This window comes from Chrysoperla carnea, chromosome 1, assembly GCF_905475395.1.
Source record: "Chrysoperla carnea chromosome 1, inChrCarn1.1, whole genome shotgun sequence".
In the NCBI taxonomy this organism is placed as follows: domain Eukaryota; kingdom Metazoa; phylum Arthropoda; class Insecta; order Neuroptera; family Chrysopidae; genus Chrysoperla; species Chrysoperla carnea.
The window spans coordinates 108,453,738-108,597,916 of record NC_058337.1 but is presented as its reverse complement, the minus strand read 5'-3'; the positions used below and the strand labels follow the sequence as shown (position 1 = coordinate 108,597,916).

At 27.8% G+C, this 144,179-nt stretch overlaps 1 protein-coding gene across 3 annotated transcripts; it reads left to right on the top strand.

Annotated features, from left to right (window-relative positions):
- The first annotated feature begins 38,033 nt into the window (after positions 1-38,033).
- LOC123305116 (homeobox protein abdominal-A homolog) lies at positions 38,034-122,371 on the top strand. Of its 3 annotated transcripts, XM_044886737.1 has the most exons (4): positions 38,034-38,899; positions 41,871-41,915; positions 106,156-106,218; positions 121,965-122,371. In XM_044886737.1, exons 1-4 carry the CDS (start codon positions 38,140-38,142, stop codon positions 122,369-122,371), a joined length of 1,275 nt encoding a protein of 424 aa, XP_044742672.1. In that variant the 5' UTR covers positions 38,034-38,139. The 3 variants fall into 3 exon arrangements, with proteins under 3 accessions (XP_044742672.1, XP_044742674.1, XP_044742673.1); XM_044886739.1 differs by lacking the exon at positions 106,156-106,218 and having other exon boundaries at positions 41,871-41,903; XM_044886738.1 differs by lacking the exon at positions 106,156-106,218.
- The last annotated feature ends 21,808 nt before the right edge of the window (positions 122,372-144,179 follow it).

The window sequence follows — 144,179 nt, the reverse complement described above, 5'->3', positions numbered from 1 at the left end:
GAAGGGATGCAGTATACGTTTGACATTGAGACGGGTTGGTTTTACTAATGCAAATTTCAAAAGCAAAAAAGTCTGGGAAAATTACTGATTATAAAATAAATTTCTTTAAGGGCGTTTTTTTTATAAATTATAATTATCAGACAATTTTACCCTTATTATTTCTTTCAACAAGTGAAATTTACAAAATAAAAAAAAAAAAAAAACCGACAAAGTTGTCGGGTACGGAACCCTAAACTCGCACTTGAAACATAGCCAAGAACACTCCCCGTTAAATTACCTGTCAAACGATGCTATAGACAGACACAACGATGCCACAGACAGACAAACACACATACCTGTCAAACTTATAACACCCCTTTCTTTTAGTCTTTTAGTTCGGGGGTTAAAAAATATTAATGCAGGTGAAAATAATCATTCCAAGAAAGTGTCTCATTAAAGATAGATCCCCAATAGAAAATCTAATATGGGCGAGTTTTTCAAAGATATTAAACGAAAGCAGCCTTAAATTGTTATGCGAACGGATTCAAATTCATTGCTATACAAAACTGATCTAAAAACTATACATAGCATTTTTGTTGCGTCTAAAAATGGAGGATCAAGGCTGGGTTTTTATAGTTAGTTTCTAGAACCATCATCACCAAGTAATTACTCGGAAAAACGAGTTACTATTTTGGCTACTCATCATTTCAAAATCAACTGCCTGATGTATCAATTGGGAAAATGTTAGCCATATCGGATCGACCACTTAGTATTTTTTTAATTTTCTCTTCAGCATATACTCTCTATAAATTAATTCACTTCATTAGATTTTCCCTTATGTATGTCTAAGTCTTTACATAGTCCAATTATATTTTTTTAATAAGTGGATTCACTGACCGGAATCGAAAGCACCAGCTTTGAATTATTTCATGCTACATTGACACAACTATATTATTTAGAGTTAAAGCATTGACGACTACTGACATGTCGACTGACGACTGTACCTAGTTTAAATGATGTGTCAAAATGTACGTGTTGTTAATTTTAAATCTCGGTACTGTAATTACATTACATTGTTACATATTATATACTAAATACTATTATACTATTAACTTACAATGTAAAAAGATTAAAGGTATGTTCACACTGTGGTAGACTTTACGTGAAGTTAGCTTGTGCTGCCACTTTGAGTGAACTAAATTTGTTATTTCCTTTGCAGAATTTTTCATATAAACAAACATCGTACAAACCATATTTTACATTATGCAAACTTTATATGCATTTCATTTAAAGCTAGAATTATCATAAGTAGATTCTTCGTTAAAAGATTTTACCGGTATTCGCTTTTTTTTCAAGCTGCTTCCCTCTATGATATATTCAGAGCCCTGTCATAAAATCGTCAGATGCTCAACACTGTTTGATAATTTGTCAAAGCAAGGTCAAACACAAAAATGGACACATAACGCCAGGGGTGGACAATAGATAATTAAAGGACAATAAATAATATAAATAAGACTTATGAGAATTTAAGTCTAGAATTCTAGATTATCTCTTCTCCTTGCCATAAGTACGTGGTTGTAAATCTTTTGCCAACAATAGTGTTTGAAATATAGAGGTATGTCTATGGACGTAGAAAGATATAAATTTTCAGTTCAAGCATCAAATGAGATCGATTTCAAATTAATATTTCATATGAATTAAAAGCAAAATCACTAATGACTTCATGAAGGCAATATGACAGTTATGAGCTGGTTGAAGTTTTTAAAACAATAGCACTGAATAGGCTACACCATTAAAAAAGTCAGCTATTTTTATTAGACATATCGTTCATACATTTGAACAGTTGTTTTTAATATCTGAGTATTTATTCAAGATTCAACGCCTTCCGAAACGTAACTTGGATCTGTTATTGTAATTCTATTCCAGGCTACCGGTTATCGCATGACAAAATAATTTTGCCAATAGTGTGAACACTGCATTACACTAGACACTATAACTTTTCTTCGTTTATACCTTCAATAATTGTTATACCGAGTGGAAAATTAACACAAAAGATTATTCGACGATACTGAAATTATAGTGGAAATTATATATTTAGTAAATTATTACAATTACATGGCTATGTTTAAAATTCTTTGAATGTCAAATTTAGTTTTAACCATCAATTACTACGTAACATTAACCAGATAATGATTTATTTAGATAACAACTCTTTTTTACTCTTTGTTATAGTTCCGTAGTATTTCTTCTTAGAGGGAAAACTAATTGCCATGCTTCAATTCAGTTTCAGCAGGTGTTAAATAAATAGGTATATATTTAGATATCAAAGCAATTCACACCAAGGCAGTTAAAATATATTAAGAAATTTAGCTGTCATTCATAGCCGATCTTGTATTGGTCTAGTTATTCCAAAAACCAATGCTACTTTGTTCAAGATTTATATTGACTGCTTGACTTCATCAGTGATTTTCTCAATAAGTATTTGAGGCTTTATAAAACAGACTTTTCGGTTAAGTATTGATTTATGTAAGATACGGAATTCAATACATTTTTCTTCACGGTTCTTACAACACATAAGTAGGGAAAAATCCCAACTCACTTAGTTCTCCTTGTTCGTTACTAAATTGATGTTATCTTTTAAAAACTTTAAAAACAATCTGTATGATCAATTTAAGTAAAAGCTCTGTGAAAAAATACTAAAAAAAAAATAAAAAGTTTAACATAAAATTAAAAAATAAAAAGTCGACATCCATAAGAAGCTATAAATATAATATTTCAAAAATAATTATGGCTGATACTCAAGTGACTAATAATATTCGATATAATACATCCTATTAAAATAATGGATATTGCTGCTATTGCATGTCATATGACATTATTAAATGTACATTTGTTAAATAAAAAAGTGCATGCAATTAGTTTTTTTAAATCATTTCGAAGAACTTTAAACTTTTCTGTATGCTTGTATACCAATTTTATGAAAAGTGATAAAATAACACAGTTGACAGTTTTTGTGGCCTTAACATTTTAGGTGATGTAAAAAGGAATAAGTTCTAGCCAGGGAAGATACGGCGAAGCAAATATTTCACTACCAAATAGACAATAACATACTACAAGAACTATCATTTTTTAAATGTGTACAATTCATTTTAATTTTTTTATGCACGAAAATGTCACATTATCGTAAAAAATAACAACACAAAAGTCATTAAATCCATATTATTAATTCACTAACCTGTGCTACTCATGAACCTAATAATGGAAAACTGAAAAGAGAAAAAAGTCATTATACAAAAATAACATTCAAGAACCGCATAAAACCCTATTTTTAAACTCCGGCTACAAAAAGGGTTTTTAAACTTTAACGTGCGTCTATGCATCTCTATATATCTGTGTGTTTGTCGGTGGCATCGTAGCTCTTAAACGGATGAATCGATTTTTACTTATTTAAACGTAATTTGATCGAGAGTATTCTAAGCTATATTTCAAGTCCGAGCTTAGGATTCTATACCCAATAACAACCAGCTAAGAACACTGTCGATCAAGTTATCTTTCTAACAACAAAAAATATGAAAATCGGTTCATCTCAAGCAATGCGATCATACTTGATTTGGTGGCATCGTAGATCCTAAACAAATAAATCGATTTTGAATTGTTTGAAAGAAAATTGGATCGAAAGTGTCCTAGCTATGTTTGAAGTGCAAGTTTAGGGTTACGAAACAACCATATTTCTGTCTTATGGCATAAAGATATTTTAGAGGAGCACATTTCTACAATTTAGCCGTGCATATTAGATTTTCCTTGAAGTATACTTTTGAAGTAGAAAATCACTGAAGCAGAAAAGCTTTCAATGCCGGTTTGAAAACTTATACATATCATCGAAATTTTATTTCTTACAAGATTGCTCGTTTTATTTTCAGCGATGTTACTTAGCTTGAAAAAAACAATTGAAGACAAAACATTAAAAATAAAACAAGTGAAAACAAACAATTGACTGAGTTAATTGTTGAAATACCATGCATAGTCAGTGTTGATTTCTTTATCACATTACACATACAAACATGTGACACATACATAACTGATAATCAAGTATAGTACATATTATAAAATTTCTGCCTAATTGGCGTCCTCACGGGTAAACAGTGATGTATAACAAAAAATGTTTCAAACAAAAGTTGTTTAATTTTTGATAAGGAACATTTTTTACATTTGAACTTTTGTTCTATCTCTAACGGTTTACAAGAGGGGTCCTACGGACCCAAGACCCAATTGACCTATGATGCTCATTTACGAACTTGACCTCACTTTTTACGTCCTGAGTACGCTGTAAAAATTTCAGCTCGATATCTTTTTTCGTTTTTAAGTTATCGTGTCCACAGACGGACGGACAACCGGAAATGGACTAATTAGGTGATTTTATGAACACCTGTGACAAAATTTTTTTCCTAGCATCATTATTTTTAAGCGTTACAAACTTGGGACTAAACTTAATATACTATGTATATTTCATATATACATGGTATAATTAATTGACATCACAAAAATTTATAAGATATTTTTTATGTACCCAAATTTTTCTTTTAATTTATAACTTCCAAATTCTGAATAAAAAAGCTTTTATCTTCTTGAATTTTGAAATTTTTGAGGTTTTCAAGAAAATTTCACCATTTAGATTGTTTTAACTTTTAAAATTCTATCATATTTCGGTAGTAGAAAGCTTAGAATCTGTAAAGCTAAGGCACATGTACACGGTAGCTAGAGTTGTTTTAGCTAGATTCAAATTCCACGTTTATTCAGACATTACGTTTTTAATAAAAAGTAAAGTGGTCTTTAAAGCGTCTAAACCTGATAACAGCATGTCCAGTTGCAATTTGTAATGTGATACTAAGATATAGAGGTATCTAACGAGACATTTTTTTTTAAACAATTAGTATTCTTTAGTTTGTTTCTAATAATACTATATTTAGTTTTGAGCACTTGAATTTAGCTTTTTTCCTGTCGCTTTTTTGTGGGCTTAACCAAAAATGGAATATCAATCACCACCTTCTTGTCTTTGTCGATTACAAAAAACCACATGTTATATATTCTATATTCACTAATAAATTGTTTAGTTTATACATTATACAACTAATTTCTAGGGCGTTATATAACATAAAGAAGGTATTATATGTTATTGTTAGTTCATAAATACCTACAATGTAAGTAACTACACCTACACAATATAGAAATTAAACGTTTATAATATGTTAAATACTTAACATATATCTGGTACGACAATTCTTAATCGGAGAAAAATATGGATTTTTAAACAAAACATGGTCGTAATATTATGTTACAAATTGTCTTTGTATTTAAATGAGATTCCAAATTAATTGGACACTTTCATTGAATTATCGGACACTTGGTTTCTTGTTTCCAAAAATAATATTTTGTGTATGTTTTTATTTAAATTATTTCCAAAATCATTCAGACATTTCTATGAATTATTTGTCATTGATAGTCTCTGAGATTTCAACAAAAAGCAAGGTTATTCGTATTGTTAATCGGCATTTTAAGTAATGAATCGGTGAATCGATAATGAGTTGAAGTTTTGATGACTCTTTTAAGGATTGGCAAAAAACTAGTTTGGTAACAAAAGAACTGATATTTTGAAACGGCTGATCCTTTAAAAGAAAAACCATTTCATGCTACGAAGGTAAGGCCTATCCTCTGGCTAAAAATGAAATAATTAACTCAGTAATTTAACTAATGAATTACTTCCGATGCATGAGGTAAAACAATAAATTATATGTATTTAGTCAGTTAAATAAGGGCAATCATTTATTATTGACTGTAAATTCATGAAGGTCATATATAATTTTATTTTCATCTGCCTTGTTGATATTTTACAAATAATAAAGCTAATTGTATGAAAAAAATCTGATGCTAGATAATTTAAAATCGCTAAAATCAACATATGAATTTAATCTAAGAAACAATTCCACGCTCTCAAATTTTAAGGTAGGTACTTTACCCACGAAAATTATTTACTTTTTATCGATAGGTTAATTTACAAAAACGAGATACCTCCACAGACTTCAGAGAAACTGGAAATGGGATGTTAATTAATAAATTCTCGTTGTTCATGAATAAAACTGAAGTAGAACAGTTACTTGATGAAAAGAATGCAAGAGAACACAAGTTTAATTATTTTGAAAATAGCCCCCATTAGAAAAAAAACTTCAAAAAATAATTCAAACAAATTTAAATGTTAAAACTAGGAAATCCATTTTTATTGACTATAGAAACAAATCGTGCGTTTCAAAAAAAATGACAAACTTTTTTTCAAAAATTTTATCAATCTCGATCGTTAAACGTTTGAAAATTTACAAGTTAGGAATAATAGAATTGTCATTGCATACAATACAATAAATGAGATTTGGGTCTCTTACAACTTTAATATAAAATCAATAGACATGAATTCATACTCCTTGAAAAACTACTAGACTGTTTAAATAGACCTTTATATAATATAAAAAAAGGAATTGAAAAGAAAACTCAGTTGGTACTTATAAATTTAGAAACAAACAATAACCTTCATCGCATTTCATTGAGTATTAAATAAACTTGTAAGCTTTAAACCAAAAACGAAAGTAAAAACACAATAATAATTTCGACAGTATTACTCTAGATATAAAGCCTACGTACAATTATAAATTTGTTTAAAGGTAAAACAACTGTAAAAAATCGTTTTGTACGACATGTGACAAGCAATAGACTTTCCTTTTTGTGCTACTAAGTGGCAGGTAAAATAATCCTGAATAATTTTCGCAGGCTTTACACCTATTATTTTTAAATGGTTTAAAAAATTCCGACGGTATATATGCGAAGAATACATTAACTAACAACTTTTACTATATATTCAAAATTTTACCATTTGTGTGTGTGATTATCATTATTATTATTGGTAAATTAACATTTTTATAACTGGCGACTATATTTTAACGTTGGTAGACAGTTTTATTTCATTTACGTGAATAAATTTTATAAAAGGTAAAAATGTTATAAGATAAAAAAATAAAAATTTATTTTTAACAAAACTGTCAAATAGATGATTTAAAATTATATTATAATTTTAATAAGAGTGTATTGCGGTACGTATTTTTATGCATTGAACATACGCTTTGAAAAAGTATGATAATAATGATTGTCTATTATAGGAATAAATGAGGAAAATGGCAGGTAAATATATAAACACACGAATTCTAGCGGGTCACAAACAGTTAATCCGTTCATCTAAGCCTGCTCATTTGTCGAGAAAACTTATAACTAATAAAAAAAAATTTCACTTGCCAAACAAACAAGTAGACAGAAATATAAATGCAGTATGGGCGTCAGGCCCATACTGGTTGGCGATACCCACAATACTTCTGGTGGATAGCTCTATTCAATACTGTAATATTAGTTAGGGTAACAAAAATAATAAAAGTATCTGTGTTATGACAATATGTTGATTGGCTTTGCGGATTTTAAGCTTTCCTTAGAGTTCGTGATATTGAAGAACATTTGGGCAAACACAAGTTTTATCTAGAGTTTTGGACAAGTTAAATTTTTTTTAATCCAAGATTTTTATTCTCAATGAATGTATACTTAAAGATATTTACATAAAGTGTGAAAAAAACTGAATAAATTTAACATCTAATTTTATAAACAGTAATTTATCATTGTCTAATAGCTCTTGATAAGATAAATCTATAATTTATTAAAAACATTCTTGTTTTAAAAATTACACCATAAAATAAACACAATAAATAACCACATTTTAATGGCAATTCGACTTCTAAAGCAAATCTTTTGAAATATTAAAATGTTTATTTCATCATCTATCTCTTCAAGACAAAATTCGGTCTATTAAAATGTGTTTCTAAAATTATTGGATCACAAATATATGAATAAATTTTTTGATAATCTTTGCGACCAAAATGTCTACTTTCTCTTTAGTGAGGAAAATTTTTAAAACATATGGTATCTACTTAATACAAATCTGACCCTGAATGTTCTAAATAAAATGTAACAAATATTTATTTTTAAGGTACACTAATGAGTATAGAAATTGGGATCCATTACAAAAGAATTATAAAATAATTCTGTAAGTTGAGGACTTTTTTGAGGAAGAATTGTCAAATAAACATGGCTCGGTTCATTTCGAAAAGTGAAATGGTAAAATAATTTGGTTATTCAAAATAGTAATTCAAAAGAACAAACTCAACTCAAATATTTCAATTTCAATTAAAATATTTCCAAAAATTGGTCCCAAAAAATGATAGCTCTCTGAGTATCCTTTTCATCTCATCTGATGTCCTTGACCATCATTTTGATTTTGATTAAGCAAGGAGTTATAAGTTTAAAGTGTTTATCTGTGCGTTTGTGTGTTTCTCAGTGGCATCGTAGCCCCTAAACGGTCGAACCGACTTAATTGAGAACATTTTATAGCTAGATTTCCAAAAATTGGTTTAAAAGGAATAAATCGCATATGTCGGGGTTTTTTTTTTTAAATTTTGTAAATCACTTGTATTAGAAAGTTTTATTATTTAAGTTGCATTCTTATTTTTGAACGTGATCTAGTATGAAAACATTTAATAAAAATTACAGGAATCAAAAAGCTGTTGTTCTTCTTTTTCTTTGCCAATCAGTGTATTTGATAATTTTAATAAAACATGTTATTTAATAAATTAAATATGACCATATCATAAATAAAAGAAATGTGTAATTTTATTGTATTTATTATTAAAATAATCTGATATTAATGTTCACAAAAATCTTAATAAAGTATTTTAAATGTTTGTTATGTTGTTGTTTAATCATCTTCAAATAAAAAATATTATGTGATTGCTAAAAAATGATTTTATAAATAAATATTTTAATGAGCTAAAACTATAATAAGTAAATATGTAAATAAAAATATATATATGTGATTACCGTCTTAAATCACCTACTAATTTAATATTTAAATAAATATAAATAGAAGTTTATTCCAACAGGGATGATATATTTATAAATGTTTGGTGTGATGTAACTAAAAAATAAATAAGTAGATTGAATTCTTATAACAAACAAATGTTTTTTTAAATCAACAATATTAACATTTAATTCAAGAAAATATGTATTTGGCTATTTAACAATTTTCTTGAACAATGACAGTATTTTCTTGGTACCATATTAATATATTAGCTACTACTGTTTTTTACAGTGAAGGTCATTATAAAGCTGTTATAAAAACAATTAATGTAACCTTTTTTGTTTTTCTTAAGTAGTAATGCAATACAAAGGAATTTCATTTAAACAAAAGAATACTATCAACAAAATGGCGCCTAATAAAGAACTGATTTTAGCGAATTTCAATTTTATATTCTTAAAATTATTTGACCATTATTATTTTTTTTTTTTTTTTTAAATATTTATAATAATACTTGACAACGATAAATCATACAGATATGAAACTCACATCAAGTTGAACTTTTTTTATTTATAATAAAAGCGTTCTTAAAATAGGAAGGCTCTTTTTTAACACCAAACCAAAAAAAGGGGTGTTATATTGGAGAGTGTTCTTAGCTATGTTTCTAGTGAGAGTTTAGGGTTCAGTACCAGGAACAACTAAAAAATAGAAGATGATCTTCAAAGTCATTTTAGTTCGGGAAAGGCTCTAATGAAAGAGGTAATTTAATGAACAGTGTTCCAGGGTTTGTTTTAAGTACGAGTTTATGGTTCCAAACCCTATGAATATATCGAGGGTTTTTTAATTTTGTAAATTTCACTTGCAATCACGTGACAGGTGCGTTAGTCAGGACCAACATTGAACATTTATTAATTTTACAAATAGTATTAAATTTCCGATTGTCATGGCAATACTTCGAATTAAAATCAATAGAAAAAGCGCATCTTCAAGTATGCTTTTGTACCCTTAAAATGTACTATGGAAGATCCCGAAAAGATCAACAATAACAAAGTAATATGACTGGCAGTGTTTTTTAAAATATCAAAGATAATGAAATAACATTTCAAATTTTTTGAGATATATTAATCAATTTTGTGCTAATCGCAATTACTCTCATAAGAGATATATTACTCGACTCTTATCCATACGAATAATCAATACATTGAATGTGATCAAGATAGCACGGGTAAAAATTTGAAATTTTAATTCGGTGCACGTAAGCAGAACTACCCTTTTAAAGATCGGAATTTTTGTTAATTTTCTCAGCAAGATATGGGTAGAGGGAAAATGATTGCATCAATTTTTTTCAATCTGCAACCTCTTAGACTTTGATATTCGAATAAACCGCGCCAATTACAAATATGTTCTATTCAGTACAAAAAGATTTGCAAATATTATTCCATTTTATTCTTTTTCAAATATCCCGGCAATGCGAATCGTATTATTCAAGTCTATAATGATTATATAATAAATAAAATGAATTAAGTATCTCATAAGATGGTAAATGAAGATTTATAATTTCCTTATACTGCTAATAATTTTATATGATTTTTATTTGTATGATGGGATTTAATAACACATTTATTGTAATCGTAAATAAATAAATTATATATATTTAAACAAATTTTATAATAAATAAATAAGAATCGGATTACATTTGCAGCGAAATCCGTATACAACTAACTTCTTATTTTAAACAAAATATATAAAAACCTTATAAATCAGTCTTATTAAGAAATATAAAGTATAACAACCTACACTTTTCATATCAATATCGAGCATTGCAACTTTTTACCAAGCGTTAAGTCTGCTCAATTTGGTTTTTGCACTGGACATATGCTTACTCTATGTTTAATTACAAATGACAAGGTGTGGCTGTCCAGTCACAAATAAATTTTCAGTTTAAGATCATTGGTCATAACATTCTAAAAAGCATTGAAGGTAGCTAATTAGAGAGTTTTGCTAAGAAAATATCGAAATATTTGTTTCAATTCATTTTTATCGATTTTTGGTGAACCTTTTTTCATTCATGAAATCCTTGCTCACTTCTTGAAAGCTTCTTGGATATTATAATAGTAGATAGTAGTATAGATTCTACTTGAATCAATTTGACTGCTTAAATCGAAAAGTAGCCTCGTTCGTAAAACCACCCATTTGCAAATTTATTGGCTATTTTTATAAAAAAGGAAACAGAACTTGTTATTTTCCTAAATATTCATAAATTCATTTTATTTAAGTATAAACAAAATATGCACGAAAGTCATGAATATTAAAAGAAACAAAATTTGAGACAAGAATACAATTTCTTGCCCTTTCAAGTTAATTTTTTCTTCGCTCCAAGAATTTTGTTTTTTTTTTTGCCATTGAAATTCTTGATTCAACTTCTTCAGTCAATAATTTTTGTTTACTTGAAGTAAAAGTTCTGACCAGCCCTATCAATATAAAGTGTCTCTCATAAGTCCTTGCCTCAGCCAAAATGTTCAACAATGGATGGCGGGAAAACAAAAGAGTTTTGCCTGTGACATATTGAATACCTCTATGCATTATTAAAATCTCACAAGTCTCGTTTTTAGAGAATACAATTGGACGTAATTTAATAAGGTTTTGTCAAATTTTCTAATAGTACCAACGAAAAATGTATGATGTCTGTTGAAATATAAGATATGGAAATAATTCTTAAATAAATTTATAAACTATATCAAATCATATGCGTGACAATTTTCATTTTCCAATAAAATGCTTTTCTTTTGTTGAAAATAAAAATTTTTATTTTATTAGACAATAGATATTTTAGACAATAAGTATTTCAAATACGAGTCATATTTATTGGCACGATATATAACAAGTTTTTTGTAATAAATAAAAAAATTTTCTTCTGTTTATAAAAAAAAAATACTGGAAATACATTTCATTGGAATTTTTCTAAAGTGTTTATGTTATTTATCAAAGAAAAATATAAATCAGTCCTTATTATAATAAATAAAATTAATAGGTTATAAAAATATTTATGTTACAGTTATAAGTTGATCTCTAACAGAGCAAAATACACAGCTTGGACTAAAAAGAACATATACCTGATTCTAACTATAATTAGGTTTAATAATTAGGCAATATCATCAGTTAATCTCACATAACATTTAAAATTATTTTGTACTTTAAGGTTCGGTTGTTAATAATGTGTTTCTTGAATGATTCCTTCCAATTATAAATCCGTGTATAAGATTTAAGATCATTCGGACGTTCACAAGTGAATGAAAACTAAATAAAAACGTTAAGGCATAGCTGTACAAACATTTAGACTATGGAGTTACAATACCATACCATGTTAAAAGAAAAACCTTTACGAGACACTTAATTTAGATTTTATAGATTCATATCTATCTTAAGGATGGGCTAAATCGTTAAAAATGTTTTAACCCACTGAAAAATATTTGTAGATTCCGCTTATTAAGCAAGAACAAAGACTTTTAGCCTTAGACGTATTTTACAAATTTTATCAGACGAAAAAATGAGTTGTAAGTACCATATTGAAAAATTTGAAATGAAAATTATTTACCTCTAATATAAAATTCTCCTTCACAGTCACTACTAAGTAATATTTCACTCGAATATTTCTAAATTCACTGCATCTAAACTTAACGAAATCTTAAACCAAACTAAATAAAAAAATTAATTTTTTCCGTAAACCTATAAAAAAAAAAAAAAAAACATTTGCAACATTAAAAAATTTAATTACTTTACTGTCCTCTATTCCATAAACACCTTTATAGCTTTTCGTAGAGTTTAATAAATAACCCTTTCAAAAAAAAATCATTTATTTAGAGGTCAAATATATAATTATCAAAAATATACACATTTTTTACCCTTTACTTAAAAAAATAAATATTGCAAGGTAAAAAATAAATAGTCTTAAAAAAATCTGCAATCTTTTTTTTAACCCTTCTTCCATAAAATAATATCAATAAAATTTAAGGTCATCTTCTGTAATGGCTAATCCTTTAAAATCGTTGTCCTGAAGCTAAAAATACATCTATCGGGTTTTTTATATTTTAGGTTGGTTCAATAGAAATTATGTTCACTTACCAAAAAGCCAAACTAAAAAAAAAATTTTGAAAAAATTTTTATTTTTTGTTCGTTTATGTGAAATTATTTAAAATTAATAATTTATGTATCAACGAATTTACATTAAAAATATTTTTTATAGAATTTTTAATTTTTAAAAACAGTTAAAGAACTTAATTAGTATATTATGAAGAAAAGAAATAGTGCTAGTTTTGGACCACACTTATAGTGTTTACACAACATATTTTTGATTTTTGAATAAGGTAAGCGTTTTTTTTTTGGGCTGGATATAATAAGACAAAAAATTTTTTGAACAAATTAAAGGCTTCTGAATTTATTGGCTTTAAAAATTTTGACTCCAATAAAATCGGAATTATTTAAAGATTGCATCCATAGTTTCTTAGGTATCTCCAAAATTGGCAAGCAAAAACAATACCTGGGATAGAAAGTATTTGTCTAGTAAAGGAAATAGGCAATTTAATGGAGAATATTATTAGATTTGTTTCAAATGTGAGTTTATTCGGGTTTTTTTTTAATTTTGTAAATTTCACTTGTTTCAGTTTTCTTGATAATAATTGAAAAAATCGAAAAAATCATAAACATATTTTTGCACGCCACTGATTATTTAATAAAATAAAAAAGATAGCTTTTAGTGAAAGAAGTATTTGTTAAGAATCATGAAAATGGAATTTCCTATAATAAATAGATAATATTTAAACACTTAACACAAGCATTTACATAGCGTAAACACATTTTGAAGATACAATCATTACGTATCCGGGACACGAAATTATATACACTTTAATTACGAAAGTTAAAAGGGCTTCAGTCCTCATAAGTATAATCTCACATTTTAGTTTCTTTAGTCTTAAATGGTGTTAATCCTAAGAATTAAATACAGTTTCATAGTTGGGTCAAAAGATATCAGTTATTAGGTATATCTGAATGAAAAGAAAAACCCGTTAAAAAATCAAGAGATTTTGCTTAAGTAGAAATCCTTTTATAAAAAGATATATAAATGGCGATTGTCCTTGAGTTTTTTTAGATATATTTTCCCTGAGTAATTATAAAGAGTATTTAAATCTACTGGAATAAAATATCGTTTAAGAGTTAATTCATCGCGGCACTTGTAGGAAATATACACCACTAATCAAAATTATTACACTTTTTTCTGTAATGTTTTGACGTGTTTTTGGGTGATCATGACTGACAAAATCTTAAATAAGGATCATGATTTCACGATAATAAGATTCCTAATCAATTAATTGAACAAAACCAAATTGAACATACCTTCATTGAATTTGAGATTCTCGAAAAATTCAATATTTATTTTCTATTACAGGAAAATTAGTTTCTACTACTTGCCTATAATTAAGTTATTCTGAAGAAACCTTCAAATAATAAGACAATCAATCGAGTTTATAAGATCAAGAACTAAGACCTTTAATTACTTTGCAGTTTTTAAATCAAAGAAGGAATAGAATGACACGATTATCTATTTCACATAATTTCGGAACGAATGGCACAGTTTTACTGGGCTACTTCCTTTTTAAAAATAATTGACTTCATGGAGCCAGTACTTACGCAAATTTGAAATTGATGATCCCTTTAACAAAATTTGACTTTAATTACTTTAACTATACAAAAAAACAACAGATAAGTTTGAATCAACCAAATTTTTAAGATCAAAAATCTCAAGAATCTATATTTATTTCTAGAACTAGCTTCGAAACTAAAGCGGGAATTACTTGTCTTAGACCTTATAGCTTTTTGAAAGCTTGTTTAATTGTGATAGTTTTATAGTTTTTAAGCAGTTTAAAAGGAGTTCGGAATTTAAAGTGTTCAGATCAAAGAGAGATCAAATATATTTTTTCTAACAAAATTGAATCTATCTTGCAGTTCTTTCAGAATCATATAATTCAATTTTTTTGGAAAAATTCATTGAAAATAAATCTTATTTGTCGGAGCTGTGTAAAGTTTGACTGGAGTAAAATTTTTTTTTTTTTTCAATTGAAGACTTTTATGTCCTGGACTAAAATGTATAATAGAAATTTCACTATTCTGCAAGGCAGTTGGATTCAAATATACAATAAAACCAGGAATATATCATTAGGTCATTGCTTCTTGTATGAAAAATCATTAAAAAAATTCATTTAATGGGTGATAATGTGTAAATTGTCTCAATTTCTAAGGCTTATTTATGCCATAAAACTAATATCCCATAAATATCCGCCATAACTTATTTGAAAACAAATGATTTTACATTACAATTTCCTTGAAATATGTATTAAAACTATATATTACAAAGCAATTTAAAAACGCATAAAACATTGTAAACATTTTCACATTAAAATTATTTTGCAAAATATTAAAACTAAAAGAGCAAAATGTAGGATATTAAATCATAAACCGTTAAAAATTTTGTACAGTTAAACACACAAAACATCTGACAATAATTCCAAGTAATAATCGAAAAATTTTCGAAAATAATTTATATAAGAAATATATAATTTCAGTACAATGAACTTAAGAAACCAAGTTGTCCATTTTATCCCAATTAATGGTGCTACTATATCTTAATAAAATCATTAGCTGTGTTTATATATTAAAAAAAGATAACGACACTTACCTTTTTATGTAAGAAAGAAACAAAGAATCAATTCAACGCACACAAACACAATCTCACACTGACACACAAATTTTTAATTAAATATTCGTTTTGAAATCAATTGTCTTTTTTGTAAGGTTGAGCGTTAATTAATTTAGCTGACTGATATGATTTTTATGAAATTTTTGAGAGATTCTAATTTGGAAAATATAAGTTGTTTGTATCAACATACGGCCATATTAGATTTCTGTAGTATGTTGATTTGTCAGCCATATTGTATAAAGCTACTCCATATATCACATACAATGTGTATACAGTGTAAACCAGCTGCAACGGACTTTGTATTAATGTACGTGAATTTTCATGTGTGTGTGTGTGGTTCTTGTTTTTATTTTGTTTGAGCGGAAGACTACGCCCTACTTTTCAAGTTTTTTTTCTATGTAACGTATTTAAAAGACGGTGTCGTCTTCTGAATGGTATAATGCATTGAATATTTTTGATTTTTCGTTACATTTATTCTCTGTCTAGACATTAGGTTTTTATAAAAACTGTTGATCATTTTTGTGAAAGTTTTTGATTTCGCAATTTTTTTGAAATCCTTTTTAAATTTTGTATCTTTGATTACAATTTAATCGCTTAAGAAAAAGTAAAGGATGTTAAGTAATGTATCTTTAGTTAAACTCGTTTATAACGACATTGAGGGGACCAACTAATTTCGTTATAAGCGATTTGTACATTTATATTAAAACGAAAGTAGGTGTATATGTATGAGTTAATATGGCTCAAAAATAAGTTCATTTATAGTCGATATGTCGCTATAGTCGACATGTCGATATGTTGTTATAACCGCTGTTGCCAAGAATAGCCGATACATTAATGTACGTATTTATATAGGTACTCAGCCCAGACCGTTCATTTTCGTCATTATATCCGGTTCGTCGTTATAACGGATTTCGACGGATTGTTATATACGTATAGTTATTTACGTTTAAAACGGACGGGTAAGAAGCAAAATATGATAAGCTAAAATGAACATTAACAGTTTGATAATGCCAGTATTTTAGAGGTAGACTTCTGTCAAAGATGCATGTTTCAATAGTGCATATTTACCAAATGTAAAATATACCAACTTTGTAGTTCTAAAGCCACGTCTACGGATCACATAGCCTAAGGACATTGTAAAACTCATTAAGACTGTCCTTAAAGCTGCGTCCACAATCCTTACTTCTGAATTATTCATTAATGTTCAACTTAAATATTCATAGTCAAGAATTTAGATTTTTCACGTAATATGAAAGTAAACACACATAAAAAAATATCGGCTAAGTTTTAGATCTTATAACCGCCGTACGGTTAAATAAAAGTTTTTGTTGCAAATTTTTGTGTGTAAAAAACGTGCAATTTTCCAATCGATATTATGTATGTAACTTACTTAGAACCTCGACTGTTTGAAATGTTTATGTTTTGAGAAAATCTTAAAGAGTTGAATATCTATCCAAGCAAATAAGCAGGAGATAATGAATTTCAGTTCCCGAAATATAAATAAAACATTCTGTTACTGGTTCTTTACAACTTTGTATTTAGCTTTTAGGCGTTCCCACAATGCGGAATAAATGTTATATTAAGTAATTAAAAATATTTTTTTTGCGGTTTTGTAATTATGATAAAATTGACAATTTCATTAAATTGTTAATGCACAGCGGTATGCTGACATTTTACAAAAATTACTAATTAACAATATTATTTATTTCTGATTCTAAAATAACAATATATGGTATAAGTACTTTAGTTAATAAAAATATCCTTACAAATATTATTATTTAATCTTAAGAATTATGTGGCAAGACTCTCAAAAGTTCATATCCAAATTTACTAAATTTTTTAAACAATGAATATACAGCTCATATTGGCATAGGACATGTTTTATGAGTATATGAGACTTCACTTTCAAGAACTCAAAGTGTTTTCGATCAGACACACGAGAATGTATACTTTCCTATATTGGTCTCTTCGTTACGAGGAAAAAACTTATCTTATCTTCGGTTTATTCACAAATATCTTTTTGGTAAAAATTCCTAAGGTTTTATATAAAATTTCACATTTTCAATTTTTTTTTAAGTAGCATTTTCTAATAAAAACTTCTTCTCGTGAATTGATTTTACTCTTTACATTATTTACGACCATTTAAAACAGGAAATAATAAAAGAATAGAGTGGGATATGTATAAATATTTAATGAACGAAGAAAACTCACTCATATCTTAGAGCCGTTGTCATGTTTGTACACAAAATAAGAATACAAGTGTGATGAGGTAGACACACGGAAATGATTCCGTACTGTTAAAAATTTTGTTTACTTAAATAAAAAATTTTATTAACTAGGAATGAAGTTTTTAAATATAAGAGTAGGTAGTATTCTTCCATTTTAGATTTTTTTTTATTTAATGTCTGCCGTATTTGGCCTCAGTTTTATTTTTGTTGTTAAACCTTTATATGGGCTCATGAAATTTGAGAACAAAAATATTGGTAACTTGGTCAAGCACTTCGATATCATGACTGAGACAAACAGCCATGACATACTTAACAGATTTTTCTCATCATCAAAGTCAGGGCCGGATTTAAGGAAGCGAAATAGGTGGCTGAGCCGGATTTTAAAGGTGGAAACAGGGGCTGAAGCCCGAAGATCTCTACAAAAAAGGGGCCTCCAAAAGAGCTTGTCAATGATATTTCTACCCAGCATTGAAAGTAATTTACTTCGTGGGCTGGATTTTACCAAAATCATTAATGATTTTTCGACGAAAAAATCTTCTCGAAATTTCATTTGTCTTATAAATGAATTATGATATTCACAAATATTTTTTGAGAGGATTGTGTTTGTTTACAAGAAATAATTGAAAGACTCCAAAAATGAAAATTGTTTATCTTACTTGAAAAATACCCCTTATTATTTTTCCTCCTACTTCTTTGTCGCTCTAGGGCCTCCTCAAATTTAAATTCAGCCCTGATAAGAGTTACCACTTTTTGTAATCTTTGGTGCGGAATCTTAAACTGCACTAGTAGCCCTTTTTGTAGAGAATAATAACTTTTAACCCTTTTTTACAGTAAACTTTTGTGCTAAACTGTATTAACTTTATTTAAAATACAAATGACCTTAAAATGTTTAAGTGAACACTAATTATTTCTATAAAAAATGGATACCAAGGACATATTTTTTAAAAAATGCAAAAATATTCCCCAAAAAGCACTAGAACCTACTAATATATTGGGAAAAAAGTTATTTCGAAACAGGTAGATACTGTTACTATAACTGACAATTAATAAGAGACAATTTAATTTGATAGAAGTAAACGCTTTTAGTTAGCTGTTAATATTCTTATAACAAATAAATATTTATTAAGTCAATGTGTTAGTTTGATCATACCTACGTAAAAGAAAAGATTCATGCAGCTGTAGTTCGGTTCGTGCCATTTATTCTATGAGGTTGTGGATGCTGCAGTTATTTCAGAAATTTGTTAAAGTGGTATTTGCTAAAAAACTGTACATTTATACAAAAAAGTCCATAGTTTTAAAACAATTTTTAACCCTTTTTTCCTGTTCAATACAATTTGAATTGATATTTTAACTCTTTAACATTTACTTTATGATACAAATGACCTCAAATTTTTTAAGAAACATTATTTAATTTTTTTCAAAATAATTGTTATAAGGTATCTATTTGTGTTAATTAAATATGTTTTTCTAAATTATTTTATTACCCCTTTTTATTTAATGGTTTACAGCGTATTATAAAATGTGGCCAAAAAGGGTTGAAGGCCAATAACTATTCTTTTAAATTACTAACAATTTAGTTTGTATTATTTGTGTTTTGCAAGGCAGTATGTAAAGTTCGCACTCTAGGATAGTGTACAGTTTTGTTATACTTAGATACCTCATTACATAAGTGATAGTATACTTCTAAAGTGGAATGGTTGGGTAAATTTTTTAACCTGTTAGAGTGTTTGGGGTTAAATTTACTCAGTTTGATTGAAGAATTTTTTACTTCCAAGGTAAGGATCTCTTAAGATCTCTTACATAATTCATCACGTTATATAGTTGTTACTCTATTTTGAAAGCGAATAACTTATAAATACAATTTTGAAATTCTTAAAACTATTGAAACCGATCCAAGAGTGTGGATATGTCATACAATCCTTCTGAGATGGTTGAAATTATGTTACCATGTGTATATAATTAGTTAAAAAACCGTAAGAGCACACTTGTTCTGTTTGCTGGTCATTTTTACAATCAGTTTTTAACCCCCGAACTAAAAAAAAGTTTGACCGCTATTTGTGTGTGTGTTTGTCTGCCTGTGGCATCGTAGCGCCTGAACTGATGAGCCAATTTTGAGTTTTTTTGAAAGGTAATTTAATGGAGAGTGTTCTTAGCGATGTTTCAAGAACGAATTTAGGTTCCCGAAAAATTGAAAAATTGCGACGTACTTCCAAAACGGCTCAGTTTGGAAAAGGCTTTAAAGACAATGGCAATTTAATGGAGAGTGTTCTTAGATATGTTTCAAATGCGAGTTTAAATTTCCGTACCCGAAAAATTCAACGCGGGTTTTTTAAATTTTGTAAATTTCATTTGGGTAATTAGAAGTACATAATGTGCTATAGATCCTAATTTAAATATCTTAAAACAAAAATTTTGGTGATAACGATAAAACAATTAAAAAAATTAACCAATAAAGACATTGATGAGTAAGGTTAAACTACCTGTTTTAATAATTAAAGTTTCTCTTTACACTTCTAGCAAGGGACTACTTTCCACCATGTTAGTGTTGGAATGAGAAAATTATTTTGTACACATTCTATTAATAAAAATATGTGTTATTATTAAGTTGGCACTAGTGTAAAAAAACCGCCTTATATTTTTTAGTTGTCAATATACATAATGTAACAGAGTTGTACATTTTCAGTTTATTTTTACTTTAATTACAAATCATTAATTATTACTTGTGTTATTTCAATTATCCTGTGATCATCAAAACCGACATTCCAAGAGGTTATGGGCCTTTAAATTGGATATTTTTTGGTGACACTGAAAATTTAACCCCAAGTAGTGTATCCGTTAGCGAAGTAATTAGTGAAGTGTATCCGTTTTTATACACGTGAAAATGTCTGGAAACAACTTACCGGTTATTGAAAAACTTAAAGGTAGGGAAAATTATAACACGTGGCAATTTTCCATTCGAACTTTTTTGGAATTAGAAGATCTTTGGACATGTGTTCTCGGTACCGATTCTACCGCTGATGAAGAAAAAAAGATCAGGCGCGATGTTAAAGCCAAATCAAAAATTATTCTGTGTATTGATCCCATCAATTATGTGCACATTCAAAATGCAAATACTGCGAAAGCAGTTTGGGATAAACTTAAAATAACGTTTCATGATTCTGGACTTGCACGCAAAGTCAGTCTTATTCGAACTTTAATAACCACAAATCTTGAAAGTTGCGAATCCGTAGAAGACTATGTAGGAAAAATTATGTCAACCGCTCAAAAATTAAACGACATAAATTTTGAAATAACTGATGAATGGTTGGGAACATTTTTATTGGCTGGTTTACCGGATGAATATAAACCTATGATCATGGCCATTGAAAGTTCTGGAATCCCACTGACGGCTGATTCTGTTAAAACAAAGCTACTACAAGAAGTGAAAAACAATAAACCTACAAACTCCGTGGCATTATACAACAAACAGCAAAATTACAATAAGCATCAATATAGAAACACAAATCAGCAAACCAAGGGTCCGAGATGTTTTAATTGTAATGGATATGGGCATATTTCAAAACACTGTTCACGTAAGAAAGTAAACATTTCAAATTACGTAAAAAATAAGCAGACGACTTTATTATCATGTTTCAATACATCCAACTCAAAAAATAACAGCTGGTTCGTTGATTCCGGCGCTTCAGCTCACATGTCGCACACCAAAGTTCAAAATTTAAAATCTGCAAGTGTTGCTGACATTATGGTAGCAAATAGTCATCGAATTAATGTAAAAGGGATTGGAAGTACAGAAGTAAACTTAAATAATGTTTCCGTCAACATCAAGGATGTGCTTTATGTTCCGGATTTATCAGCTAATTTACTATCTGTCAGTCAAACTGTTAAACAAGGAAACACTGTGATTTTTGATAATAAAGGTTGTCGTATTCTTGACAGTGATGGTTTTCAAATAGCTAGTGCTAGTTTAATAGACAATATTTATAAACTTGATTGTGAACCTAGTATTAACCAATCGTTACTTACCAAGTCAAATATAATGGATTTATGGCACCGTCGACTAGGACATCTCAACTATGAATATATGAAAAAACTTAAATGTATTGAAAATGTTTCAAACGTAAATTCCTCCGAATATAATTGCGATAAGTGCGTAATATGTGTAAAAGGTAAACAAACACTGAAACCGTTCAAAAATGCAGGAACCCGTGCTAAAAATATTTTAGAGTTAGTGCATTCGGATTTGTGCGGTCCAATGGAGAGTGTTTCGTTAGGTGGTGCACGATATTTTTTAACATTCATTGATGATTTTACTCATAAAGTTTTTGTTTTCACTCTTAAAAATAAAAGTGAAGTATTTGAACATTTTAAAAATTTCAAAGCATTTGTTGAAAATCAATCCGGTTATAAAATTAAAATTTTGCGTACAGACAATGGGGGAGAATATTGCTCGAATGATTTTACTCGTTTCTTACAACAATCAGGAATACAGCACCAATTGTCTACACCGCATACTCCGCAGCAAAATGGGCTAGCTGAGCGTATGAATAGAACAATTGTAGAAAAGGTCCGGTGCATGTTATTAGATTCAGGTTTAGGGAAAGAATTTTGGGCAGAAGCGGTTTCCACAGCCGTTTATTTAATTAATAGGTCACCCACAAAATCTTTATCTAATGGCATCCCTGAGGAAGTTTGGTCAGGTACTAAAGTGAAACTAGATCACTTAAAAATTTTTGGTTGCAAGGCAATCATGCACATACCCAAACAAAACCGCAGGAAACTTGATCAAAAATCCAAAGAATGTGTTTTTGTAGGATACAGCTCAAACTGTAAAGGATATCGTTTATATGAACCCAAATCGAGACGTACCCACATCTCTCGAGATGTAGTTTTTTTGGAAAATGATAATATTTCTAAGAAAACCGATGTTGATACTGTAAATTTAGATTTAGTGGGAGGTAGTCCTCTGGACATAGACAATAATTTTAATGAAGATGTACTTGAAGTGGGAGAAAGTGACTTTGTTGCAGAAAGTGATGACTCAAGTACATATTTCTCTGAAAATTCTTTGGAAGACCCGACCTTCGAATTTCCACAGGAAGCAATACATTCCGCAGATAGCACTTCTACAGATCTACGCCGATCTGAGCGACCTAAAAAACCAAAAGTATTGGATGATTTTCTGTTATACATGACAAAATCAACTAACTTTGATCCAATATCCGTGGAAGAAGCTCTAACCAGGCCCGATGCAAATGAGTGGAAGTTAGCTATGAAAGACGAGTACGACTCGTTAATAGCAAACCACACTTGGGATTTGATTGACGTTCCGATTAATAAAAACGTCATTAAATCAAAGTGGGTTTTCAAAACTAAACGTTCAGGGACAGGGAAAGTTCAGTACAAAGCTAGACTGGTTGTGAAAGGTTGCGCCCAGAAACCAGGGATCGATTACGATGAAACTTACTCACCTGTAGTAAGATATAGCTCAATTCGATACCTTATGGCTCTGGCTGTGCGATATGACTTATGCATAGATCAGATGGATGCTGTCAGTGCCTTTTTGCAAGGCGATTTATCTGAAGAAATATATATGTCACAACCCGAAATGTTTGAAGTCAATGACAAAGCTTGCCGACTCCGAAAAACTATTTACGGTTTAAAACAATCTAGCAGGGAGTGGAACAATAAATTGAATGATTGTCTCCTTCAAGCGGGACTCACGAGGAGTAGGACCGATTCATGCGTATATTACAAAATCAAAGAAAAAAAACTGACATTTGTGGCCGTATATGTAGACGACTTACTGATTTTTTCTAATGATTCTACTTTCAAAAGTCATTTAAAACTCCAATTGAGCTCTAGATTTAAAATGAAAGATGTTGGTGAAGCGAAACATTGTCTAGGTTTCGAAATTTCTCGGGATCGTTCCAAAGGAAAACTATGGATTGGTCAGAAAAAATATATTGAAGACATTTTAAATAAATTCAATATGTCGGATTGCAATCCAATAAGTACGCCATTAGATACGAATCAAAAACTTTCCAAAAATATGTCTCCGAAAACGCCTGATGAAGCGAAAGAAATGTTGAACATTCCATATCAACAAGCTGTTGGAAGCCTCTTATATGCTGCACATGGCACTCGGCCAGATATTGCGTTCGCGGTTAGTGTAGTTTCGAGGTTCAATAATAACCCAGGAAAACCTCACTGGAATGCAGTGAAAAGAATTTTTAAATATTTGAAAGGGACTGCGAACTATAAATTAGAATTTTGTAAAGATGAAACTGACGATCTAGTTGGCTATTGCGATGCCGATTGGGCGAGTGATGTAGATGAAAGAAGGTCAGTTACGGGATACGTTTTTAAATTCCAAGGTGGTCCCATAACTTGGTCAACTAAAAAGCAAATCACTGTCGCTTTATCGACAGCCGAAGCTGAATACATGGCCTTAGCGGCAGCCACACAAGAAGCCATGTGGCTTAAAAATTTTAGCAAAGAGTTTAAGCTAGGTCCGTGCTCTCCGACGGTTATTTTCTGTGATAACCGAAGTGCAATTGATTTAGCGCATTCTAATGCTCATCATAGTCGAACCAAACATATTGATATTCGACATCATTTTATACGCGAAAGAATTATATCTGAGGATATAAAATTGGTGCCAACAGACACTAATAGTATGTTAGCGGACGTCTTAACGAAAGGGTTAGTTCAGACAAAACATGTCAAATGTGTTAGTGGCATGGGAGTAACGGGGTTTAAAGAAGAGCTAGAAAAATAATTTTCTAGTGGGAGTGTTGGAATGAGAAAATTATTTTGTACACATTCTATTAATAAAAATATGTGTTATTATTAAGTTGGCACTAGTGTAAAAAAACCGCCTTATATTTTTTAGTTGTCAATATACATAATGTAACAGAGTTGTACATTTTCAGTTTATTTTTACTTTAATTACAAATCATTAATTATTACTTGTGTTATTTCAATTATCCTGTGATCATCAAAACCGACATTCCAAGAGTTAGGCTATGCACATTTAAGAACATAAGTTTATTGGAACTTTTTGATCAAGAAAGCACCACTGATATTCCCGTACTGACACTTGTGCATTTAGCATTTTTTTTATTAAATTAATTTTAAAATTACAACTGAAAAAACAAAAAACACAAGTACAAACAATCACTTGGCCTACCAGATTAATTTACAATAGAGTTTTCTCCTCTGGACTATTATCTTTGGGGATATAATAGCACATATAACTGTTCAGTTATTGGATTTTGGACAAAAGTATATAAGGTACTTTCGACTTAAAATTATCCAAATACGTTCTTAAGCTATATCCATCAAGTTTTGAAATACTCTGTATATATTGTTTGGTACCAAATTATTTTGCCGACAGAAAGAATGACCGTATTGTATTTGTTTATTAAAATTTTACAACACGTATTTTAATATGATAATATCTATAATTGTACGAACTTATTGACAATAAAAAGTAAAGACTTCACTCAACAATTAAAGTCAATAAAAGAGTATAACAGTGCAGTACATTCTTAAAGTAAGTACATAATAATAAACGAATATGTAATTAAAAATAGTTAAAATTATTATAAGTGATGACCTGTTGAAAGTTTTATTAACACCGAACAATAAACTGTTACAAACTTACTACAATTATAATTATATCATGTCAATAAGGTATAAAAACAAGGTGCTTAAACGGTGCTCTCCTATTGAGCTACATAAAAATTTATTAGCCACGACTATACGATACCCAAGATATATTAAATAGTTCACATGAATTTATAACATTAAAAATCTGTGGTAGATATGACTTGGAGTGAACGAATAGCTTTCAAATAAAGAATTTGAAATCAAATTTATTTTCTATAAAACTTGGCTTATGGAACGAAAGCAGACAATGATTTCGAGGTTTCACTTTAAAAGGGCTGAATTTTAGGTATTTTCTGCTTATTGAGCCTATGTAGGGATGAAGAATTTCTAACATCTGAGAGTGGTTATTAAGACAATATGTGGCGCGGTGTTAGCTAAACGGTCTGGCGATTATAAATTGTATTGCTAAAAGATCATGAAAATATTTTTTTTTTAATTATCTTAAAACTTGCGATTCCCACTTGTATACTTTCTATTGGCAGAAGTCTTCCCTAGAAAATAAGATTCTTAATTTTTCAGAATTTTCCTTACTTAGATCCCCAATGCAAAAAATTGTTCAATGTTTATATTACAGCAATCGTCAGTAAACGTTGAGTAAGATATGCAAAACCGTGGCTGTTTCCATAACTATGGAATTAGGACAGCTAGTTAAGTGATGAATTTTAGTTCCCTGTAGATGAGAAAAATAAGACAGGAGCTTCTAAGCCTCACCTTTAACCAAAATATCAAAGCACCATATCTTCTGTCAGCTATTTCACCGCAAAAATTTGACCAGGGCCTTACCTACATAGGCATACCTAAACTTCCAAACATATGCACTTGAAAATCTAAACAATCCTTTACATTTCATAATAGCTTCTTCGATTTTCGGGATGAAAACTATTCTTCTTTATAACAAAATTGAAATACGAAAATTTACTATAATCATTTTCAACATGAAATTTTTATTTCAAACAAAATTTCTGCATTATCCTCATGCTAAACCACCTTCCCTCTAGGGTTACATCAACATCCATAGATGTCTCTAGTACAATTCAACCCTTATAGTTACAATGGACCAAGCAGTACAACTGTGAAAATGCACTACACAAGTGGCATATAGCTATAACCACCACCTCTTACCCCCAGTTATTGACCGTGTAAACGTGTTTATGTATGTAGTTCAGGATATTGCCGATAGAGTTTGGCGGGAACACTTACTTGTATGTCAAAAACGAAATATTTTATGAACTATAAAACTTATTTTATGACTTTTTGTGTATATGTATGTGTGTGTGTAATGTTTTTATTTTTTTCTCATTTTCTTTATGTTCCTTCATCATAAAATGACTTTGCTATGAGTTGCGTAAATTGATGTTGATTTGTTATTGAAAAATTGATAAACAATGAATTTTTAATTCTGGTGAAAAATCATAAAAAAATTATTTAAAAAAAATGTCATTTGAAAACTTGGCGACTTGTAAAATAGTTGGCCCCCTACAAATATTTGATTTAAAATATGTGAACTATTTTGCAACTATTATTTTGAAGGTCACTCATAGATATCTCTCTTTAACTAAAATTTTGAACTATATACATATTATAAATTTAACAACAGCTTTCTATCTTCGTCTGGTGCATATGATATTATATTATTTAATGCTTTTCTAATATTAAATATGTTACTATCAAAACTAAATTGCATATAAAGTATACAGATGTCACTACTAAAGCAAGTCTTACTCAGCATGTTACGGCAATTTATAATATGACATTTTCATTGATTAAATACAGATGATTATAATATGATTAAACAATTTTGAAGTCTTTTACACACTAAGAGCTGACTTAAAACCAACATAATATGCTCTGTTTGACTAAATTGATAGAACATACTTCACGAATTGAAAAATTGAACATTTTTCACACAATCCTCGAGCTTTTCGATCACAGCTATGGTCATTAAATTCGAAATTACTGTGTTAGTTTGCATTTATATTCTGATTGTAAACACATGATCAATTTCATATAATATATTCTTATTTTCTTAAATATCCTTTCTCGACGCTTCCACCATTTTTTTATCTTCAAAATTATTATTTTACAGATTGTCAAAGTTTCAATTAGTTTAAAAACATTTAATTTTAAAACAATTAAATTAATTATTTATGGAATTGTGTTCTCGTTAGAAATCACCTGAAAAAATCACCGGAAAAAAGGTCCGAATGAAGAATGGAAATATATTCAAGAGAAATATTTAATACAGCTCGAAATTACATAATTTTTGTACATCTTTTGATATTCTGTGTATATTTCGAAAATTCATTTCAGTTATGCATTTATCTACTGCACTCAATACATTTCACTTAATTTCACAGTTGATTTTCTCGATGCAAATGAACGAAGCAGAGAGTAGTAAATGTTTTCTACATTATCTCGTCTTATAATTTTTATTTATTTGCAAAAATAATTTATAAGATTGTCTTTAATTCTCAACAATTCGTGTTCTCCTAGAATATTTCAATTTAGATTATATAAATTAAACTATCCGTCATATTTCTCTAGGAATTCAAGCCACAGACTAAGAAGCATTATCATATTAAAATAATGGAGGTTTTATCTCATTTTTTTTATACATTCATTTTTAACGGAATTTAAATTAATATATTTTATCATCATTTTCATATTTTAATTTATCAAAACACTGCTCTATAAGCCAACTCATTTGGGTAAGGTACTACTACTTGGTTTGTAAATTTTCTACGGCTAAAGTATAATCAATTAAATAATTATAGTTGGTATACTGCGTTCGCTATGCTTCGAATAGGCAACTCTGTAAGTTACCATACGCTTAGATACACTGCGTTTGGAAACTATTTGCGGCTAAAGAAATAATATATTTAGAAGCTGTATTAAGTTTTACCCTAGAGTGTTGAGCAAAAAAGGTGAGTTCTAAATACTATCAGAAGTCAGGTTGGCATATATGATATTACGACCTGCATGTATTGATTGTATTGCGGTATTGCAGATAGTTCCAAAACTTTCTTTGGCTTAAGTCAAGACCACAATAAAAAAAACCTGTCATACGACTTTATAATCATTCGTAGTTATTAAAATATATAAAATGGTCCATTGTCATTGTCATAATACCCTATCTGCATTGTCAAACCAGTGCGGATTCCAGTATTGTGTGTCTATGTATTTTAAGTGGTATGACTGAGTGTATATGATCACGTATGTATGAAACTGTATCTTGTATCAGATTCAACACTAAAATATTTTACACTAAAGTTCAACTACTCGATTCAAGGTGTCAGTACTGGTTTAAAATTTATTCAAAAAATATTATAATTTTTTGTTTTAAATTTTATAGTTTGATTGTCATTGTAGATTTATTTTTTATTAGAAGGGTAGAGTGTAGTACCAAAGTTGGGAGAGAGTGTAGATCAAAATTTACATTCATTTTTCGTTTACATTTTTTTTTTAAATCACAAAATAAATTGAGTCCTTTTATAACACTATTATTCGCCTATATATCTACTTAAAACAACTGAATATCAAACAACTATGAATGAAAATGTATAATCTGCGGTACTATGATCTATTATTTATCTATACGATTGTATGGTACATGATCATAATTTACAATGGCTCATATTCAATAATATAGCTAGACCTCAACCCCACTGATTGTATATATAGCAGCAACATTCAATTTTTAAAGCTCGTTTTAGAAAACAACATCGTATAATGTATGTAGTTCAAACATTCACTCATATTAACAACTAAGATATGACAAAACAAGCCCAGCAATGAATATCGATTTAGGTAGAATGTGATTTAAGCCCCTAATCAAAATAGTCAACTTGTATATACAGTTGAGTCTCGATAATGCGAACACTCGTTAATGCGAAAAGTTCAGTAGTTCAATCACTGTTGGTCTGGCCTTTTTTTTCCGGTCCCTGCGCCTTTAGAGTACAATCACTTACAAATAATACATATAGACAAGACCGATAATCGAGACTCAAAGTAACTAAAGTTTGTCGTCATAAAGTTGCTATTTTATAGTTATTTGTTAGGAAACTAAAGAATGAATCACAGTATATTATACTCTTGGTACTACATGTTACCCAATTATACTGAATTCAAAAGCTTATTAATTATATGTGACTTATTTATTGATCATTTTTCTTTATAATTACGTTATTAAAGTGTAATAAAAATTGTTTAATACATTTTTTTATTTATAGATCGAATTACTAGACTATAAAAAAAATATATAAACAAAACAATTTTTTTAATACCAGAAATGTAATAAAAATTTAATAAAAAAAAATTGCATTCATAAATCATAAGAAAATATTTAAATTGACCTTGTAAGTTTGAGAATGTTGTCTGAGTCAATCATGACCTTGAAATATGAAATTGGCCATAGACAAAAATTGGAAATTTGAGGAATGTGTTGTACACTCGGAAAATTTTCAGTAGTAATAGTCTAAAACATTGTACTTTCGAAATAAAAAACCTCAATTGAAGCGTTATATATACATAAAACTAGCGACTCGGTCCGGCTTGCTACGTTAAAATATACCCTTATATTGATTACTATAAACATTCTCATAGTAAAAGGATGAAGATGGGTTAATATTCGGTTTGAAATTTTGAAATCAAAACCTTGGACCTAGCTTTGGTATCATTTAAAATATATGACATTATTTTTTATTCACCTTCAAACAAGGAAAACTTGTTTGAAACTATATCTGTAATTTTATTCTTTTATTAATTATTTGTTAATTTTTTTCAGGTTTGATAACTGGAAAATGTTTTCTTGCTATGCGGTAAGTTTTAATATTATAAAATTTCTTCCAATATGTTCCTTCAGCAGATGTATTTTTATTTGTTATCCGACAAAACTTTCTGTTTTACAGGTAAAAAATTAATGAAACCTTCATATAACTGGACTATCATCACTTATTAAAAAAAAATCCAGATCATTTTCCTTTTGGTATTCAAAGCGAAAAAAAAAACCCTGTTTATTGTAATCCTTTATTTTGCACAAAAAAAATTTTCTACATTTTATAATTCCTTTATGAAAGAGAAAAGAAGAACCTTTTTTGTAATTGTTAGCAGACCATGTTCCTCGAAATGGAACATGATCTGATGTTTTCGTTTTTCAGTTGTAATTAATGACACAGAAAGTCACTGCAATGACTACAACATAAGTTTAGTAAAATCAGTTTCCACAATGTTGGCGAATTTACATAACACTGAAAGATTATTAGACGATTTATTCCCGAGGTGACATCCGCAACCCTGACTGTATAAACAAATATATTGTTAAATTTTATTTCTTCTCGCCGAGTTATCTTCAATGAGTGACTATTTTCTGTAGTTTCATTTGCGCAACTTTTCGGTTTGAATTAACATTTAATGAAAAGGAAATGAAGCCATGAAGTGACCATGAAGAAATCACTTGGTAAACTATTAAAAATAGATCAAATTTTGCTAATAATATTGAGTCATGCAGGCGGAGTTGCGAATATTAGCTTTTTGTCATTACATAAATAAATTTATTTCAAGTCCAAAGAATCAATTATATACAAATTATTCATTATATAATTAAATTATTATTAATTGCAAATAAACATTTACAAAATAATAAATATTCACGAAGTGTGTATGTTAAATTTAAATTACTTATCAATGAATTTCATACATTATACACCTATTTAAATTATATGCATTTGAATTATAATTAATAATTTTGTTATTTGTTTAGATAATTAAATATTAAATAAATAAATAATTATTACAAAATATAATATATCAAGTTGTATTGAAGAAAGTCAACGAGTGTACAGACTGTTACAGTAAAACTGGCTGGAATGTAATTTCGAGATGTAAGTGAAAAATGAAGAGTAGACAAAGGTTGATCGGACGTTAAGGCTATGTAGAGATCTAACTGAATATTTTTTGGATGTTATAAATTCTAACCCATACGTTTAAAATTATTTTTTGAAATCAATGGTTAGATACAGAGTTTCTGAGATATCGCTATATTTGGATTGATTTTAGCCCGCATCTCAAAAACTATTCGACGAGTCATCAATTGCATCCGATTTTTGTACTTTTTGGGTTAAAATAACCTTATATACAGAGTTTATGGAAATTGGAAATAAAAATTTTTTTTTCGATTTTTTGCTATTTTTAAGGGGTACTCCTTTGAAAAAAACCGAGAAAAACGTAAAAAAATTTTTGTTTAGGAATTTTAATGAAACTCGGTGGATGGGGTAATTTTCATCCAAAAAGTATAAAAATCAGGTTAATTGAATGATTGGATGTAGAGTTTCTGAGATATCGAATAGTTGGATCGATTTTGGTCCGTATCTCAAAAACTATTCGTCCAGTTATCTAATAAAATTTATACAAACGTGAGTTAAAATTGTGTCGTATGTGTAATACATGTGATTTATACAAATGCTAAAGAAATGACAGTCAAAAGAAATGTTTCTAAAAGTTAGTACACAATCGAAAAAGATTCATTCTATTCCAGCTTTATTTTAAGTGGCAATTAAGTTTAGCGAAACTATTGAATAAAAACTAAAGAATCTCGAAATCTGATTCCTTAAATGATGTTTGGTAACATAATTTTGCCAAAAAATAGGATTCAGCTGTATGTTACCACATCACGAATTTGATGTGGTAACTCTGTCTTGCCTTAAATTCCATTTATTATTCTATATGAAAATAAATATTTTTAACATTTATGAGATAGGTTTCAGTTCAACCATAATTTTCGACTAAATGCAGTCGATTGATATTCTGCTGTACGCTATTATTCACAGAAACGCAGTCGAGTTTGCTAAACTGCACTCATTGTATTCAATTTTATTTTTTCGAATAAATTTCATTGCAAAAATGCAAATCGCCGTATAGCAGTCCAAAGAAGTCTAAGTGGTAGCACAAGAATAATATTTTGGTAGAGGCTTCCTTGCATTTGTTTTCTGAAAGTATTAGAAACATAACTTTTATGTTTGTATATAGCTAATTGGATTGGAGTGATATAGCAGGAATTCATTCTTCTGAAATTTAAAAACTTACTCCTTCAGATACATAAGTGCAATTTATTCTTCGTTAATATCACGAATGACTCAGTCGGTACCTTATTTATTAAAATTATCCGATAATTGTTATTCCAGTTCTAATCCAGTTGAAGTGCTATTTTACCTAGTTTATTTTACAAATATATATTTTAAAAATGAATTCCCGAATGTCAAAATAGAAGAACAAGCCAAAGTAATATTTAGATTCGGTGCTGACAAAAAATAATTGTTTTTAACAAGTGCTTTTATTTATTAATTATATAACAACTATTAAAATAAGTAAAATACCTCTGTGAACATCAAAAGAAGAAATGAACTTTTTTATGTAAAACACTTAAAATTAAGAACAATGTTCTCAACACAGATATGATAAAAGGTCAATTGACACATTTTTTTGACAGATAATATCAGAGATCGTATAAAGACAATATCAACAACAATACAAAAATATAATAATAATAAATGAGAGACTTCTTGTGTGTTTATTTTCTGGAAGTGTATTATAAACATAACCTCTATGACTATGTTATTATGTTGATGTTGATGTAGTTGTAAAATATAGTTGTAAAATGTAAAAATTTTTACATTTATTATTATTAGTGTCATCCTTGTCAATATTCCTAAGTATTAAATGTTGTTATAAAATGGAACGAAATAGGTGAATACATTGACATATAAACTAGAAAATTGCCTGTTTAGTTTTATAGCATGTGCTCTCCTCTCTGTACAACACACCCTGATATTTTATTTTCAACATCGATAAATGTAGATTTTATTTCATATGAGTTGGACATGTTTTATTGTCGTCTATGATCAACATTTTATTGGATGATCAAATTTAATTTCTTTTGTTTCTCGAGTTACATGCATTTTCAATCGTGATCAAAATTTTTTCTAAAAGTTGCAAGAGAAAGTCAAAGGACCCTACTCATTTTATGTTGCAAATGTCCCGCGACTTAATTCCAAAATTAGTTATCATTTCTATTATACCCTTATTCTATATACCCTTTTCAGATTCCAGCAGAAAAAGATTGGCGTAAAAGCTTCATTTAAACATCATTTTCATTCCGTATTTTTGCTGATAAAACATTCATGGAAGGACTTTCTAGGCTTTTTGGGTTAGGGAATTTGTTCAGCATATCGAAACGAACAACGAGGTTTAAAATGTACTAGGATCTTTGATGATAGATGTTTTCTTGAAAAGCCCATATTTCTCCTAACTGTGGATTCGCACCTAAGAATATATCCAGGATGCTTTCCTGAGTAAGGCCCATTGCTCTCTCAGCGACAGTTTAAGTAGAAAGGGAAGGAATTCTAGAGTATAGACTTATGAAATGTGGTGGTGAAACGAAGAATAGAAAATTAATATTTTAGTACGGTATAGTAAAAGGTACTTAGACATAAACACTTTCAAATTCTAGACCAATTTCATCTTTCTCGTTGGATACTGCCAAATTTTAGTCTATTGGCAGTAAATAACTAACTATTAAATATCTATCTATTGTAATTTATCGCCAATGGGGGCTCGCTAAGAAAACTCCATCGAAACTGATCTCCGAAGAAAAAACTTGGAAACATAATCGTATTTTGGCTGCCATAAACAATAATAAAGTGAATATAAATCATCAATGAACTAGAACAAATCTTATAATAATGATTTTTCAGCTTCAAATTTTAATGAGTTTAGCTTTTAAATATTCAGATTTACAAGTGAAAGCGTATAAAATAATTGTAATAGTTCAGTTTGGATCATTCCTGAAAAACCATATCTTAGTTTCTTAAGAAACATGTTTCCTTACTAGTCATAAAAATGACTGTTGATATTAAGATATTTCTATTTGCAACTAGGATGGAGACAGATGTTGTGAAAACAATTTTCTCATTCTTACACATCAATTTCTATTGATTGGATATAATCAGTTTCCATTAGTTACTCAGTACCCATAAATCTCACTTGTAAAGCCAAACAAATATTGTTAATTATACTAATGTTGTATAATTATAACAGATGTCTCTACTATTGATATTTTGTCAAGCTTATTGCCGATTGCACTGGTTGAGTATGTAGAGTATCTAACATTGAACTACAAATTTTACGTAATAAATATTCATTTTCGTTTTCCTACATGTGCTTATATATTGTAACCAAATAAAAAACTATTTATTACCTAGTTATAAAAAAATCATAACACCTTCATCACAGAACTAGGTATACTTAATGTAATGCATTACCAACTTACATGAAATAAACTTTTATTGTTTTTATAAAATATTAAAACAATATAATAAATGTTAGACTGTGTAAACAATATTATAGTTAATCTAATGATAAACAAAGATAGATAAAATGCAGTATTCATATAAAAAAAGAATAATAACATTATATACGAATATACCATATATTAGGTATGTTATTGTGCCTTGATTATTGAGAAAATCACTAATCCCGTAAAGTAGTCAATATGGCGGACAAAAGCATTCTCAAATATTAAAAAAACACCATCTAAACTGTAGGATATTTATCTTTGGCAGATTATTCATAAATTTGAACAGTATTGTTGTAAATTACGTTGATTTATTATTATATTAATACGAAACCCAATTCACTCTGACCCAGTAAAAAAAACCAGTATAAGATGTTATAAAATGTCTAAGAGAGTAAGATGAAGTTTTACAACATGACGCTGTTCTCAAGAGAGAATTCAAGAATTCTATAGATTATAATGAAGACAATGTCTTCAGGTATAGTCCTGGCTGATCCCAATTACACTAAGGTGATCCATGACAGACTCAATATATGTTTAGCAATATGATGCTTAATAGACATTAAACCCAAAGCCGTGCTTCAAGGTACGACACTCTCCCATATACACCATATATATTTATATTACAATGATCATGATATGGATGTTCTACGTTATCTCTTTTTTGTGTATACGTATGTATGTATGTATATGTGGAGTGTAAATAAGCACTTCACTTGTTTATACATAGATGGAGTTACTTGTATCTTATTTATAACTTGTATTTATATGGTTTTAAAACATGAATAAAAATTTTATACCATTTAGTAGTTTTTTCTTTTCGTTTATATTTTTTGAATACTTTCAATCGTTTGGTTTTACCCTCTATGTATAAGTTTTTCCTGTGTTTTCAGTCTTTAATTTTATGTTCTATAAAGATGAACATGAAAGGCTTACCTACGGAGTTTTTATGTTCTAACTACTAGGTCGACAATAAAAAACCAAGGTCTTGAGGAAATATTTAAAAAATATAAGTCTTTGGTTTCAAGTATGTAAAGCTGGTGTGATAAGAAGACGAAAACAATTGAGGTTTCATTCACTGTTCATTAAAATTCGATTTACCTTCCGTTTGTAAGACATATCAACAGAGACCTCTCTCATTACTATGTTTAAGGCACGTTGTGGAGATGGTAAAAAATATTCTTAAGAATAAATAATTTTGAGAAACTACTGGACACAAAAAAAGCCCCAACGGAATATACCTCCAAAATGAATTGAGCTCAAACTTCAACGAAGGCTTTCTAAGAAAAATCATTTTGAAAACTGATCAGATTGACTAAGAATTGTAAAGGAATTCTGAGGAATAATTCAACGAAGTTAAGCACAAAAGTAAGTTAGCAAAAATTTGATTGTGAAAATCGCAAAAATTATTATGTTAACCCTTCAGAAGAAGTTTTCTTAAGCATTTCATTAATTCAATTACGGTATTGATTTCAAATTCGATTTTTGAGAATATAAGCATCAGTGGATTTAAATTGGGAAATGATTGAACTAGGCCAAGAAATTCCTTTACATTTTCGAACAGAATTTTCCATTAAAAAGTCTTTTTCCATCTTTAAAAAAATATTTTTTTTCAAAGTATAAGAGGAAAACTCGGAAAATGTTTTCAAAGTTCCTACTAGAAATTTTAAAAACTTTGTTAAATTCTATGGTAGTAAACCGTAGGTTTTGATAACACCTGGTCATTTTCTTTTGTTTTCAATTATGTTGATATTGGAAATACTTTTAATGCAAATACCTATGTTCAAAATATGGCATTGTTTGGAAGTTCGGATGTTAATGGAACCGACGAAAATTTACTGTTAAATATCGCAATTTTCCAAAATTCGGATTTAAGTGAAAATTTGCTAATATGTTATTCAAAAACCACGTTGGAAAATCCATACAATAGAAAACAATGTAGACAAGTAGATTCCGTTTACGTAACGAAAAACACAAAGTTATGGTGTTTACAATTGAGTAAAATACTATACACACACGATAGAAAAGTCAGTGGCGGTTGTCAATGACAAGTAAAATAGTAAAGAAGACGATTGTTGTTATACACAGAGTCACAGCATGTATAATATTCTCTCAGTCAGTAGTGATCTAGGGGAAATAAGTCAACAACTGTATAGAGATTGGTTCATATTAACTGAAAATCATGTGCACGATTGGTGCACTAGAGTAAGTGGGGAGAACAGAAATGTTATATTCCACAAAGTAGCACGCATATACTAGACATATACACTAAAAACCAATATACACAATAATGGTGGTAGTATAAGCCATTTCACGGCGATCAACGTCGTGCATATTACAATATTTCTGTCTTCTGAAAAACTTTTCAAACACGAACCGGAGAGATCTATAATATTATATAGAAGGCACACACTATACGCGCGCACATGCGATCTCATAAAGGATCCTCTCAGTAAATCGAAGAGGGTTAAAACTACCTACTAGGTTCAGTTTTGTCTGCTCGATCTTAAGTAGGGGGCAAACACATAATAAAGAAAATAGTTTTGTACTCTAATATCGTTGTTCAAATTGTTCCGAAACTACTGTAAACTACTTTGTTCGGGGTTTTTTGTTCGCGCGCTCTATTTTATTATTGAACAATAATAATAATAATATAAATAAAAATAAAAAAAATTATTATAAATAAAAACAATAATAAAAAAAATTTAACTAATTAATTTAAAAGATAATTAATTTGATTGTTTTTATTTTAATTAATGGATTAAATACTAAAAAAAAATATTTAAAAAAAATTGAATGTCACAAGTCAACGACAACGTGTGAATTTTCTTTTCTTAGAAAAAACCATTTTTAACGGCGGGGATATTAAATATAAAACGATGCATTCTTACCACGTTACATGACCGTTTTGTCTCGGTTTATTATTATTATTATTATAGTTGAGAAGGTACTTAGTGGTTCAATTTAATGGTCAGTTTTTATTGTGTTTATTATCAACAGAACGTTCAACTATTTACAACTAACTTCACTTCATACAACAACAACAACTGCATCTGTTTTCGTCATCGTTTGTTTTGATAATAAAAAAAAGTGTTGTTTTTTTTTCGAGATATTTCGCGCGGTGTTTTTTTCTGAAAATAAGACATTTTAGAAATATGTTTGTCGATTGTCATCGAAAAATATACTCTGGTGGTAATTATATAAATTACTAATTACACATAGTGGTGAAATGAGTTCCAAATTTATTATTGATAGTATGCTTCCAAAGTATCATACAAATCATCAAACCACAGCTGCAAATCTTGGTGTTCATCCACAATTTCAAGGACATTTATTCCCAAATTCCCCAAGTTCAGGTTTATCTGGTGTATCTAGTGCGTTAGACAGTCTTACATCATCCGCTGCATCCGCTGTTAATTATAGTACAACCTCATCGCCAGCCGGTTCATCACCAAATAGTACATCATCATCGGCATCACCTGGAGCTACAATTGTTGCAAACAGAATGTATCCATACGTATCTGCTGCGACGGCAGCTGCCGCACACCACCACCATCAACAGCAACAAGCCGTAGCGGCTGCAGCTTTCGGTGCAGCGGCTGCATCTGGTTCAATGGTACCTGGTTTCTCATCTTCAGCGGCTGCCGCCTCATCAGCAGCATTAGCCGCTGCGGTAGATGCCGCGGCTGCAGATAAATCATGCCGGTATACAGCCGGTCTAACGGGTGCAACACCCACAGCCGACTCAATGGTCAATTATACACTTGGACATCATCACCAGAATGGGGCTGCAGCCGCCGCCGTATCAGCAGCAAATAGTGTAAGTGCAGCATCTGCATCAATGCAAGCCGTCGCTGCACAATTTTACCATCAGGCCGCGAGTGCTGTGGTCGATCCATTATCATCGGCATGTAACACACAACCAGGTGCCACACCGGGTGGACAGCCTATTCCAGACATTCCTAGATATCCATGGATGTCCATTACCGGTAAGTTGAATATTTTAAGTTATCACGGTTAAAGTAATCAAAATATTGTTTATTTTGACTACATTAAAATAATTTTTATTCAATTTTATATTAATCAATTAATTTATTAATTATGGGATAATAAATCAATTTTAATTACATTTATTGTAAACATAAAAATTTTTTGTTCAGAAATGAGGGTTCAAAGGTGAATAAATTGTAAATAACACTTTCTGTGAAGGTTCAATAATTTTTTAAATGCTAGGCTTAAAAACTTTAATTCATTGCTTTTAACAGACTATAAAAATACTAAATAGATTAGTTTTAAAAATAGTGACCTTTTTATAATTTATTATCCAAAACTTTTTCTAGTTTGTTAAAAGCTTATTTACGTAAGCTCTAATCTTCGAAATTCGATAAAAGTCTTTAAATGCGCAGAAAAGTTTCATAAAAGTGGAAATAATAATACTCATTAAATACGAATTAATGGGAATAATTTGTTCGAATATCTATTTATGGTGGAATTCGATTTTTATACCAACTAACTTCATATTTTGAGAAATGTAGGTTTTAAAAAGCTAAGAATATGCTTAATAGGATCTTATTAAAACTCCTATGCAACTAGAGAAACATTCACGCGAAAATAGTTTTTCCTTTTTAAATGTTGCATTTTAATAATTCTCTTAAAAATTGCATAATACCTCATTTAAGTCGGATTAAAAGTGCAGGAAACTTTGTGAGTAGGTATAAAATGACTGACGTAATAAAACTTAATTATATTCTTAAGTAGGGTAATAAAACATAATAATATGTAATAATAATATTTAAAATTACTTTTAAAATGCTGGTACCAACTCAATATTTAAACGCAATGTCGTATTTGAAAATAATATATTTAAAAAAAAAAAAAAAATAATACAATAAATACTTACTTAAGAATATGAAAACTAATTATCCGTCGGCCATTTTGTCTATATTGATTGCATAAGTTAATGGGATCTAATCTTTTTTGTTTGTTTCAAATATTACACAAATAGAGTTTTTATGAGCATTTTAAAACTACAAAATAGATAAAAGTTATTGAAATATAATAATTTTTTAATAGGTTTTATCATAAAAACATTAGTTTTTGTAAATTTATTGTATTTTATTTCGTATATACTGCGCATGTGTAAAGTATTATGTATTATGTGCAGTACTGATACATACAGATAATTATTATGCTTTGGTACGGAGTTAGAAATTTGTTTGGTAATTATAATATCGTAAAATTTTTTAAAGCGACCATTAATCAATTTTAGCTCCACTTAGTAAAAAATATTATGCCTCATGATAAATAAAAATTATGAGAGTAATTGTGGGAATATTATGGCCTATTTTTAAATGTCTAGACTCGTCATATTTATAATTCAGATTCTAACTCTAGAAATTAGTTATTATTTTTCATTGCTATATTTTTGATAGGGCTTAAATAAAGGTATTATTCGAAGAGTTTGTGAATCTTTATAAAACCACAAATAAAAAAAATTAAAACGAAAGGTTTAAGTCTTGTTCAAAGATCGGGGAAATGCGATTAATGGTCCCTCCATGAAGAAGATCGTCAGTACATTTGCAGGTCAAAACTTTGACTTCTACAATATTGTTTTATTTCCAATTAGTTATTCCAACAAATGGGACTTGGGGCTTGGTATTATCAAAGATTTTCCCACCTAAATATACTCGTGAATTCCATTTCGGATAATCTAAATACATCTAAACACAATATTTTACATAGTCAATTTAAATGAAATTTTCTTCTTTAGGGGAATAGCCCTGCATATTCCAGTAAAATAACATTAATAAGCATCACACATTGCATTAAGAAGTATCACCCAAAAATTGAATTAGTTTAAAAATAATATTTCGAAAATTGATGATAACTGTTGAAATTCTGTGATAAAATGATAAATTCAAAACAAAATTTGAATTAAATACCCATAATTAATATGTAGGTAGCAAAGGTAACCATTTACCCGCTAACAGTTAAATAGTTTCAAACAAACTAAGCTCCAAAAAATAAATAATAAACAGTGTCCCCAGGTTCACGTTTCGTATCTGACTTCTCAGATTCAATTTTGGAATTTAGGATCACAACTTAAAAAAAAAAAAAAAAAACCGTTGCCGACAGTTTAGCTTAGAAATTTTTGGATAACTTTAATTTAGTAAAAATTGAAAACGATATCATATTTAAATAGTCTATTTACATCACAACCCTGTGAAAATGGAATTTTTTAGTCTATGAACAGATCCTATAGCATGACTTGATTTAAGCAATAAATTTTATACTCAAAATTATATAATACACAACGCGCAGCGTTTCGTTGTTGTACGTCCGCCTTTTTTTTCGTAATTTTACAAAGTAGTCTGAAGTTGAAAGTGAATTTTCAATGGGAAAATTTTTATTTTACTGTTTCGCATGCTACAAGATGCTACAAGAATGTCGGGGTCCAGGAGTTCAAATGTATAGGTACCTACTTTAAAAACAAAAATTAAAATTATAAGAATAAAAATACCGACGGATGTCTAGATTATTTAAACTTTTTTTGTATATAATTTTTATGTAGAAAAACAAACGATAATTTCTTTAAATGAATATCTTCAATGTTCCCGCATAGGTTATAATTTTTATTGTGAATTTTTGTAAGCCAAAATATTTAAGCATTAAATTCAGTCAGATTTATGCCCTTTTATTAAGGCATCCTGTATAGCTATCACTGCGTTTCAAGTAGAAACAGTGTGACAAAATTTATAAATTTTTGGCGATCAGCTGCGGAGTCATAAACTTCAATGTATGTAAAACAAAAAAAATTCTGATTAAATTTCAAAAATATATATCATTATTTAAAAATTGATTTATTATAACATAAAATAAATTTGAAATAATTTTAAATTTAGCATAGAATAAATATGTACCTATATTAAGTCTGAAATTTAGATTTTTGTAATTTTTCAGACTGGATGAGCCCATTTGACCGTGTGGTGTGCGGTGAGTACAATGGTATTGACAAATTTTTTATTTTATTTTTTTTCTCTTACTAATATTATTTTATAAGTTCGTTGTTTTCTTTTAAATACTACTAACAACACTATTTAAGTTTTAAATAAAAATTGTACCATTCCCAAAAATTATTTGATAATTATTAATTATCGATATGCAATATGGAATTATAATAATAACCAGGTTCCGTCAATGTTATTTCTAAAAACTAAGACATAATCTAGATCTAGAAAGCTACCGCAGCGTCTGTTGTCACTTCGATGGCAGCCATTACTAAGTTATAATAGAGAGTGATATTGAGTGCTTTTCATTTCGGTTAACTTTAGCGAGTATACTCAGCGTGAGTTTCCATGATGAGTCATTAGATCTTAGATAAGCCTCTGCAAGTAAGTAAAAAGTAAAAATCTTAATTAGCAAGAAAAATATTCAGTTTTGTAAACTGTCGCTTAGCGCGGTTTAACTGCAACATCATTAGGAATTTAATTATGAAAATAACTGTACCATAGCTGCATAAATTTTGATTATCGATAAGCAACATAAAATTTCAAGAGTGATTTCTCCTTACTTACATTGTTCTTGCAAAAATTCTAGAACACCTTTTTTAGGTAAAATTCGTGAGTGTGTCTGAAACACATTTAAACAATAACCATATCTAATGATATTTTAATAATACCTATACTTTGTCTAAAACATATATTTTGAGCTGTGTATAATTTAAACTTTTGTTTTAAAGTATTTATGTATAACAGTTTTAATTGCCTAGTTTTTATTATTATTAATTTTGTTTTATTATTACAAAAGTTAAAAATTTTCAAAAAAAAACTGATTTTTAACTATATGTTTCTGTTTACACCAGAATTAGTGAAATTACTTTTATGTACAAATTTGATAATCATTCTTTTATTTATGGTAATAGCAAATCAAATTTGAAAAAAGTAATTTTCTTTAAACGGAATTTGGGCGTAAACTAAAACACCGTAAATAGTCTTCTGATTAAATTAAAATATTTCTAGAAATATGGTAAAAGGAAAATTTTTTCTACAAAAAAAAGGAACACCTCGTGATATTAAGGGAATTCGACCGTTAAAGTCAAGCCCATTAAAATATACTTTAATATCCGTAAACTATTTGCGAAAAACAGTGCACAATACTAAGAAATTGTATCTATAAATATATACAAATTAACACACTCAGCCGCATATTTATAAAGTGTTTTTTGTTTTTCTCTTTTTAACAAGAAATACAAAGACTCTTTCCTTGGTATCAAAAAATTTGTCATAAGTAAATGTTTCAGTACCTTGGTTATGAAACAAATGGCGAGAACTGTTTTCGAGATATATAAAAAAGTATCTATTTTTTTATATATCTTAAATGTATCACCCTCAGTTTGGAATTATGCTCACTTTGATTGTTAATATCTCATTCCACAAACAGTCGAAAATTTTGTTTTTATTAAATGCAGAATACCTTTGTTAATCTCATATTTCAACTTTTTTGAATTCCCAAGAAAAGCCATTTCACAATTGAACTAGCTTGAGTATGTTTAAGCTTTTTAAAGTTTAGGTTTTTAATTTATACCTATAACAAAATTGAATTGTTTTGAATAAATGTAAGTTTTTACGATTAGTTTTGAAAAATTGAACTATTTATCAGAGAACTACAACTCAAATGCTTACAAACATTCTTATCTTTGTGCTTACTGTGACTATTTTTAATCTAAATTATTAATAAAATCAAATATTTTACACATTTTTCCACTTTGACATAAGAGTATGATGATATTTTGAATGCCTTAAAAGTATTTGGTGCCATTTTCTACCATTTATTTCCATTTTCTACCATATAACTTCTAATATTTAGTTGCCTGTTTCCACTTTTGACCTGAAAGACTTTTTTAATATTAAAATCTCAAAAAAATGAACTACTATGTAATGTCTACTAGTTTTTATGGACTTTTTAATTTTATTCCAATTCAAGCATCTGTAGTTAAATCCGGTATACTTTCGCATTGTCTTACTTACATTAACCCAAGTAGTTTCCAAAAATAAATTCTGGGAGTAGTAACAGTAACGCTAAAATACATGGGAGTGCTAACGGTAGCTTACTATTCAACAAAAAAAGAGTTAGGGAAAAAGTTGAAATTGTGTTTATAATATTGCAAAAAATCAAATTATTTTGCAATAAAAATAATGATAAATGAAACATTTTTTAAAATATTTTCATGATATAATGCATTTTTTCCACTCCTACAATATAGTGCGGGCATTATAAATAATAAATAATTATTATAAAACAAAACCATTACAATTATTCTGATTAAAAAAACCAATTGATATCCTCAATTCTTTATAAATATCAATTAAAAATTATTTTATTCATTATTATTATTAAAAAAAAGTAGCATTTATTTAAATATATGAAAAATAAAAACAAAGTCGACCTTGATATATTAACCTCAATAAAAATATTATATGAAACAATCTTCTAAATTACACCCAATTTATTCACTTTAATAAAAACAAGAAAAAAAAATCTCTTTCAAGAGAGTTTGTTAACATCACTTCAAGTGAGCACCATATTTTTCTCTATAATGAACCATTGGCAATGTAATGTCATTAGATAGGATGTCATTACGAAATCCCTAGATTTAATTTTAATATACGCAGGACACCTAAAATCTGTCACATTGAAATAGGAGATGAAATACTGTCTAAGAACAATATCGTTTAGGATGATGACACTTGCTCGATTAATACTTATTAGTCAAATCAAATTTTCTAAAATACAAAAATTCAATAAAATATAATTTAATACAATTTGCTTTATACTTAATATTTTAAAATTAAATCTGCAAACATAAAGTAGGCAATGAACACTGTAAAAATAAAGCTTTATTTGTAAGAAAGTTCTTAAAATAATAAGTAAATATTTTTTTGAATCAAGAAAATTTTTGTGCAGTCAAATACCTAATAGTTTTCTTGAATTATAAGCACGAGTCCATGAAGTACTCAGAGCGTTGAATATTTAGGTATTTGTTATAAAAACATCAACAGCCAAGAAAACGCGTCCCTGGAGTTTTTTACTTCGTAAATAATAATTTTAGTCATAAGTGTAAAAATTCTAAGAGAATAAATTGTCATAAAATGTTATTTTTTTGATTTTGACTAATACTAATCAAATTCTAAAAACTAACAACGATGATTAACGAAACCCTATTTTTCTAGTGTTTTATTTTCTATACCACAGTGTTCTTATTAATTAACCAGGATTATTGATTTAAAACGAAGAAATGCTATCTGCCATTAAGCTCCCTTAAAAATGCTGCTACTAAGCTCTCTTAAGTTTGAAATAGTGACTATTATTTGCTAGTGAATAGTGTTTTACTTTTAAGTTTATTTCTTTTGCATTTCTGATCGAAGTATATGAAAATATCATCAAAGCGATGACAAAAAGTTAAATTAAAATTAAAATTGGCAAAAAAAATGTGCATGATATAAGTATTTTTAACTATTAATTAGAGAGATATTTGACCGAGAGATCGGGCACACCATTTTTCGTCATACACTATGTTTACCATAAGAACTCCAAGCAAAATTGTGTTTAGCTAGAATGAGATAAAAACAAATCTTCAATTATTTTTGTCCTGGGTGTGTTCTTCAAAAAATATTTTTTCTCTCCTATTTGTTACATGAATGTTTTTTATTGAAGCAAAAAAACAATCATCGATTTTCTGATAAATTATTGCTAACAAAATATAAAAAAATTTAAAAAATTAAGTCTAGTTGATAGGAGGACACCCTTTACTTCACATGTCACGTTTTCATAGAGAATATTCAAAATATTTTTTGAAGTTTTTTTTTTTTTTTTTTGTATCATGTATGAAGAACCATTAGGTGCTACAGTTAACGAGACCATAATACACATTATATTATTAGTATAGACAAAATAAATAAACAAAAAATGCAGCATTATGTTTATCATAAATAACTGAAAGTTATTTATAAAATATAAGTTACTTACTCTCTTGATAAAATAACATTCGATTAAGTGGTGAATAGAATCGTTTATTTTGGTTCGGTAATCGTTTTAATATGGTAATGTTTCATTAAAGCCAGTCTTTTCTGTCAATTTCGAAGAAAATGCACTGTTTCGATGAAAACTTTTGTTTGAATTACCAAGGTTATTAGTTATTCTTTTTTAAGTTCTTTGTTCAATCTGATCTCCTATGAATATTCAAAACGGAATAATAATAAGTTCTAAGCGGAGATAGAAATTAAAGCTCCGATATTATTTTAACTAGAATTTAGCTTGTTTTTTTTTTTTTGAACGAAGTAATACTTTTAAGGCAGTATTTAAGAATAGTGTGAAAATGTTTTTAAATGTAAAAAAAATACGATGGAATACTCAAAAAAATATTTGTCATGTGGTATTGGAAAAATCACTAATGACGGCAATTAGTCAATCTGGCAATCATATAAGCAAGCGTTAATCTTAAAGAAAAATATATAAAAAACATTGGTATACGGACTTTAAATCACTAGTGATTATTTAGTAGACATTTGAACAGTATTTTGCAAATGGATATGGTTTTTTTATATCCTTCTATAAATGCAACATATATATATATTCTAATTGAAGCCTGTTACGTATAGTTATATTTTAAGCTATCGGTTCTTGCATGGCATTGATTTTTCTTAGAGTTTCATGATTTTCAAGCTAAATGAAAAGTGTAATTCTCACTTTTCCAGGATTCAATCCAAATTATTTGCTGTATGTTGTACTAAAACTGATGCGACATGTACGTCAGATCTATCGTCTTTAATTTTGCAACAATGAATAAGTTTGAACATAGAATACCAAGAAAAATTTTGTTTAAAAATATAAATATTCTCATAAAATTCGTATGAGTCAAATCGAATGATAAATACCGCTAATGTCTTCTCTAATATACATATATTCAACGGTGTTTATATCTTTTAAAAATGGGGTCAAATTCTTGAACTTGTAGGTGGTTTAACGATTATAGCTATAATTTGTTAAACAAATTTAAAATAAATTTTGATACTTAGACGATTATTTTCGATAGATTAACTTTCCAATATTTTAAAAAACACCTCGTTAGTTTTTTAAAATTGAAAATATAATATTTAAATAAAATATTGTTATGAGTCACGAATATATTGTCGATACAATAATGAGTTCTTAACACGTGATAACTGAGAATTAGCACTGATCCAGTTCTAAATTATTATAATTTAATCAATCCGGAAATATGTAAGTAATTCTTTATTAATTTTAATCACTTTTGTTTGTAATTGAAAAAATTATTTACAAATAAACAAAAAAGTCTTAATAAATAAATAATAAATTGGTAAGTTTTTAAATTTAATAAAAATATATCTCTTATAATAATTTTAATAAAATTACATAAGTAAAAAACGTGTTTAAAATATATAAAACTTTTCTTTTTAACGCCTTTGCTTTTTGCAAACTAATGTGTAAATAATTTCAAAAAATGTAACCGGAAATAAGTTTTTGTGTTGTTTTGAATTTTGAATGATGTTTTTAACAAAATATAAAATGAATTGTTGTAGCTTCTTAATAAATTTGAAGGTACGGGCAGCAAAATTTTAAACCTTACTGGAATGAAGTAAATACGTTTACTCGGCTGTTGATGTTTTTATAACAAGTAAATATTTCTTTAGTCAACGTTCTCAATACTTAATTCATGAAAATAAATAGCAGACTTCTTAAAAGTTAAAGTAAGAGTATATTTTCTTGCTAATCAAAGGTACTCACTAATCACACTAATAAAAAAAAAAAAAAAAAAATACAAGAGAAACTCTTTTGTTGAAATTATTATTATTATTATTTTTTTTTTATGAAAATGATAAATTTATGATTTAATTATAAACAAAAATAATATTTACTAGCATAAAACTATTTTAGTTAATTATTTAATGACCAAATTTAACAAAAAAAAAAGGGACAATTTAAATCACTTGACAAAGCACTTGAAATATATTTTATTGTAGTAATAAATTTAACCAAGTGCCTATGCCTATATGTATATCGTTTTTTTTTCTTCTTAGCTGTTATCAATATTATCACAAACTAATTTTTTTAACAGTTTTGTTAATTAAGAAATTTTACGAAACTTATTTCACTAGTTTTTCTTGCTTGTAATGTTTCCATAAGAATTAAGTCGTAGCATCTTTTTGTGAAACTTCAAAACATTCCTAGAATCGTTACAATTGTATTTTCAAAACAAGTTTGGCATTTTTTGGTAGTACGTACGTAATATTAATGTCCGATGATAATATTTTTGATGCCTGGATTTGTACAGTTGGCACTAATGATAAAACCTCATTAACTGCGACTTCTTAGTGAAAGTGCCTTTCACCTTACTTCACTCATACTTTCGCAACTCTTCTGTAGCTTTCGTTAATAGAAATTCTCTTTGTTTTTCCAAAACTGGACGATTTTTCGGTCCATAGAACTCTTCCTAAGTTCGACATACGCACAATTCAGCACTGAATGAGTGTTAGTTATAAAAGCATATTTTTCTTAAGTCTAGAAAATATTGTGTGTCAGTCTTTTAATAATTTTTAAGTAATTTTTTCGATTATCCAAAACATTTTAAGACATAAAAATTAAATTTTATACTCGAGACTATAGAGTATTGTCTACCATAGTTATTAGATAATATATTTCCAATATTTTATATGAATATTTTCCAAAAATAAAAGTATTAAACTTTATACAAAATATACCACGAAACCAATTTTAGAAAAGTTCACATATATGTCGAACCAAAACGAAACCAAACACACATATCAGTAATCTCTGTGTACTATTTAACATTCTTTACACAGAATTATTACATAAATATTATTTTTGTATGCTTTGCGATAGAATCTGAACGTGTGTTGCACTCGCTATCGTATACATTCATATACAATTTATTTTGTAAATGCAAATCGGGAACGGTATAAAAAACGAGCACGCTACGCAAAGAGAGTTTGTAAAATATTAAGGGGGCCATGTACTAACAAAATTTCATGAGATAATACAAGTGCATATGATATACGAATACTCGAGCACAAAATCTTAACAATTCTTAAAATTCTCGAAAAAAAAAACTGCGAGTAATTTAAAAAACTATACAAGCTTTAGTTCATTAAGTTATATAGACTGAGCGTCAAACGATTTTAAGCGTGCCAACATCTGAGGTAATTGCTTGGATATAATCCGTCATGACGACGGTGTTGATATGTCAAAACAAAGTGTTGTTGTCAATGTATGTTTTTTTGAAAAATGTCCCTACATTCAATGTATATTTTTTTGATAAATGTCCCTATATTCTTTTGATAAATGTCTCTAGCTGACTCAAGCAATTACCTCAGATGTTGGCACACCTCTCCCTATACGGAAAGATAAGCGATGCTCAGTCTATGTACTTAATGGTCTGAGACAAAACTACAACAAACAATGCATAACTCAATTTGACTACTCTGTAACATTCAAAGACTGGAAATTGGTAGCAAAATTTCATTGACTGAGATTTTGTTAGGTTTTAGGAGGTCTACGAGCTCTTTTAAAACGGAGTATATTCACAATTTTCCACTAAACATTTGTTTTTATAATCAGTTGCTCTTAGGGCATTTGGATAATTCGATTTCTCTCTCATTATTTAGATCTAGCTTTGAAACGACTCAATCTTTTTTGTTATCCAAATTTTGACGATTACTTTTTTTTAAATCTATTAAAACAGTAATAGCTATTTGCTTCTTCTAGTTCTTCATGAATCTTCCTATTTTAAACCATGTTTACTTGGATCTGTCTCATTTTTACAAATCTTACGGCACTCAGACGCTTATCAAAAACGCAGGTTTTATAAAGTCCTATAATTGTATAAAGTAAATGATTATACAATTCTTCTTACATATAAGATATCTGATCAATAGAAAATTGGGAATGTTGGGAAGGGAAAGTACTTAAAAAACTTTTTTAATTTTTAATTTTGCTGATCGTAATTTTATAAGCTTCGAAATCCTTTATCTGAAAATTGAGTAAATTTTTAATTTGATCAATATTTCATTCGTAATCTGTTAAAACCCGCTCGCCTTTGTTCATCCTCGTTTCTTTTATAGTTTATTTTATAGTCTATTGTCAAACATTAACAAACTCCCTATATTTCCAGTCATCCATCCTCTTGTATATTTGTAGTGGTGTGGGCAAAAATACATTTATATTTATTTATTTCTACACAAAATGGGACACGTTTGTGAATGCAGCACAAACATTTAAGAAGTTGTGTGTAGATATATGCAATGCATCTATATATTCAGAAACGTAGCAAAAAAGAACTTCTTAAAATTTATATTCTTTAGATAAAACTTATAACAAAACAAAAATATCATGCATATACGAATTTTAAAATACACAGACAGAATGAATAAGATGACGATGAACGAACGAACGAGACTCTCACAGACTGTTCAGTGGGAGAGGGTTGTACCTTAGGTGATAATTTACATGTTTTTAAACATATCGCTATACGTTAATCCGAGTTTTTTTATTCGTTAAAAAATCATTTTTATGAAAACACTAGAGTGAAATGTCGATAAAGCTACGTTTATGCTTTAAAATTTTGTTATTCACTGTACAAGACCATAGTGTACCTTGAATTACATATTAATGTTCCTTTGATCATCCCTACCAACTATATCTGAAGAGCCTATGTTTAAAATGAAATCTGCATCGTAGAAGCTATGTGATTGAAACATTGGAAATTATAAAAGTATATTTTATGGTCATCCTCTTCTCCAAGCTTCAATTACAGCTTCAATTGCTCGTCCATGTGAATAAGACTTCTAATTTGACACTTTTATTTCGCTGTGGTAACCTGGACATGTTTATCTATAGCAATTACAAAATAAATATGTAATTTGGAGCCCACTTCGTTGATCCTGAGTATATGGCAGTCTTGTTGATCCAAAGTATATGCCTTCATGTAGGTATTTCCTGTGTTATAGTAATAGTAAGTTAAGTATATTTTATATCAAAGAAATTTAAGAGTTCTCTTAGGTATATTTCTGTGGTACAACACTTTGACGAAAGACATTTTTATTTAAAAAGAAGTAAAAAAAAAGTAAAAGAAATAAACGTATCCATTTTTATTTAAATTGAAGTGAAATCAAGTATATGAAAATATTTGTGTTAAAAGGAAATAAGTAGATTGTATCGTTTAAAAAATATTATTAAAGATGGGTGCCGCGCACACATTTATTAGAATTTCCATCGTATTTTGACTTTTTTTTCTGTATCTTTCTATTTTGCCGATATCTGTTTATTAACTGAGAATTGGTTTTAATTAACCATTCAAACAGAGTCTAAATCGATATAGGATTGTCTGATAGTTAGGATATATTCTGTCACGTTTGAGATTATAAAAAGAAAGATATAAGCCATTCTTTCATGGATATAACCATCTATGCATTCAAAATAGTCAATTGTTTGAAATCTTTATATTTTTTCTTTTGATAAACTGCACATGATGTCAACTAAATGAGAGTTAGATCTGTATCGTAGAATAAAGAAAATAGGGATATGTTCTTTTCGTACCCCAGTCTTTTTAAATTGCTTCTGTAAATGAGCCGTTTGCTTTTTCTACCAATTTAATTGAACGAGTTGCGAAAACTTAACGTTTCAAAAAAATTAAACTAGGATACATGGATACAGGGTTAAGAGATCAGTATGTTTAATCCGATAATATAATTAATGGTTAAATTAATTTTAATGCAATGCATGAATTAACCAAGTTCATTCTTGAATAACCTCTTGAAGATACACATGTGACTGACCTGTTAAAGGACCGGGTGTTCGCAACCCATCATTTCTTTTAAAATATGTTGCACAGCAAAATAATACAGTAGAATTTTCATTTTGGGTCAGTTTATTTATTGTATTGGCACCGATATATTATAAAATTGAATCTTTTTATGAGTCTTAAGTAAAGCAAAGCTACACGGTAAGCATTTTTTTGTAGATATCACTATGTCAGTATCAGTGTGAACGCCATAAAGATTTGACTATTGGGGGAATAGTAGCATTGAAATGAGTCAATGCGGTATAGACCTGAGTTTCATACTGGTTAGTGATACCCACAATATACACTTCTGGTGTATATTGTAATATCACTTAAATCACTTATATCATAGAAATTATAATATCTGTCTGTATACCATACCAGCATTGTAGAAAACGCCAATTATTTCTTACCGCGAAGGGATTGTAAACGCTCTAGTATGACAATCTTTTCAACAAGGTGTTTTTTTAGTGAACTAACAAAACTTTTAAACATCGAGAGCTTGATAAAAAATTAATAAAATGTCTCATTATTTCAACTCCACTTCTAACGATGTATACTACAATAGTTAACTAATTTTAGTCATTTTATGGACTTACCTATTTAATGTTTTAGTATACGAGGTTGTTCAATAAGATGTTACCACTTTAATAGCAGATATTTTGTCCAAATAGATATTACTGCTTAAATGGCTGGGACTTGTACATAATATAAGAGTGATATTTAGTTGTTAATAATTTTAAGTTAACGTCGATTCCATTAATTGGTAACATCCTTTGGAAAATGTGTTTCACTCATTTAGATCGTATCATATTTTTGAAATAAATATCATCCACTTAGGCGGTAACACGTTTTTGAACAACCCTGTAGTATTCCGCTTTTTAGTTTAAGTAACGTTATTATATAGGCGTGTTTCTTGAAAATTCAATATTTTAAAAACTCTCTACACTTTAAAATAACTTCGAATACGGATATATAAATCGTCCATATGACCTTACAACTAAATAAAATCTAATAAATTTATACGTGAAGAAAATAAAAATTTATGAATATTAAAAAAACAACGCAGAAAACGTTGGTTCAATCAATTTTATTAATTAAAATATCGTTGAACCATATAATATGTTATAATATAAAATTACCCAATTAAAGCATGAACATAGGCATTTTTTTTTTTTAAATTATACAATCAATAAGTATAAATATTAATATAATTGATTGATCGATCGATACATATAAATATAGAATTTAATATTTTCATACATGTTTCATTTTTATATAATATAAAATAAAATTCATCTCGCAGAAACTGCGTAAACTAAGCATATATCCACTTAAAAGTATTTTTAGTTTGTTCTTGTCTTAAGAGCAATTATAACAAAACTGATCTTCTAACCACTTGGCCACAGAACAAACAAATTTATGGGTTGGAGTAATCGCGTTAACTTAGCTGTATCTGTCCAAAAAGTAAATATTTCTTGAGTTAACGATCTCAATACGTAATTCAAGGAAATAAGTATGTGACAGCTTGAACCTAGAAAATATTTACTAGCTACTTTTTTTTACTCTTTTTTGCAACTATCTGGTATTTTTTTTAGTACAATATATTTCTCCAGTTAACGAAATTAACTCTTCTCTTTCTAAAGCAACTTACTCACATATCTCATTTAATTTTGATGGGCAAAAATATTTTGGCTGTAAATGCGGTATTTTTTCGAGTACAGATATCGTATAAGCTTCAAGTATACGTTCCTTACATTAAAAGTAGAAAAGTCGTTCATGTTAAGATATGTTCTAAGACTTTTCATTTTTAAAACTTTTTCATCGTATGACAATACGAGAAAGTTGCCTGAGTAATATTAATAAACATTTGAAAAAAAAATTTCCGAAGTTCTACCGACCATACAAAACCAATAGTTCCATTTCTTTAAAGTAGAAATTCGAAGTGTATTTGTGCCAGTCAAAACAATCCAAATGACAATTATATGGTTAGTTGTTTAATATTCTGTATACTATATGTTTAGTTTCATTTACAATCAGTAAAAATCTCGTGTTACATAGGAAAATAAAATTTTAGTTTTATTGGTTTTTAAACCTAATCGATTGATAAATTACTAATTTATTATCGCTTGTTTGTTTGGATTTTCAATTAGTTTCGATTATTTTGAAAAAGGGTTTTTTGATTTTGTATTAAATTATCTGTGCCTCGTGGCTAATTTTACACATTCCAATAAAATTGGAACGAACATTCAAAATTTTGATAATAGGTAATATTTATTGAAATTCAATTACGGTTGATTGGACAGTATATCTAGTGCAATTGAACAGTACTTACTGTCTAAATTTCTTTTCAACAGAAATTAAAAATTTTTATCTATAAATTAATTATTTAAATTTAGATAACATCTAACATCACTAAAAATGGATTTATATAATTATCTAATTACTAAAAATAATAAATAATCGTTATCTATAAAATCAAAAAATAATTAATAATAATTTTTTGACTCTTGACGGACATAAATTTTAGTCAATTTTTTATTTTATTCAAAGAATTATTTTAAGAGTATGACTTAAAATTATAAATTAAGCGGAAGTGCTGAGAAATTTGGGAATTATCTATCAGTTTTTTTTATTTAAGAGATCATTCGAAAAGGAAATAATTCAAGCTAACTTTCTTGCACGAATTGCGAAGACGTGGTCGTAAAATTATTTGAGCCTATTACCATGCTGACTCCGGAAGTCAATGTTTCGTAGGTTGCTTTGTTTTGTAGTCCAAGATGCCAATCGACTCGAATTTTAACCACCTGAACTGTATATGATCATTATAAATAATAATCTGGTATAACATAATGATCTCTTTTATCTTAGCCTACATTTTTTGTTTGCTAAATGAAGTGACAACACTGATATTTAAAATTTAATGGCGTCTATAAATTATAAACAAAATTATTTTATTTTATTCTTATGTTTATAACTGTTTTTTTTTCACCTCTATATGCAAACAACGGCGTGTTTAGTGTAGATAACTTGTGTTGAAATTTATCTTGCTTATTGCCAAGTAGTTTCACAAACGCTTTTCCTTTGTTATATCCAAACACATGATTTTAATTTTAAACACAAACGTTTCTAATTTTAATTGTGAATTAGTTTAGAATTTGTATCAATCGAATTTTATGCAACGTCAACGCCTATATCAGTATCGGTGTGAACGCCATACTGTGTACTATATTCAAGGAATATAGTAACATTAGCAATAGTTATGGCATACTAGTTAATGCAGTAATGGCCTCAGGTCCATACTGGTTGGCGATACCTACAATACTTTTGGTTGATAGCTCTATTTAATACTGTAATATTAATTATGCTCACATAGATGTTATAGTATTTTTTTCTATATCATACTAGCATTGTAGTAAACGCCATGCATTTCTTACCGTGTATTTGGTAATTTATATCGTATTTCGGGATCTGTGATATCATATTATTATATTTTCTTAAAAAAAGTATAATTTGGGTAAAAATCAAAAGCAGTATTTGCATACATTTGCAATACCAATTTAATCAAGCTATATTGAAAAATCTATGCAGTGTGAACTAACATTTGTAATTGTAGTTCAAAAACTTGTATATAGACGTCGTGTGGATTTAAAAAAAAATTGTTTATTACAGTTTACCTTTGTCAAGATTAATAAACATATAAAAAAACAAGTCAAGATTAAATTTTATAATTGGTATTTGTTAACTATTTTAAAATTTTGTTTCCATTTCACATATAAATATGTCAATATACGGTTAATTTTTTTTTTTAAATAAACAGGGAGAAATGCTCAAAATTTAGAAAATTTTATTTGAATTACAAGTTACTTCCACAATTTTTATAAACTTGTAATGTTTGTGTGTTTGTTCGGATCAAATCTTGCAATTGAATTTTAATCTGGTATGCTTACACAGTTGAACTGAAATTTTGGATACAGTTAAGTTGAAACTGCGTGGTAAGCTAAGTCTGGCACCTCACAAGTTGGCGTACTAATTATTTTTTATAAACTCATAGCATATTTAAACAGATTGACAATGCATTTTTATATATAACTTAATGGTAAGCATGCCCATTTTCCCATCACTCCCACCATATTGGATATACAAACGTTTTTTAATTTTAAATTAAAAACTTAAATAAAAAATCCTTTTTAAAGGATAATATTTCATTGTAAATAAAAGTAGAAAATAATTATTTCTAAAAGTCAATCATACATGACTATTTGAAAAATCATGAAATGTTACGAAAAATCTTTCATATTTTAAATTCAGTGCCTTCATCTTTTACAAAAATTCATGTTATATTTCCTTACACTCCAGCGTATCGTATAAAATTTAACTCAAAATTGTTTAATAAAAGATTACAAACTTACTCCGGCCATATTATTCGACTAAATTTTGTTATCACAGCGACAAGTATTTTTTTATTTGAAACAAAATTGATAAGTGATACATTCAATATTAAAATAATTCCAATATAAATTTTATTTCGATATTTAAAATTTACGAAAAAGTTATGCAAAATAATTTCTAGCACGTTCCAATTACCAATAAATTGTTTATAAAAACCAACAAAAAAAAATAGCAACTAGCGAATTATTCTATGAATAGATTAGAATATAAACGAAACACAAAATAAAAAGACTAAACATGTTTTTATAGAGTAAAGTAAAAAAATATTATTTTATTATAATTTTTGTTCTTTTTAGCTTGATGTACCATATTAAGTGTAAGTCGAAAAGATATTCTTATGCCATTGTAATATCTCTATCTGTTTTGTCCTACACGTAGTGTAATACACTGAAGTAAAAAAGAACAGATTTATACATAAGTTTTTTAGTAGTTATAATATTATTATACATATGTAAATATGTATGCAATAATAATAATAATAATATTATACATAATGTTTAATAAATATTCAGTTTATTATAACATTCATAAAGCACACTATGGTATCCGCAGCATGACGTTTAGTTATGTTTCTTGTATATTTTTATATATCATATTTATTTCTTTACATACTTACAACTGAATTTTATTCGTACCTATCTTTGGCATTTTATTTTCACATTTTTTTAGTTCTCTTGGTTAGATGCATTTTTTTTTCAGTAATGTTTATTAAAATGATTAGTGAAAAACTGTGGCAATTACTTCAAGCGCTTGATGCGGTGCTCCAAAGCTGTGTAAGAGCTAGGTTACGTAATTGATATGTAATAAAAGTGTAACAAGTGAAATTTTCAAAATTGAAAAATCTTTCGATAAATTTTACGAAATATAGTTCGAAATATAGCTAAGAACACTCTCCGTTAAATAACCTTTAAAACGATATCAAAAAAATAAAAAACGCTTTAACCGTTTAGGCTCTACAATGGCACAGACAGACAGGCAGACACACAGACACACAGACAGGCACACACACATAGCGGTCAAACTTATAACACCCCGTTTTTTAGTTCGGGGTTAAAAGACAGGTATAAAATTCCTGATTTGTTGATTGATTTTTGTTGGACCTTGTGCTATTTTTTCAATTTTTTGAAATAAAACTCGTTGATAATTTTTTTTTCTTTTTTTTTTTTGCTGATAATACAGTTTTTTAAATTTTGAAATTTGCACCAAAAAAGTTATACATTTATATTTTGCAGTTCACACAATTGCAATTCTTCTTTAATTTATTATCCTTTTAAATTCGTAGATTTTATGGTTTTTATGTTCGTCAAAGGATAAATAAATCACAGTTATAAATATCTTCTGCCAAAAATTACACACTTTTACTTAAAAAAAGTAAAATAAATAATTATTAGAAAGTTGTTTTAAAACGGCAAAATAACTCTTTTTCAACAATAAAAAACCCTTTTGATTTTTATGACTTTTTCTTCTGCAAGTGATTCGTTTTTAGAAAGTTTAAAAAAAAAGAAAAAAATGAGGATTGAAGTAAATAAAAATATTTTGTTGAATATAGTAACCTTTGTTATTGTTTGACTTAAAATATCGAATAATTACGCAAAATTTATTCAACACGAAATTTCAAAAAAAATAGAAATCTTGCTGCTAATACAGACGCCTACACTAAAAGTATGATTTCCACAAGTTGGCAAACAGTAATATTCAATGTTCAGAAAACATTTTCTGTGGTCGAAAAATTTTCCCTTCAAATAAATAAACTCTCTCTTCAAAAATATTTTTCTATTTCATTGAAAATACCAACAAAATCTTGATTCGATAAAATCCACAAAAACGGTTACTAGAAGGGCAGTTACTTTGGAACCTGGTTCTGGTAACAATTTTAGGGAATTAATGATGTTGGAAGTTTAAAAATTTCGTATCTGATATAAACTGCCCTTCCTTTTGTCTCTACTTTCTTTCTCTATTTTGAAAGTAACTTCATTTTAAAACTGTATCTTTTTTCTGATATTTTTTAACGGCATTTCACCGCGCTTCCACCAAAATAACCTTAAAGCAACATAATAATGAATTTATATGAAAAACTCCATATACGGTATAAAATTTTGATTACTCAACGCACTCATGTTGACATTATCTTAAGCCATTTATATAAAATAATACACAATAATTTTTATATTGCTCCACTCAATTACGCCATAGCTTATTAACAGCCGGGGCTCAGACAAACATAATTGCCAATGAACTAAATAATTACGGATCAATTAACAATACTCATAAATATAAAGTTACACAAAATGCAATTATTGTTACTGATTCATTTTAAGATAAATACATATAAATATTAGTCAAGGTACCGGTCTAGTATTTGACAGTCACTTCCATAAGGATGAAAATTTGATAGACTTTTGTTAAAATCGCGAATAAAAACTTTTTTCTCAGCGAAAATTCTAATGGTCTGAAACTCCTCTTTCACTGATTTTGAAAATTTGTTCCTAGACAAATATATCTTTCATTGGTGCTTTTAGCTTTCATCTGAGCATTTTCCATTGTTGTATCTTTAAACAACTTTAAAATTCTTCAATTTTAAGTGTATACATCAAACATAAATTTTCATAGAACAAATTATAGTGGAAGAATAAAACAATCGTGCAAACATAATGTTAGCAGAAATCACTCAAATAACTAACCATTTTGAAGTTGCTTTCAAATATTACGCCTGACCCTAGACCTATGATTCATTTTAAGATAAATACACATAAATATCATTTTATTTTAAATTAAAATAAATGATTTCAAAAAAATTATTTCACAATGTAAAGGCGTGGCCAATGACCTAAACATTACACACTGAGTCCAAAAGGTTTTAAAATATAAATTATCAAACACATATATAAATTAAAACAGACTAAAAAAGCCACGGACGACAACTAAAAAATATCGTGGAACATTCAACAAACAGGCTAAGAAAGAATGGAGAAAAAAAAAACCAGTTATAATATTGGGTAGATTGTGGCTTGTATGGCTTGGCTGTTGTGTATGTTCGTTCGTTACAGAATGGCAGAACAATAAATAAAAATTGTAAAATACATATATTATTCAATATAATACACACATATATTTTTTTAAATTGTGATCAAGTATAACACCACATTAGGTATATCTGTATAGTGCAAGACATAAATAACGTCTAACATTACATATCTCTTCATTTATTATTTAGTGTTTTTGTTATAAACAGTGTGTCTCAAAAATGATAAGCCACATAATGTGTACTGCCAGTACCAGTTGAAAAAATATGCTTTAGCAAGCTAGAAAATAAAAAATATTTGTAGTTTAAGCATAAAATATTTATAATTTAGAATCAGATAATTTATTGATTCCGAGTCGAACCCATGATATTTTTCACCAGATATGGAATTTTAAGAAATTTTAGCAAACCAAATCTTAATGAAAATTACTACCAACGTCATTAAATTTTAAAAGAAAACACATATAAAAAGAAATATTTTTGTGAAAAGACAAAAATTCTCAACCCATGAAATTATTTTTTGAATTAGTAATATTTTTGAGCTTGATAGGGCTAAGAGAAACTTCGTAGGCTTCCGTAGATCAACCTCTATTTTAAGTAATCTCAAAACGTGGCTCACTCTTTTTATGTCACTTGGTTATTAAAATATTGTTATACAGCCAACTCTATCAAATACACATATATTCACGTAAGCGATTTTCTTTTAACAAACGTGTGGTAAAGAAATAATTTCTTGGAATATACAAAAAAAAAAAAAAGAATTAAATACATAAATTTATGTTAATCATTGAACAGACAATAATAGCTCTCTATATGAGACCGCGATTATTTGTAACCCATACCCCTGGTAAAATGCCCTGACTAACGCTGACAGTATTTCTGTATATCTATTTTATTACTTTTGATATTAATTTATGATCAAAGTTGTAAATTGAAATTTTGAATAAATTTTAAATCAGAAAAAAATACTCACATTTTTAAAATTTTATTCACTCTCGGTTTTTTAAATATTATTTCTGATTAACTATAATTAGAAGAAAAACAAAATGATTTAACAACTAGCCGTAACATTCTATCTTCTGATTCATTTATTGCTCATTTTGAATAGGCACACAATTCAGCCAATAGGACCCACAGTATGGAAATCAACTCAGCCATTGATTACTGTTGATACTTTTCTGAAAAAAAATTTAACATATTTCTCATTTTGCCAACTATTGATTCTTGCTTTCCAAATACAGACTATTTTACAGCACCTAGAAAATTCTTTTTGTACCTAGAAAATTAAGATCACATAATTTCGTACAAAAGTACTTTACTCACAAAATCGGCGTGAATATTCATAGAAAATTGTTGCTGTTAATTCAATAAAAATAATTTATTCAAATGAAAGAATAACATTATCTCTTTGTCACTTGTGTATTAAATCGGCGTGTGAGTGACTAAAAACCGGAAGTCTTGCTGAGAATAGCACACGTGCCATAGAAGTGTGCTAAAAACTTAAAACGCCAATCCACAATCCATTGTCTCATACTATTTATTTTTAATAAGTATACTGATATATCTTGTAACACAAAAATTTATTGTATGGTTAGAAACATAGAAATTTTCAAAGTCTGCTTCTTTAAATATCTTCACACTATGTACAAATATTCAATAATAATCAATATAAAGTTTCCGGGCACCCTCGTCAACGTAAACTTTGAAAATAGTTCTAAAAGCGTAAATCTTTTGCAATTGTGTCAGGAGCTATATTTCTGGATAACTTTAAGCACATATAAAGAATAAATTAAAAAATTTCCAAAAATATCTTATTTAAATATAATGTATAAAAATAGATACACTTTATTTTTAAAGAAAATTCTTGGAAAATTCGGAAATAACGTGGATATGAATTATTTAAACATTATGATTGGATTATGGCCAAAGAAATATTTTATTTGATTAATTAATTCATTTATAAATCATTTTACATTGTATATGACTTTTCGTCAGGATAAATTTAGATATTAACATTTAAAAAATTATATTTAAATTATTTGACATTTTGTAAAATTCTCTAACAGTTAGTGTTTTCGGGAAATCTATTTGACATTTATTTTGACAAATATTTGTAGTTCTTTATATGAAAATTACGTATATTTTATTTTTTTAATGATAATTATGCCGTGAAAAAATTTAATTATATAGCCAACTTAAATACTGAATGGATAACATCAAATTAAATCATATTGAAATAGATTAATTTTGGATTCCTTTTTGGTTCTTGTAACTTGATAAATAATACTTCAAATGATTCTATGTTCCTGGTTCTAATCTTCTTGCTTCGTCTATTACATGACTTTAGCCTATTACAAGAACCTAAACATTATCCAAGAATTTATACATGGTGAGGAACTTAGACAAAACATACAGAACTTTTTAATCTATCCTGATAAGGCATATCAAAAACATTTCCAAATGTTGAACAGTTATCGAAACATTAATCGCAGAACAAAAGGACCTACATCAAATTCTAAGTTAATCAAATTCAAGATAAATATATATTTAAAAACAATAATCTTATTAAATGATAATTATAATAATAATAAAAGTTTTTACAATTAATAAATATAAAGTTTAGTCTGTATTTGTTAGCCAAGAGCCAGACTTGCCAAATTTAGACCTTGCAGAAACACGCATAAGATACATTTATACAAATTTGGAAGTTCTAACGCGTTTTTAGTAAGCCGTTATGCATTGGTATGTATAGTAACAAAAGTACAGCCTTAATTTATGAAATAAGGTACCAATATTTTTATGAAATAAATTGTTATTTCACAATAAGTGTGGTATTTTTTCATTTTCCTATATACAGTAAAATTAAAAAACATTGAAGAATTTTGGAATGCTAAAATATTTACCTTTGGATTCTGAAAATATTTCAAATTGGTACACTTGTTATGTTGAATAATAATATTATGATTACTTACTTTTATATTTCAATTAGTTTTTGTAAATCTATCAATTTTCTCGTCGAGATAATAATAATAATGGGGGTTGAACCTCCGTTTTTGCGACGCATTTCTAATCACAGAGGCCACCCACATCATTATTTGTTAATCTTTATTTATTAAATTACAAACATATTTACAATTACATTTTTGATGTGGGTGGAGTCGGTTACTTCGTTCTTATGCAAGCGATGACAATGTGATCAATTCTGCACTCCCATTAATTATAAATTGTTCACACTGCCGCTGCCTGGATTCGAACCCGCAACCTAAGTCTAAATAATCAAACGTTCTAAAACTAGCGCCTTAGACCGCGCGGCCATTTAGACCATTCGCCGAGATACTTTTGTTCAAAAAAGTTTTTTAGAACTATGATCCTTATCGCGTAATCAGCCGATGAGGACTAGAAAAAAAAAACACGAGTCCGAAACCGACTGATCGACCCTTTTTTTTATAGATTATTATCTTTAATATTCAATGAGGAAGGTCTTCGTGTGGAAGGTCTTCATCACTCATCCACGTCAATAGACTTTTTTTTTAAATTTTATAGTTATTGATGAAGATATGTAGTTCTTGATTAATTGGAATTTCGTAAAAAAAGATAGTGTAATTCGAAAACATTCCTTTCCTTTAAGCTATGTTAAGAAGAATAGCATATCACAATGAAAATTTGACAATTATGGCTCTTGGTGTATTATAAATCTTAGTTTTAAATATTTTATTACTCTTGTTAATTTCCAAACAGCAGCTACTGTTAATATATAATTTAAATTAAAACAGATAAAGTTTTAATAAATAACATTTTAATGTGTTATTGTTTTGAAATTATAAATTTATAAACATGAGATTAAGACATAACGAATTGATTTTTTATTTTAAACTGTTCAATTATTTGTTTACAAATAACATATTAATAATATTTAGAGTTCTTATTAATCAATTTAAATTATTTGATATTAAAAAAAAAATCAATTTTATAGGAATTTAAACTGTTATCTGCCATTCTTGTGGACATTCTTTGATAAAAATTGACCAGCCATTTTTTTTCTTAAAGTTAATTTCATTGATAATTATTACTTTTTTTTGTCAGTTATGACTTATGAAAATTTTTGTTGTTGTAAACTTAATGGCGTCTATTGAGAAAATACCATGCGACAACAAGCAGTCAATGTATCACTCCCATGTAGGCATAAATCTTAAAGAAAAAGAAAATTGTTTTGAAGAATGACTAAACCATTAAAAAAGTGACCTAATTTTTAATATATAGTTCATGTATACGTTTGAAAAATTTTGCTGTTAATTTCTTTATTTTCTTGATATCAATATATTTATTCAACGCCTGCTGAAACCCAAAGAAGGCTTTTTATTTTAGGGCTAAAAATTAACGACTTAACTTGTATGTAAATTCAAAAACGAAGCTAAAATTTCAATGTTTGAGACGATTAGTAAATCTTAATTCGAAAGTGGCTAAAAATTATTTTGCGCATGATTCCCTATCTTAAGCAGACATTGTTTGACCTTCATAGAGACAATAATATCAAACAAGACCTTTTTGGGTTACAATGAAAATATGTTTTAATAAATCAATTTTTCTTTAAATGTCGATACAAAATTTATCGATATCATTCAAGAAACAAACCTAAATGATTTATTTATAGATATAATAACAATAATTGAATTATATTCATGCCATGCACTATAAAATATACCACTTTATCGACTGATATGAGTAATTCATCAAGAATTTTCTTTGAATAAATCAAAATGTCAGTTGTTTTTTAAGTAAAATAATACATGGAAAGATTTTTATTGTAACAAATGAAATCAATAAGGAAAATAACTGAAAGAATATTAACTAATCATAAAGATTAAAGTGAAATAAAATTTACTTGATCCTATTTAAAGTCCAGACAACCGTCCCTACATCCGTAAAACAGTAAACTTTCCTTTTCAACTAGTTTCTTGTACTATTTTGATAGAAATAAAAATTTATCAATGATTAGAAATATTCTAAACATTGATATTCAGCTTGGATACTATTCGTAGACTATTTTTATAAAACAATTTCACGAATCAATGTACTCGTTCTTGTATATAGTTACTATAGTCACATACATACAAGATACGAGTCTTTGACCAGAGTAAAAGACCATGAGCCCATAATACAGCGAAATTTCCTTGATTCCCTATATATGCTTTTTGAAGGGTGGATATAGAAGGTACGTTTGGTTACGAACTAAATTGAGATTTTAATATTGTTCTGGATTGTCGAATTTATCCATGTTCAGGTTTTCTGTTATCATGTTTTCAAAAGAAAATTATTGATGTTCTATGATGTTAATGGTTTTCTTTAAATTTATTTGGTTGGCATAAATTATCCAAAACACGAAAATTGAAGAGATCTATTTCCACACATTTATCACTCAAGCCATTAAGATATAAAGCTTCCATACATTTTTTGGGACTTAATTGAAGCAAGTCAAAAATTTGTTTGTGTGTAGCCCTTTGGTTGTCAAGGTAACAACACTGGAAAAGGGTGATGTTGAAAAGGTGATTTTTTTAAATCGTGAGACTGGATGTTTCTTTATTATCTTGTAACTAAAGATAATAAACTCTTTCGAATTGGCATACAGTTGAGTGACGACATTTTGAAACTTTCAGACTTCAATCTGTCGGACGACGCACACTCCGATTTTTTGAGTTTCCGGTCAAAGTCTGCAATCAAAAGATTGATTATCTTCTTTGTTAACCCCCAACTAAAACAAAGTGTTTTAAGTTTGACCGCTATGTGTTTGTGTCTGTCTGTACGTCTGTGGCATTGATTTGGTTTTGTTTGAAACGTAATTTAACGAAGAGTTTTTTAAGCAATGTTTCGAGTGCGAATTTAGGTTCCATACTCGAAAAACTAAAAATTCCAAATCGGCTCAGCTTGGAACGCCTAAACTGATGAACCGATTTTGATTATTTTGGTTTTGTTCGAAATGTAATTTAGTGGAGAGTGTTCTTAGCTTTGTTTCAAGTGCGAATTTAGGGTTCCTTACCCGAAAAAACTAAAAGTTCCAAATCGAATCAGTTTGGAAAAGGCTTTAAGAAAAGGCAATTTAATGGAAAGTGTTCTTAGATATGTTTCAAATGCTAGATTAGGGTTGCGTAGCCAAAAATCTTGTCGGAGCTTTTTTAAATTTTGTAAATTTCACTTGTAAACTAAAAGAACAGCAAGTGTATACCAATTTTAACAGGACAATATAAAATATATTAAGAACCGCTCAAATTTTTGACTTATTGCAAATAAGTCCGAAAAATCTAATCAGACGAAAAGAATTATAATCACAGATATGAGCTTACGGTCTCCATGAATACTAAATAACAATACATGTATAATAAAATATTATTTACAAATACTAAACAAACGAAACTATGATTCTACACCAGTTGTAGCATAGTAAAAATATTAATAATAAAATAATATTACTTAAAATGTTTTTAATATTAATAATATCAACAAAATAATACATACACATAATAAAAATATGTGTGTTAAAAAGAGATGTAATCATTTTATTAATTCTGTTATCATTTTTGTCAGGAAATGACGTCATTTTATGAGATCAAGGCCGATCATTTTATATGTATTATTATTATTAGCATATTATTATTATTATTATATTATTACATGTTATACCAAATGTAAGTTACTATTCTGTTTCTATTCTCATATATGAAACTATAAAGACTATATTCAGATAATATCGATCGAATGTTGGTAGTTTTTGTACATTTACTAGAAAAATTCTTTATTTTTGGGGCAAAGATAAGATATTCGTTTGGTTAAAAAATTTAAAATTTTTAAATAAAAATTTCAATAAAAAGTACTTTTTAAGGGACAAACTTTTAGAGTACTAAAAAGGAGAAAATAATTTTATCTATGATCCTCATCTACTCCACATGACTAATTATTTTTCGATTCATTCCTGATATTAAGCGTGACTCACAGATAAAAATTATTTTCTACTTTTTAATACAATAAAAGCTTGTCCCTTAAAAAGTATTTTTTATTAAAATTTTTAATTTAAGACTAAAAAAATGTGTACATATCAAATATGGTGGAAGCGGTGGCAAATCAGGACGCCACAACTTTACCGTGCATTGCCAATCAAACTAAATGTGAATGCAACATTTCAGCTCAATCGGAAACAGGGAAGTGGAGAGGCTGCGTTAACTTAGCGAATTCCCTCAGAGATTGAAAAAAGAACACATTTTTCTAATAATCGAATATTTTTTATTCCAAAAACTAAGAGCTTAGAGAAAAAATCATATGAGTACTTTTTTGCTTAAAACTGAGCTTTGCTTTCTGACTTTAAGGATCGTCATTTTTGACATCTATTAGGTAGGATCGAAGGACATTTGAAGAAATTTTTCCAAAATTTCACTGTCAGTACAAAAGCAATAACCATTTCCTCCGGCAATTCGTTAATAATACCTTTGTGTATTAAGCGAAGTTACAAATTTGTTGAATTTTTTTAAAAATTAGAATTGATGTATAGGTAATCGAAACTGACTAGGGTAATCGGAAAATTTAATTATACGGTTGCGCGTTCCTAAAATACTATCTATGTATAAATCGATCAATAAAATGAATGTGAAGGGATCTATTTATACCGAAATTTATTCATTAACTCTTTTGATTGAAATGAAAACACTTGCTACTAAACTTTAGCTAAAGTATGTCAATGACAACAAATTAATTAACACATCTATACATTCATATAAATCAAATTGAATTGTTTATATATTTTATTTACTTGATTTCAAAATAGATATTTCTATTTTAACATATGATAATAATTTATATAAGTTTGATAAAAAATCCATTAAGGTAGTTTGCTCACCCAAACAAAATCAATCTTCAAAATTATCATTATAAGTAAATAAAAGCCTAATGCACATGCTGTAAAAATTTAAAGACAATTTGCCATGCTAAATAAGAAGTAAGTGCATTTAAAATTGTAATTTTTATAACATGTATCATGGAAGAAGCGTGGGAACATGGCAATAATTTTTTTGTAGTGGAGTATTGATTTATGGTTTTGACCAATTCACAACCATTTGGAAGAATATTAGTCTTTGGTTTATAACGTATTCGCTCCGTGCATCAGTTTTATTGGAGGCGTTTCCATGGTAACGATATACTACTTTAATTATAGAGTTGTATGGATGCATATATAATTGTATGGATTGCATTTATGACTTACATTGAAATTTAATTTGACATTTCTATAACATTCACATGTAAAGAATTGAAAATTAGTCATAACAGGCTACTTTATCGCCAAAATTTTTCACTGGAAGCGCTGGCATCGTAGCTAGCATATGCAGTATAGAACTACTTTTATCTGTTGGGATAGAACTTCTTTAAAGACTATAATTCGAAATTGAATAAGATATCTAATAGGAGTATAAGATGGTTTCAACAGGTTTTTTTGTGAAGGTACATAATTAAATTTACTTTACTAAATGCATCGGAATCAGTAAACAATTATTAATTATTATTTAAAAATAATTATCATTACAAGTATTTACTATATTTTGAATAAAATATTGATAAATCTGATTAATATTAAATGACATTAATTAATATAATGATTTACATCTACTTTTATATTTATTTTTAATGAGCGTTTTTATATAATAATATTGTTGTGTTATTTTTATTAATTAATTAATTTTTTTTTTATAATAGTTTGCATGTAATAGTTGTAGTACTTAATTTTATTTTTATGAGTTAATATGTAATTTAAACTTTAATAAAATTAATATTTAATATATTTATAATCATAAAATATTATAAAAAAAAACAAAGCAAACTATTTTGTTTTGTTTGTTAAGTATTATGTTCATAAAACTTGTAACAAAAACATGCAGTTATATTTGTGCACTATTTGTGACAAGTGTATACAATACTAGGACATTGTATCAATGCATGTGCTCAATATACGCATATCACTGGAAAGCTTCTTTTTTTTTTTGCTTATATTTTTGACAACCTCGGGAAAACAACGTTTTCATCATGCCAAAAACATTAGACATATATAGAAAAGTTCCTTACATTTTGATTGTTAATATTTCGATAGAAAGGCGGTGAAAAAAAATTTTTTATTCTTTTGACTAAACTATGTTCCTAATTGCAGAATATCGTTGAGTCTAGAAAATTATTTATTATATTTAGTTAATGAATAATTACATCAATTCGATTACTAGTAATGTCAGAAAATTTTAACAATTTGATTACAGATTATAATTATTCACTTATGTTAAAAAAATTAAGAGGAGACTGTAAAATTGCAGTGTAGTACTGTCCTATCAACCTTATGATGACGCTATAAGACAGATCGTAGAGAGTCTCATGTGAAGCCCGGTGCTGGAAAAATTAAAAATATATATACATTGATTGTTCTAGTATAGACTCCACAATTTATAACATCAAATATATTTTTCATTTATAAAATCGACTCTCCTCGAAACATCGAAATTAACTAAATACAGTAAAACAGAAAAAAAATAATTCTCTCTACCGAGTTATAAAAAATTTTTTTTTTGTACTGTTGTATATTGTAAGAGAAAGATAGTTGAATATCAATTATACAATTCTCCCATATATTCATCTCATTCTACGACCTATTGTTATAAATAGTGTTAGTTTCGTATATTATACGTATATACTCGGGGGTAGGTAGTGTTCGGTGTTATTAGAGGGTAGATTTGTTGGATCAATACCAAAACACACAGCGTACAAAACATATATACAAGCATGTTCCTGATGTGTACCACAACACATCTTGCCCCGCCTAAATATTCGAATCATGCAATTTAAAACTCACCCCTTGTACTAGAGAGCAATTGTTCTACGTTCGCTTGTGTGTGGATATTGAACGAACTATTGTAAACCCCCAGCTAAACCTTGTACCAGCAAACACTGTGGTGGTTACAATACGAGAGCTACCGTGTATGTGTGTAAACTTTCGGTCGATGGTAGTATTCGTGAGCTTTGTTCAAATATCCGTATAAACTAAAAGCAAATAAAGTGAGCTTAAACCGCAGTTGCAATCATTATATCTACACCATTCTCGGTTGTTAGCTAGACAATATTCATAGAGAACTTAAAACTATACGACTACACAGCCATTCTCTATGGTGGTGTGTGGTTTTTTTTTGTTGCAAACTATAAACAAAGATAGTTTAATATGGATTTAAATATTTCACAGTTTATTTTATCTTTTTTTATTGTTTTGATATTCGTTTTTTGTTCGTTACATTTTTGTGTTATTTTACGAAATATTGTATTTATGACAATAAAAAAACCATACAATTTTTTTACGTTTTTCGAATATGAAAAAGGATTTAAAAATACAACAATAAAGAAGGTCTTTCACAATTGGGCTTTAACTAGAAATTACAATTAATTTTCATTTAAAATTTCCCTCTTCCTTGGCTGATCAAAAACAAAAGAGCAATTATTGAATTATTTATAAAGTTGTTCCAAAAATGAACGGTTGCATTTTTTTCCTTTAAAAAATCAAAATACCATAAATTCGACATTTTTAGTTGCATTTCCACTGGAGTTTCTAGACCAATTTTTCTTAGTATTCTAGACCAATTTTATGATTTTCCTCTATATAGTTCTTCTTCAATATACTAAAAATAATTTTTTTTTACATTTAATTTATGCAGCACCGATTTGATTGTCAAAACTTATTGCGAACAACAAATGTTGGCTTTTTATTAGATGTTAAGAGAGCTTCGAAAGAAAATTCAAGCTCTATTTGGTGTCTAACTTCTAATCAAACAATGTTTGTTCGAAATATTCATGTGTCTATCTGGCTTTCCATGCAGGGTACGGTAAGATTTGGTTGTCATATTGTGCAAAGTATTAAAGTACTTTAATGGGGGTTGAAGAGGGCATAAACATCTATCTCCATGGTATAAATAAACAAAAAGCCATAGCCAATATAATAAATTTGATATCATTCACAACTGTAGTTCAAAATCAATTGTTATTAGAAAATCAACAGCAAGTGAACGCCTTTTAAATAATCCAGTAATTTTTTGCCTATTTTAGGCAAAGCTCATATTTTATATTTATCTCACTCGTAAAATTAGAGTTATCCGTATATTTTCTGATGAGAAAAATTTGACCACATTAATTTAAAAGGATCTTTAAAAGTAATCGCGCGTTCGTGTACCTACTTGCAATCGAGTACCTACAGCGATATTTTACTTCAATTAAGATAAATCCGGATATATTTATGTATGTGTGTATGATCTTACTAGTTACATAATTTTACCACCAGAGGAATATGTATGGATTTATTTTGCTTATATGTATGTATATTGATAGAGCTAATAAAAAGGGCTGTTAAAGTTTGTGGGTCTGCCTGTGGCATTGTAGCGCCTTAAGCGTTGAACCGATTTTAATTTATTTGATTTCGTATGAAAGGTAATTTAACGGGAGGTATTCTTAGCTATGTTTGAAGTGCAAATTAAGGGCTCCGTACCCGAAAAAAAATTTTGCGACGATCTTCAAAATGCTTTAGGGAACAGCGTAATTTAATGGAAAGAGTGTTCTTATATATGTTTCAAGTGCGAGTTTAGAGTTCCATGCTCGAAAAATTTGTCGGGCGTTTTCATATTTTGTAAATTTCACTTGTAAACCTGTAAACAATGCCTGTTTTAATAATATGATTTAGATTTACCACAAAGACCATGTGTGTGATAAATAAATGAATGAAAATCATATATGTATAATAATATCACTTATGTACAACTTATGTGTTCATAAAGCATATGATACATAAACATAACATTATACATAATATAACAACATAAATATAATGTAATGCCTATAATATTTCATGACATAATTTAAGTGTAAATTGTGTAGGTACCACATAAAACACATGTAAACTTTACTATAAAATTAGACTGATTACTTTTAATAGTTATACATCATATATTATCATACATAGATGGATGGATGGATGGATAATATTCAGTCTAGAGCCAGGTGTGTTCACGGGCAGTAATATTAGAAAGGATGAATTGAGTGACTGCGATCGAGATTTGAGTGAAAATTTCAGTTCTAATAGTGTGAGAGCTGGCAATGTCTTCGATAGTTAATTTTAATAAGACTGAATTTTGCGTATTTATTTTCTTACTGAAATCAAGTCTTGTACCTGAGAGCGATTCCGTTAACAAACACCGAAGAGAGTTAGTAAATTAGTAAAACAGCCGAATTTCAGTATGGAAAATTGAAATAACGTTCTTTGATTATAGAAGGTAATCAATCATATTAAAATTGCAGCATTAATTTGACATTTTTATATTCATCTCGCGCGATATTAACTGTTTGGAAATTATAAATTTATATCGCCGAAAATACACGATAAATTATTTAAAAATGATTTTAAATCAGAAATTTTCATCTGTGGATTTTGGATGTGCAATAGTCAAAGCATAAAACACAACTGCTCTCATATGTTAGGCGTAACTATTTCAGGACTACTATTAACGAAAACTTCCTTTGTCAGCGGTAAAGCTAAAGTTGATAAAAGTGCAAATATTATTTCGTCTTACACTCTAAATACCGACATATTCATCAATTTTGACCTTGCCGAGGAGATAAAAATTTAAAACAACTTTTCTTTTATGAACAATGTCTTCGTCTATGAACACTTTTATAGAAAAAAAGTTGTTTGGCACAACTTTGATACAAGCCTTTCAAATTTCCACTGTTTTTATAATAACTATCAAATAACACATCTGACTCTAGAAGTATTATTATGATATAAAGTACCTACTACTGGCTTGTTTCTATTTAGTATTATAATTTATTGTTACTGTACTTTGTGTGTACACTGTTCATACAACTTTTTCAGTTGTTACACCCCTGTAAAATAAATAACAAACCCTGCTTGTCTACTAACATGCCATTAAAATATAACTTTATGATACGTTTGGATATGTTTACCTTAGTTTTGTGTCATTAAACTATGTTTAACATGCACTTGTTTTGTTTGTTGATTTTCATCAGCGATTGAAAATCAATGTCGAGAGGACCTTAAATTTGAAGATTTCACAAAATTTGTGGTGGTTTTGGAAATAGACCTGCGTGATAACTTTTTTAAACCCCTAACCGTCCATTTAGAGCAGATATATGCTTGAAACTGACTTAGCAATATCAGAAATTCGGCTTTGATTTAGAAAATTGAAAAAAATTATTGAATTGACTGTTAAAGAGCATCGTAAAATCATGAGCTACCTTCCAATCATAAAAGTACAAACAAATTTGCTTCTACCGGGATAACTGTAAGCCATAATTAAAGACTTTGAAAACGGTTTTCATATATTCCCAAAACGTATTTACCCTACTTTGAATTATATATTCATAGAAAATTTTTAATGAATTTAATATTTAAAAATTTAATGAATTCATTATGTTTTTTATCTTTGTAGATGAGCCAACATGGATGTATATTTTAAAATATATTACCAATATATTGAATTTGATCGTGGGAGTAAAATTATATGCATACATTGTTGTACAATCTGATATGACCTCCCAAGCTGACTGCAATTTATTTGGAATTGAATAATATCTATTATTATTGGTAAATTTTAGTTTATTTAATGTTTGAAATGTTGACTTTTTGATTGAGAAGGTGTATATTAAAGTGATTCAATAATTCAAAAACCTACTTATTTTTTAGGATTTTTTCTTCAAATCCATATTATTACATTAAATTTATCAAATTACAATAAATTTATCAGTAGTTTATGTAAATAAATTCAAATAAACTTTACATTCTCTATTCTACATATATAATAAAAAATTTCTTTTGTCTGAGGTCAATTTTAGATTCAATTATTGGTCTTTCAAAACATTCTGGAAAAACGAAAAAACCAATTTTACAAATTGAAATATTCGCAAATTGGAAATTTAAATGTCAGTATGAAACGAAAGATTTTTGCCAAAGTAAACATCTGTATAATCGATGATATTTAATAAAAAATGAGATGATTGGTATATCTAACGTTGGAATTATAAATTTAGGCAATTTTTACTTCCAAACGCAGTTTTGTAGAAATTTTAATGTAATACTGAGATTTAACACTATATGTAAGCTCAATATTGTATTTCATCAAATATTTTCATTTATACTCAAAAAATATTTGAATTTCTTCAAAAACAAGTTCAGTAATTGATATTGAAAAAATTCAATAGCATCTATTAATCACTATCTTAGTAATAATTGTCCGATCTTAATTTTTCGTATTTATTTGTTATACAAGATATAAAATATAGGTACTGAAATCTCATACCTTAAATTGTAGATAGAGGTCTTAAGGAGATGATACAGCCAAATGTTCTTTAATTCTATATCTTGAGAAAAAAAGAACGGTTATTTAAAATAATTTTTACATTTCTCAGTAATTTAATTAATGTTGATGACTACAAAAGATAAGATATACAATTTATGAAATGATATATGAATTAACTTGAATAAATTTTTGTTTTTTTTATTTTAATTAATAATTTTACAATAATGAAAAACTTATCATACTAATATCAATGCAGATCTCAATAAAATCTTCGATCTCCTTAATCTGTATTTAACTGTGTCTCGAATTGTAAGGCTTGATCGAAATTCTGTATTTCTTCTTACAATTACATCCACTTACAATAAACAATAGGTACACATTAATTTGTACTCTAAATGCGAATAAAATCAACCAAAAAAACAAATTCTAATTTTTATTATAAAATGGTCATGTAAAGTTAAAATTTGATTTTTTTGTGTATAAAAATAAATTGTTTATAATAAATCACTATTTAAATTCAATATTAGCACCTAACTAGAAATAAAAAACAATAAACAGATTAAATAAATGTTTAATAATTTTATTTTATTAAGTCTAAATATCAAAAATGCGTGTTTAAGGTAAACAAAACATAATAACCATATACATTATTGTAAGTTATTCGTCAGATCTATTCAAACGCTAGCATAGAAATGGTCCTGTAACGTGAATCACGTGCCATTTATATAGAATAATTATAGCACGTATGTGTCTCCTCTACCTATATCATGAAGTCGAATATCTTGTGTTTACGGTTTCAAAAAGTAATTTTATAATGTCGAAGGGTGCCCAAACATCACATAATTAAAATTTCATTTATCTCTCTGTCAAAAAAATGTACTTTTAATCATGATAGTTAAAGCTTCAAATTTTTTTTACGCTTAACCTACAATAAATACGAAAAATTGATTTTAAAAGTATTGTCTTAAAAAGATTTTTAACTCCAATCAATTTCTTCGACTTTTTTGCCATGGTGCACTAGTAAACGTAGTTAATGTATAATTCTTACCAGTAAAACTCTTAACTGGTGGAAGCGCATGGAAGTTCTTTAAACATATGTTATTCATATACAAAACGGAATATATTCAGCGTTCTCATCAGGATAAGAAAAATTTGAAATGCGCTTAGTCCCTTTTCTAGTTGCTTTATATCTCCTTTAAATAGTTTCTACACAGTATGGATTCCAGGTAGGTATATAATTCAAGCTTTTGTCTATCTTGCAGGGTCTGTATGTGTGCATTATTGGTTAAATCTGATTACTGAATTTTAAAGCAATTGTCTTCAACCAGCTAAGCTGAAATTTCCATTCATATTTCGTTTTTGCACGTTTTGCATTCATATTTTTATGCAGCCCCATGATTTGGGTATCAAATAAAAGGAAGAGGAATATGTATAACATATATAAATCGCATGAAAATACATTGCTATGATAAGCATGAGCTGATTTTCACTTCGCTTCCACCATATTTGATATATTATTTTTTTGTTTTAAATAAAAAACAAGCTTTATTGTACTAAAAAGTAGAAAATTATGACTATTTTCAAAAGCTTCAGGTGGTCTGGGTTATATGTATGAGTGACCCATAGAAAAAATTATTTTCTACTTGTCAGTAGAATAAAAGCTTGTCTCTTAAAAAGTAGTTTTTAGTTAAACTTTTATTAGTAAACATCATTGGTATTTTATTAAATTTGAGACCTATACCATGGTACCCTTATTTTCTGTATTTAGTGAATTCGTTTTAACTAACTTCATGTGAGAAAAACTTGAAAAGCTATCGTTTGACTTGACACAATGTAATCATACAGTATTATTATAAGTTAAAATTCATGTTGAGGTGCACTAAGGAAAAGATTATTACTGCCCTATCGTGCACTATTAACATATAAGTATTTACCACATGTACAGTAAATACATACTCATATATCTTGTATTGTATACCTACATGTACACACTAAAAACATTTTATTGTGTAACTTGACGTGACAGTCACACAACAAAATGGCGATAAAGTAACATTGAAATAGCTCCTTTAACGATGTTAATTCTATGTTTATTATATGACATGTTTAACATTACTTATAATAATATTTTAACACATTTTAGTTAAAATAAAGTACTTTTGGTCTGGTATAGTAGTGGTATTACCTTATATTATGTAATGATGGTTATAAAGGTAATATATTAATTTGTGTGTAAGGGCAATGTTTCACAAATAGACAGGCTATCAAAACTAGACAAGACCCTTATGAGTGATGAACAACATTATATTTGTCGAATATTTATTTTAATTTGTTTTTTAATGGATATGTAGATTATATCATATTATCGCAATCTTAATTACCTTTTTTAAATAATTTTTATGTTTAAAATTAATTATATTTACAAATGAGATTAAATTTATTCTTAACTTAGCAACATTGATATAATGTGGGTAATGATTGATGACAATTCATGGGAAAGTCACCAATTACATCATTTTTATTGTCAAAATTATCGTTACTCTGCCTAACGATAGAAAAAAGAACTATAGTTTGCAACGCCCATAGATGCATAATATTGTAAAGCATTCGTGCATACCATTCATATATAAAAGAGAACAACAAATTAAAATTTATGATAAAATAGGTGAAACTCTTTTGCCTTTTCATTCAATGAAAAAGTCAGCTTACTTGTTTAAGTATGGTTTACATTTTAAGTGATGGCGCTGACATTTAAGCGTTCAAATCGAATAGAACTGAGAGAAATTGGGTTAACTGCGTTCACTCATGCCAAATAAAAAGCAAAAATTGTTGATTTAAAAATCATTTTTATAAATATCATTCTTCATACCCTTTTAGCCATAAATATTTTAATTGTCGAATAGTTTTGTCATTACTAATACCACTCCAGATTATATTCTAAAAGTTACAAAAAGTGATTTGAAATCATATTAGTATGATTGTAATATAAATGTGAGTTAGTTTTAAAACTAAGGAATGTAATTTTAATTTGCTAACCAAAAAATATTTTGCTTTACTAGCGTGCATCTTGCGTTAATTAACGAAGATTAAAGACGTACTTCATTCCTCCTAAGTTCGACAAGTAACGAAATAGGCGCAATTCGGCTGCAATTCAATCAATATTCTCTGCAATTGTTAAATTTAATTTTTCTTAAATTCATTCTTCCGTACCACAAAATATTCGATGAATTGATATCTATTACGATTGTGATCAAACAAAATTTATCTACGAATTCATTGAAATCAATCTGATAAAAGCGTATTCACAAACATCCAAACAAAATTATTAAAGTTCATAGAAATATTTATCTAAATGATTTTATACACGTATTATTGAAAGTATTCATCATTTATTTTTTTGAATAAACTTTAAGCAACTTAAACTCTTTTTATGAAGTGTCAATTGTTATAAAATGAATCTAACATCTGGTAGCACTTTTGCCTTTACTGAATACTGTTATATAACAAATATAATGCAGTAAAGTCATTCATTAAAATTTTTTTCCTTATTTTATTATAAATATAATTTATTAAACGTGTTTTTATTTTTTTTTTATAGATGTAAAATATTTAATTTAATGATTATTATATGAATGTAACCTAAACAATTTATTGAAGGCAAACAAAAGCACAATTAATTGCTAATTTTCACGAGACATACCAGACTAGGCATGTAATTATTTAAAATACTGTAATAATGATATAATCAGTTATATGATATAATAGATATAGTGAGATTATCTTGGTTTGTAAATTTAATTAAGGTCAAATTAATTTAAGGTTGCCACCTGAAAGTTTTGGGAAGTTTGAAGATAAAACTGAAAGAGGATGATCCGTCAATGTGTAAGAGCGATAACTCAAAAACGAAAAGAGGTATCAAACAGAAATTCTTATAGCGTGCTTGGGACGTAAAATGTTAGGTGGAGTTTGTAAATCAACAACATAGGTCAATTGGGTTTTGGTACCGTAGGACCCATCTTGTAAACCGTTAGAGATAGAATAAAAGTTTAAGTATAACAAATGTTTCTTATAACAAAAGAAACAACTTTTGTTTGAAACATTTTTTTGTAAACGTCACTGTTTACCCACGAGGGCGCTAATTAGGTGAAAATTTCATAGTATTTATTAATGCGGGAATATCAGTTATGTGTGTGTGGCTATTTAAGAGAGGATATCTTTCTTTATTTACGTGACGTCAAAAAACATTCGATTGCTTCATCACTGTCTATTCATGGTATTTCAACAATCAACTCAGTCAATTGTTTGTTTTCATTTGTTTTTTTTTTTTTTTTTATATTGGTGACTTGAATAACAAATGATGAAAAATTACGAAAATTATCTGAAATTTAATTATTTTTAATATAAAAAAAAAAAAAACAAGCCATACCTATTATAAGATAATAATAGAAATATTTTTCATTTTAGTTATAGCAATAACGCACATACCGTCATAATATAACAATAACAAAAAATTAAAAGGAGCAATATTATGACCAAAGTAATCATCAATGTAGGAAAATTATAATATAAAATTAAAACAGGCCGCATCCATAATATAATAATAATAATCGCCATCAATGTTTTTTGGGGTATCATTCCATCCAATTTATTTGGATAATTACGGAAGAGAAAATTTAGGACTGTACTCTGTATACACAAACTATTTGATATTACTAATATGAGAGAAAAACGAATTAAACAAATGACAATAATATAATAATTGTGAGACATCTTTAGTCAACAAAACAGTATTACAAATGCGTCAAGTATAATTTCTAATTCACACCACGAACACTGTTCATTGAATCGACCACGAGAATGTTTTGTATAGGACCTTAATTAGAGTTAGTTGAATGTACGTAGTACCATCATCAATACTTCTCTCATATCCCTCGAAAATTCTAATGTCATCACAACAAAAGTTTATGTACCGGATGTAACAAAAACCACTAAAATGTAAAAATATATTTAGTTCGATGGATGAAATATTTTGGTCATTTTGAATTTGACGAGAAAATCGTACATGTTGTAGCAATATGTGCGATTATTCGATATTTTGATATGTATGTTAAACAAGTTGTTTCTATACAATACAGATTGTTTTTAACACCCGAATCAAAAAAAGGGTCTATACATGGTATTTCGACAATTAACTCAGGCAATTGTTTTATATATATTTAGACAAAACACTTCAAAAAGTTGATGTTGTTTAAAATGCATTTTGAAAACTGAAGCAAAATTTGAATACCAAAATTATATAAAGACACGTTTTTTATACCAATGTGAAGACTTTAAGGCTTCTAATTAAACAAGTTGGTCTTTACTGAAATATATTTTATTTACGCAAAAGCTTCGATTCAAGGGCGAATGTATTTAAATTTTGAAAAACGTTTTTATCAAGAACAACTTACCAAATGTCTTCCCATTGCTTATTAATTATTGTGAACTACAGGCGAATTTTTATTGATATTAAAAGTTAAAGTCAATTGGTTTTATCTGAAATTTTTTCGATTAAATTCCAACATGTTTTATTTGTGTCTCGATCTTTTTGTTACACTCGGTATGCATCCTTATCACCCACCCATATTTACGGTAACCTTAGTTTCTCATTCACAATACAAAGAACTTAATAACTAGGGCGTGTTACATCATTCTGAAAATGCCAACAGTAGGAAACCCTTCCTTATACACCACACATATATAGCAACCCTTGGGTCTGTGTCGACAACATGTAGGGTGATGTTGTAATTAATAAAGAATTCTGTGGCTATATTCGAGTATATATATATGTATATATTTATTGTATACATGGCGCATTATTTCACTGTCGAATAATTCTCTTAAGCACAAACTACGTTAAATTAGAAATTTATAAAATGACGCAGATGTTAAATTGGTTATAATATATTAATTTTATAATTCCATAAATAATTGTGTATTAGACAATTTAATATTTAATATTGTTTTAATTAAAAATTTTTGAATTTATATCTATTGTGCTGTTGGATGAAACTTTTTGAATTTATTGTAGTGTTTTTTGTTGTTTATTAAACCGCATTAAACATACGATGCTCCCATAAATCTGTTGTAATCGTAGTTATTTTATTTTATTTTATTTTTTGGTATGCGTGTCATGTTTCTATTCGCTTCTAGGTTTGTTTTCAATTGTTAATTTAGCAAACTTTTTTTTTCATGTATAAATCAATACAATTTTATTTCCTCCGTATACACCTCATCTACAAATATTTGATCTTCATCTTCGTTGGAATATTTATCTGATTACCTATTCAATAATTGTTTTACGATAGTAATTATTGAATAATTATAGCAGTACCTTCAAAGCACGGATACAATTGGGGGGCGGGGGGTTTTACTTGAACTCTTCGTAGCATTTATTATATTCTTACTTTTAAGTTCTGTTTTGTTTCCTATCTGTACTTTTTTGGTAAAAAAAAAAAACACCAAATTTTGGTTCATTTCCCGATGAAAAATATACAATTTTAGAGTAAATCTCAATTTCTAACGTTCAGTTGTCAAACGGATGCAATTTTTTGATTCCCTTAGTCAATATAACTCTAAAATATGATATATATTCCAATTGAACACAAAACTATTGTTCGACTTTTTAAAATTTTATTCTTCTAAAAAACCCAGAAAAAATTTTGTTTGTAAATTTGAAAACTGCATTTATTTACACCATTGGGTTAGTATGTTATCCGAAATGACGTTAAATCTACGAAAATTATTATTTTGGAGAGATACCGATGATATTTCCAAAAATACTCATCCAGGGGCTGAGTATGAACAGTCGCCAATTATTTGAGAATGCATTTTCACTTTATTTCTAATAGCGTCAGCAAAATGTAAAGAAATTTCAAAGGTATGGAAATATATTGAATTTCCTGGTAATTCCGGAATTTTTTATATGTCCGATTTCTTATAATCTGTACATATAGACGTCGTATGAGTGTTTCAAAATACATTTAAAATAAATTAAATTAATTATTTATTAATATTGTTGTTGGTTTTAGATCAATTACTTTACAAAATACTAGAAACATGTTCATTTTATGATAATGTTGAAAAATACAATTTTTATCTTTAAAAAATAATTCACTTTCACAACAAAATTTCTTTATTCATGTGTTAATGATAGCCTAAAGCAGTTAAGCCATTATCGCAAAATTTCAGAAACTCATAATTAAGCGTCTGCTCCTTTTAACTGAATACTTTGTAAACTATAAACTATCATATTCTTGGAACTGATATTTGTTTGAAAAAAGTTTTAAAAATTGGAACTGAACATTTTGTATGTAAACCGGAAACGTTCTCCTATTTTATATGAAAATCACACTAAAATCACGGCATTATTTAAAAGCTTCTTTAATAAATTCAAAGAAGATTATAATTTTAAAATAACAATAGGTTTATAAATAATACTTTAATGTAAATAAATGATTAAAATATTAAACAAAATTTAAATAAATGGCGGTGAATAAAAATATATAATATTTAAAAAGAAAAAAAACTAAGTAAACTGATAATCTATTGACTATAAACAATAAATAGAAACACATTCAACGAATATAAATGTTCATATTAATACCAATAAACACTTAGTTAAATATTATTTAAATAATATTATAAATTAAGATTAATAAATTTTTTTTTCTTTCCCAAAAAAAAGGAATATTTTAATTGAGTGTGAAATGTGTGTTAACAAATTTTAATTTTGGCATCGGTTTTTTTTAGTGAAACATACAAAATGTTTACGATACCAGATCTATACAGATCCTTAATTATCCAACTAATTACCAATGTAAAACACTGTATATCATTATATTCTTCAGGTGTTAATCTGGGAACTTAACAGCTGCTCCTTTTTATTTAGATTATGAATTTCAACGAATTTTAAAGTGAATTTTTACCGAAATGTATTTCTAAAATACCTCCGTGTATTTCCCAATTAACAGAAGTTTTCTTTTACACGTCACGATTTCAAAGATTTCAAGCTTTTCTGATTTAAAAGTTCTCATTGCGAAAAATCGGTTCATTATCTGTGTTAGTTGACAAATGATTTTGGCTTTCCTACGTATAAAAATGTTATGTATACAAATAATGGAATTTCGAAAACATTTCTTCAAATGTTCATCGATCCTACCTAGTAGATGTCAAATGTGACCATCGTTAAAATTTATATGTATGTATGTATATGTATCTTTGTTATGTGTTTACGTGTCTGTAAACCCTCTAGCGGTCGCAATTCAGGTCCGATATGAATAAACTTTGGTATCAAGAAAAGTTTTAGTATTTGAAAGGTAAAATTCGTTAACGAGAAAAATTGACAAGTAAACAAAGGGTTGGGTAAATCGACAGGTAAACAAAGGTGGTTTTGAGATTTCTCATTTGAGATTTTTGAAAATGGGTGCTTCTAGTTTTAAGAGCAGTTTAATATTTATAAAATATGAATTGAATTAGACCTTTACGTATTACGAAGTTACTTTTTTTTTTAAATAAAAACCTTTATTATCTATTGTTTCATATTATAATTAATCATTTAATGGTGTTATATAAGTAATTAAATTTATGTACGTAATTTAATATTTAAATTACAGATAATAATTATTATTATTAATTATCTAATGCATATTAAAAATATTATATTTCAATAAAAAAATATTTTTATATAAATTCCACAGTGTTTATCATTGAAACGCGTAAAATATATTATTTTTCATGTACCTTTGTATTCCCCCACTTAACTTAATATTCTATTTTGTCTTTACATTTCTACCGGACGTACCAGGTGTTCCAATAGTCTAACTTTAACTTAAACGATAAGTAATATAGCAAATTTTAATGTTATAAATGATTATCAAAGAACTTCAGAGTATTAATGTAGTTACTTTCTAAATGTTTTAAATGCTTTATTAAAATCATCTTTAAAACGTTTGGAAATAATATTTTTGTTTTTTTAACACACATTTAAAAATTTTAAAAAGTGAACACAAAATATAAACACTTCAATACTCTGACTCAAATCTATCAGCTAACCATTTACCTTTGAATCAAATTTATAACATTATTGGAATTAGCGGTGAGTACGGGCATTAGAGTAAAATTTGTAATCTTATATCGAGCTGTCAATAAAACCAGTAAAACGAACACGATCCTGTTTTCCTTAGTGCCCATTATTTTATGTTTAAAGGTTTAGGCAAAGATTAAACACATGGAAAAAGAGTTGAACTCGTTTAGGAAACATAACAATAAAGTTAATGTACTTTACTACCTGATCCCGTGAACTTCGTTTCACCTACAATGACTTTATTTTATAAATAACTTATGATCAGCGATAAATAATTCTAAATTAATACCTGCCGCTCTAATTATTCGTGAATTGCTAACCCATCCGCTAGCTATCCCTCCGCTTAGGCTGCTCATTTCCTCGTTTCCTTGCTTTAGGAGTTAAATTGCAAAATATCCTTTCTTGCTAATACAGTGTATGTAACTATACTATACTATGATATTTTACAATTTCCGATTGTGTGTAGTGTCTCCGATTTTCAATTTAGAGAGAACCCTGTGAGAAGAATAACAAGTATTTTTTTTGTAAATATTGTAAACTAAATGAAATTATTACATGAAAAATTGATTTTTTTTTGACATAGATCCATATTTGTCAATAAAATTATCTGCATGCTGCTAATTTATACAAACTATCTTTCTCACCACCTTATAGCGAAGGTAGAAGGGGGAATAAAATCGGTCAATCCGTTTCGGAGGAGTTTTATACACAAACATTGTGACACGAGAATTTTATATGTTAGATTAAGAGACGTATTACTAGTTTAACTAACTCAAATCTACTCTGAGCTTGGAAATGTTTTTTAATATTTCTTTTGACTAGATTTTTTTAATCTTTTTTATTTCAAATTCTGCTCTGAAAATTGAAATTTTAAAACTGTTTTTTCTATAGTGATGTCATCCCAAAGCATTAATCTCACTCTTTTATGTTTTAAAGAGAGCTCAACAAAAATTAAAATCCACTCGCTATATTTAAATCATTTTGTAGCCAAATAATTCGTATATATAAATTCAAATTATATTTCTGTGGGGAATAATATACACATATACTATTTATTATATTTGTTGTTTATCCAATTGGGAATAACTGGACATTCATTTTCATCATTGGTTGCAATAACTTCACAAAATAATATTATTATTATGCAAATTGACGAACATTACATGTGGATAGTAGTGAATATGGATAAATGTTTGTGGATTTTCTCATAACATACAAGGGACGATATAAACATAGGTTAAAGTTTTGTGCCTCGATAGCTCATTTTCATTTAGGAGTTTCAAAAGTAATTTTTACAAAAATAACGTATGCCGTAGTCTTTCTTTTGGCACTATAATTCCTAATCATTATGTATCTATTGAAAAATTTAAATGTTAAACAGCTATTCTTTTCAGCATGTAAACTTCATTTAAAAAACAGTATCATAAGAGGCATCTTTTTCTCTATCCTATAGGTTACTGTTTCCTTGAGCATTCAGTTAAAGGTAAATTTATTATTTCTTTGACTGAACTTGTGGTATGTTGACCGATAACAAAGAACAAACTCACCGTCTTATTTCCATTGATCATTGATATCTTAGTTCATTGGTTATGGCTACAGGACGCTATTTGCATCATTTTAATCTTTACATTCTCATTTTAGCAATTACATTTACCACCGATCAGCAGTGAATTAGACAGATAGCAATATATCTTATGAAATTGAACGCTGGTTCAAGATACATTGCCACCAAGATACAACAACTTACCCTTCCTATGTATAATTCCTCTGCCTATAAATACCCAAATACCCTTTATTATATGAATACCCTTCCTTTGAATCCAGTAATATTTCTATATACATATTTCACTGTCATGTAGGTACATAGATATCGTAAGCATTTATAAAAGATACCTAAAAACTACCATCCATTATTATAGATATCTTTTGCATATAACCGATGAAATAAAATGTTAATAGTTTAATTTATCTTTACTGATGTAATGCCCAAGAAGACTATGAGAACTATCTTTTATATAATTTATTGCTTTATTATTTCTCAAATTTTAATTTATGTGAAGCTAGTAGGGTGACCAAATCTTAGTGGAAGAACGGGTAATGGCTATTTTAAATTCTAGATACCACAATAGATAAACTAGAATTCTTAACAAATCTTTTGAAACGTAAGCATAAGTTTCTTGAAAAACACAAATAATGTACCATGTCTTCATAAAGTAGAATTATGTCACTTGATTTTTTATTATTAAATGCAATGATTATTTCTTTTCGACCATAAACTATTTTGAAAATATTTTTAAAGTCACATTTACAAAATCAATTTTGTTAAACGTAGTAAAACCATTTAACAAAAGTTTGTTGTATCATTTTCCTAGTTCTTATTCGTAGATATAAAAAGCTCAGTACCAATTTAAACCGTTTTATTTATCATACAACGATGTAACATAACAGTAAAGAATTTTTTTACTATAATAAAAGACCCCATTTCTAATAATACCACCTAGAAAATATCTCCTACAACAAAATGATATTCTCTGCTTAAATTTCTATGTATATACACTATATTTCTGTATATATATATACCTTCCTTATCCCCTAAAATATCATCATAATTCGAATGATACCCCAAGTACCAATTCAGTGTTAACTGTCGATTGTCCATCGCCATCGGTGTTTTTGCAAATGGTCAATCGAGACACATTTAACACCCCACCACCCTTCTTGCCTGCCTTATGTGTGTATAGTCATTTTATCTCTCAACCCTTTTTACCATATCCCAAATTTAAACAAGGAGAAAAGCATATTTAATATAAACGGTATAGTATAGCTAACTCTTTTTATGACTATATTTAAACTTTTTTTTCGATGGTCCCAACCCTTTCTGTAAGGGTTGCAATAGTACCGTCCCTTGGTTATTAATAATTTAACTTGTATGGTAAAAATAGCAATTGTTTGTATATCATGTTTGTAATTTATATAAAAATTATCCCCCAGTTGTTTGTAATTTTAAATTGGACAATCCATTGTAGTAGCTTTTTTTTTGTTGGATTTATAGAAAAATTTATTAGAGGATTATAATTTTTTTTGTGAATAATTTAAGGGATATTTAATATAATTTATTTGAATGAAGTTTTTATCGTTTGTATACTTTTTTTTGTTTTGTTAATGCATTTGAGAGATAAATTTTGTGTGTGTTGCAAGGTCAATGTCTCATTCTAAAAATAATTCTACTCACGAATATTTTATTTTTAATTTCATGTCAATTGTTACTCACATAAATATCACCAAAAGACTTTTTTATATAAAATATTAACTTTTATTAAAACAATTTTTACCAAGCACAAATAAAAACACCTTCCGGCGTTCGTTGACTTGTTATAACTTAACTTTACGTGAGTGGCCATGGATAATACATGTCACTTAAAAATAAGGACGTTGAGTCGGTTTTCACTTAATACACTTATAAACATCCGAAGCCTTTTAGTTATAGCAGAATCACTTTGTTAATCGATTTTGAATCAAATATTTCGTATAAAATTGTTAATCAATGTTCTTTGTAACACTCTTGTTATATTCCTAGAATCGAGTTAGTCTAAATAAGAATTTGTTAGATAATGACAAGCAAAACAACACTATTTGCTCAAATATCAAATATTGAGGATACTGGATGTTTGTTGTAACATGAATATTTTACTGTTATACCTACTAAAGAAAGGTCCCTGGAAATTGAAGCTATGCACGGTCATTTTCTATAATATATACGTAAAACGAGATCAAGAAGGGTTCTTTTTCAAATTTGTAGTTTTTGAAATAATATAGGTTGATTATGAACTGATTTCAGGTAAAAAATGAGTCACTTTTCCTATCTAAGTCAACAATCGTATCTTTATTTTTTGATAGGCTTGAAGAAATTTCAATTTTTCAAGGTACCTTATTGAACAAATATTTGAAATGAACTTATTACCCTCTTACCTATCTTAAGAAAGGCCAAATTTAAATGGAGGGAGGAACGTACTTGTGGAACTATAAGACAGATATGGTCTGAATACAATCGTATGCGTTCCAAAGATCTTATATCACTTCCAAGGGCCTCTATTAGCAAAATTGACACTGGCTAGGTGAACATCTGAGCCTGACAGTGTATCATGATTATTGCAGGAGCTATCACAGTGAGCAGGGGGAAGAAACGATGTCTTATCTCTTCTGTCACTGCCCAGCTCTTGCCACGAGGAGGTGGACTCGCCAGCTTTACTTTGACGATATCTCCAACCTGAAGTTCGTTGATGACAAAGCACTCCTGCTGTTCTTGATCAGCTCAAAGTGGTTCCTGGAGAAGTGGCTGGAGATGTGCCAAATCCTTTTAGGTATCATTACAGACCCTATGGTCTAAGTGTGTCCCACCAGAAAGGTAGCCACTCTAACCTAACCTATTACCTTCTGCATACGCTTATATAATGTAAATTTAATAAGCCGGAGGTTTTTTATTGACTACTTACAGTTCAAATCAATATTGACTGCATTACTTATTATCACTCATAGTCTCGTATTCGTCATATTAGCACAATATAATAAGCTATTAAACTGGATCATTGAAGCGTTGCATCAGACAGACATCATTGTATTCCTTTTACATTACAACTTTTATTTGATTTTTTTTTTTTATCATTTATTATTAATCATATCAATAGGAATATGTTTGTAGTTAACATACTGTTAAATTAATCGTAAAATCACTGACAAACAAATTCTTTTGCGAAATAATTTAAAATTTTTGCTTCTGTATTGCTCGTTTATATATTTTAAAACGTATTTTTGAATGATAAAATTTATATTCAATATGAAAAAATATTTCTAATAATTTTTAATGAACAGTACCTTTTGAAAATGGCAAAGATTTTATTACTCAAGCAAATTTATGACTCGATTTCAGCTTCTAACTGAATTAATAAAGAAGCTATTTATATAAGTATATAAGAATTGACGCACATATGTTTAAAAAAATTGGCTTTTTAAGTTTTACCGCTATGTGTGTATGATTGTCTGTGTGTCTGTCTGTCTGTGGCATCGTCGCGCCTAAACGCATGAACAGATTTTAATTTTTTTGGTTTTGTTTGAAAACTAATTTAATGGAGAGTATTGTTAGCTATTCCAGTTTGAATTTAGGGTTTCTTATCCGAAAAAACTAAAAATTGGCGATGATCTTCTAAATCGTCTCAGGTTGGAAGAGGCAATTTAATGGAGAGTGTTCATAGATATTTTTCAAATGCGAGTTAAGAGTTCCGTACCCGAAAAATTTGTAGGACGTTTTTTAAATTTTGTAAATTTCACTTGTTATTTCTGGAGTCGCTTGAGCGAGTTACAGCTGTTTTAAAATCGTAACACTATTCAATACTTGACTCGTAGTTAAATGAAGATTTTGATTTCTCTTGTAAGTTCTTTTTTTGACATAAGCTTTTTTTAAATATGTAGTGAAACTTATCGAGTTCGTGGGGAACTTAATGCCATTTTTTCCAATGGAAGCTCAAATCAAAATTCATCAAACAAAATTAAGCAAAGAGTTAATTTTTCGACTCAATTATAAATCGTTTTAGATTATTTACAGCCACGTGTATAAGCTACTTTAAACAAATTTATTTTCTTAATTAAATTGCAAATAATAAAATATAGCACGATCCGTGGAATTGATATTTTATAAGCTAACAATTCTCAGCTAGCAAACAAAAAAGGCTAAGAAATGATTTCTTTATATACAATTCTTGAAAATATATTTTATTCAGAGAAAAAAGAAATAATATCAGATCTAGTAATAATATTCAAAGTAATTATTAAAAAATTCTATAAATTTAAATAACACATTTATTCAACCTATTTTATTCACACAAAAAGACTACTGTTTTTTTTTTTCATAAACAGCTTGTGTTAGCGAAGCGAACGAGCAGAAGCTTTCTGCAGTATTGTATATAAGTGGAATAATCCTATTAATATATTATATTTGTATGAATACCAAAACAGGTCAGATTACATTGCAAACAAACATGGCGAGTTAATAAAATGAAAAATAAAGAGATATGATATTAAATTTATGTAGATAAAACAAAGATAAAGACATATCACAATAGACACAAAAGGAAATGGTTATATTAAAGGCTTTTCTTCAAACAGTAGTTTCTATGGAATAATGGAAGTCGAATAGTATGTTTTTTTGGTACCTAGATGAATTTTTTATAAAAGTAATTTATAAAATGACACAAAAATTTACTTCTATTTTTAATCTAGTTAAAAATTCTTTAATTTACATTTTTAAATAATATCTACCTTGAAATATTATCTGAATATATGAAGTTTGAGGGCTACAAGAGCTTATTGCTCAGCTATAGTTAAACTATGATTAAAAGCACAAAAAACTTTTGATTTATACAATGTGTTGCATTTAAGATAAAGATATCGTCCTATCATCGTTGTTTACATGCATTCCGATTTGAAACTTCGCATAGGCATAAAAGTTTTCTGTTTAATTTAATAACTAGTGTGACATGGAATGTGAAAACTGGATAAATTGATAATTTAATAATGTTATGTATTCAAATATTTCAATAAACTTATAATTATGAGTGTGAACCAAAGTAATGAAAAAATTGCAAATTTTGTCATGAAAATCGAAAAATATTTTGAGCAACTTTTTCTAATATTCTTCTTCGATACCTCTAACGAACTCTGACTCAAAAATATTAAAAATCGACCCTATTTGTCAATTTGTAGTAAGCTGAGTTTAAAATTCTGATATTTCTATAAATAACGAAAAAATGAGAGTGCCATCCTCTTAATTGTGACACACTGTGTATAGTTATTTGAACATCATCGAATATTAACTATTTTTTTTTTAAACAATATCAATTTTTTTTTTGTTGGAGGTAACAAATCTGGTTTAGAAAGGCTTGGGCAAAAGAAGGTATAAATATTAAAAATTTAATTTTTAATTTTGAACCATCTCTAAATCTATTTTGATTAAACCTGGCTGTGTACTTAAGATGAACATCAATGAAATGGCAAAAGTATGGTAGTTTTACAAAATTTCCGCAACATTCTTTGTCAAACCAACATTTCTCTGGGATAATATAAAAAAAAACTAAATTCTACTCAAGCAAACATTTTCGCTAAGGCTATGGTGAATAAAGTATGTAGAGTAATTAATAAATTTTAAAAACGTTTTCAATGCATTTTATGTGAATTCTACATTCCATAAATGAATTTAAATTCCTGAGTAAGTAGGTATTCTAAAATTAAATAATCATCTAATATCCTTTAAATAATGTCTACTAATTTGCATATCGTGATTAAGTTTATTAAAACATATAGCTAAAGATATAAATATCGGCTTTAATTTCAATTTTTATCTAGATTGTTCGCAAATTGCACGATACATCCACTTTCGAAAATAACTGACTATTAAGATACTATAAAACTAATAATTTATATAAATTGTTTAACGTTAGTTTCTAAGTGAAATGATTTCTTAATTAAATTGAAATATTGGATATAAAATATAAAGAAGCGTTTTGCTTTGATATTAATTTCGCGCCAATAAGGTTTTTTCGAAATTTTTAACTTTTGTGAGTATTTTCTTGAGATTTCTTAATGAGTTCGAGTAATTAAAAATACGAAGAAAAAAAATAAAAATGAAGAATAATATAAAATTTTTATAAATGTGCATGGCTGATGAAACGAACTTTTCTAGTTCTTATCCACTAAACGTCAAAAATCTTGCTTTTGACGAAATGAACTTAAATTATACCCATCTTTCTTTCGATTCAGCGTAACAGACTATTACTTTTGAGGAGAAATACTTCCGAATAAATGAATGGTTAGACAGTGAAAACATAATCAAATCTAGGCAAAAACTGAAAGGTATAACTACTATGATTCAATAAAATCATAAATATAAAAGAAAAATAAATTATATAGTTCATAAACCATGTTTAAATGACCAGTGAACAATTCTCACATCTTTTAAAAAAATTGTTTCTATAATGTGGGTTTTATTTTCCTTTCTAAATATCATATTATCGATTTTTATTGTAATTATTTTAACAACTTTGTATACTCTACAAAAGGCTATGTTTTATTCGAATAAATGTACAGAGTCTGCCATGAAAAATAATACACACAGCAAATCCAAATTAAAGTCGTTTCATTAATAGTAAGTTTTGAAACGTATTCGCCCTCATCTGCTCGGTAATCAGATTAACTGTGTTGTTAACATATTTATTTTCAATGTGATATTTCACTCAGAAAGAAAGTATATCTCATCTCTTGATTCACTCTGTATAAACCGGTTACGTCATAAAAATTAACATTTCATACAATATAAATATGTAATATTATTAGGTATTATTGTTCAACTGGTTTTACAACAAATTATGTTCTAGTTTAAGGGCTTTCAAGTATTAATAATAACTGATAATTTCTTTAGAAAATTATTTAATTCAATCATCAATTTTTTTATGACTTTATTTAATACAAAAATTTTACGACTTTTTTTTTTGGTCAAGCAAATTTTATGACTTTTGTTTTGTTTTGCACAATATACAATCTGTGTTGATGAGTTTTGGGCATGATTTTATGAAGACATCTGTCTCTTTTATGTATGCAGAAAATGATGGGGGCTTGATAATTTTGGTACCCCTATCTAGTATTAAAAAGTTCCCTGGAATTACTTTATTTGATGGAATCTAGTTAGTAATGGTTGAATAGTTCAATTTTATGTTAGTATTTTTATGTTAATTTTTTATGGATATTGCGAAATCGATTTATTTTGCAATTTTTTAAAATAGTGTGATAATTTTAATAATTCTTGGACTACATTTTCTTCAGCTAAAAATTTAAAAACTTTTAGCTCCTTTGATATTTGTCAATTTTTTTTTAATATTCAAAGCAAGAAAATAAATTCTCAAACCATTTAATTTCGAATCTTCGAAGTTTAGATTTTTTTGTGTGAACACTTAATTTTCTCTATATCAGAAGTTAAGAGTTTTCTCTACGGCAGAACTTCGTTTAATAATTTTGTTTATTTCATCAATTTTATATTATTTTTAGTAAAGATAGAAGTGACGTCATAATGACAGAATCGCATATTTTCTCAAAATATTCCAACAACACAGAATGTGTACTAATTATTTTCAACTAAAATAAATCAAATTAATAAATAACCTGCGCTCAGCTCACCTGCGACAGTTATTATACTTATGATCAGAAAAATATTTAAATCACCAGTCGAAATATAGTTTTTTTTAATAATATTTATAATGGACAAACACAAAATTATTCAAATTTTCTAAATAATCAACGTGTGTGGCTTTAATAAACTGTAATTTATAATTATCATATAATGTGTTATAATATTCAAATTTTTTATATTAGTTTTTGTTAAATTTAATTAAGACTGTATAAAATTTGATTATATCAGTTTTATCATCATAGTTTTTCAGTGTTTATTTATGAGTATATTTGTTTGTGTGTATTTTCTCAAATCCTGAAACTATGTTCGATGAAAGTCCACACCTTTAGAGCCAAATTGTTAATTATAATATGCAACATATGGAAGCAAACTCTTACTTTATTTTAAAACAAAATTGACTCTTTCTGGTAAATAAATCTCAGTTCAAGCCTTGTCTCAAAATTTTTGTTTCAATCATAAATCTGTCATCTTCAACTTTAATAATAAAGTGTTTTAGTGGAAAATTAGTTTTCAATTTAAAAATCGTTGTGAAATGGAAATTCACGTGTTGGCATGACTTCATTCTATATCATACAAAATAAAGAAATATTTTCTTGGTCCAATAATATCTTTCACCAAAAAGATAGAAAATAGTGAGAGGTGCGATGAGATACCCGGTAGGAATTAGGGTTCTAGGAACTATGAAATTTTTTAACTTTTTAAAAAAATTTATTGACGTGGATGAGCTTTGGCCTATCAAACTTCTGCATGAGAAGCGAGCTGTATTACCGTAAGACAAAACCGTGAGATATAACATTTCAGGTTAATAAAGTAGTTTTTTGACCAGACTCCATCCGCCAAACGCAAAATAAGAAACAAAGTTTAAAAAACTTGATTTTTCTGTGATAAACGTAATGCCACCACCCAATGTATAGATATTGTATAAAAATATTGTCCTAAATCCTACTTTTTTTTATCTAATAATGTTATGGCAAATCTAAATAAATTATATAATTCTGTAAATAAATGACAATTTAATTTTAATGACTCTGTACAATCTATTAAAAAATGATTTTAAATACCCACATTTCTATATAAACATTACAATTTTTTCTCTAGTTTCTTTATAGATTAACATAAAATATTAATTAAAAAATGCAAGAAAAAAATAAATATGTAAATATAATATTTATATTTAATTAAATATAAACAATTTAAATTAATTAACTTCCTTTTAAAGTTTGAAGGTATAGTACTTAGTATTTATATTATTATGCCAATAAGACTGTGCTTTTAACAAATATATTCATATCGAATATCATTATATTATAGCGTATTATTTCACATTCTATACCAATGTATTATTCTCTCAACTATATTTATATTTTATGCTGTATATCCTTTGTACGATATTCTACGTTCTATTGTTCTCACCTTTTAGAAATTTATGCTTCTAGGTTTCTTTCCCATACATCGTTTTCATTAATTTTATGCGTAAGAAATTGTATCGATATGTTATAGAAATTAAAAATTCAGTAAAACCCTTATCACTGGAACTCCGTTGAGTCGTAATCCTCGACAAGGCGAAAAAAATGACACCCACTTCCGCTGTACCCCTAAATACGCGGTATCTCGAATTATTTATAACAATAATATAGCCCTTTGACACTCTTTTTAGAGCAGAGCCTCCTTTTGTGAAGAGAGGTATTGTGTTTGGATGGAATATCTCATGATTATACAAAGAAACAAGCCAAAGAAAATCAGGATCAAAATTAGAAGATCCAAATGAAATATCAAATTATTAAAACTTTGAAACTCGAAAAATTTTTATTTCTCTGCGAAGTATTTTTATAACCTATAACTCGAATTATAAAAAGGAAACTCCGTAAGTAGTAGTTGGTAAAATATAATGTCCCGTCTTTCTTAGCAATTTTATCCACTATATTCTTGAGTCTTAATTGTGAAGTTGAAAACTCATTAACTCGAAATTTTTGCATTTCACTTGAGGTACGAGTTATCAAGGTTCCCCTGTGGAGCGCTATTCTATTTTATTATAAAAAAATATTAATTTTAATTTCGGTTTTAGATAGCCATTATTCGGAATAATAAGTCAGCGTTTTGAATGGATGCCGATAATTTTTCATTTCCTGATGTCATGTATTTTTTATTAGGCTTTTTACTTCGATTCTTCTAGTTTAAAAACAATGCAAAATAGTTAGAAGCTTTGATTCAGAATATCAATGGATTCCTGCCCAAATGTACTTTACTCCATAAACTTAACTTTTGTGTTTTTGTTTTTCCAAGTCCTCCAATATATTTCACAAAATCAAAACAATCGAAACGCTAGTCACATCTTCTAATAAAGATACAATGCAGTGACAACCTTTTACTTGCATTGGATAAATGTCTAAAATATTGAAAACTATGATTAATTCATATCATAATTGTAGTAATCTCGATCAGATAATAAAAAACACGTTAGCATCATCCCAATAATTTTCAATGAAGGATAAAAATTGTATTGATAATTTTTCAACGTGTTTCCTAAGTGTTTTAACGTGTCGTTATATTCACATTCTCAACGAATATATTAATATACTAATAATAATAATAATATGAGCCATATTGTTTTTAGTCCCATATGTTTTCAACTTACATTATTTTCGTAGCTTTGTGCACACAAAGTTTTCTTCTAAGCTGCTGTAGCTTTATGAAGCTTCATAGCGTATGTTTATATTTTGTGTTATTAAATAGTATTATACCATACTTAGGATGTCGGTTGAATATAAAGTTCATTCCTGTCAAATGCAGGTTTTGTATTTTGAATTACGTAATAAATTTTGATTGTACTACCTAACATGCTTCTTGTGAAAAACATTTTCTACTTTAAAACCTTATTATCGTTGGCGCTTTGTTTTGTTATTGTCACTGATGTGGCGTTTGGTGAAAAAATACAATTCTTTGAAAGCTTTGTATCAGATTTTCAAAAAGCGATATTAATCATTTATTAAAAATTTATAACATTTACACTTACTTAGGACATTATTTCTGTTACCTATGTACCATACCTTACGTTTCATCATACTGCTCGAATCTTTACACCCTACATCATTGTCACCCTACATCAAAAGTCTATCAATACAAATATGTATCGATACATTAATGTTAGTATCTGGATGACCGACCGCTTTGCTCGGTATTTTTTTAGTTAAAAAGACACAAATTTTATCACTTATATAAGAACCGTTTAAAATGTCTCTAAACAAATACAAATTTGAGTGTCCCAGTGGATGTACTTTATTTTGTTACCTACGATAAACACCAAACACCAATACATGTCAGGAAGAGTCTCATTTTGCATTTTGTTTTAGTTTCAGTTTTTCTGAAAACACCGTTAAAGCGAAATTTTCTTAAAATGTTTAAATATATAATATTCTAATTTTTAAAAAAAATTTTGATAAGTTTTGGACAAGGAAGTCCTTGATTTCAACAATTTTTTTTTGATAATTACACACATGGTAAGTTTACAAATTAAAAACTATTTGTCAGCTTTTTTGTTTAATGAAATTTATTACATAATGGAATAAAAAAATTTAATTAACACCTGACATAAAAAAAAAAGTAATTTAAAAAATCTACTAAACTGTGTGCTGATTGCATGAAAATGGTGAATAATTTATGAATTTTCCATTCATATTTATTCTGCTTTTTATCTGATTTTGCTACAGTGATTATATTCAACTATACCGTGGTACGTACTTACATAATGCAAACATATTGTACACAAAAATGAATATTCATGGTAAAATGTAAATAATTGTTCTTAACGTTGTATAAAAATGATTTGTAATTTAGAAAAAATAACTTGACATACAACTCTGCACAAAGTTTATTTGCGTATACTTAGCCTATGGTAAAGTGTTGTACCTAAAGTAACTCTTCATTTTCTTGAAAGATATTGCTATCAACATATTATAAGAAAAATAAAGAATTTTTAATTCTAATTAATTTGATCAGTTAATACGTTATTTTTACAAGTTTGAGGAATATTTTTAAGGATATTTTCGAAAACCGTTAAAAACCTTCAAATCAATATTATTTATTATTAATTTTTTGATATAGTAGAACTTTTGCGGTCAAATCTTTTGTTAACACAAAATTAACTTCCTAATAAAAGCCAAGCAGCTCGTTTTGGTTTTCAAGGTATATTTTATCTATATTACATCTAATTGGTGGTTATTTTATTATGCATTATTGCAGTTATAAACATAGCGTATACTGTTTAGAGGTTAAAGTCTGCAAAGACACACACCGTAAAAAAAACAAGACTCATGTACGTCGGAAATTATCAAAAAAATAACAAAATCTTAAAGATAAATGAATGTTGCTGAAAAAATCTATTTTTAAAATTGTTTAAAAAAATTTCTGTAAAGGTACGACATCCTCCCATACATATGTTTAGTATTTTTGCTTTAGAAGTAATTAGAGTCATATTTTACAATATTTAATTGGTATATTAAAGTAATAAGTAATTTTATGACGTTTAATTTTTTTAACCGCAGTGTATAAATAAACCCAATGTTTTCATATCACATATAATAAGTATATTTAATTGCAAGTTATATTCTAAAATGTACCGAATGTTTCAGTTAACAACAATTAATTTAGAGATTGTTAAAGTATACCTATAGCATCTTATAAGAACACCTACTTTATCTTAACATACTTACAACAGTTGTTTCGAGATTAATAAATCCACAGTTTTAATTTCTTGAGACTAGACAGATTATTATTATTTTCTTTTTATACTTGATTGTATTTCTCTTACGGATAGCAAAACTAGAAACCATAAAAAATTATTAACTGAAAATTTTTGCATTTCCCTTGAGGTTCGAGCTATCCAGGTTCCCCTGTAGTGCGTTATTCTATTTCATTTCAGAAAAGTATTATTTTTAATCTAGGTTTTAGATAGCCATTATTCGGAAAAATTAGTCCACGTTTAAATGGATGTCAATAACTATTTCAATTCTTGATGTCATTTATTTTTCATTTTCGATCCTTCTAATTTAAAAATTATACAAAAGCAAATGTGAAAAAAAACTCGTAGTTGAGTTGCTTAGATGTTTTTATACAGAATATCAATGGTTTCCTGCCCAAATGTACTTTACTTCATAAGAATAACTTTTGTATTTTTGTTTTTTTCAAGTGTTCCAAAATATTTCACAAAATCAAAACAATCGAATCGCTAGTCACATCTTCTAATAAGGATACATTCCAGTGGTAACCGTTTACTTTCATTGGATAAAGGTCTAAAATACTGAAAAATATGATTTATTCATTTCAAAATTGTAGTAATCTCGATCCGATAATTAACAGCATTCTAGCTTTTTTCTAAGAATTTTCAATGATGGATAAAAAATCTAATTGGCAAAAGATGACACTCTCAATTTGTTTATGGAAAAATATGTCTAATCACTAGTTACAGACACAATTACAATTTTTATTGAAAATGTGCAAGAAAAACAAATATTGAAATAGCTTAACAATGAACTTGAACAAGATTTTACTCACATACATCAACTTGGCGAATGGCCATGTGTTTTGTACCAAAACGTGTAAAAGAAGTCTTCTAATATAATTATGGTCTTTTATGTACTTTGCTAAAATGAGATATTTATAATTTACCTGGATCATCTAATACATATTTTAAACGCATGATTATCCCATACTGCATTTTAACAACATAGGTAAATACACTTTTTATGTATAATCAGTACTGAGATCAGAACGCACTTAAAAACCCACATAATATTATATTAGATGAAGAGAACTAAGGATTTTAATAAATAAGTTTGTTTATTTTTTACAATTTATTAATTTTATTCAAATATTAATTACAATGTTTTAGTAACATAATCATAAGATTCAAATATAATTCAATTAACATTATGTGCAGGACATCTTTAAAACATGCACACACAAAAAATATATTAATGAAAAAGGACTTTTTAAGTCATTTATTTAAACAGTAATGTATTTTTTAATGCTAGTTTTATTTTAAGTCGATATTATTATTAAATTTGTGAATCAAATTTTAAGTTTTTATTCAAATTTAATTTAATTTTTCGAAAACTTAAACTCAATTACAGAATTGCGCTCTTAGAAAGATGAAAACAAGAAAATATTATATTCTGAAATTGTTATGATAAGTAAAATCGTCATTACAGTCGGGGGACCTCTTTTCGGTCCTGTGGAAAACTGTTTATTCTTAGTGGTCCCCTGACTGTAATAGCGATTTTACTTATCATAAAAATTTCAGATGAAAATATTTTATTGTTTTCATACTTTGAAGAGCGAGATTCTGTATTTTTGAAAAAGCTATTTACGCCGATTTTCGATCATAACTTTTGTCCTCTAGAGGGCGCCATATTCAATTTAATATGACGCCTATATTTAGCGAGCGTACAAGACGCTCCTATTTGTCAAATTATGATAAATAGTTTAGAAGTCCGAACAGATGAACATACATACATATCGCTCAAACACATAGCCCCCTCCATTGTATAGTAGGGGTACCAAGACAAAATTTATTGAAACTGCACTGTAAAAGATGAGAACCAGTCGCAAAAAAATATTTTATTTACTTACTGGCAAGTAAGTACTTCGTTTTCGTTACTTTTGGGCAATTTCAGCTCCCTTTTAGTTCAAATTTTGCTTGAATGGAGGATTATTTACTTAGTAGTTTGATGATATTATAAAAAGGGTTACTTTCAGCAATTAGCAGGAGTGTTTTGCACTTTTCTGCGAATTTAAAGACGTATTTTGCTTATCTCTACAGACCCTCCACATTGAACTACTTAGATGGTTCAAAATCGGTATATAGGCTGGATTTGTATCAAAGAAGTTTCTTTTCCACTCAAAGCTTCCTCAAATAAGCTACACAGATTAGAAAATGTAATAAAACTGCTTTGGAGAAACAGAAAACATTAAATATTTAGAAGAATCTAGTGAGGTGTAACTTTGCTGTTCTCGAGTGAGTTTTATTTTTACCCACTTAATGCCACTTCAATCACTAAATCATCTAGTAACTACTATATTGACAAACTACGATTTCAAGAAGTTGAAATCATAGACTTCTGGATTCTTATCAAGTTATTTATATTTCCAATTTTATTCATTTACAAATTTTAGTAAATTTCGCGCGTAAGTAAGAAATCGAATCTTTACAATCACTATACACAAACAATTGAATAAATAGTTTTACATTTTGTTTAAAAAAGAAATAACTATATAAAATTTATATGTTATATAATAGTAATAATAATAACATTTATTGCAAAAATATAATAAAAATTCGTAAAGCAAAAATATATATAGCAACATTATGAAATAAGGATTTGTAGATATATACATACGTACACTGAATACATACAGCAAAGCAATATAAGATAGTTTTTGAAACAAAGAATCCGTGACATTTATATGCCCCAAGGCGATCATTCTAACAGTGAAACATTTGAAGCTATCAGGATATCGATTCAAGTCGAACTTTTAGCTTAGTATAAGTATATATGTATATGTATGTACATAGGAATGGTATGGGTCGTAACTACTCTTCGAATGTATGTTTGGGTGTAGTAAAGAAAATGTTTTCTGGTATTCTTCTTATGTATACGACTTCGTCTTCGTATATGCTTTCGTACTTGTGAAAGGGAATCAAATATTTTCTAAAGGCCAAATGTTCTACTATATCAGTTTCCATGTATGTACAATTTACTACAGTATTTTATGGAATTACCGGGCGCTCTGCATTAGCGTAAATGGACTCGAAGCGATGGTTTACGATGTAATCATATATATTTAATTGCTGGTAAAATCAAAAAGGGACTACAAAAATTGAGATGCCAAAAAATGTTTTAAAAACTATTAATGTGTAATTCTTCTGTTGGAACACCAGCTTTGATGATTTTACAAATTTTTCAAGAAAATTATTTGCCACAATATTTGCCGAAATTGGATCGAAAAACCAACGGATAATCATCTTGTCAAAGAGGAATCAATTTCTTGAGAAATAACTGCAAAATAAATCTTCCAATAACTATAGCCTCAGACTAGCACCAAAGTCGACAATAAAAGAACATCCAAAAGTTTAGGATGCACACTCATCACGTTCTAATAAAATCGGATAGTCAGTTGCTAACATACCATGTATAGACAATGTTGATAACACAATCGATTGGTTTTACGTCATGTAAATAAAACAAGACCGCCACTTTTAGATAATCACACATATATACATGTCTTGCACATATAACTGATATTCCCATATAACACGTTCTATATAATTTGCACCGTCTCTGGTAAACAAAAGTAGTTTATTTTTTTATAAGGAATATTTTTTGTAAACTTTTGTCTATCTCCAATGCTTGAAAAGATGGATATGTAAGATCCAATTGAATCTTTTGCACATTTGCGAACTTGATCTCACTTTTTACGTACGCCCTCAACATATTATACAAATTTCAGCTTGATATCTCTTTTCGCTTTTGAGTTATCGTGTTGACAGACGGACCGATGGACAGATAAACAAGCCACCGGAAATGGACTAACTAAGCGATTTTATTAACAATTGTAGCAAAATTTTGTTTGTAGGATCAATATTTTTAAACGTTTCAAACTTCCTTGCCTCTTCGAGTGAATACTATTTTGTTGACGAAAGATGTTATAATCTCCCTATCATGCTAATGATTTAATAAGTAAATGTTGCATGTACATAAATGAATAGCCTTGTACATTAGTATACAGTATACACTGTACACTTAACCCTTGTGTAGAAATTGTTTCAGTAAAGAAAGGAAAAAAAAGAAAGTGGTATGAGCTAGTAGAACTTACAGAAAGCTATTCAAAGTACTATTACATACTATGTTGTATAGCATAGAAATTATGACACGTGGTTAACGATTTACAGCAAAGATAGTAGACATTTGTTTTTGGCAGTTTTTAGAATTATATTCTTATCCTTTTTTGTTTCTCCGTTATTTTTGTTAAGTGTGTAATGGATGAAAGATTTTTTAGTATAGTTTTTTTTTCTTCTGCTGTTTGTGTTTGTTTCATTTAGAAAAGAATTTTCATACAAGAATAAAATGTTATTATTATTTTTATTTTAGCTTAGTCGTTTTTTGCATGTTTCTTGGGCAAATTATTAGCAAATAAATGGAGGGATATTTTTGTTTATTTTTTTTTGATATTTATATGAAGTTTTAGTGGAAAATAACTATAATTATGTAAGAATTTATGTATTGTATTAACGTAATAAAATAAAAACACTATACATGGGTCGTTTAAGGTTGTCGTGGAAATTGGAATGTATATTTTATGTGTCCATAATTTTTAAAAATAAGTACCTAAGAACTAAGCAAATGAAAGAAAAATGAACCGAATGATATTATTTGTTGAAATATTAAGAATGTAGTCAAAGCTAATGAAGCTAATAAAAAAGCTACCGAGCGATTAAACAAATTTTCTTAATGAACAAAAACAGAAATAAACAAGCCGAATTCCTTCAACCTTTGAAATAGAAGTAACTCATCGAAACGAGGAGTAAATTTCCTACGGAATTATTTTAGAAGGATTTCTTCGGCAATGTAACTGCTGAAATGTAAAATTCATGTTTTTTCGTCAGTAAATATGGTTAAGATACTAAAAATCAGCCATACTTCTAAAAAAATGAAAAAGTGGTTCGATTTGATCTATAATTTGTCGCATTTTTCTCCTGTAACTTCTGGCAACATGAAATTTTCATTATTGGTTAGAAAGTAAAATGATTGAAATATTATGATTCAGAAAAAACAAGATTAACCATTTGAGGATTGTTAAATCTGTTTTAAAATGAATGATTCCCAGTGAGCCTTTAATAAAACTCTATATTACAGCGAGATTTGTACTCTTTTGAAAATGACTTCAAAATCTTGTACGCTCTGAAGTCAATAATTCTCAATTTTGAAATTCTTTCAACTGAATAAGAGTAAAACATTCTGTCAATTTAAATTTCTACTTATTGAACTTCATTCTTCCCTTTAAATCGGGCGGCCCACAAAATATGCATAAATTTCGGCGGTTCCATAAGTAAAAATATTTCATATCACTTCTAATATTGTTTCCATTGATTTCGGTGCATAATAAAAGTACTTATTGCATTTGGAAAAATGCCCAATTTTATATTTATTATAACATTACCATTTATAACTTACACAATCGAACCATGACGCTAAGGTCGAAACATTTTAATTTAATGAAAACGAGAAAAATGTGTCTCCATTGGAATTCTACACAACAATATAAATTCTTCACAAATTAATTAAATGTTATAATAAACAATTTATTAAATGCGAAAATGTCAAAAGAAAAGTGGCTCAAGATTATCCCCACACACATTATTTAATAGAATTCGGGTAATCGAATGAATGAATAACTAACTTTTTTCTATATGTGTTGTTGAAAACTCATTTACTTTTAGAGGGCAACTTTTCTCGGCAATAAATGGAAAAACTTTTTTTTCTTCTGCTTCCCTCATTTATTGTACTAGCTACTTAACGTATAACATATAAAATATAAGTTATGTATTTTAATCTAGACAGGATACTCTAACACACATATACTATGGCCCCCATATACAATAGATTTGGAGTAAAATATATGAATGTTCTTGCCATGAAAAAGTGGAAAAAGAGGGTGTATTGAAAATTGAAATGTATATCTATACATGTTCTCTAGTAGCTATAAATTTTTATACATTTCGTATTTCCCAATTGGATTATACTGATTTGAAAATAGTGTTTATTGTAAATTTAGCACCTTCATTAATTTTGATTTTTGTAATGGAAAAATTTTAATCTATTACTATTGGGAAAATTATTAACGTTGTCAAGCAGTCAATATAACAGTCTCAAGCAGGCTTAGATCTGAGAAAAATAGTAGTGGTCTATGGAATGATAAGACCATTTATAGACAAGAGGGCCATTTTTAAGCGAATCTGAGGAAGAGGTGTTGTGAGTTTGACCGCTATGTGTGTCTGTCTGTCTGTCTATCTGTAGCTTCGTAGTGCCTAAACGGATGAACCGACTTTAATTTTTGTTCTATGATTCAATCCTCAAAATCGGTTCAGTTTGAAGTAGGCTCGAAGAAAAAAGGTAATATAATGCAAAATGCTCTGAGACATGTTTCAAGAACAAGTTTAGGTTTCCGTACGGGAGATTTTTACATTTTGTAAATTCCACTTCTCTATTAGATTGTTTATCGTACACTTGAACAATATTATTGCAAAGTACTATGGTTTATTAATACCCATGCATTTATTAAACGCCTACTTAAACCGATTTGAAACCTGTTATTAAAGTTCTATTTTAAGCCGTGGGTGTTAAAAATGATTTTCTCAATAAATCAACAAGTCAGACTTTCATTTGGAGAATAGATTGTTGAAAATCGCGAGAGATACGAATGGAAACTGTGTTTAATAAATCGAAAGTATGAAACTTCAAATCTATTCCTAATCGCTAACTATATTTTTTTTTTCTGAATAGAGAAATTTACCTAAAAACATCTTATCAGATAGCCGAAGTGTAATTTGAGAGTATAATCCAGTTCTTTTTATTTATGAAATAGCACAGAGCCACAAATTGCTCATCAGAGTTCTAAACCAATATAGTAACGACATTGGTGAAATTAGCTATTTTAAATAGTGAAAAACAGTGCTTCTCTCATAAATGGTTAAGGAAATTTATAAAAACCCTAATTGAAATTAACCAAGACACCCGTTTTTATTCAGCACTGTATGGCTGAAGTTTAAATTAGGATTTCAAAAATATGTATTAAGCTAATCACAGTCGTAAAGTATCAGAGAACAATCCTTGAATTGTATTCCATCCTCTAATTGATATATAGTATTGCCTTTCACAGACATTTCTTGAACTTATTCGAGATTATTTATTCGGTAAGCACTAGAAATTTTTTGTCAGATGTGCAACTCCTTATGTAAGGGGTGTTTTAAAATGGCTTACGATATTATGACCCTTTAAAAATTCAAATTAAATTTTGTTATTAATTTACAAAGCTGCTTTAAAGTTTAATTTACAAAGCTGCTTTCATCATTCATGTTTTCAACCCCAATCGTAATCCCTACTAAATAGAAAACATTCATTTTAGTGTCGAAATCAATTTTCAACTCAAAATTTCAAACCAATATCAACAATAATCGAAATAATCTTGATTTATTATCCTCTTTTCAGTTGTTTAAATTACACCCGTATTCGTAACGTAATAGAACGGTAGTAATCCAATTTAAATTTTAAAATTTGCATTATAAATTCACATAATTGAATTTGAAAAATCCATTATTTACACTTTGCAAAAATTACATTCAATAATTTCATCTGTATTTTTTATTAGTTTTATTTCATCCTGGTACAGGAATAAATAACTTTTTCGGGAATGGTGTCTGTTGAAAAGGATAATAATGGTTGCCAATTTATGTATAAAAATATAAACAATATGGTGTTTTACATGTACAATAAAATTCCTTATTTGTGTGTGTGCATGGGTGTGTGTGCCTATATATGCGGAAAAACATCCCCCTAAAGGTAACATATCACTGTCATTTATTGATGTAATATATACTCACGTATACATAGAACTTCTGAAATTATTCGAGCAGGGTGAATTTTGAAAATTTAATTTTGACAAAATATATATTCTAAAAAATTATGTTGTTCTATCAAGCGGAAATATTTACTGATGTATACCATTTTGATGTCTAAAAATTGATTTATTTATGGCTTTTGAATTTGTGTATGAGATGTATGAGAATATACATTTTTTTAAAGTTCTATCATAGAGCGAATTTAAATTAACGGTTTCTTTCAATTCGAAAAAAATTGAAAACCTTGGGTGTTTCTTGAAGTCTTATTAAATTTTCCAATATAATTTCCATTTTATTGTTAATTTGATTCATTTGTTACAGGATATAACCCGTTTTGTAGTAGGATATAACCTTAATTGTCCTGAAATCCTTGAAAATTATTAAAACACAAGTGAAATAAAAACTAATTTAATTGTTGAAATACCCTGAATAGTAAGAGTTGAATATTAGTACTTCAGCATAATTTGAATAAATTTGAAATTTCGAAAGCATTTTTTGGAATTCTTTTTTCGTTTCTCGAGAATCTTTCAAAAGAGCAGTTAAATTTAACTGAAAATTTTCAAGTGCTTATCTTTTTTGGCTTTGGAAGAAATAGACACGAAAGTTTTGTCCTAATTTTCGCTTTCGCGTGTTAACAGTGATGTTAACGTAAAAATGTTTCAAACAAAAGTTGTTTATTTTTTGTTGTTAGGATGCTATCAAAAATTATTACTTTATAAGGAACATTTTTTACATTTAATCTTTTGTTCTATCTCTAACGGTTTATAAGACTCAATTGGTCTGTGTTGTTTATTTAAGAACTCAGACTTACTTTCTAAGTTCTGGAACTGGCAGATAGGGAAGCGGAAATTGACTAATAAGGTGATTTTATGAACACAAATTTTTAAGGGTTACAAACTTGGGACTAGCCTTAGTAGACCTTCATATATTTCATTTATTCATGGTATAATATTTATTTAAAAATACATGATAGGCTTCTTTCGAATTTTAAAAAAATTGATAGTCTGACAAAAATCACAATAATAGAATTTAAAAAAATGATTACAAATTTTTTTGCTTTTATGCCCTTATGTCCCAAACTAAAACAGATATTATTCAGAGCAATTTTTGAAATAGAACCTTGATTTTTATTTCATAGAGACGTCAGCGTGCTTAAAAATAAATGCACGAATGATTTATTGACTTCGCACTCGTGTGTGTTATTTTAAAAAAGATGGAAAAACATTTTAAAAATTTACATAAAAATACCATCATTATAAAATACTCAGAAAATGCAAATTTACAAAAAAAGAGTAAAATTATTCCTAAGAATATATTATGTATATGAAAAATAGGTCAGTTCAAGTGTAGAAGTAGGTTCATTTACACGCTAACGTGCGGAATAATTTCAAAAATTTACACGTTAATATTAATTTTATAATATATAGAGGTGGGGGGAAACAAATTTTTCACACTTAAAGATAAAACTTATTTATTTGTACGTTTTATGCATGGTAGGGCTTGGTCCACTGGCAGCGGGCGGGATCGGAGAAAGGATGATTGAAGCTGCAAACCTTTTGGGTAGCTATACAGTTTTTCTTATTATATTTAATATTCCCTAATGTAGTTTTTATTTTTTAACATTTTTTGCTAGTAATTTCACATTTTTATATTAATAACTGCAAAAGTAGCGTAATTTAAATTAAATTTGAACGATATCGAAACGCTGATATTATATACGTCAGAAAATATCCACCCGACCAAAAGTGCAGAGCATATTGCAGGTTATTTTGGAAGTTTTTTCGAAACTATAAAACTAAACACCAGACTCAATTAGACGAAACCTATGTACTATATTGTATCTTTGGTAAATAAATTATTATTATTATTATTATTAAAAACAATTATAAGTATTTACCGTGAACAAATTTCTGAAATTATTCATACGTTACCATGCGAATAAACATGGCAAAAAGCATGATCTTTTTTCATTTTTTAAGTGTGGTAATTTATAAGAAACATATATCGCATCATCAAAATTGATCGGATTATTTACATTTAGTTTATATTATATTAGAGGGGATGCTATGATATCATAAAAATCACAGTTCGTTTCATTTTAATGATTTGGCGAGTTTTTGTGAAAAAAAATGACGTACAATTTATTAAAATCTATGGAAAACAGAATGCGTTTCAGTATCAGTACTTTCATCAGTACTTTGTTTCAAGCAAATTTTAATGAATCGAGAATTTTCTCGTGAAATTTCAAAATACGTATAAAAAACTTTTAAATAACTACAAGCAAGTAGTCGCTTTGATTACGTGATTAATTAAGAACAGTTAATAGTATGATCACAAAAAGCTTTTTTTCTTAAGCTCAAATAACTTAAATAATTAAAATGCGAAAAATGGCTTAGAAGCACTTCTGAAATTCCGTTAAAAAATCAATAATCACTTTAAAACATCCATCTGATAAGCTTTAGTTGCTGCCTTCAAAAGTAAAAAATTAAAGGGAATTTAAGAAAATCCAACTCAGAATTAACAACGCAGAAACCAATTACTCGTAAGAAATTGTTTGGATGTGAATATTATGCTTATTGAGCATTTTTTCACCGCACCTGAAAGTTTCTCATTCTTTAAAATAGCAATTTCAAGTTTATTTAAATTTTTAAGCACCCTTGTAAGGATATAAATTCTCGTTGATATCCTGATAATATTCTAATTTCAAGTACTAAAGGATTTTATAATGAATAGTAAATTACTTTTGGTTAAAACAGAAAGCTTTAGGCTTGTAAAATTATATTTTAACTTTATCAAAACCAATTCGATATGGTTAAACTGTAAAAAACAGATACTAATCTAAATAACGTTCTATAGAGTTGTCATATGTATTATTTCCATTCCTGATAAGTTGTTATAACAAACCCATTATGACTTCCTTGAGTACAGTTAGAGATATTCTGTGGGGTAGTGCTAGTATTTGTACGTATACACTCATCTGATCTTTTTAGCTCGATGTGACATACATAGTGTAAGTAGATAAAGATGATCTTATAACAGTGTAATAAGACTATCTTTTTCTACTTAAATTGAGTGTATTACACCAAGAATAAAAGAACAAATATAATGTTAGATATAAATTGCATCCTCTGCAAGTGAAGTTTTTGACATCTTTAAACGCAATTCAGTAGATTTTATGATCTATGAAGATATCATATTATTATTATATCGAGTATATATAAGGGATATAAGGGTGTGTTTATATGTTTTAAGAGACTAACGTTCTTTACTGGTACATCCAATATTCAAACTCAATAGTGTGAATTCTCTTATATCTTACAAGTTGTGGAAATAATCATGATTCGTTGATTTTATCGTTTATTTGTTGGTTGTTTGGAAAAGAATTGTATTTTAAAGATAGGTTGAGCTTAGAATTTGTTTTCTGTAATTTTGTGTTTGAAGAATTCTAGACTACTAAATCATCAAACCGTCAAGTAAAAAAAGATAAAAGAAGATAAAAGAAGCTTAAAGTTCCACGCTGATTTTTGAGAGCAATCAGACTGTTTGGGAGCAATCAATTTATTAAGTTTGCAAATTTAATTTTTTTATAAACATAATTTAGAACTTTTTATCAAATTCTTTATCCTCATTAAAAAAAAAAAAAAAAAAAACAAGCTACCCAAAAATGGTATTCTACGCTAAGCTTACATACTTACCTATTCATAAGTATAAGACGCCAAAATAAATTTTGAATATGAAATCACTAAAATCGATTTCATGACGATTCGAGAAATGAGTTTAAAGTATATGAATGGAAATCGGCTTACATAACACTTTTATAAATTTTTTATGGGCCATCGATTAATAAAAACAAAACGCTACTTTCTTTTTTTGTTTTTCAACTATTTTTGAACCGACTTTAAAATTTGCAAAAACCTAATAAAAATCATTTCTTCAAACGAAAATAAATACTTAGGTATATTTATTTAAATAAAAAGCCATTTTCAAATTATTTAAGCTTATATAATAGTGAGGTGAATAAAGAAAAATGAATATCATCATTTAATTAAAATACTTGTCTTGAATATTAAATTAAGTTCCGGTTTAACCTAAAAATAACACATTCACTAAAATATACACATACACTTTTTGAAAGAATAAAGGATGATTCTAAATATTTACCTTAAATTTTCAAGAAATTAGTATTTAAAAATGATTTTAAGCTACTTGCTAATATAGACTAATTTCAATAATTAGTCACACTGCTGTCAAATAAAATTGATAAAGTCTGCTCTGCCGTTGAATATAAATAATAGAGAAAATATAATTTTAACCTTATTTTTCTTAAAGATCAAATACACTAAATGTGGTGGAAGCGCAAATAACTATAAAATACATACTAAGAATTGATATTGTATAGAACTTATTTTCGCTTCCACCATTTTTTTTTAATAAAAATAAAAAAATTTTTATATGTAGATATGAAATAACGTAAGCGATTTTCCCCTTTTAACTGGTTCAAAATTTTCTAAAAACTCACCTATTTCAAATTGTCTACTCAAACATGTTAGTTCAATTCTGAAATCACTTTTCTTAGGAATTCAACAAAATTGAAATATAAGATTAATAAGTATTCTGTAATTAATAAAAAAAATTTCCCACAGATTTTAAGATATGAACAATTAAAATTTGCATAGTTTTTTGCCGGAGATATACCGAGTATAAAAAAATAATTTTCTACACATCTCGAAATCAGTTCTTCATATATTTTTCAAAAACAACGTATGGAAACATTCACTAGCCAATTTTCAGATTAAATTATCTAAAAAATTACAGTTAGGAAAAAAAGAAGCAGTGAAAACACTCTGTATATTCTCATATAAGTTTTGGAAATATATTATGTTTTTATTTAAATATACACACAAAATTTTAAAATACGTCAGCATACTTATATTTTATTAAATAATGTAAATACATGCTCTTTATATTAATTTTAATTTAAATTCATTATTCATATTGCATAGTAGCATCGCATCCAGTCTGTTCTTTTTACACAAAAGTGTATACTCTATTTACACTAAATGTGACTAATGAAGGATAGCCGCATTACATGGAAGTGGCACCATCGTTTTTCGCTCGCACTCAGTGTAATACACTGAATCATAAAGAAAAAACAGATCGCAGCCATGCTTTCATATGTGAACGCGGTGAATGCAGTTCCATATAGATATAGACTCACACAATCATATTGATGGTACCCAGTGAAGCGACTCGACCACTCCGGCTCAGCCTGCAATGATATTTGATTTTTTGTATGCAGTCTAGACATGTGTGGTTTGCAGTATATATTTATAATACAATATGGCGACGGTGTGTATATTACACTCTGCATATTATCATATACCATGGACATGTCGTTATCCTCTCTTTGCTAATGTTTTGTGGTGATATTATGATGATTATTATTATTATTATCACTATTGTAAATAATATAAATAATCTTTTAAAAATGCCGATTATGGCGCTGGTGCCCATTTATTTTATATCGTGCATGATGTATTTATTTATAACAGTGCTGTGGTGTAGAAACAAGTGTTTGGTTGTATTGTAAAGTCAATATTACTGCAAATTATACTCCAAGAAAATTAGAAATTTGGTAACTTCTTTTACTAAAGCATAGTAAAGCTATAGTTCCATAATAAACAGGAAAATTAACAAAAATGAATATTAAATTGAAAATTCGGTTGGTAATTTTAGTAAACTTGGTAAAATTACAAATTTTTTTAAGTGCATATAGGATCTACAAAATGCTGTATAAATACCAAATCCGTAACAATTGCGAAAGCGAAAGACCATTTATAATCGAAAAAAAGTATTTAAAAAAAAAAAATCAAAATTTATCCTTAATGCGTATAAATAATAATTTCTATTAAAAAGTAAAAGTTTTAGAATAAAAGTGTTGAAATTTCAACATAATTTATGTAACATTAATTATAATATAATGATAAAAATTATGATTGTTATTTAAAATTTATACTTTGAATTTTTATTTATTAGTAATTTGTAAATGTGTTTGATGTTCTTTATAGAAGACTGCAATTCGTCATGGATATTACCTCTATTAGACAGAACAATCACTTTCTTATTTTATTAAATTTTAGTTGTATTAAATTATCCTATCCAGTAATAAAAACTTAAAGATGCGGTATATTTAAGACTTTATTATTTCGTCAAATTTACTAACATTTATTTGAAATTAGTTTATAGAGTCCAATAAATTTCCCAGGGTAGGTTAAAATTTGGAGCCAAAACAATTCGGCAAAATCAAAATCAGAACTTAAAAACTATTTAGACATCTTCGTAGTTTTTTACCCTCATCATCTTTGAACTATTTTGAAAATTGACTGTGGAATAAAATTTGATCTCAGAACACAGACATTCAGTTTTAAAATATTGTAATGATAAAATACATTTCTTTCGATTTTTCTGGTGAATTCAATAACTTCCTATCAGAAAGTTTATAGACCATATTACAATATTTTATTTACCTTCCATAATAATAATCTTTAATAAAAGATAATAATAATTTTGTTTTGTGTATACATACAACAAACAAATACATTGTAATAAGTACATCTAAGTAATATTGACTTGAAAATCACCGTTAAAACGACCTATTATTATTATACAAAATTATGTTCTAATAAAATTATTTTATTATACCATTATTATACCATCAGTAAACCTTTAAAAAGTTTGATATTTACAATCATAGAGACAGATTTCGGTATCGTAAATCATAACAACAAATGATTATTGTGTTCGTATTATAACAGTTATTTAGATTTTAGAATAAGAGCAGTATATTGTGTATTACTTACTATTCGGTACAAAGAAACAATGAAATGATTTTAACGGAAACTTATCTAAATAAAAAAACGATAAAAGATTGATCTTTGTATAATACTAAATAATACATTAAAAAAGGAAATATTAATAAAATTGATAAATATTGATTAAAAAAGGTTGGACATTCCATTATTGGCTTTAAAACGCGAGATAGTAGCTGAATAATTCTGATTAAGATTTCTTTATAATTGTAAAACCAATTCTTAAAAAATAATGTAATTGATTTAACGAAAGAAAATTTTGAACCTTTATAAAAGTAAAAATCTGAAATTGTTAAACTATAGCGAATTTCAGGTAACATTTTGACGCCAGAAAAGCTGTTTTTTAGGGGATAATAACAGAACGGGAAAGTAAATTTCCCGTTCTAGACCAGCAAAGTAATTTTCCCAAAGCATTTAATCACGTTTATTACTAACTAAAATATGTTTAACAATATATTTGATATTTTAACTAAAAGTGTCGCTTATGAAAATGATTTCAGAAAAGATAACTTTTGCATTAAAAGAACAATCGTCGTCCATTCCAAGCATTGCGTTTCTTTCTACTAAACAAAATAATACTGTAGTGAATCACAGTTGAAACCTATCTGAAAATTACTAACAGGATTGTATTAAAGTGCAGATTTTTTTTTTTTTTTTTTTAAATAATAAGTACCTATCGTTGTTTTCGGTAATGTAACTTACCTACATAATATTTAATCGTTCCTTATTTGTAGTCCATAATTTAAACAAGTAATTAAAATACTCAAAAATTTAATACACAATTAATATTATATGGTTCTTAATTCATTAATTTAATCATTAAAATTAATTTAATCATTAATTTTTTGTAATTTAAATAATTAAATTTATTCCACAACTATGCAATAAGAATTCCATAACTACCCTTCAACACCTCTGGCTAAGTGTGAATTCAAACAGAGGTAATTGGTTGTTTTATTTAAAAATTATCCAAATTACCTGAAAAAGTTATTAAAAATGCTAATGAATTTAAAATTACAGACAGGTTGATAAATTGAATTTTTGTATGTTTTTTATCACTGTGAATATAAATTACTATAAACCGTTAATTTATTTGGAAAAAAATAATATTTTTGGAATAATTTAGATATGATTTTTAACACAGATAAATTCGGCTTCAAATTATTTCATTGGCCGTAGCCAAATCAACTTTATTTACAGAAACATTTCATAAAAAATAATTTCTTAATTGGTGTAAATGGTGAAAAGAAATTCTCAATACTCTTAAGGCAAATTCAAAATTAAGTATATTCAAAAATATTCTTTAGCATGTTGAGAGCCAAGTGAGAAACTTTCAATTTTTTTTGAGAAATCAAACGAAGGACTATCTTGTTAATAAATGTTTTGCCTTTCATTCGTGATTAGATTTTAAATTGATTTTTTATGTATAATATGGTTTAAGAAATTTTGATGCCGAAAAATCAGCTAGTTCACAGTACTTACCTCATAGCTGAAAAGATAACAATTTCAAATAAAAAAGGAGCAACAGTAAATACAGCCGAAATTCAAAAAAAAAAAAAAATATTTATTGCAAATATTTCATGCGACCATTTGATTTGGAACAGAAACACAACAAAATTGATGCATGAATAAATATAAACATTCATTCGTACAGTTGAAGTTTAGAAAACGAAATCGAACCGAAATACATATTCCGAAATAATACCCAGCACATAATCTCGTATAAATATTTAGTAATAAAAATCGTTCTAGATTATGTTTTATATATCTATGAACTGATATCCCTTTTTTTTTTCTCTACCTATTATATAACATACGAGTCTCCATATACGAAAACTAGGTTTAATGATTTATTTGACAACTATACCATACTGTTTGCTGCGACTGCAAAGAACGTTCGTACAACTTTCTGTGTTCTATTATAGGTATTATAACATTTTGTGAGTAGGGTTCATCCAAAAAAAAGAAGGAGTTATGTATCGTTCTCTACTACGTAAATTGTGAATAATGTTTTTGTGTTGGAATGAGAAAGTAACATACATTGGGTTGTCATGGTAACGGAGCCATTAGTTTTTTGTGTATGTGTATGGAGTTGAATATCAACCAACATACAAGACAACCCCCTGCCCAACAGTGACACAGCCACTATGTAAGAGAATGTATGAGAGAGTGTCGTACCATGGATCTGAATTTACCTTTATCCATGTTTAGAACCATCGGTTTAACTATAACAATAAAAATAGTCTCTCTTAAAAGCACCATCATATACAAACTATATAATTTAATCCTTTTCGATGATTAATTAGGAAGACTACTGGTTACTTGTGATAATCAATTTAGCGTTCGTGAGAAAAATCAATGAGAATTCTGAACAATCAGATATGTATCCATGGTGCAAGACCATAATGTACAATGAGCCACAACCTAATGTGCCTTGGGTCACTCCCAACGAGTGTTCCTGACGATGTTCCCTCTTCAAATCGAATTTCATTGAAACGTTGAAAACTGTATCTCTTAGTTATTGCCTTTCTGATAGTCTAGTAAAAGCGATAACTGTTTTTCGTTTTAAATAAGACTTCTCTCTTCTTAAAGAGAATTACTCACTGATCTCAAATATTAGATTTTCATTTTACTTGAAAACAAAGGCACTTGCGCAACCATTCTTGCAATAGCTGGCCTTTTGCAAAGTAGACATTCTTCTTCCATTTAGCTGTGATTTTTCTAGATGGGTGATGCAAGGTTTTTACATTGTTTCCAAGGTACAACGCTAACAATTATTACGTAATCTAAAGAAGTATTCTTACTACTTTCCTCCTGTCAGTCCGATGTTATATGCTAAGCTACACACCTTTTACAACAAAAAAAAACACTGTTCATAGAAAATTGGAATGCAGGGAACAGAACATCATAGATATAACAATAATGTATCTGAAAAAGGGATGTTTTTAATTGAAATTCTTTGAATTTTTTTCGTTATTTTGATATTCGAGTAGTGTTTATACAAAACTTTCTACTTCTGAGACATGTAAAAGAAATTTAACTATAAAAGTAATAAAATTAAGCTGTTGATATTCCTTAAATTAATATTTATCCTTCTTCTGCGCGAAGAAAGATTATAAAATTTGGTAGATAGACTTTCCAATTTCAGTTAAACTTTCTTCTCTTTAGTTTGTCGGTTTAGTTTGTTCTCATTAAAAGAGATAGTTTATATAGAAAATGATAAGGTTTTCATAATCGATTCTGTAATCAGGATCACTTTTTTTCTTCATTCTACTAAGTATGCAATTCTGCCCATACTTGAGTGTTGACTTCACAACTTGTTTTATACAAATTATTCTGCTTGGCTCGTAGGACATTAATGTGTTTCCCTTTTATTGGATCGATTGGTAGTGAGGTATTTAAAATTATCTCTTCCATAGTAACCCTGAAAAAAGAACAAAAAAAAATGATTATTTATTAACAAATAAAAAGAAGAAAAATTTAAATTTGATGTATTTCCTACATTACTCAATGCAACCGAAAATTAAAAATTATCATAATCCAAAAAAATATTTGAAACAATTTTTTTTCAATGAATTATGTTTGCCATAATTTTTTAATAATCACATAATTTGAGGTACTCAGAAACAAGTTGTTACAAATTGGCATAACTTTTCATACAGTAGTAAACGATACTAAGATTTCGGAAACGCATAAGCTGTAATGCACTGCCTCACCTCAAATTTCATTCAATTAAAATTAAGTTTTTTCATTACGCATTTTGTTAATAAGAATTCATTAAATTTTGTTCAGAAAAGCTTGCTATTTAAACTGTGAATATTAGAGAACTTTTGGCTAAAAAATAAATTTTCAATTCGAAAAGACCGTCTCACACTAGACTGTCAAAATATAGCTAATAAACCAATATATTTATGATAAATAACTAATAACTATTATATTAATAATAATATTATTAAAAGATGATTTTATTTTGCTATAATAGTTATAAATAATATTACAAAATATTAATGTCATAATAAAAACGATAAAAATAGTATTAGAACATACTAACAAACTATTTTTAAAAATTATAGTTTTATCTCATTTTATTACTTACGTATTTATATGTAATAAAAAAAAACATATATTATTATTATTAGATATCGGTAGTGCTTGGAACCATTAATACTCAACTCAACTGAGAACACATTTTGTTTAATCGATAATATGTTAATGCTTGATTTTTCAAAAATATCTAGTATTAGTATAAAAAATATGAATAAATTATGATTTTAAAAAAATGCTAATATTATTTTTCACAATGTTGATTGGTACGCTAAACTGTTTTTATTAATTTTATTAATTATTTTATTTTCTACCCACATAAATAATTTTTAATTAATTGGTTTTTAAGATTAAGTAAAATAGGTTTGAGAAAGGTGGCGGTCCAATCCTCCTATATAACCTTCAATAGATCACTGACTCCTTTTTCATCTGAAAATGATTCCTTGATTTTACATTGTAAAATTACGACTTAATCCATGGGGTGATCGATACTGGAACAAATACGGAGAAAATACTAAAATAATACGGAGAAAATACTATAAAAATAAATGTCAAACCCTAGTAAAATATTGTAATCAAACAAGCTTAAGTATGAGTCCAAATTCTACTCAGTAATTTTATTAAAAAAATACTTTTTTAAGGGACAGCTTTTACTAAATCAAAAAGTAGAGAAAAATTTTTCTTCTGGTACATTGACACATGACTTTGGTAAAAGCTGGATGTACACAATTTCAAATATCAAGGATGTAATGATTCCAAGCGCTTCAAGCTATTTTTTGATAAAACGATAGTATATATTTTTTTTTTTTTAATATTTATGAATATTACAAATATGAATAAATTTCTATTAATAAATATTAATATAATTTTTTTACAATGTTGATTAGTACGTTGATTAGTGTGTCTTTGTTAATTATTTGACTACCAACCCACACAAATAATTAATTTTTAATTAATTGACTGAATTTTAAGGTTAAATAAAGAATATTGGGGTCCAACCCTTCTAAATGGCCTTGCTTGAATAGCTAACTATATTGATCCTCAAGGTATTTGATTTAAAAAGTATCAATTTCATTTTTAAATGACGACAATAAGGTGGGACCAGCCGCATTTTCAACTGTTGTGGTCCGTAGGGTGATTTTTGGTGGATACCCACATAAGCGGAGGCGATCTCAGCATTTTTTTTTGCCCCTATGCCACGATTACTACTGTTTCATTACTGGATGAAACCAAACTTGAAAATATATTATATCGACTTCTGGGTTCCAGACTTGTATTTTCAAATTTAAGTTTGAGTTAATATTGGTGCACCGAGTATTAAACATTCAGTGATCAAAATTAATTGGCTGTCAAGTCTTTCGTTTTGAAACCTACGTTCTAAAGACTATTATGCCTATGTATTGCGTAAGTTCGTGCAGATGCAAATTAAAATACATTGACGAAGTTGCAACTATCTGCCTAACTAATTTTAATTTGGGTAATAATATTACAATAAATTTATTAAATATATATTTTTTAATAAGATTAATTATTATAATTGTAGACATTTAATAAAATAAATAATCGTTAAAAAATAAAATATATAAAACAATAATAATTAAAATAATAGCAATAATAAAATATATATTAAAACATTAATGGTATAATTAATTAATATGCATATTTGTAATTTTATTATAACACATGTGTGCATAACAAATGAATGCAAAATAAAATATCTGTAATTGTTAATTTATATATCATTTTTATTTTTAATATTTTAATAATGATAAACCGTTCACAACTTTATTTTTAATAGAAAATTAAATATTATTTCTTAAAAATTAAAAATTTGGACGAAAAATTATATAATAGGTACTTATAAACCTACTATAATATTTTCTACTCAAAACTAATTCTACTCTCAAAGATTTAAACTTATAAATAATTTTTTGATTTCATATAATTTGAAAGAAGAACGAATAGTGATTTTCATTATTTGATGTCTACCGCTAAAATTTTAGCTCAAGAAATTAAAGTTTTTGGCTGTGCCTAAAAAACACAGAGCTTTCAGAGTTATATAAGAGTATATTTTTAATAAATGTAAAAATCTTAAAAAGGAGATATATATATATATATATATATATATATATATATATATCTCAATAGAAAAGTAAAAAGGTATTTTTGCCGAAATAATTGTGCCTATGAATCGAAAATAAATAAGTTATACTTAATATTAACTTCTTAGCAACTCAGCTTTTCCTTTCTCCGAAGAATAATACATGTATTATACTTCGAATTTATTTACCGGTCAGTAAAAATTATTTATAACCAATTTCGCAAAGTACTATTTAAAAAAGTATGTTATTACTAAATTCAATTAGATTAAGTACTTTCATTTTACCACCAAAAGCAAACCGCTGTTCTACCTTTACGTTACTGATAATTACATATTCATTTTTAATTTAATTCCACTTAATAACAAATTTTGCCAGAATTATAAAAAGTTACAAAAATATTTCCGAAAATATTACGGTATGAATTCTAAACAAATCTCTCAACATTTGCCAAACCATAAAAATATACATATATACATCACAATTTAAAAGAAGTAATTAACATATTATTAAAAAAAAAAAAAAAAAAAACCTTTTATTTTTTTTACACATACCTAATTAAAACAATCGTTTTCTGCTCTGTTTTTGAATATGTTTTCTGTGATGTAAGAACAAATTTTATTACAAAATTTAATACATTTTAAAAATAATAAAAACCCATAAATAATTGTTATTATATTGTATTATTAAAAGAATTTATTTAACCAAATCATATAATATTATAACTTTGCTTGTTGTTCTATGGAAACGGAAGTAAAATTTTTGTTTTATAAATTTTTAATACCTTTTTTCTCAGTTTAATAAAAACCACGCCAAATACTAGTAAATTTTAATGTAAAATTACAAAACGTATCTATATATATATATACAAAGAAAAAATTACACGCCGTGAAACTAACATTATTCAACTTTTTGTTTCAATAGTAATAGTAAAATGTTAATATAATTTATCCAAAAACAAGCCATTATGGATGTAACATTTAGAGGTTAGACATAGCTTTCTTTTAAGTAGAGCTTCCTATACACTGTCTTCTTGTGGCTTATATAACACATTATTGCTCAAAAGTTTTGTTATAACGTACAGGAAGATACCACAGCAGCTGTTGTCACTTCGATGTCAGTCATAGCAATGAGAAACATGGTGGTGAGTGCTTCACTTCGATTGACCTTCGCGAGAATATTTTGCAAAAATACTCTGAGAATCTGTGAATGGGAGGTCGGGCTAAAACAATTGTGGGTGTTATCACATCAACAAAATTCAAATGCTGCTTTTCAAATTTTATTGATTATTCATAAATATCTCAAACTTGTCGCAATAAATGCTTCCCTAGCACGAAAAATGGGCTAGAACTTTAATTTAGGTGCCACTCAAATCAATTGTTGGGATCTTTCCGAAAAACATTTCTAGCTTGCTCCGCATTTTTGAACCGTTTATCAGACTAGGAAGTTTTCTAGAAATACTCACTTCGGTATCTATTGGACTCATTCAGAAAAAGGATCATGGGATAAATTCTATACTAATATTAAAAATGTTAAAAGTTTCTGTTTTGCTAATCTTAAAAGTTTCTATTTTGCTAATCTTATCCGACAAATTATCATATGTCTCCGTACATTTTGTGACTCGATGGAAAATTCAATGAATTCGAAACGTACAAAACCTCATAGGTCAAACATAGTTAAGATTAATAAATTTTTTACTACTCAATCCAAATCAATAAATTTTTTTATTTCGATTTTCGGTTGCAATCAATAAGTCTGAATCACAAATTTAATAGCTACATTATACAATGTTAGTAATGATTATTATTATTTTAAGTACATGTTTTACTGTAAACTGTGAATAATTACTTATTATTTAGTACAAGTTAAAAAACAAAATCTTACTACGAGAAATAGAGAAAAAAGTCATTGTTTTTAAAAATCTTTGTTTAATGTTTAAACAAAAACTTGTAAATGCATATAAAGTTTGCTTTGGTTGTTGAGTTTTTAGATTAGAATCAACTGGAAAGTAAATCCAGGAATTGGTAAAGACTGGAAATTTGGTTGGAAACCATTAAAATAATTGTATCAAGCTAAATGGTTGATGAAGCGTTTTTTTATGGTTTTTATTCTAAACAAAGTTTTTGCTTAAATTCATGTAGGAATTGAGTCATGTAGGCGCTTAAAAAAATGTGATAAGAGTTGAATATAATTATGTACCTTTAAGTGTATAATTATGTACCTGATGCAGAAAAATATCGAATTTCGGCTTTTGAAGCAAACGCTTGAAGAAACATGATAAAAGATTTTAAAACTTTAGATATCGAAATATTGGTATCGGTTTTTTAATTAACCCACCTGAAGTGCTTTTAAAAATGTAAAATATATGTTTCCACTCTTTCTGAAATACTACCTTTCTTCTAATTTAATGTTGTGCAAAGCTATGATCAAGTTGAGTTCTAGAGAGTTTCAATACTGCCCAAGTTCTGGTAGCAGTAATCTACCTTAGTCTTGATAAAGCAGACGTGTTTGAGAGAGAATGCAAGATTTGTAAGATAAAGAAATTGCTTATTAATATTCTAACAGAAATTTTTTACTATCTGCAACTCCAAACACAGCTCTTCGAACTGTTCCGTTAGCATTCAAACTGTTTGACTGAAAACGTTTCTAACACTGTAGAAGAATGGGCAAAAAAGTCGAGAATTTGGTTCGCTTCAAAATATGGTACATTGAATAGCATTCCAAAGGCAAGCTTATTTCACAACGAAATAATTCTTACGATTGAAAATCACAAAAAATCAAAGTCATACAAAAGGAGTCCCTATTTTGCTCCCTGACCATTATCTTTTTTGAAGCTATATGTCCTGAATTATGAAGCACAATATGTTCCATGTCCTTGTCTGGCTAATTTATTTTAGTAAAATTATTAGTCAAACTATATATCAAGTCACAAAATAAAACATACTTACTAGTTTTTAATATTTAAATGCACAAAGGTGATAAATATGATAAGGACACAACCATAAAACTATGTTTAATTGCTAAAATAAATGTAAATATAGTGTGAATATAACTGTAATTATGCTACTAAAAATATAAAACTCTCGTGAGCAGCAAAACTCCGTCACTAAAGTCCTGTTTCCCTTTCACTAATAGTACAGTTACAGATGTTACAAGTAAAGAAAAATGAAAGAAACCGCAAGAAAAAGGGGGAAATAAACCACGATCAAGATATATTTCTTTGGCGCTTGTTTAACTTAAATCAAAACTTACAAACATTTCGCTCAAATGCGAGGCGCTCTAGAGACGTAGAAATCATTGTTAAAAACGTCATTAAAACTAAACATGAACACTCGGGAGAGCCAATGTATCGGGAAAATGCAACATTCCCAAAATCTCTTAGTTTAATAACACTCTGACGCACCTACCCATTAACCTTCGATACACAGCATGAGTCTATATTTGTCGGGGATAATATGAAATACAAAATAGATAAAAAGTTTGTTTTCACACATAAAATGTCGTCAAACTGACTGACCCATCGATAAAAAGCAACCTTTTTAACAAAATATTTTGAAAAAATATGGGGAAAATCATGTAAATTCATTTGCATATTTGATTTGAATTGTTATTTAAAGGTGGTTGTTTCGGTTATACTTTATGATTATTATTAAATCAATTTTATAGCTCGCTGAAATGTTTATTATTGTAATCATATATTCAATTTTATAGATTGGATACAAGGTCCAATGAGCGATGTTCTTAAAATAATTTTTCATTAATTTGTTAAGAAACATTTAAGAAGTGACCACTCAAACTGGGTAATTGTTTTAGACAGTTTTTTAGAAGTCTCAAACAAATAATTCATGTATACATACAAATACTAGGAATAGGAGTTATAATATCGATAAATCATTTATATACGCATTCAAGTTTTCGTTGTATTATTTTTATCGGTAAAAAAAATTCTTTGGTGAAAGTTTTAGAATATAATTTTATGAACACAATGAAAATGGTACAGTTTTTATCCTTTCTTTTGTTTAATGTTAAGTTTTTTACTATATTAAAGGGTGCAAATTAAAAATAAAAAACTTCACAAACTAAATTCTTATTTTTAGAAAGTTTATCCTTTATTTTGCTTGTTTAAAGGGTTATAAATTTTTATTTACTTTGAAGGTGTTACAAAAATTTTGCAAACTTTCTTTTTTATAACCCATTATATTTTAACAATTTAAAAAAGTATTTTTTAGAAAGTTTTTTAAACAAAAAATTGATGAACAAACCAAAATATTTCATTGAATATCTTTTGTTCTAGGTCCAAATGGATGTCCAAGACGAAGAGGAAGACAAACATACACACGTTTTCAAACACTTGAACTAGAAAAAGAATTCCATTTTAACCATTACTTAACCAGACGACGACGAATTGAAATTGCTCATGCGCTATGCCTAACAGAACGTCAAATAAAAATTTGGTTCCAAAATAGACGAATGAAATTGAAAAAAGAATTACGTGCCGTCAAAGAAATAAACGAACAAGCGCGAAGGGAACGGGAAGAACAGGACCGATTAAAGCAACAGCAACAAGAAAAACAAGCAAAATTAGAACAACACCATAACAGTCATCATCAGCACCATCATGATCCGATGAAAGGTATGAGTTTGGATAAAACGGGAGGTGCAGCTGATTTATTAAAAGCTGTTTCAAAAGTTTCCACATAAATTTTTCATAAAGTCATATTTTAATTTAATAAAAATTAAAAAAAAAAATATACAAATATTAAAATCCGTCGATTTATATAATTTAAAAAAAAAAAACAATTTTTTTATTTAATTGAATAAAAATGAAAATTTTCGTTAATTTATAATGCTTTTACGATTAAAAAAAAGAAAAGTTAAAAAAAAAAAACCTTAAAATTTAAACAAAATACTGGCCCACACTCATAATACGTACTAGATTGTAAGTTTAATATCGTAAAATTTGTAAATAAATTATTAAAATTAGTTGTGAAAACAAAAAAAAATTAATTAAAAATTGTGTCGTTCAATTAATTAACGTCCTTAATTAACCAAGCAAAAAATGAAGAAATTGAAACAATTTTGTCAAAAAAAAGTATTAAAAAAAGAAACTTTACATGTGATATACAAAGAACAATTCATTTGTTATTTGTTTTTGTCTTAAAAAGTAATAAATAAATTATAAAAAAATAATTGAAAAAAGACGCTAGTATTTTAGTGATTTTGTATACAAAATAACGTTTTTGTATACCTTTGAAATATGAAACAAGAAAATAAAAAAAATCACTTTAAAAGTATTTGTATTTTTCTTACAGTGAAACTACTACTACATCAACAGAACAGTTAAACCTATTTATGTGCGATTTTTTAAATTGAATATTTGTTAGTTTGAAACATTTTATCGTTTGTAAATATTTTTTTAAACAATTTAGTTCATGGAATTTTTAATAATTTTTGGAAATTGTTATTTGATTTTTTTCAAATTAGTTTTACGAATGTTATTCAAGAATTTATTTTTTTATGCATAAAAAACTTGGATCCGATATGAATCCATAATTCATTATTTATTTATTTCTTTGTGTTATTATTCCGTCCCTATGGTTTTATTATTTTATAAAAATATGAAAATTTTACAACTTAGGAATCGTTAGAAGTTAAATTTCAAATCGAATTTGAAAACTGAAAATATGAATATTAAATAACTTCAGTAAACTTTAATAAGTTTTCCACATGGAAATACAAAATTATGCGTGTCTCTTTTGCTACTCAAATCTTGAATCCAAAAATAATTATTACATAAATATACTATTTCCCACATCTATTTATCTGTAAGAATGTTAAGCCACCCACGTCTTGGTAATAAGTAAAATCCATCCATCAAGTAGTAAAAGTACCATTAAATAAATTTGCTCTAAAAAACTTTGGATTATTATTAGATTTAGCAACTAGATTTTGTACAAATAGCAATACAAATATCCAATTTATCTTGTAGCTATGATGTCTCAAAAATTGTAGTTGCCTCGATTTATTTGTTCCTGAAAGATTGAGTTTGTCTCTTAAGAAAAAGTACCTGTTCAATCTATTTATCCAGAAACAAGCGCAAAACAATTTACTGTTTCGGAGAGAAAAAAAAAACCTTATTTTTCTATGAAAATTCAATACTATTGGGAGAAAATTTTCTTATTGGACTGGAAGTTATAACTGAAATAGTTATCGATAAAAACAAAAAATTTTTTTTAATGATTAACTTTAATAAAATAAATCTAAGAGAAGTATAGACGCGGATAGTGTGTTCTATAGGGCAGCGCAATAAACTTTAGATCAACGATCGGTCGGTAAATAGACGCCTGCTTTAATTTTTTTTCAGGGCCCGATTAGTATGATTGTTAGTAGTAAAACTCAGAACTTTATCGAAGAGTTTGTACAATGTTAATCGTCAGCTGTAAATTTAAACAGTAATCATATACGTCATTAATGAAATTTCATAACATAAAAAAAAAAAAAAGAAATAGTCTTTTTAAACATCTTAAGGCATTATAATCCGCAACTTAATTACAAACGATGAAATAAAACTTGGTCTCGTTAAAATCAGTATTAAAGTAAATTAAATTGGACATTTTGTATACAAGTCAATTATTAAAATATACGATGCGCAGTGTTTTTATGTGTTTTTTGTTTGAAAAACGAGTTTTTAAAAACAAAATTTTGTTTTATAATTTTTTTCATTAATTTTTTTGTTTATTATTCATATGCAATTATTTTTATATTTTTTAAACTACTGTTATTGTTACAATTTCCATGAAATAAATTGTTACGTTAATTTCTTTTATTTACAGATTATACCCTCATTTAACGCGGTGGTTTTATGTCATGTATGTAAATCACGAGATAAAAAAATTATTAAATTGATTTAAAATCGTTTAAATAAGAATAACACCTAATTGATTTACAACACAAATGGATTCAATAAGAATGTCGACGTGCGTTTACACCATAATGCTCCAAAGTCCGGTGCAACAAAATAACACAGTCTGCAAAATCCTAACATATTTTTTTCGTTTATTTCTTGTTTACCCTTCCCGGGTTACTAAAAGATATTTAAAAAACTGGTATTATGAGCGGGAAATTAGAATAGTCGCTTTTTCCTTTCTTCTGGAAAATCTAATTACTATTTATTTCCTTGTATAATATCGGAAGCATATTTTGCAAACAAGTGATTTGCATTTCCAATTTCACACGAGAGCGAAACTAAAGCAGGAGTGGTTAACATGCAATTTGCTAGGCCTGTCTTCGTGCATGATTTTCCGATATTTATCTATTTATCTACAGTGCGGAGGGAGAAACGCAAGAGTAAAAGTTTTCTCCAATTGTTTTACTCAAAAAGCTATTTTCTGAAAGATATGACAGGCATAAAACCGGTTAGCTATTTTTTGTATCAAAATTCATTTTAATACCATTTAATAAACCGAAATTCGACGTAAATGCTCAAAAGTACTTCATAAGAAAAGTTTATTGTTTATAAACCGCGTTATTCAAGGGTATCTGTATTATTATTATTATTATATTTCAGAAAAAAAAAACAATATATTATTGTGTACATAAATATAAAATATATTTTATTTTATAATAATTTTTAAAAATGATTTTTGATTTTGATATTTTACTATAAAAATGTTACTATAATTTTCTAAACCCAATTTTTTTTTTTTTTAATTTTGTAAATAATTTTTCCAATTTTTTTTAATTGTACAGTTTTTTCTTTTTCATTTTTCATCCACTGTTTTAATGATTTTTTTTAACCCAAAGAATTTTTTTTTGAAAAAACATCATCAAAAAAATACAAATAAAATTAATTTGTGCCAACAAAACAATGTAAACGAAAACGAAAAATTTTCGTAAAGGAAAAATGAAATTTTTCAAAAAAATAAAAACGGCCGAGTAATAAAAACTCTTAGTACATTATACGTAATTTGGTGTCAGGGTAGAAAAACCTTTACAATATTTAGAAAGTAAATTTTAAATGAAATTCTTATTCAAAACAAAAATTAAAAATATATTTTAGGAACAAACTGTTTAAATTTAATAACTTTGAAGTAAAGAAAAAGGTATTTTTCATTTTTTTTTTTTCAAAAAATATGTAAGCTGTTATATACCTTTTTTCCTGGTATTTTTAAACTAAACACTATATATTATATACAAAAACCTATTATAAAAATATACTCTACCTTAAAAAATATTTGTCGTTATACAAACCAATTTGCTGTATAAAAAAATAAAACGAAAAAAGGGTAATTGTGCAAAAGTTGGACTCTTGTTTTTCACTGTAAAATAGTCAAAAATTAACTTCTGTGTTTTTTTAAAATTAAAATTGCTCTTCCAATCAACTTATTGATTAAAAATTATTTCGACCCATTAAAATTTGAAATTTAAAAAAGATAGGATTCATGATGATCAAAAATTAGATAAGATTTTTTGCAAAGTTAAACGAAATAATGTCGATGGATGGCACCTTAAATGTCAGCTACTTAATTATATCTTAAGTATCGTAAGTATCCCCGATATTGGCATTTAAAACATGCAAATTTAAAATTAGTAGGTTGTTCCTTACAAAAAATTTTATTACTAGAAACACATTTTTGGTAAAACTACTATATTCTACAAATATCTTTCTACAAGGTACTTAGTTAAAGACAAAATTTTCCATTCAGTTTATGCGAAGTTTATTCGATTTTGAAGAGAATGTTACGAACAGCAAATGTTAAATTTTTACTGTGGAATATCTTTCAACTTAAAGCTTTTCTCTAAGTTCCGAGCTCGAATCATTTGTCTTATATTATTCATCTTATAATCTTCAACAACTTCCTAGCAAGTCCTCAAACTCTTAGGCTACGCTCTCGTACTTTTTGAAGGCCCAGTAGATCTATTTGGATCCTATCTAATTGGTCAACTTGAATCAAGGATATATAAAACAAATGAAAAAATTTGTTTAGTACGAAATTTTCCTGAAAAACGCTACTTTTATCTGTGAAAACTTAAAAAATTAATGGTTTGGACAGTTCGAAATATAATTTTTGTCTTTATATGCTGAAAAGTAGAAAAATTTTCAAAAAAAAAACTTGATTCAGAAGTAATTTTTGATTATCTTTAAGTGAAAAATAAGTGTAGTGTATTCCACATTTTTGCGAAATTAACCAAAAAAAATTTGATGTTGTTTGTCTGAATTGTCTCATTAATTATCATTAAATTGTATTATTAATTAATTATACTTTGTAGTACTTTGTGAATGTTGCCTATTTGTAATCTAAAAACTTAGAACTAGTTAATTATAGGAATAATAATTTGGCTAAAGCTTTTCATTGCATATTTCCATTTTTTTAATTCACAAATTATCTAATTCTTTAATTCTTTTTTAATTTTGGCTGGGTAATATGCAATTTGTTAAAAAAAAAAGTTCCCGAAATAAAACATAAATAGTACAATAAACGCCATAACCCTTGCCCCCTTATATAGTTTTTTTTTGTTAAAGAACCGTTATTCGCCATGTTTTTCATTTGTTTATTTTCTAAAGCCTGTGATAGATGATACACAAAAACAAAACTCTTTTTAATATTTTTTATGTTCGTGTGTATTTTGTAAAGCTATTAGCCGTGTATACGCTATGAAAAAAAAATACTATTTGTAAATATGGCTTAAAAAGAAAGAGGGACAATGTGAGAAATTTTTCGAAAAAAAAAATTATTAATTTTTGAAATTATTTTAGTGCAATGTGTAAAATATTAAAAAATTTATATTAAATCAAAAATTTTGTTTTAATTTTTGTGTGTGTTGTAAACATTATTTTTCCTTAAGGGAATCATATACCTACGATCAAACAAATTGCGATGCAACGTTTTCTATTTTGCTCAATTTGTTTGATTTTTATGTGTATAGGTGACTTTAAAATTAATTAAGGCTGTTTGTGGTATGATTGAATGTATGAAATCTTTGTTTGTTTTTTTAAGTTATGAAGTTAATTTTAGCTTCGTATTATTATTAAATGTGTATTGAAATAAGCTAATTGAAAACTATCTTCTCAATGCCGAATTAATAGTTTTAGTGAAGTTGAGACAAAAATTTTAAACGATCAAGTATCATAATTTTTTAATATTTGGGTTATTATTATTTAAAGTAAGCGCCAACCACCCCTCCTCCCAGTTTGAAGTAAAAAAAAATTTAAATAATTATTTCTATTAACTAATTTTTCAATATTTTGTAGGGACTCACTTTGATCTTAGAGAAAACATATTTACTTTTAGATATTAAAAATTTTTTTTGTGTCTAAAATGTTCAGCAGTCAGTGGCGCAGTTTGAGTTATCAATAAAATATGTCAATTTTCGTAAAAATTGTTTCTGTCAATTATTTAACGTAAAATAATCTGTGTATTAAACTGGTATTTAAAAAAAATCAAAACTGAGTCATGTACACCAAAACTTAAAAATTTAAATGAAAAATCGATTCATGTTGAAATATTGTCTGTTTGCTTGAAAATGTGAAAGTTACCAATTGACTTGACTTAAATCAATTTTATTTCTTTAGGTAAACTCTATGCTTTTAATTCTGCTTTTATTTAACGAAGTCACATTTCAGCGTCAAACTAGTAAATATATTATTTTCATCAATGGTAATGAAGACACTGACATTCGAAATAACAAATACATATTTAACCAGTTTTAACTTTTTAAGTCTTATAGAAACAGTTATCATTTCAATCGTAATCAAATTTAATTTTTCCCATACTATTTTGGTACCTTGCAAGAGAAAAGCAATATTAGCTAACTTTAAATAATGATGACTTAAAAGAAGTGGTTTAAGAAACTTTGTCTCAAAAAATAATTGTATAAATAATGCAAAAATATAATAATTAAAAAAAAAAAAAATCATTTAAACAGGTGATTGACGATTGTAGAGCATGTGGAGACGCCATAAAAAAAACTGTCGCTTATTTATTAATTTAAAAGAAAAAAAAACTTAAACCTAATGAACGAAGAAAAAATATTAATAATAAAAATAAAAGAAAAAATAATTAAATAGAATCAAACACAAGCCATATTAATTATTATAAATATAATTATTATTGTATAATTCCCTCATAAAAAAGCGCAATGCGTTATCTAATTAATAAATATATAAGGTACATTTATTAATACAGGATGTCCCAAAACTATTCGAGTGATAGAGTGTATAAAATTCTAAGAGGGAATATTCTTTCTTAACTTTCGAATTGAATGTAATCTCAAGAGAACAAGAGCTTCGTTAATTATCATTTAATTTTTAATTACATAGAATATTACACTTCATATGCCTCTTGTTTTGGGACACCCATATACCTTTCTTCTCTAAAAACAATACCATAAAAGTATGCGTTTTTCATACGCATATTTATACCTAAGTACATCTATTTATTAATATTTACAAAAAAAAAAAAAAAAACATCAGATAAAAAACTATGCAGAAAGAATAAGTGTGTTTCTTTTTTCTTAATAAAAAAAAAAACATCAAAAATTTTTATTAAGTAATAAATAATGATGGACAATTTAATATAAAATATTAATAATAATAATTATATTAAAAATTTACCTTTAATAATAATAATATATTATATATTATAAATATAATATGAATTAATTAATTAATTAATATTATTGTAATAACTTCTCATATTTAATATTAATTATACAATTATGATTAATTATTAATTATTATCTATATGTACAGAATGTCACAACAATGATAAATAAAAACATTTTCTTTCGAAATTAATTATATGTTTATTTTAATTTTAAAGTTATCCTTTTTAAATATTTTAGATATTGTAGCAACTTTAACCAAATTAATAAGTGAATCTCTTCCAAATTTAATCAAAACAATAAGTGAAAAAAATTATTGCTGAATTAATCGATATCTATCTCGATATCTCTAATATTTTTTTAGTAATGTGCGAATATATATAGAAAAGTTCTGACAAATCCTCACATAATCAATGTCGATTGTTAATAACAGGAGAAAGAATAAAAAATGCTTAAAAGTTTAAATAACAATCGTAAAAAATTATTTTGTTCACATCCGAAATATTTCATTTTTAAATATTGTATTTTAAATCTATAAACTTTCAACAGTAACCCTTTGTGCTTTAAGTGACCCTCCCATCATTAATCATGACCGTAACAAAAACACTTATAAAAAATTTAAAAAAATATTTAACAATATCTACGAAAAGCCAACAGCTAAATGCTATGGTGGATGCTAGATACACTGATAGACAGAAAAATTGAAACATATCTCTATACTCTAAAGAAATGTATAATTTTTCAAATATTTTTTACCAAAATTAAGAATTCTTAAATTATAAATTTGATAACAAAATATTCGAAATTATCTTGATCATCAAAAAGCGAAACAAATAAACAGAATCGAGATCAACTTTAATTTTAAGTTTGAATTATTTTCGATTTCGTGTGGCGAAGAGAAGGATATCCATCATAATAGTTAAAAGTATTAACACAAGAATTCGTTGATGAAACTCTGTACAAAGATTGAACACTTACAACCTCTGTATTCATGTTCATCACGGTAATTCATTAATCATCTAAAATTCTTTACGTATTCAAAAAAATACTGTATTTATTATGAAATTTGTAATGTCCTTTCAATAATATAAAAAAAAGTTTATTCCAAATATCGATAATTTAAAAAAATAAAGTGTGAATTTTTTTTAAACAAATACCCTGGCTTCTACTATTGATGATATTTAATATTTCCTATTTGTTGAGTGCATCAAGCGTCACCATTGATGGTGGGTGACAGAAGTAGGTATTTTGCTATTCCATTAAAATACATAGGTATATACTTTTTAAACTATTCAATTTAATTAAATAGGTATTTGAAAATTGACAGTAAAATATATGCATTTATTTTGCGGAATGCCAATTTTCACAAAAGGAACACCTCGAGCGTAAGTAACTTTCGTTCTATTCACGGACTGCATGCAACCAACGACTATAGAAATATAGAAATATTTTTTACTTAGTTCTAGGTACCAGAAGGTAAATCAATTCAAGTTCATTTAAATGTGCGTTTATTTAGTTTTTAAAAAACACAAAATTAAATTTTGGTTGTATAAAAAGTAGGTGGAGAGGACAAACGAATCGATCGTAACTCACCTGTTTTTTTAAAATATGATTATATTTCAATTGTTTATGTACTTGGTATTAAATTTGTTAGAAAATAGTATTGAATTCTCAATGTAAGCTATATATACAAGCCATATAATCAATCATTCATAAACTTTTATTTTGAAAGTGGTGGGTCGTTACCTTGGAAGCTCCTGAAATAAAACTCATTTACGCTGCGACTACTGTATTCTCAATATAATATGCGAGATTGAAAATTGAAAGAAATATTTTTTTTTTGGTTTCTGGTTATCGGAGGTAAATTTCACGCAACCATTAATCGTTTAACCCCTAAACATGTCTAAAGAACCCCATATTTATTTAAGTCACATATACATAAACAAAATCTTTTAAAAGAACAAACGTAAATATAATATAAATCCATGTCTTAAATACAATATAATCTCTCTGAGATTCCCCACACAAAAAATACTATAAATAAATTTTAGATAAACCTGTTAATATATATATATATTTGAGAAGAAGGGATTGGGTAGATATCATTTTCGTTTTTTTTCATTCCAATTCATATATAATGCAATAAGATATTTTAAAAAGCTTAATATTATATAAATCTAAGAACAAAGACCATAGGCTATTTTATTTAAATATTTATAAAAAAAAATTAGGATAAAGTGTTGTACCTTGGTAATAATGTATACAATGATATCTTTCCATGAGGTAGCAATTTTATGAAGATAAATCTTTACTCATTAGAGAGTAAGCAACCGATAGTTACTTCTCCTTGCGCATTTTCGAACACAAAGGAACTGTTATTAAAACTTTCTATATTTACTATTAAAACTATATAATAACATTTAAAAAGACTCATGTAATAAATATAATTTTTTTTTTATAATTAAAAAGTATGTTTTTGATATTCGGAATCAGAAAGTCCCTTCAGAAAGAGAAAAGAATTTAAAAGGAAATTGCTCATTATCTTTTAACAGGTTAATTAACTCGGAAGTCAGGCCCCAGATAGAAATTTGGTAAAGAGTTTTTTCGTTCGTCTTTACAAGCTTATTTTTTAAGTAAAAAAATTTATAGCTTATATAGATGGCTTTTTGAGTCTAAAAAAAATACGAAATTGAGCGTAGGATATGCTGTAAAAGAGAAAGGAGCAACTTCATTATTATGTTTAAAAAAAAAAAAAAGGCTTGAAAAACCCATACTAAAAATTATCCAAGGTACAACCTTCTTCTATACAACCATATCTATAAAAAGCCAAATAGTGTTGGCCTGAACAAAAATGTTTTCGAATTTTATTTTTTTAATTAAGATTTTATGCATTCAATTTTAGTCTTGTAAAATAAACAGTTTTTTCATCATCCACCAAAAAGAGATTTTTTGTGTTTTAATACGTTTAGTTTTTAATTAGTAATTACATTAATATGATCGTTTTAATAATTTCACGTTCTTTTAAAGTTTGCTTTTCGGCCGGATTGAAACAGAATTTATCTGAATTTAACGACTCTTAATCGGCATCTTCCGCGTGTATTATAAACAAGAACTGATATTTAATTTTGCGTCTATGGAATGAAATATCCCTTTCTAGTTTATTACAGGTAAGTGGTTAAAATTTGAGATTAATTTTTCTAATATCATATTTTGAGCAGGGAAATAAATTTTGTGTGTAACTAATTGATTGTTATGATATATTTCTATTTTGTATATAAAAATTCATATTGCTTAAATCAATTTTAAGCAGCTCAATTGTTTTTGTATTTGTTTAATATTATTGCCTCTCTCTTCGGCAAGAGATTCGAAAACAAAGTTCGATTCACATTAGTGAAATTGAAAACAAAGCACCATACTTATCATTTTGTTTTTAACGGCCAATAGAAGAATATGCTCCATCTTAAATAATTTTATATACAGTCAAAATCAGTTGACTCTGAAAAAAATAGCTTATCATACGTATATCACAAAAACTATTACTCCATCGTTAAATGAACTCAATTTTTAAATATTTTGGGCAAAGTAATTCTGTAAACAAAGTTTTCTTAAATTTGAAAACAAAAATTTTTCCATAGCTTTCACGAGTTCGAAATTAACAGTACAAGTAAAATATTGAAATTTACAAAACGTACGAAGTTTTTCGGTTACAAAACCTCGCAATTGAAACGTATCTAAAAACACTCCCTCCATTAAATTACCTTTTTCCTCAGAGCCTACTTCAAATTAAACTGATTTTGAGGCCCATCGCCTATTTTTTAGTTCTTCCGGGTACGGAACCCTAATATTGCACTTGAAACATTGCTAAGAACACTCCCCATTAAATAACCTTGAAAAACGAAATAGAAAACGTCAAAATCGGATCATCCGTTTAGGCGCTACGATGCCACAGATAGACAGACAGACAGAAACACACACATAGTGGTCAAACTTATAACACCCCTTTTTTTAGTTCGGGGATTAAAAATGAAAAGTCTCTTGAGAGAAGAAGAAACAAAATTTTCTGATCATAGCTAAATTTTAGGTACAATTTTCTCGCTCCAAGATTATAGTTTTCTTTCTCATAAATTATTGGCTCAAGAAAAATTTCTTTTTTCAATTAATCTTTTAATTTCTGTATTCAAGCTTCAAAAACCATATGCGTTTTATTTAATTTGTTTACTCTACGATTTATGTTCAAATTTAAAAATTTCTATTCAGATGTTACACTTTTTAATATATGCACACTATATGGGTTCCTCCCTTAAAATTGAATCAACCCTGTTTTTATTTCACAGTGATATTTAAATATGAAATTTCAAATGTGAAATAAATTTATGTAATCAAAACAAATTATAGAAATACAAAATATAAGTATTAAATTGACTATGGATACCTTTATAGTATACAAAAAAAAATAAAAATAATAATATGTGATTTTAATACGGCCTTTTTCGTCTGCTATAAAAACAATAAATTACAACAGAAAATGTTGTAGAAAACAATGTAAAACCCCTATCGTAATAGTTATAGACGAAGGTACCATACACTTTATAGACAGTCAAACAGGCATACATATATTAAGAGTCATAGATCTTTCATGTGTACCATGTGATCGACTCTTAGCTGTATTATAAGAACAGGAAAGTTCCATCATAAAACTGACGAAGTGCGGTTATTGGAAATGGCTTTCAGTCAAATTTTCTTAAAATTTGAGAGATTGTTAGCCCTCGAAAAACCGATCAAACGTCTCATTAGTTTCAAATCTCAAAATTATTTATTTTTGTAGGTATTTTCTTTATAGAACAGAAGTTGAAAATTATGGTGCATCCATGCATATTATGCATCAATAAGCAAGCAACTGGCATATAATTTGTCCAACTTATGAATCAAATCTTGAGTATTTTGAGTTTTGTGGTCGTTGAAACTTTTGTTCTTCATTCTCTTTGGATAGTATACCCTTTCCCAGTCCTAAATCGGTTTGGTAATGTTCTAAGTATTAACAAGGAAAAAATAAATTCGCTACGATTTATGTTTAAAAAGATTTGGTAATTACTATAGTTTTGACCGCTGGAGATTTTCCTAAACTAGCTTCAGCTAGATTAGTTGAAAGGCTCGATCAATTGTGCTACCCCGTACTCGAAAGCCTCAGACTCGTTCACTTGTTATTTATCCACAATTAAGTAACATAAGCCTATATAAAAACCAATCAGAGTCACTTTTCAATCGGTATGAATTCCTGCCAGTATTGGTGGTTTGCGAGTCCCTTTTTTTGTGATTTACTCCACATAATTGAGTTTTCATAAAATTAAGTTGGCTTTTAGCCTTACGCCTGCCAGTTCTTGGGCAAAAGTTTTGACTGCATCATTTCCATTCTATCAGACTTAGATATTCAAAGTCTTCTAAATCTGGTCTTACCAGTTTGTATATCTCCATGTTTCCTCTCACTTGTATGTGACTGAACGTCCACCATAAGTAGATGTTTCCCTAACTTGCTTGAAACAGAATATTTTGACAATTTATCGTTGCCCTTGTTCATACTCCGTTAACATTACGATCCAAAATAATGCTTTTCACGCTATGTGCTTGGATGCCGCACGGTTATCTAAATAGAGTATAGCATCTCTGGGTAGTCTAATTCTAAGGCAGAAAATTCATTCCCCAATAAATCTGCAAATTTTCTGCATTGGGGCGTTAATTGCTAAGACACATTGTGATTGTAAAATTTTAAATTTGACGGTATATTCACAAATAATTTTTCCTTCAATTTTTCAAAAATTTGACTTCAAAGACAAACAAGAAGATCAAATATAACAGTTTTTCACAAAATAAATTAAGACATTCAAATCAACCTGTAAACATGTATGCAATAGATCCAACAACTAACAAACAGTATAACACAGAGAGAATCGTTAGGTAACGAAGCAACGATATCAACCACCTCCACCCACAAATGATAATAAATATTCTCTGTTTCCTATTGAGCTCTTTGAGGCCGTTATGTGCACGCCAAGCTTGTCTAATTTCACGGTCTGACACTACCACCCACCTCAGCTACATACATACATATACTAGCTCACTCGCTTCGGTATAATGTATACACACCATCATATTATACAGTTGTTCACTATGTGTATGTACAACATGATTCAGGGCTAGGTATATATGGAATTATGTTTAACGATTTTAACAAATTAACTAAAAAAATAATTTAACTTTAATAAAATTAACTAAAATTTCAAATTGTGTTTATCATCGTTCTAGGCCAATTAAAGAAGTTACTAGATGCGAGAATAACGGGGAGTGAAAAGCTTAATATAAAAGTCAAAATGTTTTGATTAAATATAAAATCAGAGAACTTGAGAAGAAGAATCAATAATTCGTCCAATAAGCCTTCTTCGATAATTCTAAAACACATTTACTCTCAGAAGCAGTTGAGATATATTGATTAGTTTTTTTGCTACACAAATGCCACTTTAGGATTCCGTAGCCGAAAAATTACTCGGTAGTTTTTTAAATTTTGTTAATTTTATTTGTTCGTACTAAATTACAGAAACCCTAGTTTTGATTTTGAAAGAGGCTAATTGAACTCTGAGACATCTTGTAAGTATTTCTGTGTACGTATATCTATTTGAACCACCATATTATAGCACCCTATCTCCTATGTGTATAAAATATATCGTACATCTTCTTGGTTGCCTTCACCAACAAACACCCCCTTTTTGTTATTGAACACATACACACACACACACTCGCATAGAACACATACCTTCTAGCTCTTGCTGTTTCTCATAAGCATCTTCTGCATACATCCAATAACTTACTAGGTATGTCTATGTTTAGTAGTGGTGAAGGTAGAAAATGACGTGTACTGTGACTGAATGGTACAATCCATTGCTTGGAAGTACGTAGCAACCCTTATAACTTACACATTATGTTTGGGTTCAGGCGTAGTATTTGACAGTCATTTCAGAACAAATGAAAATTTGAGAAGTGGTTGTCAAGGTTGTATCTACATTAGATTTGAGACAGTAGTTAGTCTCAGATGATCGCAGTACACCAGTTTGATCTACTATACGTCCCTTAATTCAAAGGTGCTCCGGAAGTCCTTCCGCTTTAATAAACATGAGCAGAGAGAAAAAGTGTTGTTTGAAAGAGTGGCTTTCGCTTTCACGCTTATTCCGGTTGCATATTCTGCAAAATTAAATATGCAGAAGGGATCGTTCTAAAAACTTTTTTCTGAGAAAATTGCATAAAAGGGGGAATCAAAAATCCCCCTGTGTTTTGAGAAATAAGAATAAAAATATGATTGATAAAAAATTGCAAAAATCATTTTGTTCGGCTCTCGAATGAAGGAGTTGTTCATCGGTGTGTTGTTCAATAGAAGGGAAGGTAAGGCAACTACCCTCTTCCCTGGATCTGGATTTATCATTGCTTCAGTTATGTTTCTGCCAAAATAAATATAATTTTTAAGACAAAAATTTCTAAGTTTCCTCCGCCTACACTAAAATTTTCTGTTTGGTTCCGTTTGGACAAAACTTGGAGATGTCTCTTGCCCGACAACTTAGAAGTTCATTTTTCAAGATGCCAACAGACTCTTTTTGTAGAATGTTGGACGAAATGATTGTTACATTTTTCATTAAATTGTGCTCTTAGTTCAATTTTGCCCTCAATAAATATTTATCAATTTTAAGCTAGTTTCGCATTTAAAAAATCTTTAGTCCAAAACTACGATTGATACTAGACCTATAAGAAAAAAAATTTATTTCTGTAATGTTTCAGGATTAACATTTTCCTTTCTTTTTTCTGTTTTAATGCGTTTTGTATACTTAAAATCACTAATTAAGTTGAAATTTATTAAAATGGCCCCCGTTTATTTATTTTTTTTTTGTTCATTTAATGATAACTCATGTACTTTGAATTTTAATGTGTTAACATTTATAAATTATTCGGCATTTAATAATGTTGAACTGAGTTCATTTTATGTCATTTCGGACGATTTTTACTGAAATAATAATAATTTTAGCACAAAAGTCGTGATTTCGATGACAATGTTTACTGATGGCACAAACGATTATCAGCTTGCAAATTATTTCGAATCTGATTTAAAATCAAGCAAAATATGTGGCTCGGAATTAATTTATTGATTTAAATAAATTAAATATATAATTTAAATGATATATTTTCAAATAAAAATAGATTCAGTAAAAATTGTTTGTTTAATAAATACTATCTTATGTTTAACGTGCTAAGCAATATTTTTTTGAATGGAATTTTCCATGTTAAGGACAAAATCGAACTAATCGTAGGAAAATTATGTGTATTTTTAATTTGAATCTATCCTGTCACCAGTAGCTTTACTATAAAGATGCAAAATCTATTAGACAAATAAAAAAAAACTTGCTATAATTGCATGTTGTCATTTTGTTTGATTCCTCAATCAATATAATTAATATAAATTTATAAGTATAATTTTATTTAATGCTTCTAATTTAATTGATGAAATAAGCATAAGAACTCTTTTTGAAAACAAAATAAAGTCTAGGTATATCTTAATTACCATAATAGAAATGAAATTTTAATTGAAAATTGTACTTTTAAATTATATTTCTAATTAAAAAATTTTCTAATGAATTTTCTTAAATTGCCAAACTAAAATCGTATTTCAATCTTTAAAAAGTGAAGTTAAAATTCAGTAGTTTATTTTATTGCTATTTTCTTAATAAAGCGTATAAATTATAATCATTAAATTACAGATACCCAGCGGATATTTTTTTGGAATTATCAAAAATTATTGTAGGTAGGTATTAATTTTTAGTATCAATCATTTTATGGTGTAAAAGTGTTCATATCAACCGTTGTCGATCGCAGTGTAAGTGAACAACTCACTTACAAGAATTTTTGTTGACAAAAAGTTATAAGGCAAAGCATAATTAAACGTCACACCAATTTTTTTGATAAATGTCAATTTATATAGATGGGAATAATGATTAGTTTAAGTGATATTAAGATCCAAAAATTAAAAAAGCTTGGCTTAAATTAATTTTTAAATCTTTAAATAATTTTACATGGATATAATAATGGCGAATAATTCATGTGAATCACTTTTGAATATAGTCAATTATACAATTCGTTCCAAAATCTTTCTGCAAGAGTAGTCTAATACATCATAAACAACTCAAACGCTAATGGTTTTAAATTACATACACAGAGAATCCTTAGCGAAGATGAGAAAAGAAAAAAGGCGTAATAAATAATAATCTTTCTTTAAAAAAAAATGGAGAATCTCTCTTGAAGAACTAACTCTAAACACAAAAGTAATAGGTAATAATTTACAATTATCCATACAAAAATAAAATCACCTGTTAAATGTACATTTTGAAAGTTCATAAATTTGATACGTTTCATTTAAATAATCGTTTTGGTCATTTTCAAAATGGACGTTGTGTTAGCAGAACAAAGGTGGGCCGCCGTATATTATATACGTTTTTTGGTATTTGCAGGTGAAACGAAAGTTATACCGTCACAGCTGGATATAATAATGTCTTCTCTATGTCTATAACACATACAAAAAAGAAAAAAAAAAACAACGAAGGAATATTCTTCATTTGAAATAGGTACTACATTTTTGTATTGGACAGATAAAATATCTCTAAGATTTTGATTTATTAAAGTATCTAAATTTTTTTTTTCGAATTCCAATTAAATGAAATAAGAATAGGGTTTGTTTTTTTGTGTGTTAAATTTAAAGTTATCTATTGTTTTTTTGGGTTTTTACTTGTTACCCTTATAATTTTTGTATGTTTTTAATTTAAAGTGGATTTGGACTCATTAGAAACGTAGTGAATTGACCATTGAAGTCTCGTCATCAAGTCGGGTTACGAATGGTTTAAAAAGTGTCATATAACATGAAAAACAATGTAGAAATTTAATTACATATAACACCTATCACAATTAGTTAACAACATTTTTTCTTTAAGAAAGTTGGACTGTAAACCCAGTTTTCTTCAAAATTGGACGAAATTGAAACATAAATATTGTTAATCCAATTGTATTTATTTGTAAAAAAATGAAATTGTTTAATCAATTGTGAAGCGAGATACTTATAATCAAAGTACATAATTACCATGCAACGCCATCATATAACGAGACATGGTTCCATGTATTCAAAACCGTCTATTTAATAAAACAAAAATTATGAAAATTTATGAAGGAAAATAATTTTTAAATGGATTTGTTGAAAGAATAACCACAAGAAACAAACATGTAATATGCCCCTGTATGTTTGCATTCGAAGTATTATTTTCTGTGCCATGACATATAGGTACTACTACTTTTGTGCTATGACTGTATTTAAAAGTACAAATAATACCTTCACGTATATATGATATGGCTTTTATTAGCTTCTCTATCGTGAACACGCTAGCTAAAATTGAAAAATATCTATTACCAAAGGTTTTTAATTCGAATACAGTGCATGATTTTTTTTTGATAAAAAAAAAGAAATTTTCGAAGCTTAAAATTTGAATTTGTGACGACTTTTTTGAGGCATACATTTCTCAAACGTTTGATGAAAATTTCCAAGATTTGAGTCATGCATTCATTTTCTTTTTAAGCATATGAAAAGGATCATTTTTTTTCTTTGATTCTTTGTCGAAAAAAACAAGACAAGTATTTCATGCGACTGATGCCAGCTCGGAGTCAGATCTCAAGGAGATTTTGACTACTTATGCTGGAGATTTAAACCCCATGTTTCAGATGGTTTTTGTAGCGACCATTTGGAAATAGACTAAAGGACATTGAACATAAATCATTATCATCAATAAATCAGATCTGATTAATGTTTTTAATTTACTCAGTCAAAAAAAAATATCCTATTTGAAAATTATAAATAGAAAATTATCAATTTACTTTATTTTAAATAAAAATCATTTCGCGAGTCAATTACAGAAAACCGGTTAAATATTTCAAATAATTTTATGAAGGAAGACTTTATAAGAAACATCACATTGTCATAAATTGAATTATGCAACATAATTGCATTTTATTCCATTAACAGCAAGGGATCGTATTTAAACGATAATATTTAGAAGATTCAAAACTAGGTGTGACCTGCCAATATGTTCATAGTAAAACTTAAAACAATTATTATTTAAATGTATGGATTAAAGATATGTTCAAGTTTTATTGATAACACATCCTACGATATTCAATTTATGATAGTTTTAATAAATAATCTTGTTTCAATTTTTAAACAAGCCGTTCACGTAAGTGCAACTTTCACACAAATTATAAAAGGAGCAAAAATTACCTTTATGGGAAAATTATGCCCAATTTAACAGTCCTATATAGCCAATAATTCGTATCACTGTGTAAAATTTCGAGGAAAATTCAAACATTGCCGGTAGGGCAAGACGTGTGAATCTTCGCAGAATTAGTTCAGCTAAAAATATGCCATTGGATTTATTTGTAGTGTTTTCTTATTAAGAGTCGCATCTATAGGTACTAATACATCTGCAACGTTGGATCACTTAAAAGTAAATATGCGATATACCACAGCTAAAATAACCTCGTGAAATTTGCGAAACCAATAAAATGATGCTAACGGTCCAGAGACTGGCATCCAGATAAGAAATCAGGACGTTAAGTGTTGTGAAATGATCACAAGTATTGTGAAATGATTGTGTGAAATGATCACACATGGGTACACACAGTCATCAATCTAAAAGTGAAATAATGCAATTTCTTGACTATGAAATATTCCATTTGAATTTTCGGGCGCATTGCAATAGCTTTCCAATACTTTGAAGTTAAAAAATACTAAAAAAAATAAGACTGAATATCTGTGTAGAAAGCTATTGGACGGGCTGATTTAATTATTTACAAATTACGGAAACCTTGTAATATAGAACTACTCACATGTATCTCAAAAGAAATTATAGAAATAAATTCTGAAAGGAAAAATCCAATTTAGAAAAAAAATTGGGCTATTTTCACTAACATATAAAAAAATTTCATTAGTAACATATCCTCAAATAAATTTTGTTTATAACATTGTCTACTTTTGTTTCATCTTTCCTTTTTTAAACAACTTAAAGTTATATTTAAAACAGACAGAGATAAATTAAATATATGACTTAAGAAAAAAAGTTCAGATTAACCTAATTCAATTATCAGTTTAAGTTCTTGTTTTGTTTTTCTGCTATAGTTTTGTACGACCATCTTCGTTTAAGAAATAAAATAAATACTAGTGTCTACTGTCTATATACCGTTTACATACAAAGTTTATAGGGTGAGGCATTTATAAAGGAAGGGGTTCTGGCGGGACACAATTTTATGTTTTCAAGAAAAAGTCTATTCGAATTCAGCTGGATACGAAATTTTTATGAAAGAAGTTCTTTTGATCATTAAAGAATTGTATAATCCAAAGAAATAATAGATTTGAAGACCAGTTTGTAAACTATAGACTGCAATCTCATCTTCACTTAAATGAATGCAATTTTAATAATTTTCCTACTATTTAAAATACCTCTTGCAAAAATGTTGTCTTTCTTCTGTCATTAAAGTAAAGAAAAGAAAATCATCATTTTTATTGTAAAGGTTCGACAGAAAGAAGAACCATTCCAAATCCAATAGTTCCTTTGATGTCTCTATATTCGATGTATCATTAGGAGATGTGCCTTCGTTAATTGTCTTTGAGAATTTGGCGATGAAAATTAGTCAAATTTATATGGAACAGCCTGTATAATGAACTAACTATTGTCGATTTTTTATAAAAATGCAAATATATCTAATGCATTCGCGTGATAATTTTTTATGATTCTAATCATACTTCTAATTTAATTTTTGACAATAAATAATATTAAATTAATAATGTAATAAAAATAAATTATATTAGTCATCAAAATGACATAAAAATGTTAATATTGAATAATTTTGTATATTAATAAGTATTTATTAAAAAAATTAACTTTAACATTATCGTACAGTAAAACTGTTTCTTTATTGAGAAATTCAGTAATGACATTAAACTGTTAATATATCAGTCATAATCAGGACGGTGGAAAAAAACAGCAATGGTCTATGGAAAGTAGATGCAAAAGATGGTCTGTTTTTTAGTAGAGCTTTCATTTATACATTCAAACAGTTTACTATGGGCTACTTACAACTACTGTGGGCTACTTATCTTCCCTCTTTTTATTCATCGACTGTCTACTGAAACCTTGTTTAATCCTGTTGTCGTTGTTGTATTTCAAAACTCAGGTTGTACCATGCCACTCCTGTTCTAGGAAAGTGACTTAAATTACATGTAGCGTCTTTGTCTCTTTATTATATTTGTATGTTTAGGAAATTGCCTCTATTGTTGCACTGAACGATATAGTATTGGAAAAATTATATCATTTGCCACTTGCCTAGAACAGGAGTGAAGGAGTTGATTTAGCCCTTGCCAGGATATCTTAAGGACCCGGACTCGAGCCTCGACCTCTGAGTAATATACATGTTATTTTTCTTTTTGCCCAAATAAAAATACGTAATGTGCCGTAATCCCTCAAAGTGTACAATTTTACCCACATATATTAATTGGTATTATGTGTTGAGATAGAAAAAGTATCATGTTTGAGTGACTTTGACTTATATTAAGTACACAAAAATTTCAAACAAATGTAAGAATTTGGTTTCATAATTGAAATAAATAACTTTCCTATAATTTTTTGATTTCAATTTTTCAGTTAAAAGTGATATTCTAGTTGTCTTACTTAACAAGAAGAGGTTCAAACTAATGTAGTAAAAAGCATGTTTCACTGTAGTGTTAACTATATTTAGATACCTCGAAGCATTACTATAGTACAATAGTGTGTAATATATATGACGGTAATAACAAATACGATTTAACGTTCCGTACAAATGGCATTAGTGTGTGTATATTGGGCATCAGCAGTATATAGTAACCATCAGGCAACATTGGTAACAGCATTCATTGTAGTCTGTAACATACATCCCATATACCGAGTATCTAGAATTTTCAGATACCACACTGTGATATTCGAAGGAGTAAGTATTCAATGAAGAGGGAGACTTGATCTTACTTACACACTGTGTAAAGATATTTTGATTTGAGATTTCCACAAAATTAAGATATCGTTTCTGGGAACGAACTCTTTCCAGTGATGAGCCGTTCGGGAAACAACATGATTTTATTCTAATCGATAAATCGATTATATGCTAACCAATCGTTATAAGCAAACTAGCTTATTTACCGCAAAAATGACCTCAGTGCTAAAAAGGAAACTATTCCAGGGCCTTTTCTTCTTTGTGTTTCTTATCCATAGATTTTCTTTACATCACATCAAATAAAAGGAGGAATATCAAGTTCAAGCAAATTGTAATAACCAGCTTTAGCATACAGGTGTAGAAGGAACGTTAATGTAAACTTTATAATTCTGCCTGATTTTGTTCTAAGTCTTACCAAAGAATTACCAAGGCCCATTAAAGTTCAAAACTGTGGCATTGCTGAGAAAAATACAAAGAAGGCAAACTAAACGCATTTCATCGTATGTCTAAGGTAACCATTACTAATCGGTTACTTCATCCTCATGCATGCAACGAAAAATTATATATTCCACCGGTAATTCTCTTCTTCAATCTTTTTATAAATGCTGGTAGGCTACTGACCAAGATTGACTAAATTGTTTTGTTACCTTGTATTTTGTATTTTTCGAGACATTCGGTACACATAGAACAATGTATAAACGCGGCGGCCAACCATTTCAACAAAATATATGTATAGTTATTAAAGGTGGGAAGACAATGTGCTATCACAGATAACAGATACTGACTTTGCTGTGTAATTTAGTGTAATTACAAAACG

Bases quoted from the DNA above. Each gene is read 5' to 3' on its own strand.
- LOC123305116 (XM_044886737.1), top strand. From the start codon at position 38,140: ATGAGTTCCAAATTTATTATTGATAGTATGCTTCCAAAGTATCATACA. The intron at 41,916-106,155 runs GTATTGACAAAT...TATGCATGGTAG, and splicing joins GGTGTGCGGTGAGTACAATG to GGCTTGGTCCACTGGCAGCG. The intron at 106,219-121,964 runs GTAGCTATACAG...CTTTTGTTCTAG, and splicing joins TGAAGCTGCAAACCTTTTGG to GTCCAAATGGATGTCCAAGA.